At 37.6% G+C, this 144,179-nt stretch overlaps 4 protein-coding genes and 1 long non-coding RNA gene across 15 annotated transcripts in view; 1 reads left to right on the top strand and 4 right to left on the bottom strand.

The window, feature by feature from the left end:
• Positions 1 to 19,608, bottom strand: part of mgaa (MAX dimerization protein MGA a) — a 22,690-nt gene extending 3,082 nt beyond the window's left edge. Inside the window, exons 1-23 of one of the 9 annotated variants that reach the window (XM_084393465.1) lie at positions 19,193 to 19,608; positions 14,040 to 14,079; positions 12,773 to 13,925; positions 10,691 to 12,497; positions 10,138 to 10,210; positions 9,943 to 10,053; positions 9,731 to 9,850; positions 9,534 to 9,626; positions 8,766 to 9,394; positions 8,324 to 8,618; positions 7,931 to 8,121; positions 7,630 to 7,734; positions 7,506 to 7,542; positions 6,696 to 7,111; positions 6,012 to 6,234; positions 5,524 to 5,823; positions 3,910 to 4,209; positions 2,665 to 3,449; positions 2,396 to 2,556; positions 2,151 to 2,196; positions 1,882 to 2,001; positions 1,680 to 1,791; positions 1 to 401 (exon numbers count right to left, since the gene is read on the bottom strand). The exon at positions 1 to 401 is cut by the window's left edge and continues 151 nt beyond it. In XM_084393465.1, the coding sequence (XP_084249591.1) occupies positions 1 to 401; positions 1,680 to 1,791; positions 1,882 to 2,001; positions 2,151 to 2,196; positions 2,396 to 2,556; positions 2,665 to 3,449; positions 3,910 to 4,209; positions 5,524 to 5,823; positions 6,012 to 6,234; positions 6,696 to 7,111; positions 7,506 to 7,542; positions 7,630 to 7,734; positions 7,931 to 8,121; positions 8,324 to 8,618; positions 8,766 to 9,394; positions 9,534 to 9,626; positions 9,731 to 9,850; positions 9,943 to 10,053; positions 10,138 to 10,210; positions 10,691 to 12,497; positions 12,773 to 13,860 (7,413 nt within the window). In that variant the 5' untranslated portion in view covers positions 13,861 to 13,925; positions 14,040 to 14,079; positions 19,193 to 19,608. The remainder of the gene's footprint in view (positions 402 to 1,679; positions 1,792 to 1,881; positions 2,002 to 2,150; positions 2,197 to 2,395; positions 2,557 to 2,664; positions 3,450 to 3,909; positions 4,210 to 5,523; positions 5,824 to 6,011; positions 6,235 to 6,695; positions 7,112 to 7,505; positions 7,543 to 7,629; positions 7,735 to 7,930; positions 8,122 to 8,323; positions 8,619 to 8,765; positions 9,395 to 9,533; positions 9,627 to 9,730; positions 9,851 to 9,942; positions 10,054 to 10,137; positions 10,211 to 10,690; positions 12,498 to 12,772; positions 13,926 to 14,039; positions 14,080 to 19,192) is intronic. The other 8 variants (XM_084393464.1, XM_084393462.1, XM_084393468.1 and 5 more) reach the window with 8 other exon arrangements.
• An 875-nt stretch (positions 19,609 to 20,483) lies between these two features.
• tyro3 (TYRO3 protein tyrosine kinase) lies at positions 20,484 to 43,872 on the bottom strand. The gene is made up of 19 exons (XM_084393077.1): positions 43,501 to 43,872; positions 38,882 to 39,065; positions 35,691 to 35,791; positions 35,416 to 35,586; positions 32,956 to 33,042; positions 32,618 to 32,733; positions 31,788 to 31,968; positions 29,768 to 29,910; positions 29,432 to 29,570; positions 29,097 to 29,223; positions 28,679 to 28,773; positions 28,492 to 28,587; positions 27,743 to 27,823; positions 27,534 to 27,626; positions 27,014 to 27,135; positions 26,794 to 26,903; positions 26,506 to 26,665; positions 25,147 to 25,283; positions 20,484 to 22,865 (listed from the first exon to the last, which is right to left on the bottom strand). Exons 1-19 carry the CDS (start codon positions 43,556 to 43,558, stop codon positions 22,445 to 22,447), a joined length of 2,622 nt encoding a protein of 873 aa, XP_084249203.1. The 5' UTR covers positions 43,559 to 43,872; the 3' UTR covers positions 20,484 to 22,444.
• A 932-nt stretch (positions 43,873 to 44,804) lies between these two features.
• On the top strand, positions 44,805 to 127,930 carry mipol1 (mirror-image polydactyly 1). 3 transcript variants are annotated; one of them, XM_084392656.1, is made up of 14 exons: positions 44,805 to 44,934; positions 54,126 to 54,217; positions 71,571 to 71,655; positions 72,268 to 72,347; positions 76,983 to 77,181; positions 78,520 to 78,652; positions 82,726 to 82,831; positions 85,666 to 85,795; positions 89,734 to 89,767; positions 92,934 to 93,104; positions 98,577 to 98,684; positions 108,923 to 109,014; positions 120,838 to 121,026; positions 127,245 to 127,930. In XM_084392656.1, the coding sequence occupies exons 2-14, from the start codon at positions 54,208 to 54,210 to the stop codon at positions 127,309 to 127,311; spliced, it is 1,404 nt and encodes a 467-aa protein (XP_084248782.1). In that variant the 5' UTR covers positions 44,805 to 44,934; positions 54,126 to 54,207; the 3' UTR covers positions 127,312 to 127,930. The 3 variants fall into 3 exon arrangements, with proteins under 3 accessions (XP_084248782.1, XP_084248780.1, XP_084248781.1); XM_084392654.1 differs by having other exon boundaries at positions 108,923 to 109,023; positions 127,245 to 127,383; XM_084392655.1 differs by lacking the exon at positions 44,805 to 44,934 and having other exon boundaries at positions 54,013 to 54,217; positions 108,923 to 109,023; positions 127,245 to 127,383.
• On the bottom strand, positions 116,434 to 127,319 carry LOC311280488. The gene is made up of 3 exons (XR_014625686.1): positions 127,206 to 127,319; positions 117,352 to 117,435; positions 116,434 to 117,274 (listed from the first exon to the last, which is right to left on the bottom strand). It is a non-coding gene; the product is annotated as an uncharacterized lncRNA (long non-coding RNA).
• A 4,259-nt stretch (positions 127,931 to 132,189) lies between the features above and the next one.
• foxa1 (forkhead box A1) lies at positions 132,190 to 134,865 on the bottom strand. The gene is made up of 2 exons (XM_084393461.1): positions 134,658 to 134,865; positions 132,190 to 133,894 (listed from the first exon to the last, which is right to left on the bottom strand). Exons 1-2 carry the CDS (start codon positions 134,727 to 134,729, stop codon positions 132,680 to 132,682), a joined length of 1,287 nt encoding a protein of 428 aa, XP_084249587.1. The 5' UTR covers positions 134,730 to 134,865; the 3' UTR covers positions 132,190 to 132,679.
• Between the last annotated feature and the right edge of the window lie 9,314 nt (positions 134,866 to 144,179).

Raw genomic sequence — 144,179 nt, 5'->3', positions numbered from 1 at the left:
AAAGGATGGCTGAGTAGGTTTAGACATGCTGCCTTGCTCTTTATCCTGAGGTTTAATTGTCTTTTTGCTACTATCAAGGTCTGTAAGTTTTGAGGTTGGAGTGGATTTCAAAACACTTTGTGTCTCTTCCAGGCTTTTTTGTTTTTTAATACTCAAGTCTATCGGTTTGGAGGGAGAAAAAGTGGGTTTTGGAACATCTTTTACTTTGTTCTGGAATGCCAAACCTTTCTGTTTACTATTAAGATCAACTAATTTAGGTTTGGGTTTAGGTTTGGGTTTAGATTTAGACGTTGCCTGGTTAAGCTGGGACTTTATCTCTTTTGCATTAGTTTGGGCCTCCAGGGATTTTTGTTTAGCAATAATTTCATTAAGCTTCTGGCTGATGGACTCTGTACTCTTGTCTGTAGACAAAAAGAGATACAACCTTTGTTAGCAAACCAGATGTTCACACATTCAAATTATATCAGAATATATCAACGAAATATCCCCACAACTCCTTGTAAATCCTATAAGCATGTGCCTAGGAATAAACAGAAACAAATAGTCTAACAAAAATAGATGAATCCCACACACTGCAATACCTTGCAAATCATATTTCAATTAGAGATGCACCGATTACAATTTTCTAGGCCGATTCCGATTTCCGATTTTTTATTGAGTTTGACCTGCCGATACCGATTTTAGCCGATTCCGATTAAAAAAAATTTCTAACCACTTTACAGCACACACAAATATTTATTTTCGATCTTTTCTTTAACCCTTTCATGCGTAAGTTTAAAATATTCTAACTGACACCCCCAACCCCAGAGTGAGTTTTTTCAAGGCGAACGTTCCCTTTAATGTTTCCATGGGGACGCGTCACGCGATACACCGCAGCCACAATACTGTATGATAGATGCGTCGCTTTTATTTCGCTTTTCCTTTTTTATTCAAAATATTATAATATAACAAACTTGCTTACCATGTCAACTAGCCTATCTGATATTCCGATTCTCAAATACGTGTAAGTGAGTGTGTTTGGTCGTTTAAAAACCTTTATAAATAATCTTGATCTATAACATGATGGGTGCCGCAATGTTGTCAGTCGGATTTACAGCACGCGAATTCGTCAGTTTCTCCCGAAATAAATGCAAGAAAGTGGCCGGTGAACTGAGAAGAATAGAGTAAACACTGCTTAGTTGTGATTTATGACAGCGCTGAACGCGTCCGACTCTGGCTCAGCGCCAGCCAACGCGCGAAAGCACAGTTTGAATCTGGCAGTTATGCGACGTCACTGAACATTCTAAATGTGGCACCGTAACGTTACTCTCAGCGGGGCACAGCAATAAAAATCCCATATATGAGACCGTACCTCTCAAAAGGTTAATCATGCGGCGCCCGAGTGCATTTGACCGGCATAAAATCGGCATATGTCAGACTGACCGGCCGGTCGCCGGTCATGGCCGATCACGTGAAAATCGGCCAATTCCGGTCACCAGCCGATCAATCGGTGCATCTCTAATTTCAATGCAACGTTTAGGTCATGCGACCATCAGGATGGTAGCATGACCGAAATGTTGCATTAAAATATGATTTGCAAGTGTGCAAGATGAATATATTTATACAAAATATGTTGCTGATCTTTAATAACAGCTTGGATATTATAAAAAATGATTCCATAGTCTGAAGGACAGCCTTACCACACAATAGTGAAAGCGTCTGTAGGTAACACTCCCTCTTAATTCGCAGCTTCTCTCTTCTTTTTACTAAGTGGTCCTCCTGCTTAACCAGAGACTCAATCTCTTTATGACCCTTGAAATAAGTAAGAAACCGTGTCAAAACATTAAAACAATATTTTCTGTGAAACTACAAGCATAAACTGTAGCAAAACCAACAACAAACCTTGGTGAGGATGCTCAACCTGGAAGCTTCACGATTCTTTGAGGACATTCCTAGTGTTTCCTGAAGTTGAAGAAATAACTCTTTGAGTGTGTGGCGCCTCTTTCTCTCCAGCCTCACTCTCTGCACAAAGAAGTTACATAACACAATTTATTAAATACAAAAACGATGTTACACATACATGTTACAAAATACATAGAAAGGGTTGGGTCAGTCATTTGAAAAAATAAAATAAAAATGTACGTATGGAACGGAGAGAGAATAGAACCTACCCTGACCTTCACTTCCAAGCTTTCATCATGAATGTGCTTCCGGTTACTGCAAGAGCAAAATGTTTTTTAAAAGACAAGTAATTTTGTAGATTTTTCACAGGAACTGGTTCATTTTCTTAGGCAAAGCATCTATTTCCAAATGCTTTCATAGTGTAAATGCAGATCAGGTCAAATACCAAAAGAAAACATCAAAATAATGCAAACTACAGTTCCACACAATCAAACATCAATCAGGTGTTCGTTACCTATGATGTTGATTCCGTCTAATTGCAGATGCCCTCAATTTCGCGATACTGTTTTCCTCTGCAGACTCAACGGTCTCAATATCAACCACCACCTCTGCAAAATCTTTCATCTCAGAGTCCAAACCATCCGTATCCTCCATCCTCTCCCCTTTATCAGAACCCTGAAAAACAGCAAAAATATCTAGCCTGAACAAGCAATATAACAGTTCGACGAGCTACACAAATTCAGTTACAAAAGGTGAAAATAATCAATTATATGACGCTCTTACACTAAAACTACATGTATCTTCTCGGTCATCATCACTGTACAGGTCAGAGTCATCAGTTAATTCTGTTACATCTGAATCCATCTCTTCCTCTTCGGGATCTGGTGTTTTGTCAAAATCTGTTTCCTTCACATTGGGATTATCTCTGTTATCAGCTTCAGCCAAACTCAAATGTTTCAGCGTTCCATGCTCATTATGTGAAGGGGCTGAATCATCTCCCGAAAATTGCCTGGATTTTGGATAGGTGGCAGCAGAAGATAAACTCTCTGATACATTTCCTGCTATTCGTTTAGAAACATCACAGCTATTTTGTTTAACAGGATCCAGCTCAGACTGCTTATGGACCTGACCGATTGGCCCCTCTGTTGAAAGTGAGCTAACAGAAACGGTGGTCTCAGACTTAGTGGAGTCTTTGCTCAGTAGTGTTGAACTTCCATGTTTTAATGTAAAGTCACTCGGTGAGAGGATAGGAGAGGAAGCTGGATTGGTAATGCCAGTGTCTTGGACAGGATTTGGTGAGAGAATTCTTAATGTGCAAGTGCCAGATTGTCCCAGAAAACCTGGGACAACTTTAAGAGTAGAAGGAAGGCTGCTCAATGAGACTGACTTGGATGCAGTGAGTGTAACTGTCTTGCTACTCATAGACGAAGATGTGGAGACTGGTACAGTGACAGTAGGCTTTGACTGCATTTGAGTCGTTGGGTTGGAAGATGTGACTATGGTGGCACTGCCACCCTGAGGCTTATTCAGATTGATTGTAGTTGGTGCGTGCAAACGGATAAAGGTTGCTGTGGGAAAAACAGAGACATAATTAACGTCTTTTGGGATAAGCACACATTTGTTTTGCCATTTCCTCCAAACAAGTTTATCAACTCTTCACCAAATTTGAGTAAAATAATCAATAAGACCATGCTGTACAAAAATGACCACATGGAGTTAAGTTTCCTAAGTTAAGTTTACATTTTTTACCCAATGGCTAAATGTGCTAATATAAATTTTTAATTCAATGGAATTTAATTTCTACCCTTTGTACTAAAAATGATACAAAGTAATAATGTAGATTACACAAATTTCTCAAAGTCAGTCATAATTCTTGTCTGTGACGCTGCGATTTTTATCCACTGCGGTGCTTATAAAATACAGTTTTAAGCTGTTAAGTGCTAATAGCCTACTTATTTAATTATACTTATATATCTATATTTATTGGTTTTCATGAACCATTTAAAATGGTATTCCTGAACCACTTACGTTGGCCTTGAGATAGGAGATTGGGTTTGATGGTTTTAATTTGACTTAGAGGTACCAACTGCATGAGTTGGCCATTAGGATTACGGTACAATGTGTTTCCATCAGCCGTCTTCACCACCTGAAGCAGCATCTTTTGGCCTGGGGTCTGTGGGGGACGAGTCTGTGTGACAGGCTTTGTAATCCGAGGACCACTATTGGGGCCTGTATTACAGGCCATAACTTTGATAAAAACAGTCTTTTTCCCAGGAGTGGTTGATCCAGGTGAAGAGACAGTAGTTGATGGCGTTGGACCAGACCCACCTGAAAATATGTAAAAGATTCATTATGGCAACTTAAACATTCAACTCGGTGGCATAGTGAAGTAATTCAAGGACAGTGTGACGCATATAAAGTCGGTAGACCCAAAGCACCACACTAGCCTATAATTAAAGGGTTAGTTCACCCAAAAATTAAAATTCTGTTATTAATTACTCACCCTCATGTCATTCCAAACCCGTAAGACCTTCGTTCATCTTCGGAACAAATATTAAGATATTTTTGATGAAATCCGATGGCTCAGGGGGGGCTCCATTGACGGCTATTTAATTAACACTTTGAAGGTAGGAAAAATATCATTAAAATAGTCCATGTGACTACAGTGGTTCAACTTAATTTTATGAAGCGACAAGAATACTTTTTGTGCGCTAAAAAAAATTATTGAAAAAATATCGACTTTATTCAGTCATTTCTTCTCTTCTGTATCAGTCTCAATGGAGACTCCCCTGAGGCCATCGGATTTCATCAAGTATGTCTTTATCTGTGGTCCGAAAATGAACGAAGGTCTTACGGGTTTGGAACGACACAAGGGTGAGTAATTAATGACAGAATTTTCAGTTTTGGGTGTACTAACCCTTTTAAGGAGAATAATGATGGTGACCGATTGTGTTCACATTAGCAAACTGCTATTAAAATCACTATGTAGTATAAGGAGCATTCACACTGACATTGATTAAATGCCTGTATTCCTATTGGCAGTTGGCACATTATGTCACTGTGCATTTACATCAAGTTGAACAATGCTCACCATAGCTGCATCACAAATTGTCTCTGATGCTTACATGGCCACAAATTGCCAGTTTTTTTTAAAATGTGTGACATGATCTGATCATTAAATTTATTCAGGCTGTGTTTAACAATTACCATACATTTTACAATGCTGAATCAGAGAAGCCAAAACATATTCATAATTTTCCTTCACCACTGTAAACACAGTGTCACGCATTTTTACATCTCAGTCTGCAAAAGGACAGATCTAACATTAAGATATACTGCGTAATGTGAAAATCAATGATGGTGAAGCTCGCCGCTAAATTAAGCTCATGGAAGATTATTCAACCTACAATAACAGCCAGAGTCACAAATGATGATAACAGAAGATAATGGGAAGGGTACACAAAGCAGGAAGATGAAAGTAACCCGGCGTCTTTCTTTGAAGCAACAGCAAGCTTTAAATCACAAGAACAGACCCATATGAAGGCCAAGTATGTTAAATTCTCCTAGTAGATGCATGGCCAAAGGGTTTGTTGGAGAGGGAAGCACAGACACAAAATGGCAAACCAAGGAAGCCAGGCTTACCCAGAGGCAGGCTGGGTGATTTAGGGAGGATGGTGATGGTAGGGGCTTGGACTTTTGATACAGTGGGAAAATTGGTGCTACCTGCAGAGTCTGAAGGCTCAGACACCTGGCTTATCAAGTCTGCTTTAATAGGAGAAAGAGCCACCCCAGGAGCACCAGCCTCTCTGCCAATCATCAAGGTTGAAGGGATGACAATTTTTGGAGCAGAAGGCTGTAAGTGTGAGGTGCTAGTGTTGTTTTGAGAGTTGATGTGGTTGACCACAAACTGGGTGAAGACCTTTCCCACAGGGGGCTTGGTCACTGTGCAAAAAACAAATTAAGGAGCAGGTTAAGTCTGCCACTTAAGTTATGCACATATTTACATGCAGTACAGCTGCACAAATGTAACAGTGTTATACACTGCTTAGTAATATACTGGACGTCCACTATATTGGTCAATACACTTGAGAGGTCTGGAGGTGAACGCTGTAAACCTTTACATGACTTACCTACAGATTTGATGATGGGTGTGTTTGTAGAAGTAGACGTGCTGGTAACTGTGGTTGCTGTGGCAACAGTAGAAACCGGAATGGATGGGATAGAGGCCTTTGTAATGGTTGATTTTGTTGGACATATTCTCCCTGTGATGTAAGCTGCCAGTCTGTTGGCAGGATGCAAAGCTCCCATCTGCCCCAGCTCTAACTTGGCTTGTGGGTATGGCTTTCCATTGACCTGCGAAAACAATTGATCGCAAGTTTTAAAGGACTGGTCCTACTCCATTAAAAAATAATCATACCTTTAAATATAAAGACATGTCTTAGACAGGCAGTACTTTACTCTTAAAGTCAACAAAAATTATGTTGCCAACCCATTTTAGTTCTGTACTGTTTAAGGGAAAAAATTGTAGGATAAGACTTTATTCATTGGGAATTGATTGAATTGTGAAAAGTGAGCATTTCATGCAGCCCAGGTGATGTCAGATAAAAAGAAAAGTAATTTCAGGTGGTGTAATGTAATACATTTTGATGAAAACATTGGAATTACATACACTGATGAATTGTGCACAAGAAGACCAGGAACATAAATTAAGTAAATAGGGTACATTTTCATGTTATGTTGACTTCAGGTTAGTTTATGATATTTTGTACTCCTAAATACATCTAAATGGTTTTGCCAGGTAATTGCACGCATACCATTATTCGGCCTGGGGCATCGGGTGCTTTTTTCTCAGCCTTGAGCAAGCCTGCAGGGCAACACTTGGAGAGGAAGGGCAGACCTTTCACCTTACTCTTCTCTACATGCTTTTTCAGCTCAGCTTCATTTTGCGTAGCCTTCTCATCTTCTTTCTTCTCCACAGGTCGAGAGATGGTGACTTTATATGTTTCGACGGAACCATCATCTGTCTCTTGTAGAGTCTTGGAAACTGGCTCAATAAAGTACTTGCCAATCCAGAAAGGATGCTTCAAACGATCCTGAGCCATGTGCTCACACACTATGCGCATAATGTAATTTCTGATGTCTGTACTTGTCCAACTGCATTCAGATATGATCTCAAGGCGTTTTGCAGGGCCAGACAAATTAAGAGGTACAAGCTCACCCTCCTCAATATCTATGAGCAAAAGGGGAAAAAAGAGGGGTTTCAATTTAAGGACCAGCTTTGTAAAACATTTTAAAGTTTGGCAATAAACTATGATTACACCAACTATTAAAGCGTTAGTTCACCCATAAACAAAAATTCTGTCATTAAATACTCTATTACTTTTATGATGTCTTTACTACCTTTCTGGGGCTTGAAAGTGGATGTTGCGTAGGCTGTCAATAGAGGGACAGAAAGCTAGATTTCATTAAAAAGATCTTCATTTGTGTTCCGAAGATGAATGAATGTCTTACGGATTTGGAACGACATGAGAGTGAGTAATGACAGAATTTTAATTTTTGTGTGAACTAACTCATAATAACTAATGATCAGTAAACTAACTAATAATCAGTAAAGGAAAACAGACCTTGATTAGAGACCTGCAATATGTGGTGCTGGTCAACCTGCCAAAAGTACAAGAGTGTACAGTGTAAATTTGTGTAAATTTGTCTTAACCAAAAAATATGCCATCCTTCATGTAAGAATCTCACCGTTTTTTGTTTAGCATGACACCTGGAGTCAAACGGTCGCGACCGAGCACATGTCAGTGAGCTATCCATATTGTCCTTAATCATATTCAAATTTTTCTCTTCCACCTGAATACAGTAAGAAAATATTTAAGATATCCAAGTGTACACATCAATGAAATTATGAAACTACACAACACGTGACAAGTATTTGATAACAGGAAAAAAAAAAAAACTACACATGAAATTATAAACCCATTAAAAGCATGTTTAACTAACTGTGATCAGTTATGATTGCGATGTATTCTAAATCTTTGAGTCTCACCGTTTTTTGTTTTAAAGGACTGAAAAAGCTTTCCAGGTCGTGTTGAAGCTCTCGAGACAAGAGTGCTGGAGAAGGAGCTCTTGGAGGAGGAGGAGAGAAAAGAACCTCTGAATCAGAACCTTCTCTTTTTCGAACCCATAATGTACTCACACGTTTGGCCGGTTCAGGAGCTGTCTCCGGATCAGTCAGAACTGCAGGAGATGGTCAAGGTAAATTTCATTTGCATAACTTTTCTCAGTACAAATTGTTTCAAAGCAGCTTTTCAAGCAATACAAGCTAATTGGAAAGATACATGAATATTACGATAAAATAACAAGCGGTAAAATGTTAGTTATAACAATGGTACAGCTATTGCAATAAATATTGAAATTTGAAAAATTTGAATAAACTGACCGTAAGTTTTTCTCTTTTTGTTTTTTTTCTTCCATTTAGCCTTGTTCTCCTCTGACACTCCTTGAGGTTCAGGCTCATCTGCTGTACTTTCTTCCTGTTTGGGGGTCTTCAGTGCAACAACTTTGCGTCGCAGGCAGCTACAGCCCAACATGCACTGTGGTTTTCCACAGTGATGATGTCGCCTCAAGTGCACCAGACTGGCACACACGCAGCCAAGCCTACAGAATACATTGAGGCAGGGTGGTGCACGTCGTCTTATAATTCTGATGGCATCAGGGTTTCCTTTTGATACCCCCTTAAAACCGAGAAAAAGAGATAAGAAAGAGCATAAGGTGTCTTGGAGAACATGATCCCATAGCTCAATTCTGTTGTTAATGACTACAAAACCCAATATCTGTCCTAAGGAATTATACACTAAGAAGATCCTCATTTTGACTTATACCTCAGAGGTGACAAGAGTGGCCAGTGCGATGGCTGCCCTTTCTTCTGTAATATAGGTACGATGTCTGCCTTCCCACACTGCTCCATCTTCCACATCCATCAGCTTCACCAGAGTCTTAGGCAAACCTACACTACGTCCACCTGTGCAACTCGATTGTGTAGAGCCAGAAACTTCAACCATGGGACTCTTATTAGGGGCTACAATTGCAGCAGTCTTTTCAGGACTCAAACTTTTGGATTCCTTCTTATTTTTAAATTTTTTGCTCTGTTGTGGCTTTTTCAAGCACAACGCAGGTTTGTTCACACTAAAGACTGTTTTTATTTGCTTTCCTGTACATGACTTTAAAGGTTTTTTGGATTTAAATTTCTCTTTGGACTTGATCGTTGGCTTGACTTTATTCAGTGTTGGGGATAAGGAAGCAGGTACTTGTTTCTTAAGTACACTATCCAGGGTACGAACGTAGCTAGTGCTCTTTGTGGGCAGCTGGTATGCTACAGACGTAGTATCAGTCTGTGATAAGTTAGCAGCTCGTTCGTCGATCAGTTTGCCCTCGCTAGCCAGATACTCATCCAACATGTCACTACAAAATGCAGAGAGGTTCTTCTGCCCTGCATCTGTGCTTGACACGCCTGCAAATAAAATGTAACGCAAAATCATTATTTTAGCAGCAGTATCATACCAACACTTCAAATTAGATAATCAGAGTATATTCTTGTAACAGAGTATAAGAGTATATTCTTGTAATAAATCACTGATAAAATAGCATACCTTCAGTAATAGATCCTGATCCAGCAAACTTATCTCTCCAACCTTTAATTTTAGTAAAATCAGTGGTTTTTCCTGTCCTTGAAACAAACTGGACTGCAAAGGGGAAAAATGCATTAATGACAATGAAAATGCCTAAATAATGATTTAGGTTATCTATATGCTTATTGTTTGTTGTTATTATTATTAAGATATGTTACCTTGAGATGATGCTGAATTTCCTTCGGGTGAGAGAACAGGTGGGGGAATGGGCAATTGCACACCCAGATATTGCAGGTCAATTTCAAGGTTTAGGTCAAGCAGATTCAACTTTAATCCCACTACGAAGAAAAACAAAATTAAGCATTATTGTAATTTTGTACATTGTATTGTTATATAATTTAGAGATTCAGAGAATTCCAAAATCTAGAACCTTCTTGCAGCACTGGATGAATGACCTGTCTGTGCTTCATGAGTTTCAGATCACATAAAAGGGTTTTCTCTAGCACCGCAATCTTTTCCTGCATATTTTCATCACCGATACCTGTGTAAATAATAATAAAAAAAACTGTAGGTGATTTCAAAGTGGTTCTTTAGTATCAACCACGGTGAGGTGTTCAATTCTTACCGTCTGGATACTCTGTGGTTTTTTGTGCCATCTCCGTTTTGGCATCATCTCCAAGGTGAATCTCAAGAGCTTTCTATTTCAGGATTAAGGTGTTCAGAATGTCACATAGATGTATTGTAGTAAATATATGGATAGTATACTGTAGATGTAACATACACCAGGTCAATTAAAAAGTTTAAAACATTTTAAAGTAGTAAAGCAAAGCAAATACAGCTAAAGTAGTCCTTTAATTAAAATGAGCTGTAATCCAAATATTCTAAAGCCAATCAAAAATCTTTGTAAGAGCAGACACTTTAACAAAAAAAAAAAAAAAAAAATTATATATATATTATTCAGCATATATAGGAGACACATTCACTCAGGTTTGATGTCAAGAACAACCATTTACAAAAAAACAGGAGGAAATTACTTATCTGACATCAAGGTTGGTGCGATCATCATATGGATGTTTTAAAATAAGGGTGAGTAAAAACTACATTTTCCTTTTTGTGTGGTCATTTCCTTCAAAGTTTCCTTTCTATGTTCTAAAGTTACCAGACAAGTTAATTATTACCTTTGACATGAAGGAGACAAACAACTGGCCGTCGACATCCTCCAGGCTGGGCTGCATTGGAACAGGTTCAGGTTTTTCAAACACCTCATCATCTTCACTGAACTTCAATTTTCCAATTTTTTTCGGTTTTGCCTTGGACTTCTTGAAAGTGCCTCCATGAGAGGATTGTTTAATTGGTTCAGGAACAATGTGATCAGAAACACTGGTCTCATAACTAACAGCTGACTGCAAGTCATTAAGAGGCCCTGGTCTATCAGAGCACTGACTTTGAGAGAACAAGTCAATTGTTCCTCTGAGATGTTCTGGCCCATCGGGGACACTTGGTGACAATGATTCTCTAGAAGTTACAATTGCATCCAGTGGTGTTTCTGGAAAAAAATCATTGATCTTTCTGGCAGGCACAGGCTTGTCATTGAATAAACCTAATGGAAAAAGGTCAGGAGCGGAAAAAGCTGTGCAATTCAATAATCTTTCTGGAAATGAATCAAGGGTCTTTCGAGGAGGTACTGGTCTTTCATAGAATAGACTTGGCGGAAATGGGTCAGGAGAAGAAGGAGCTGGGCTGGGCAAGGAGAAGGCTGGGGAAGATGGGTCATCTAATGGCAAGGAAAGGGATTCTTCATGTGTGAACAGAGAGTGTGGAGGGATTTCTTCAGAAAAAAGCTCAGGACAAGAGCCCTTGGAACTGTCTAGAAGACAATCGGAAATAGATGCACTCTCAGCAACATCAGGCAATGAGGCAAGTTCCTGATAAGGACCATCGTTGCCTGTATGAAAATCTGATGTAGTGATAGAGGGGACAATTGGTGCGACAAAGTCATTGTTAACTTCAGGTGTGATAGGTAAACAAGTGTCATGAACAGTGTTACATGTAAAGAGAGTTGAAATGTCTGACTGAGACCTGAGTGTGTTGTCAAGATCTGGCACAGAAACAGCATCAGCATTATGGAACACACTAGATATTGTGTCAGATTCAGATTTGGAGGAAGTGGTAGTGTTGGGGGCACGGAATGAACCACTGCCAACTGGGAAATGTGAAAATCCATCAGATAATTGCATTTCTGCTGGTACGGGGGATGCAGTTGTTGATGAAGATGATAATGTAGTGGACAGAGATGTAATGTTGATTGCATTTGTTGTTGAGGATGTAACTTTTTGAGACACTGAGATATGTACTGGATGTGAATCTAAGATAGTGGTAACACAAGGGATGGAAGACATCAAAGCAGATGATCTTTCAGGGGTTAAGAAAGGTTCACATGACTTTTCAGAGTCTAAGGATGAGCTGGGTGTGTCAGATTTTGGTGTAATAGGTCTTGTCTTAGACTTTCTCTGTTTAAGGAACTGAGCAAGGAGCGGTAGGGGTACACGTTCTGGCCGCTTATGTGGTAAGGTTTTCTTCGTGTTTGCTTTAGACTTGGCCTCAGTGTCCAGAGATGAAAGGGTCTCCATCCCCTTTTCATTTGTGTAGGGTACATTTTGGTCACTGGATAATGTAATCTTGTCAGCTTTGTGTTCATCTATTTCTGTTTGTGTCTCATCTGTCTTTAATAACTCTGTTTTTGAGGATGTGTCTGTGCTTTCACATCTGTGAATGTCACCTACAACAGTTTCATCATTACTAACAAGTTGTAATATATTTTCTGTTTTGGATGATATGTCCATCACCTCCTTTTGATCATTTGTGCAAGTTGTTTGCAAGGCCACACCATTTTTCTTGATATTCTCAAGTGATAACCTTTTGACTTTCACGTGAGCACCTTTAATGAAGTCTGAAAATGCCGATGATGATGGGCGCTTCTTACTACTGTCAGAGAAAGGATAAGAAAATAAGACAGAAAAAAAAAAAAGTTTACATTTGTCAAAATTGGCAAATATGTACAATATCTTAAAATATTTGTATATGCAGCCTAGAGTCTAAACCACACTATACAATTATGTGTAAGCAAACACTTCAAGCTAAAGCACACAACAGGAAAATGCGTTGGTCATGCGTTCGCACAGTTGCATTGAGTTTGTAAATCTAATTCAAACTAAAGTAACATTTTGCTTCCATTTGACAAATTTATTAACTCTACTTACCAGAAACCTTGAACATTTGTTTCTACAATAGGAGCATCACCATTAACAACTTTCTTTTCTCCATTTGTAGGGCTGGGACCGTCCTGGTCCTTATTGACCTTTACAGCAGCATTTCTCTTCATAAACAGAGTTTTCAAATTGTTCAAGGTTGTCATCTCCCTGCTTAGCTTGAGTTCACTCCCAGTTTCCTCAGTGGACATTCCATTCTTTACCTTAGATGAACGGGCGTTGACTGCATCCTCCCTGAAACCTTTGGCAAATGGGTTGTAGTCAATTTTGAGCTGGGTGATGCGAAGGTTTTGATAAGCTGTGACTGCAAAGAACTCGGTCTGAGAAAAGCTTAGAGTTATAACGTTGGGATTGTCAACTTGAATGTCTTCAGTGGCTTTGTCTGCAGGTATGACATGAAGTCGGGGAAGGTATCGGTGCATTGAGTGCAAAATAATATGGTCCTCTTGGTCCAAGTTGTTGCAAAGTTTCAGTCTGTAAAATGAAACCGGGTACTGCATCCAGTGTAGGCCAGTAGCAGGGGATTCTGGGTGTACAAACAAACGTGAAACATGAGGCTCAGCCTTCCCATTGGTTTCCCATCCTTTCCCACTCCATTTGTACCTGTGGTTATCAACTGGAACAATATCCATTGCCAGCACGTAACTCTGGAAAGGTTCCATTCCAGAGAGACGAAATCGACAGTAGGGGAACATTCTACGACCTTGTTTGGTCAGAATCATCTCAGTCTGACACCTATAGAACTCATTCCACATACTGTTGTTGTCCAGTGTAACTGTGATGCCCTTACATCTAGCATCTGCTGCCAAATGTTCTGACTGTGTGCTGTTGTTGGTGTCTGCAAATGTAGATGATGATGGAGGAATGCCTGTTACAGCAGAGCCGATTGAAGAATTCACCATTTTATTTGCCTCACTAATTGCCATCAGACTGCTCTTGTCTTTCCCAGTATCACCAGACTGCAACTGTTTGAGGACAACAAAGATGGAAGGTGGAGTGGTTGTGGGAGGTGCCAGTGTTGGGGCAGTCATGCCCTCTTCATGTAGCACCATTGCACCCTGCTCCTTTGTATCTGCCATGGGAGTTAAGAAGTCATCTGGATAGCTTCTGACCCTCTCATCTCAGGGTATTTCAGGTCTACATCCTTTAAAAAACAAGACATACACGACATGACATGGTCAAAGCATGTTTGACAGCTAGCAACTGTAAAGATTAACATTCAAGCATATTATAAACAGTTTTTATTTGTGTTACTCACTAGATTAGTCAACTACTAGTAAGTTGCTTCCCTTCTTGGCCTGTATGCATAAAATTGTTAGAGGACAACAATTTAATTCCATAAATGCATTACCTTGTCTGTTTTCAAACGGTTTACACCTTGCTATGTAGTAAATATATTTTGTAGTGTATGGTGTGTAGTGTATGGTGCTTTGTGGACTACATCACAAGTGGTTATCCATCACAGGCCTCTAAGCATTGCATTAGCCAGGGTAGCCTAATACTTGTGAGGACATCTATGCAAGTCTTAGACATCCTGAATATATATGGATAAGGGGTATTCAACTCTGCTCCTGGAAGGCCACCTAGCAACACAGTTTAGTCCTAACAAACTCTTCAAAGGCTTGATGACACTTGGAAATTATATGCAGGTTAAGGAGTGGAACTGTGCATGAAGATGGCCATTTATGAACAGTGTTGAGTACCTGTCCTAAACAGTCTACCTCCACCCTCTGGGTCTGTAGAGGACAAACGGTAATTGAAAAGCCTTGGTGTTTAGTTACATTTAAGTAAAATTGAACTGTAAACATATGGAGGTACATGCAGCATTGACTGAGGATCTGTTGCCTAAATAAGGGGAATTGATACAAGAAAATGTCATGGTACCTTGAACTTAAGTTACACATGTACATGGCAACAAGAGAGCGAGTTGTTTTATCCAATCACAAGTGGCCAGGACTAAATACAGGTGGAAACAGGGTCTAAAACAGGGTCTTTTGTCATTGGATCACTGAAAATATACTCAAGTAGTCAAAAACACAAGAAACCACATTGCATTTGTAGCAGGAAAACTATCCGTCTAGATCACCTTACGTGATATTTCTAGGATGTGTGGTGACAGAAAATAATAATAATAAAATAAAATAAAAATCACAGCTGCCTTCCTTATATTTTCATATCATATATTTTCATATTTCATATTCGCTTCCTTTCCCTCTCGTTGTAGCCTTTGACGCTCCCGCAAAACTGATAAAGAGCTATTTGGAGTGTCTTGACAAATCTGAACACAAATTGTTACAGGAGATGTATGTTATTATCAAGTGGAAACGGTAATGCATCTCAACCAACCACTTGGATCACCGAAAACACATTAACACCAGGTAAAAACAGGGCCTTTGTGTAACTTATCAAACAGCATCGCATCTCAAGGGCTCCGACTTAACCAATGTCATGACCACTACCCACCCCAAAATTGACTAGTTAATCCAACAATGGTAGACACTGTAAAGAAAAAAAATGCCACTGTCATCAAATGCTAGGGCTAAAGGGTTAGGGTCCACAAAAACAACAAAAAATGTTGGTGATGTCACTTCGCAAAGAAAGACTGCGAACATACGCATTCTAGAACCAAACACGCATGCCTATAGAATAATAATGTAATACGCATGTTCGTACGGTATTCGGTATGAAGGGTATTAATTTTGAAAAACTTGCACTTTGAAACATGTTCTCAAATGTTTGCGTTTTCTGGCCCCCAAAACGCTGTTGTTGTGTAAATGAATGACCAAAACGCATAAAGTTTTCAGTTTGTAGATAAAAAAAAAAAAAAACTGCCCCAAAGTTCTGTGGTCTCTGTTCATTAATGTACACTGAATAGAAATTATGTAATGCATATAAACAGGGAAACCTCTATGGAAACAATCATTATTCTTATTTTTTTGGATTATTAAAAAAGCCTAGGCTACATATAGAGAAACCACATAATTGCCCTTTCTAATTTTCAGATTAGTTTTTCACAGACAACCTGCAAACTCATTGATGCCACATTGTTCATTCTTGAAGAAGAGCATAAACCTTCACTTCACTTGTCTATAGAGATTAAACTCACTGTTTCGGACTGTTACCTCAACCGAGCATTCTATCTGCAATACCGGTGTATCCTTTGACCTATGACATGACACAACCTGGCACTTCTGATACAGAATATTTTAATCAAGAAATTAAAGTATTAAACAGGACATTGATCATATGACACTCTAAATGACAGTTAATTACCTAACAAACAATTGAAAACAGTGACAAACAGAATAATTTTTACACAAAAAAAAATTGATGGAGGGCTTCTGGGAAAATTCTGACAGAATTGCTAAATCGCTTTCCAAAAGAATTAAAATTCCAAACACTATCTCAAAAAACACATGATGCAGTACTCACTTAATGAATTCCCTGCAAATAGAGACTGAGCAAATTCATATAATTTATTCAATGTTCAGGCCTATAATATAGTGTAAGCATGTCAAGCAATTAATTTGCTTAAAATTGTGTTTCAATTGAATTATTTGGTCATTAATAATAAAAACAACTACTAGCTTTTATAAAATCAATAAGGCCTTGAGGCTGTGCTGTATTGTGAATATAGGCTAGTCACTCTGCTGTATGCCCTTTAGGTGTGACTATATTAACAATTTAGCACAAACTCTCGTATTTTATTGTTAAAATATGTCCTTGTTACAACCCATTGTCTTTTTGCAGTGTAATGACACTCACTACCCGTTTAGAATAAGCTCGCCAAATTGTGGTAAATGCTACGTTACCTCAAAAGTCAAAGATGTGCTAGAAATTGATTTGTTTACCCAAAGCTGGCACACAGCAATCATTTAATGAACATGATTTCTTCTTTCTAATCATCAGGGGCAACTCACATCATATACTACATAGTACCAAATAGAAATTGTTAAAAGGTGCGTTCACGCAATGTTGTAATTGCCGCAATTACGAGATTTCAACTTATAAGAAGTGTTCAAATGCTTGTTGAGCTCATAATTACAGCCTGTAAGATGGGAAGTTTTTGAGTGCTCCTACCTGTACCACATGACCGCATCAGATTAATTTAGCCATTGATAGTGTTGCCAAAGACATGCATAATTCCCAGGCTGCGTTTAACTCCACTTTTATACATACACTTCTCTAAGCACTTCCCCTTGAGGGAATCCCCACCGCCATTCATTTTCATCAAGTTGGCGAGGGAAGTTTAATTGGACAGACCCTCTACCCATCGATTTTGACAGAGGGAGCGAGACAACTCAATACACTTCAGGCAGATTCATAAACCACAAAGAGCCGTGACTGTGACTTCACAGGAGATCGCGCTTAATTTACCCCACATAACTCGTGTTTGATTTTTGATTTATTTTGACATTTAATCGCATAGTAGCTACCTTAAAGCTACACCGTGTACTTTTTTAAGTTGAATCTTAGCAAAAAACACTTTGTTCTTTCAAAATCATATGTGCTCATTAATGTGTAATTACTTCTACCAACTAATCAAGTATTCTCGTAAGCGTAGAATCTGCAACGCATTCTCATCCTAGGGCGTCATATACTGACGCTTTTGACATTTCGTCTACATCCAACGCACATGGCACCCTTTAGCGTCAATATGACACGCACAGAGCTTTGTTCGGTTATGGGTAGGTTTAGGTCTGGGGTAGGGTTAGGGTTAGACCGCTAGGAGGCGCCTTCTGGCCCATATCTATCTGCGTCTCATATTGACGCTAAAGGGTGCCATGTGCGTTGGATGTAGATGAAATGTCAAAAGCGTCAGTATATGACACCTTGGGATGAGATCGGGCTGGAATCTGCCATTTAGAATACATACGAGCGAGTCGCTCGAATGGCGGCAGCCATGTTGTGCCTCCATCTTGAAAATACATTAGCCAAAGAGGGACATACCTGGAAATTCAAGCTTCGCCTTTCGCATTTTGACACTCAGTGGCACCGTGACGAATGCGAGGGGGAGATTACTCACGACTGCCGGCAGATTTGAAATAATACGGCCACCGTAGGAGTTAAAACGCCCTCGGAATGGGAGGGGCTATAAAGTAATATTCAGTTGGTAGTCATAAACAATTTCACCTCTAGATGGGAGAAAATCCTACACAGTGTAGCTTTAAGCTGACTACTATGGTTTGTTGTATTGTTATTGTAGTATGTGTAAATTTGTATACTTTCTCCAACAGCCCAAGCATACATACAGGCCTATAGAATGGTGCATAAAACAAATTCATAAGGAAAACATTTTAAATAATAAATCCGCTCCATTGCGGATTCCAAACGATCAAGGGCTTATGGTATTCCATTTAAACACACTGCAAGGGTTCTGCCAGTAGTGGGCACTCATGCACTGTAAGCAATGACGTACATTTGAGTGAACAAGATGGAGGGAAGTTAGCGAGGGAAGGGTATAGAAAATTGGACTTAAACGCCACCCCAGTCCAAGGACATGACGAGCGCCAAATAGAACGTCACGTGTTGTCATCTCGAGACTATGGTATTTACGACATGGTGTAACCATAGCAAAAACTTTCCTTGTCATGTGATCTCAACTCGTGACGTGAGGCAATACAATCTATGCAACTTAAAACAACTTTTAGTAGGCTACTTTAATGACTCAAATATTCATTCCGTGTAAGCATTATTTAAAAAATGTCTATAGAACTGTATTGTGCACCTTCCAAGGTGGGTGTGTCACACATCCATTTATATGCATACTTGAAAAAGCAAGCAAATACACAGTTTCGTCTCTCGAGTGGACAGTATATTTTAAGATTTGCTGTATTGTTAATATCATATGGGTACCTTTTTATATAAATATTATTAAAATAATAATTTAAAAAGTTATAATATATGGAAGCATTAGAATGATATGGCGGGTTTCGAAATAATACCTCATGCTTAAAGACTAGTGTGACTGCTGAATAACCTTCTAAAACGTATTAAAATAACTCAATTTACGTACAAAACGACGCAATTAAGACACCAAAAAGGTTTTATTTATCATTTAGTTGTTTATGCGACGTCACAACCTTATTGTTGTCCATACTGCATAAAATCAAATATAATAAAAAAATATGCATGTCAACGCCATAACATCACTTTAGCCACATGCTTTTGAAAAAAACATGTCCCATTTTTAATAGCCTACACATCTATGATAATAATAAAAACTTGAAGAATAGCGTCAAACGCATTTGTAACGCAACGTGCGCATGATTACCGAAAAGGCGCACGTTACTATAACAACATTACTAGACTGCCTATTTTACCTAATTCACAGGTGAGCAAACGTGGCAACCACCGGCGTGCATAAATGTTATCTGTCCATTCAAAGTCAAGAAAATGAGTTTCAGTCACCTTTTGTGAAACAGGCGTCGAGATATATTCGTCGATGGCGCATGTCTCTAATAGGCCCGAGATCTAAAAGTTGGCGCGGACAGCGCGTGCACGTCGAAACATCTCGAATGGCGGGCGAAGCGCGCTGAGACTGAAAGATGGTCAGCTCTGGCCACGAAGTAACAACGAAAAACACCCTTGTTCAGCGAACTTTTTCAATTACTTTAACAGACACAGCTGCATCCGGATTAGACTGTTACCTTTTGTCAATATGTAATGCATAATGTGCATACTCTCTCTCCTGTCTTCGTTAATGTTGTTTTTTTCCTCTCTCCCTTCTCACATTATTACACTGTGCGTCTCACCCTCCGAGGTTTACGTGCGTGCGGTGACGTCAGCACGTCGCCGTTCAAAACATTGCACGCGCTCGTGTGACTACCGTGCGCAGGCGCTGCTCTGACTGATGAGAATCGTTGGTTGTATCGCGCATGCGTTTACTTAACGCCTTTGTTTACGTCATGGCTGCCTCGACTCGCACTGCGTCGGTTTTTATTCGAATGACGAAAATCGTAGATAAAAAAAGAGTCGTTGCGTAAAATGTTTTATTTTACGTCCGATTTGGAACAGCGCGGCACGGATGCAAAGAATGCATCATATATTAATCTTAAGAATCATACACGTGGATTTTGAGACAAAGGGAGTTTTGTTCATGGTGATGCCAAACCCTTTGTTTTCAGTGCTCTGCCGTCAAAAGCTTTATTTATTACAATGCTCCATTGAACATGCTCTACTTGTTTTCGTTATCAGAGGACAGGCAATTGTATAATGGCTGAAGGGGTTTAACAAAGCCATGTGTTACGTGTCCTGTCTATTTCCTTTTTGTCTATGTCTTCTGGCTGCTTATGTACAGTACGTTTTAGGATTTTGCTGACCTGGAGAGAACACTAGTATTTGGTGCATTGCAGCATTTAAAGGTGACAGCTGCACAGACTATCTCAATAAAAATTTCACTAGTACTGATATGAAAAGTAAGTGTCTTGTTGAATAAACTGCCATTGAATTCAGTTGGCTCTTAGCTGATTAAGAGAATTTTCAGTAGTTCTGATTAGAGATGTTTCCAAATTATGATTTAATTATCAATCATGTCCACATTCCAAGGATATAAGGATTTGATTCAAAGAGCATTTGAAAAAATATGTACTATTATTGTCTTGTTAAATATTTTATATTTTTGACATTACATGCTATATTGATTTCACTTTGTCCTTTAAAGCCACAACCCCAATAAACTTCAACTCTGATGATTTGTAGGTCTAGAATAGATGTTTTATTTACAGTTTCTGAAATAAAATGGAAAACAACAGTTGTAAGCACCACCCAAATGATCAACATATAGAGCTCAGACATTGCCATTTCTGAGCAACACTCTGAAAAAATCCACATTTTACTTTCATTAAGGGCATTGTTTACTCTCTGTTGAACTCTGTATAGCTCTAACCATAATAAAACCATTCTAGTCTGTCTCGGCTTCTGTTGTAATTCCCTGGAATAAAGTTTTATCTTCACGGTAGGTATTTCACATGCAAACATCATCTTCATTGCCCATTTCATTGATTTGAGATAAGCAGACAGCCCTTTACAAGAGTTAATAACACTGAATGATGTATACATATAACAATGTTTGTTACATGATCTAATACTCCAAAACTGAGTTTCAGCCGTACACTGATGAAGTGAAATACAACGGCTTCTGATTTTAAAAACAAACTATGAAGATATGTTTCACACAACTCATTAACAGGTTCAAAAACACAATTAGCAAAAACAGACTCATTCTGTGCTGCAATGCTTGCTGCATAATAAAAGGAAAATGAAACTTGCACTTAAAACCTAAAGTCCCTTGATATCCCACCTTCAAAATGCTCTAATGAGGGTTTGCTGTACAGGTAAAGCGTAATATTCCGGTTTAAATGAAACCACAGAAAATACTGTAATCCCCGCAAAAAAAAAAAAAAAATACGTGTTGACAGTAACATGCTTAAAATGGAGGTGTATAGTACAATGTTCTATGTGAAATGATGATTATGTCAAAATGATTATCTATGGAATTGTTTTCTGTATAATTATTCAGCAGTGACACAGATGACAAATCTTTCAAGGGTTCCCTGCTGCAAAAACACTGTTTCATAGAAATAATTTAGCAATCAATACAGCGTGCACAGTTTAATCAGTAGACTATTTAACCCGGAACATTCATTTAAGTACAAGTATAAACCGACAGTCTGAGCTTATGTCATAGTATGCATTTTAAATCCAAAGGAATTTCTTCATGCAATGTAACAAATGTGCCAGAACTGTTATAAAACAAAAGGCACCACATATGTGAGTCCCAGGACGTGATTGACACTTCACACGTACAAAACACACAAATAATGCCGGAAATATACCAGCAAAGACACATATATGCACAAGGATTAACAATAACATTTTACACTTCATAAATCACAGATCTGACTCAACATTGCATTTGTTGAAACACTGGCTTTGCTACAGTCATAATTAATAATTAACATTGAAATAAACATGTCAAATCATGTTTCTAAGTATTAGCAGCTGATTGTATGTCCACGTCATGCCTCAAGAGTTAGCCTAGATAACAGGTCTTTGTGTTAAAGGGATACTCCACTTTTTTCGGAAATATGCTCATTTTACAACTCCCCCAGAGTTAAACAGTTGAGTTTTACCGTTTTAGAATCCATTCAGCCGAACTCCGGGTCTGACGGTACCACTTTTAGCATAGCTTAGCATAGATCATTGATTCAGACGAGTCCAGTAGCATTTCTTTCAAAATGACCAAAGAGTTTCAATATTTTTCCTATTTAAAACTTGACTCTTCTGTAGTTAAACCGTGTACTAAGATCGACGGAAAATGAAAAGTTGCGATTTTCTAAGCCTATATGGCTAGGAACTACTCTCATTCCGGCGTAATAATCAAGGAACTGTGCGGCCGTACCATGGGTGCAGCAGGCGTAATGATATGACGCAGCGCCTGAAAATAGGTCTAATAGGTTAGACAAACTTAGTCCCGGTCACGTTGGAAGAAGTTACCGAGCTGGGGACTATTTTTAGGCGCTGCGTCATATTACTACGCCTGCTGCAGTATCCCTTTAAGTATTTTTTTTACAGACTTACTGTTCTTTTACAAGAGTCTTTACAACTTGTGCAATCATTACCTACGAGATTATGTAAGCGGGGGACGGGGGGCAACACAAATCACACATTAATGATGATGTCCTCTTCCTCGTCCCTGATATCCTCTGACAGGCCATCATCAGAGCGCCTGCTCGCTTCATCAGTACCGCCGCCGTGTGGGCCGATGATGTATCTGTAGTCTCCACCAATAGCAAAAGCAGCTCCTGATGACACCATTAGCCAGTCCTTTTCGTCTTCCTCTATCCCTGCACACTGCCACGGTACTCCCCAAGAGGGATCCTCACTACTGCGGGTCCCGACATCTGCGGCCGGGCCAGAGGCCTGTTCTCCATCCTCTTCCTCCAGGTTCACATACAGCAACGGCTCTTTTACAGGAGCTGGATTCAGCTTCGCCCACAAGAGCTCCAACTGGTCAATGAGGTGTTGGAAACTAGGACGGCACTTTGGGACAGGAGACCAACAGCTGTGCATGATTTCATAACTGGAAGTGAGAAAATACGGAAAATAGCGGAATGAATCTCTAAAACTGGTGTGGTTTTGAGAAGCCCATAGTAATCAAATGAGAGTTCTGCAACTTTAGTATTAAATGCAGAACTGTTAAAACTTTTGTGGTCAGTAAGACTGAGATTTAAATAAATAAAAAATAATCTATCTATCTATCTATCTATCTATCTATCTATCTATCTATCTATCTATCTATCTATCTATCTATTTTATTTTTTATTCAGCAAGGATGCATTAAATGGATACAAACTGACAGTAAAGACATTTACATTACAAAAGATTTTTATTTCAAATAAATGCTGTTCTTTTGAACTTTCTATTATTATCATCAAAGAATCTTGACAGAAATGTAGTACGGTTTTTCACAAACAATATTAAGCAGCAAAAATATTTTCATTTTCAACATTGATAGTAATAAGAAATGTTGCTTACGCACCAAGTTAGCATATTAGAATGCTTTCTGAAGGATCATGTGACACTGAAGACTGGATTAATGATGCAGAAAATTCAGCATTACAATTACAGTAGCTGTCAATTTTATTTTATTTTCTATTTTAATACATTTAAGCATTTAATTTATTCCTGTGATGCAAAGCTGAATTTTCAGCATCATTACTCCAGTCTTCAGTGTCACATGATCCTACTGAAATCAGTCTAATATGCTGATTTGCTGCTCAAGAAACATATTATTATTTTTCTTAAAGGGTTAGTTCACCCAAAAATGAAAATTCTGTCAGTAATTACTCACCCTCATGTTGTTCCAACCCCGTAAGACCTTCGTTCATCTTCGGAACACAAATTAAGATATTTTTGATGAAATCTGAGAGCTGGCTCACTCCTCCATAGACTTCTAGGTGACCGAAACTTGCTGGCCCAGAAAAGTTATTAAAGAGATCGTTAATATAGTCCAAGTGACTACAGTGGCTCAATCTTAAGTTTATTAAGTGACGAGAATACTTTTTGTGCACAAAAAACAACAAAAATAACGACTTTATTCCACTATTCATTTCCTTCTATCTGGGCCTCGAGTTGGTTCACGTTGTGTTTTTGCGCAGCGCGTCTGTGTTATACGTCACCACGTAGGCTCACTATTGGCCGACGCTGGTCATGTGTGTGATGCGTGTGACGCACAACACTGACGCGCTGCGCAAAAACACTACGTGAACTAACTCGAGGCCCAGATAGAAGGAAGTGAATAGTGGAATAAAGTCGTTATTTTTGTTGTTTTTGCGCACAAAAAGTATTCTCGTCGCTTGATATACTTAAGATTGAGCCACTGTAGTCACTTGGACTATATTAACAATCTCTTTAATACATTTTCTGGGCCAGCAAGTTTCGGTCACCTAGAAGTCTATGGAGGAGTGAGCCAGCTCTCAGATTTCATCAAAAATATCTTAATTTGTGTTCCGAAGATGAACGAAGGTCTTACGGGGTTGGAACAACATGAGGGTGAGTAATTACTGACAGAATTTTCATTTTTGGGTGAACTAACCCTTTAATGCTGAAATCAGTTTTCAAGAAAATAAATGGAAACGTATTTTTTAAATCAAGGATGCATTATATTAATGAAAATTGACAGTGAAGACATTTATAATGTTATAAAAGATTTCTATTTATTAAGTGCTTTAGTAAATGTAATACTTTACAAATGTAAATGTAATAAATAAATGCAAATAAATGCTGTTCATTTAACTTTCTATTTATCAAAACATCCTGAAAAAAGGTATCACCATTTCCACAAAAAATATTAGGCAGCATAACGGTTTCCAACACTGATAATAACATTTTACTACTTAACATTTTTAATAAGAAGAAATGTTACCTGAGCAGCAAATTAGCATAACAGAATGATTTCTGAAGGATCGTGTGACACTGAAGACTGGAGTAATGATGCTGAAAATTCAGCTTTAGAATCACAAGAATAAATTATATTTTAAATTAAAATAGAACATTTGTTCGTAATATTTTGCAATTTTACTGTTTTTACTGTATTATTGGTTAAATAAATGCAGCCTTGGTGAGCAGAAGAGACTTCTTTCAAAAACATATTTTTTGACACTTTTGACAGTACCGTATTAAAATAGAAAAGTTTTCAAATTATAACAGTATTTCATAATTACCGTCTTTTCTATATTTACTGTATTTTCTGTATCAAATAAATGCAGACTTTGATCAAATAGATCCCTTTTTTCCAAATGAATGTATTTAAGAAATTGTATATTATATATTATAAAAACAATACAACAATTAAAACTTACATGTCACCAGGGCAATCTGGAGGCTGCTTGAGTCTTTCTCCTTTGATAAGATACTCGTAGATTTCTGAGTTCTCCACCCCTGGGTAAGGTGTTTGACCTTTGGTCATGATCTCCCACATGGTCACACCAAATGCCCACTAAAAAAAACCAGCCCATCAGTACCAGGAAAAGTAACAGTGAAGGGCTATGTGGTAAACCCAGTAAAGAAATTATAAGCATTTCTGTTTTCAGAAATTGTGTGATTTTAATGTAGTACATTATTACATGACTCTCTGGGTTACTAGATTCTGTTTGATCCTTTTGTGGTCAAATATTTTTATACAATGACCACTAAACTGTATAACTAACTGTCCCGATTCCAAGAAACTGGTTGTTTCTACATATCTGTGCTAGTTTTGTATCTCTCATTTAACAATGTGGTCTTGTCCGTCTCTCATAATAAAATTATTTCCATTTAAATCAATATGTCACGTTCATTTATTTATTAAATAAATAACCATGTTGCTTCCCATTGGGGTCTGGCTCACCCTATCAGGGTTTATTCTGCAGTAATGATAAGATAATTGTACATTATCCATTCCTTACAGTACAATACATCATCTCACCTAGTAATATTAAAGGGGTCATATAATGGTACATGCACTTTTACAAGTTGATTGTACTGAAATGTGTGTTGGCAGTGCCTGCACATAACCATCATAAAATGATAAAAATCCATCCAGTGTTTTTTTTTTTTTATCTCCTTATACGTTTTCCCCCATCTCAAATCAAGCCGTTCGACCTAGTGACGTCACACGGTCGGACGCCCCTCCCACGATTGTTGATTGACAGCAGCGTTTCAACACAGACCCGCCCTCGCTCGTGAGCGAGCTGTCTGTCATCATAGTCCGCGCGGTCATTGTTGATACGCTGGAGCACTGTCTATGAGCAGAATGGCGTCTAAGCTATTGTGGTGTTCTGTTCTTGGGTGCAATAACGAACACAGCAGTCATTTTGATGTTCCTAAATCCGAACCGCTGAAGACGCAGTGGCTGAGTTATTTTTTCCCCACGATCAACGTCAATGCTTTCATGTTTGCGCGAATCATTTCACACAACAGACTGCTTTACAAACGAGGTCAGTATAAAGCTGGTTTTGCTAAGAAGCTGCTCCTGAAAAAAGGATCGGTACCAACTATTCGTGTTCCTGCTGCACCTCCAGAAGAAGAAGTGAGTGTAAAGTTTTATTAAAGTTTTATTTTAATTAAAGTATATTACAAACTTTTCATTTAGACCCTAAAGAATCATATTTGTTTGTACAAAAATGGGATTATATGACCCCTTTAAAGAAATAAAGTATGAGACAAATAGTGTTCATTACCACATCACTCTGTGTTGTGTAGACATTGTCTGCCAGGCTTTCCAAAGCGATCCACTTCACAGGCAACTTAGAGACAGACCCTTGTCTATAGTAGTCGCCGCTGTAGATTTTCTTTGAGAGGCCAAAATCTGCTACACACACGCTCATATTTTCATTCAACCTAAAATTAAAGATTCATTTGAGGGGAACATAAAAGGTTACTCATCATTTGGATAGTTTACATGCCCATTAAATATGATCAGTAAATCATGTTCCTTTTACACAGAGCTGACTTAAAAAAAACCTCACATGCAGTTGCGAGCAGCCAAATCCCTATGGATGATGTTTTTGTTGCTCAGATACTCCATCCCTCGAGCAATATCCAGCATGAACTGGATAAGAATCTGCTGAGAGAGGGTCTACAAAAAAACAAGAGACATCAACAAACATTTACATGGAGGAATGGACCCAATAAATCTGATGTACAGTTGCTGCGTGTGTGTGCGAGGTAGTGACAGGAAAAACGTACAAATGGTTCATCTCCGAGGCGTGACATGAGAAGAAATGTGTGGAGATCTCCATGTTTCATAAAGGGCAGGATCACCATAGGAACAGGTAACCGCTGCTGGGCTCTCCTGTGCAAACTCACACCTGTGGGAGCGAATGCACAGCCATGTTGAAGTAACATCTTCCAATGAGTCCTGCTTGATAATATCCATGTCAAAATGGAAATGAACTGCATTGACTTCACTTCAGTGATAAACCTTGATGTGAATTTGTCCCATATCCCTTACGAAAATTAAGGAAAATAAGGTTTTATTGTGGTAAAAGTGTAGTAACCATTGTATAACCAGTTTGACTACAAATTCCATGGTTAAACTATGGTTAGAAAGCAAAACCATGGTTAATTTGTGGTTACCATGGTTTAACTATAGTAACCATGTTTTTGGGGTTTTATTTGTAGTAAAACCATGGTTAATTTTCGTAAGGGATGTTAAAGCAAATAGATTCTGAGCCAAAGGCCTAGCAAGGAAAATGTGTCCACTAACCAACAAGCGGAATGACATTGGGATGATGGAAGTCTTTCATATAGGCAGCCTCTTTCAGACATTGCTCAATGTCACTGGATGAGTTAATGTCAGCTGTAAGAGCACAGAGAGAGAGATGCATGAATGCACAGAAATAATGACAACACCAATACCATAGTCCACAGGCATCCAACTGTTCATTGAACTAATCATTTTAGATGTACACTTACTTTTTAGGACTTTCACAGCAACCTTCTGCCCAGAGTTATTCTCCGATTTGAGAAAAGCTTCTCTCACAGAGCCAAACTCACCTAGAAAACAATATTATTATTCTGACAGCAATGAACATAGTTTTTAAAGGTAAAAACTGTGACCCATGTGTACTGTGTCCATATAATAAATTATACTAAGTCCCCCTGTGTCTATTTGGTGCTTTTAATATGCTATAAGACAAACCATGTGCAAATTCATAGGTCAACACCATTGCTGAGTATTTTGGTCTCAAAAACACGGTTTGAAATCACTGGTATTTCTGACGTCACAAACTACCTTGTAAACAATCAGGTCAATATGTGATCGTCAATGAGTGGATCTCTGAGCTGGTGTGAGTGAGTGAGTGGAGGCAGGGCTAATTTGCATATTCATAGAACCACATACACTAAATGAGGCAAGGGTGTAGAGTTACACTCAAGCTATTTTAAGGCATGAAGACATTTTTTTCAAGAAAAAAAAAACCTTTTAAATAATGTCATTTTGATGATCAAAGATGAGTTTTAATGATTAAAATAATTGAATACAGGGGGACTTTAGGAATTTGATTCTTCTGAGATGCAAAAAAGTATCATAAAGGACATGCACTGTGAGGTTTAAGACAGCATATATTATTTCAATCATTTAGATCACTGGTACACAAAGTAGATCACTTTAGGTCTCGTCCCAACAAAAAGAGATTAAAATGAGCATCCGGGTCATAATGTACCTTTTCCAAGCATTCGTCCCAGAGTTAAGAGCCTTTCAGAGATGAGAACATCCTGTAACTTGGCCATCAAATCACTGTTGATTCCTAGACTGTCCACTAGATGGATACAGAGTCAAAATTCATAATTTCCTGAAAAACAAGTACTGTAGGATCATGTCAATGATGGTGCAGTCATGCGTGCACTTACATGTGGTTTCGGGGAGCTCAGGGAACTGCCTGTTGAAGGACCTGGCAGCTGTAAAGGAAACTGGTACTTCTGTTCCTGGAGCTGCAAATGCAGACCTGAAAACAAGCCCAAATGTGACAAAATGACTCAAATTTCACTGTTTTAAAAGACATTTTGGAAATGCTTCTAAACCCAAACTGCCCAACAAAAGCAAAACACACAAACTACATCGTAAATGGAACTGAAAAAACGGACCAAGTTCTTGGACTACAAGCTGTATGACCAGTCTTCATTGATTTTGAGCATAGTTGATCCAAACTTGACTGTGAAAGGACAGATCACAGTCTAAGAGACCAGATTTCAGTCCTAGTTCAGACAAAATGTGTGGTTTGGCCAGCAAATAGGGTGTAATAATGTAAAAACATAAGTAAACACATACCCAAACTGGGTCTCTTTGCCTCTGTTGCGTACCATTACAATCAACAGGAGTCCCACCATGGTGGCCACAAGAAGGCCAAAAAGAAGCCCCACCCATATGTGGCCCCTCTGGGTCTGAGCCTGCGTGGCTGAAAGGACACAACGAGAGTGTTAATCACCACTTCTGCTCAAAAGTGCCTGACGCAACGCCATTCCTGCATAATGAGCAGCGAATGAACACACACAGGCTATTAGAGCGCTGCATTATGAGAAAATACTGTCACAAAAAAAGCTGCAGTGACTGCAGAAATCCTGATTTCAAAGAGGCAGGAGGGGAGACAATTAGAGTGGACAAACCTGACACGGGCATCACAAGAACAGGCTGACTCCATGGGCCACATCCTGCGTTTGTGCACGCAGCAACCTGGAAGGTGGCGTTGAAGAATCGCCCTGCACCCGAGAGACGGGCAATGTTGTCCTTAAACAGTAAGGGATCCTATAGAAACAGAAATCATAAAGGATATGCATAAAGCTTAAAGGGTTAGTTCGACACAGAGCAGCTCTAGTCTACAGAAGAAAATAATGTCATTATCCAGCTCAATACAGATTCAGTGTTGAATCAGTTCAGGTCAATAACAGTGTCAGTGTTGCAAAATTTCCACTGTAAGTGTGTTTTCCTTAATAATGATGTACCTGATTCTCTCCTCCCTGTTTCCACTGCACTTTATATGCTAGTAACCTTCCACAAAGCTCCTCCTGTTCCAGTGCCGCCCAGGACAGAGTGAGCTGCTGCTCGCTGAGTTCAAAGGTAAAGTTCTTTGGAGCTGCTGATGGTGCTATGTATGAAAGATATGAAAACAGTAAAAAAGGGAGCAATTGCCAGTGTACAGACAAAAGTACGTGTCAAGCACCTCTGCACTACAATAAATGATGTCACAGCCAGGCCCAGATGGAATTTGTTCACATTTTTCCCACTGATTTGGAGGAGAAACAACCTCTGGAATCTGTGGAATGGATTTTAAGTGGAGAGGAGTGTAATACACTCTTATTTATAGTGGATAAAAATGAAAAATAAAACAAAGCGCAAGTAAACCAAATCCATTTAAAATAGTTCCAATGACTGCTTTGGCCAGTAGGTGGCAGAATATTGGACTCTGTATGTGGCAGCAGTGCATTGATATGGATTGGGGACACGCACAATGGTGCATTGTACCACTCAGCCTGGAATCTACTGGACTGCTGCCAGTGCTACCAGTTTACAAACATGCAAACAGGGACAACTTCAGAAACCCCTTCTGCTCCTCAAACCCATCCATCAGCTCCTCCCCTTCCAAACCCCCTTGCCCTAGGCATCTGGCCAGAACCCGCTCTCTGGGCTGTTTGTTTACTTCCAACCCACCACAACTTTGGTTAGAACGGCAAACGGTTTTATTTCCGAAGGAATTTTAAAAACGTTAGTCGCTCATGACTGTCCTTCACAGAACTTTGAACTATCACAGTTTGGAATTAAATGTCATCTTTAATTAGCCCTCCTTGATCCAAACCAAGTCATATAGTGATGTATGCAGCAACCATGTTGTAGAGAACTTTACAAGATGGATCTGGATTCTACAAAAGCTCCTTCCTTCCTTCCTTCCTTCCTTCCTTTCTTTTGTGTACCTCAACACTCTTCATACAGACAGGTAGTATGGGATGATCATATCAAATTTCACATGAAAAAAGTAAAAAAAGAAAAGTGGTAACACTTTTTTCCGATAGTCCACTTTAGTCATTCTACAAACTATTAGTAACGCTTCAATTACATGTCAACTAGCAGTCATTAGAGTATTAGTAGACTGTCTGCTTAATATCTGCTAACACTTTATTTTGATGTTCCCCAACAGACATTCTACTGACTATAATTAAGTACATTTCAACTTATTCAACTAACCTGAACCGTAAGCTAACAGTCTACTAATATTCTAATAAGATTTAGTTGGCATGTAGTTGCAAAGTTACTTACTACTTAGAATTACTTATTCTACTACTTATAGTTAGAAGAATGTCTATCAAAATAAAGTGTAACCAAAAATTGTATAAAAAATACTTTAATTGTCATGTCACAATGGTCCCTTAAATACCCGTAAAAATAGGCTTAATTTTTAAACGTTAACATGAGTTAGTAACTTTCTAACAGTGGACACATATTTCAGGGGACTCTGCCTTCAAATAGTTTACTTATAGTCTGGATGGGGTGTTTGAACATCAAGAAACTTACAGACATCACCAAAATTAATTTTTATAGAAACTGCACTCATAAAGAACAAGAAATATGTTCAAAGAAATATTTTAATAATTAAAGAGAATGAAAATTTTTGAATAACTTAACTTAAGAGCACATTTTGATCAAATTCACTGATATTTGCAGTTTTTTCATGCCTGTGGGAACCTTACCATTCTGAAACTCAAACAGTAGAGCATGGAACTAGCTATGCCAAGGTCATGGGTTCGATTCCTACTGAATGCAAGAGCTGATCAAACGTTTACTTTGAATACAATGTAAGCTGCTTTGGATAGAAGTGTCTGGCCAAAATGCATGAATGCAAATGCAAATGTCTGTAATTTCATCAACAGCAACGCTGTTCAAGCTAAAAAGCCATTTATGTTAATTTGACTAATAGAAAGAAACCACATGCATACATAGCATCATTACCTTATCTAAAGTTTCACATACCTGCCTCTGGAGTGTGAAAGTCCACCCAGGGAGAGAAGGGGGAAGAGCCCAACTCATTATCACACCGGATTCTCACACTGTAATTTGAGTAACTGTGGAGCCCCCCAAACACATGCTGGAAGGGAGGAACCACAACATCCAGATCAGGAAGTTTCACCTTCTTTCCAGATCCCTTTGACACCTAGAAATGGATTACAGGCAGATATTCATCTTTGTTAAGTTTACAGATTTGAATCCTGAGAATTTAGATAGAAACTTCATTTGCTTACTATTTTTTTAAAGAGATTCCTAAAATTGTTTACATGCAGAATTTTTTCTCAAGAGAGCAGTGTGACTTGCTCTTTTGGCCGGTTGCATAAAACTGCTTAGACTAGTCTTAAAAGTTAGTCATCTAATTATTTTCTTCAAGACTGGTGCTAAGTTTTTAAAGTCAGTTACATAAAAAGGTAGATCGGTCTAATTTGAATCAGAAAAGCAAGACTGATTACCTCAACTAATTTCTAGTTATCAAATTAGTTCTTAAGACACAGTCTTAACATAGCGGCTAAGTTTATGCAACTGGCCCAGATGTAGTGAGGGTCTGGTTAAAAGTAGACCATACGACTTGTGAGCAACGTAAAACATTTTTTCCTGTTCCTAACATCTGCCATGTGTTACACAGGAAGTGAAAAGTCATACGGGTTTGGAATGACAAGAGGGTAAAATAAATTATTTCGGGGTGAACTATTCCTTTAACAACCAAGCACTAAGACTGTACGGCCATAGGAAGAACACGAGGAAATGAACAGAAAAAGGAATGCAATAATGTCAAATACTATGTAGTAGCTTACCTGTATAGTGCAGGTGGAAAGCTGTGAGTGCCCTGTGAAACCTGGACTCCATGTAACGGTTATATTAAGATCAGACACATGATGCACCTTGACATCCCGGGGGGAATCAGGACGGACTGCACATAACAATCATATTTAAAGAAACACATTATAACAACAACATTTATCTTCTTTCTACAAGCCTTTTGTGGTTGTATTTGTATGGATGCCTGTTTATGATGAATTACGGTCAAAACAAAAACCAACAAATATTTTTGAATTTTGAATGCAATTATGCTGAACTAACTGCAATAAAAGTAGTGTGAGTGGGAAGTAAAAAACAATGTGGTATGTCTCACCTTTAATGTGCACTGTGCCCGTGCGTGACACGGAGATGCCTCGAGCGTTCTTGGCCTCACAGTAAAACTTTATACTGTCATTCACACCTGGTTGAGCAAATAAAAAAACAAATCACTGTGGTCAGTGTTTCACCTGCAAATAAGTTTGCAAAAATGCATATTAAATATCATTAAGCATGTCAAAAACATGCCTGGGTCACATTTCACACTACAATCTAAAGAAAAAAAAAAGAGAGAATATATATTTGCATTAAAACAAAAAACATAGTTTTTATGACGATTAAAATAAACATATTTTAAAATACAAATATAATTATATTTTATATATTTTAAATATACAAAATATGATTATCTATACTGTGTATATACTGTATATAGCCTATATATATATATATATATATATATATATATATATATATATATATATATATATTTATATATATATATATATATATATATATATATATATATATATATATATATATATATATATTTATATATATTTATATATATACACACACAACTCACTGCGTAATGTGTGTATAACCTATAGAATCAATCTGGTGAATCTATCGACAATAAATGAATCAATCGTGAGCAAATCAATCGGGTGAACCAATGATTCAATGGCCCATTCATAAAAAGAGCCATTTACTTAATTCCTGAGGAATCAACCATTTGAACGAATCGAATGAATGATTGACTCAATTACTTGTACACATTTAGACATTTACTGCCATGTACTGGCAGTTTTAGTTATTTTTTAAGAGTATAATTTCATATAAAAAAAATCATGTTTCCATATTAATAAAAAACATCCATTAAAAGTATATTTCACCCAAAAATGAATATATAAATATATATTTATCCTTTCATTATATTCATGAGTTGCAAAAAATAGTGAATCAAAAAGTTTTTTTATATATAAATCAAAGAGAATAGACAAAAAAACATCCTCATGTCTCATTTCGCCTCATGAACAAGGACATGACAGCTGTCACATTGTTTTATATAATGACAGAGCAAAAAAACAGAGTGAGTCACAAACTCATTTCTGTTGCTGATAATAGGAACGCATGACACAGACTTAATGACTCAATGATTTCTAAGCATAGGCTGTTAAAATGGAAAGTTTACTTTACTGGGCTTTACCACACAGGCAGCATTGATTACTATAATGCATTCCCTCACAGAACAAGAGATCCAGTTACAAAATGTAAAGGCAAGGCGGGAAACTGGCCTTGACGTTATCCAGTAACAAGAGGCTTTTTCTCCACAAGAACATGATAAGAAATTTAAACAACGTATCAGACACCTCTAAAATATCAAAATGTATTTTCATTAAAAAGATATTTTGTTGGTTCTATCAAAAAACTGTAGAGGTTTGAGAAAAACAAAACACTTTGATAGTTCAAATGAGACCAAAAATACCCACAAAGTCACCCTGTTGCTAAAAATCTCTCACAACTCTATGCAATTTTACACTATTTACATGTAAGCACAAACTTGCCCCACTGGAAACATCACGCAGTTCCCCTATCTGCAAAGTCACCCAATCCACTGAAAGCAACAGCGACTCAGTTCTACATTTTATCTGCCTAATATATCATCTCACAGAATATTTGAAAGAGGATATAGGAATCTTAGATGTTTCACATGATGTTTCATAATGTGACTAATATATAACTGTTGTGAGCAAACAAACGTTCATGGAATATTTAATAAAGGAGAGTTATCTAATAGAGGAGCAGTATTGGGGAGTAACTAACTTAGCTTAGCTGAGTAAGAGTAGCTCAGGTAGTTGTGTAGTGTGACAAAACATTATATACTTGTTTTTGTCACATTATATTCTGAATACTATAATCAAACACAATGCCAAAATCAATGCCAATCTCAAATACCACTGGGAAGCTGGGAATGTGAAAGCAACTCACACTGTTGTTCAGGAAGTAAAGTAACCTGCGCAGGCATTTTAGCTGATGATGACAATCCCTAATACAACAAAGCGCATGTAGGCGATTCAATTTTTCATGAGTTCAATCACAGCGGCAAATGAATGGCTCGCAATCCACTGTCTCCTCAAAAGAGTCTGTTTGCAAGCTGTAGAAAGCCGCCTTCATGTGAAGCACATACAGCAAACCCAAGTGCCGTTCACTCTGCTGTGCATAATAGCAGGAAATTAATACAAAACACAATATATTGAGAACAATCGCTCTCGGACCACACCAAACGTGCCCATCAAAATGTGTAAATAAAACTTACTTACAATACTTGCATTTTAATAACACTATGTTGTAAGTGTGTCCCATCGGTTAATCAAAAGTTCTACACACAATTGCGGTCTTCACGCCCACTTGAACACTTGGGCCAAACACCAGAAAGATGTAATTTAAGTAGACAAGTGGTTGAATGCAAAGACCGCAACTGTGGGTATTGGGACAGGGCCTTGGTTCCTCTCACCTTTAACAAAGAGAACTGAGGGGGAGGGCATGAAATCACCCTTCTGTTGGTCTCCCAGCCACCACAACACCTCCACAGGTTCTGGAGGACCTGATGCAGCACACGTCAGGTTGAAGGGCTCCCCTGCAAATGTAGCTACATCCTCTGGTTCCTCCACAAAATGAGGCACACCTAAAATGTGAGCAGTAAGAGGCAAAAAGTGTAATATTTGCATTAAAGGACCAAGATATGATCTGAGAAATACACTAATTGGAGGATTCGAAAGAAGAAAATACCTTCTACCGCGATCCAAGCAGGCTCAGAGGAAATGATTGTGCCGTGATATTCAACTTCACACCAGTACTTCCCGGCATCTTGTTGCTGCACGGATTTAACACTGAAGACAAAGAAGCACTCAGATTAGGCACTCTTCAAAGGGTTAAATCAACCACAAATGAAAATTGTGTCATTTACACACTCTCATGTTGATGGAAACCAAAATAACATTTACAGTTGGGGGTCACATTACAAGTAACATGAGAAAAAGTAATGATTGCTTTTTTTCAAGTGACTAGTAAAGTAACCCCATGTTGAGAGAAATCGAGAGTAAGTGCAGAGGCACTGTGCAAGCTGTGAAAACACGATGAAACATTAAAAAAAGTAATGTAGAAGTAACATAACGCATTACTTTCCATAAACAAGTAACTTGAAATTAAGTAGTTTAGTTACTTTTTTAGGGAATAACTCAATATTTAGGGATTTTTTTGCAATATTTCGCACTATTGTAAGGCATTACTTTAAAAAGTAACTTCCCTAACACTGCTCAACAAATGTGCCTCAAGCTCAAATGCAAATGTTCACATATTTGCAACATTCACATTGTTCTTTTTTTTAAACTAAACTGAGCTGAATAATGACACTATTATCTTTTTAGAGCTGTTTTACAGTTGAAATTGTATTATTACTCTTATATTCCAGTCTATTACCGTGATGCTGCTTTGAAACAATCTGTAATTGAATAAAATGCTATTTAAACAAATGTAATTTGACTTGACATGACATGAGACTAAGAAAAGCAGCAAATCCCCAAATTTTGTGTAATAATGATCATGGAATAATGACACATCAGTCTCAAAGTTTTACAACTAGAAGAGAGCCATTGAGTCTAAGAGTGCTAAGATTTATGTAGACAAAGGTCAGTTGCGCAAACAACGGAATTGCATTCACACGCCAAGAAATGCATGACGTATACATTTGTTTACAACTGACACCCACCTGGTGAAACTAGTCATTTATAGATTATGCAGGCAGCATGGCATGCAGCGAGGAAACGTGATGTCTATATAATTCACTGAGCCAGTTTCTCTCTCTACCGTTTGTTATCCTCTTTAGCCTAATCTTACAGCAAGGCAGCACTTTCAAAAGCAAATTTCCACCCAAACTGTGTTTAGTCTAAGAATGGCCTAAAACAGATCTAGGCAACTGGACTGCGTCACGACACGTGCAAGAGATTATCAGCCTTCACAGCGTTCAGTAAAGCAAGCTCGTGTTACTAATGTCTGCATTACATCTGCATTATAGGGGAGACATTTACCTGACTGCTCAACAGAAAGCTATAAATGATCTCCAAAGGTTGCTATGTGTGTGACACTGATTTTGATTTTTGACAACAATTGAGCTCCTTAACATTTTTGAGCTCCTTAATAGTTTTCCGGTTTTCTTCGATGAACAGAACATTGAAAAGAAACAATTATTGTAACATTGTAACATCGTAAGTGTCTTTATTGTCACTTCTGATCAATTTAATGTGTTCCTGCTGAATAAAAGTATACTTTCTTATAAAACAAAATCTTATGGCCCCCAAACTTTTGAATGGTAGTGTATCCTAAACTATCCTGGTTAAATTCAGGAATCGAAAAATAAGAACCTGGCATACTGTTTGCTCACAAAACATAGTATTCACATCCAATTTCATATTGTGCTCAAAAATGTACTAACAAACTCTCTTTGTATAACTCTGAAGGTCAGAGACTGGCTACAGTAACAAACATTTTAGACTTGACAAAAAATTCCTTGATAAAGTGTATTGACCTTGGTGTCTTTTACCATACAGACAGTAATGAATGTCATCATCTGATTTTGGAGTTGTGAAATCCAACAAAAAAAGCACAAACAACTGTTGTGGTGTTTTAGCTCTGCGCCCACACTGTGATAATAAAAAAAATTATAGTGATAGAGACACTGAGCCACAACCTCAAGGCCACAGTCATGACAACTAGACAATCTCCCTTTTAGACAAAAAGTGTAAAAGGCACAGATGTTTTGTTTTTGTTTATTTGCCCAAACCAAAATAGTCTACCCACAAGCCTCTATGATATTCTGGTGTCTACATGGCTCCAGCCCCTCCTTTAAAGATAGGGTACGCACATTTTTTTTTTTTTTACTTTTTACTGATTGAAACTCTCTTCACATTCTGATTAGCAACCAATATAAGAAGTGGTCTAAATATTAAAACGCACATTTATTTTCCGTTGGAAGACACAAGACCAAAAAATGTTCGTCCAATCATGCAATGATAGGATGTCCGACCTGCCTGTCAACATATGTACTTCCATACCTCTGCTTACCCTGCTCGCGCAGACATCACACGTCATCACCGTGTTTCACGTTTTAGACAGTCATCGAGTGCCACAAACAAACAGAAGCCGCCTTTAACAGTTCCTCCTGAACCAAAACAATGAGCTTATGCTGCGTTCACACCATCTCGTAACCAAAATTACAGAATGGCAACCCGTGATGTTCTACCTGGAGCTGTTCATGCCCTCAAACTCAGATGCATTTCTATGTCAACACTATCAACGGCGAAATTAATCGGCAGCGGTCCGGTGGTACAAGTAAGAGCACTTTAAGTTGTGCACGTTTATTATTATTGTAATATTATGTGCTTTGAGACTTGTCTAGTGACACTTTGCAGACTCTGCTCTGGCTGTGTGTGTTCATGTGTTTTGAAGGAGGCGTGGCTTTGGAGAAGCTATGAGGGGAGGGTGGGATCTCATGCTTTCAAAGCTAGCTTGCTATTGTTAGCCACCCAGATAGCACACGTCAATTTGATGTGATGTTTACATCTGGAAGACGTATTTTTAAGAGTGTTTGCTCATCTGCAATACGTCTATAGGACTGTCAGATGTCAAATAGACGTTTGGAAGATGTCAGTTTAACATACATTCTAAATCATTGTATCTTAAAGACATCTTCTAAACGTCTATTTGACATCTGACAGGAAACGTCCTATAGACGTATTGCAGATGAGCAAACACTCTTAAAAATACATCTTCCAGATGTAAACATCACATCAAATTGACGTGTGCTATCTGGGCAGTCTGCAATTGCCTACCCTACCTTTAATGTACATCTATTGACCACTGGCAAAAACTATTCTGAACAACATCAAGGACTAGGGCACAGTTCCAGGTTCACACCGTCCTACCTGTAGAAGGTCTCCCAGTGATGTGCATCCAGTGTGATGTACATCTGATCAGTGCTGTAGATCTTCTCTCCATCCTTCATCCAGATGATCTCAGGTTCACTCAAACCCTCAAAGGCACAGCCTAGACGAGCCATGTTACCCTGAGTCACCGTTTGGTTGGAAGGGTTTTGGGTGAACCGTACCCCTGGAGGACACACAATTTGACTAGGGTGACCATCTGGTTATTGCTCTGTTGCAGGACAGCAGATGTGATTTTGCGGGACATGTGTAACAGAGATAAACTTACTACTATTATACTTATATACTATAAAAATAGATTTACATTAGTTGGAAAGCCTATATGCCATCATGTTGGATGATAATAGGGATGGGGCCGATCCGATCCAGTATTGATATCGGGACCGATACCAGCGTAATTCACGCATCGGATTTTCCCGATCCAACCTGCGGAGATATCCGATATCCATGAGTCTTGTCTGCTGAAGTGACTCCAAAAGTGATTCCCGCCGGCTAGTCTGCTAGCTGGCTGCAAACTGCAGAATGAATTTCCTGAACAGAGGTTAAATGAGACCCAGAGTTATGAGACACGCCCCTGCTCAGGAAATCCATTTCCAAGATTGTGGCTAGCCAACAACATCCATTGTGTGGAAATACTTCACACTGGAAACACCGCAGAGCAAGACAGCAAAATGCAATGTTTCCAAAGCCGTAATTCAGAGCTCTTTGAAGCTCCCTCGCGTCGTACAACACAACGAACGCAATCAAACATTTTAAAAAGCACCACGTTACTGTGCGTTCACACCAAACGCGAATAGCGCATCAAATTTGCGTCTGCGCGTCTAGTTGGATGCTTGCATATTTTGAATCTATTTGCACGTCCAGAGTGAAATTGATGAGCATAAAAAGCAAAAGTTTGAAGCGAAATTGATGGGTCTGAGGCAAAATCCGCTTGTCTGTTTGCAAGATGGCTGATTTTGATTGAGCATTCATCGCATCGGAGCGAGGATCACCCTTCGTGTGTGTGTAAGATGTTTACACTTGCACTTTTCTTATATTTCAACACTCAAGTATTTTACATTTTGGGAATGTAATAAATATTGACATGACAATTAATTTGAAACCCTTATAGTTGCATATTTGTTTTCAGAATGGGATTTTTCCTGTTAACAATATTTCCTGTTTTTCTAGTTTATTTCAGCATCATATAAAATAAACAATAATGATGATAATAATAATAATATTAAAGTAAACACAGCTCTGGTATCGGAATAGTATCGGTATCGGCCGATATCCAAATTCAGGTATCGGGATCGGATCGGAAGTGGAAAAATGTGGATCGGTGCATCCCTAGATGATAACGTTTTAAATCGTCAATAAGCTTTGTTAATTGTTACCGGCTCTGTGACTAGTACACAATTCGCCCAGGTTCGAGTGTAATTTACTCTACTCTTAGCATAGCAATCTACTAAATTGAATAAAAGGCTATAGGTAAAAAATCACATTTTAAAACAGTTTGTTTTAAAGTCAATAAAAGTGCATCTATCCATCATAACGAATTCCACACGGCTCTGGGGGGTTAATAAAGGCCTTCTAAAGCAAAGCGATCAGTTTGTGTAAGAAAAATATCCATATTTAAAACTTTATAAAGTAAAATAACTAGCTTCCGGCCAAACAAACTTACGGATTCGACTTAAAGGAGAACTCCGGTCAATTTTAACATTGAGCTCATTTTTGTGTAAATATGGAGTGCTGTCAGTACAGAGAACAACGACAAAAATCGGTGTTGCCTACACCGTGTTATCCTCTTTTTAAAATTTGCACCCTGTTGACTTCAATGGGGCAAGTTTTAAACCTGCTTTTAGCCTCTTAACATCCTTGATGTGTCATTACAAGTGCACAGGTCATGTGAGTGATTCCTTCGGAGTGAACGCGGGTGAATCTGACTGAATCAAGTTCACGCGCATAGGTTTAGTACCTATGATCACGCGCGTGAACTCGACAATCGACTACTGTGGACTTCGACCGAAAACAGGATGTAAATACAGGTATGTGCGCTGGCTGAATAAACATCATTTTTATTCATATCTTTCACATCTACTGCAGTCAGATTCACCCGCGTTCACTCCGAAGGAATCACTCACATGACCTGTGCACTTGTAATGACACATCAAGGATGTTAAGAGCCTAAAAGCAGGTTTAAAACTTGCCCCATTGAAGTCAACAGGGTGCAAATTTTAAAAAGAGGATAACACGGTGTAGGCAACACCAATTTTTGTCGTTGGTCTCTGTACTGACAGCACTCCAAATGTACAAAAAAATGTTCTCCTTTAAGTCTAAGCGCAACTTATGCGAGTAATGTGACATACTGCTGATATTTACAATACGCCATGACGCACCGTGCTACTTCCGACGTCACAAGTTGCGCATTAGGTGCAAGTAGCCTGCTTATGGCCGTTTGGCCGGAAGCTAGAATTTGACTTTGTAACGTGTTGAATACACAGAAAAGTATTTTACGGAAAATTGCAGGGGACCTGTTAGCATGCAGGGTGCCTATAACTATCTATCTATCTATCTATCTATCTATCTATCTATCTATCTATCGAGTAGGTGCACCCAAACTTTTCACATTAACATTTTCACATTGTAACTGCATAGAAACAAACCCAATAATTTACATCACATGCTTTGTTTGTGGCTTTTTGCCTCTAAATGTCATCTATCAGAAAAAAGAAAAAAAAAGAAAAACAGAACAGAACAAGACATGAGCAATATGTAGTAAACTACATCCCAAAAATTTGACAATAAGTTTCATATTCCCTTCAACGGGCTTTTGAGCATTGTTCTAAGACGTCGATTGTACTGGGACAATTTCTGGCATCTCTGTCAAGCTCTGATTGTGGACAGCAGACGTCATGCATGCTGCAGATGTCTGAAAGATCTACTGTGACAGACAACAACACACAGCTGACCAGAACATCTGCATCAAACATCACATTCATTCCCCAGGAAAGAGGTAAATGAGGAAACTACAGTATGATGTAACTCTACAATCAATAGCATAGGCTATCTGTCTAGGGATGGGTATCGTTAAGGTTTTACTACTCTTACCGATACTGCTTATCGATCCAGTACTTTGACGGTATTCGTATCGGTCCTTTTTGCAATAATTTGGCAGGGTCAGAATTCGGCACAACACCGGGTTTCAGTACCCATCCCCATACCTATCTATCTATCTATCTATCTATCTATCTATCTATCTATCTATCTATGGTGAATTACCCTAATGTGGGACACTGCCTAATGTGGGACACCTAAGGTCTAGTGTTTGTAGGTCCCCCATAAATACATGAATCATCAAACAGGAGGCCCCTTGTGTGAAGACCATCCGAAGGTTAGTGACATAGAGTTTTAACAAATTTGATATTAGGGAGTTAAATACATTTTAAACAAAGCAATCCTGCTACTTTTTAGCCTAATATGCTTATGAAATGTTTGTCCATAAAAAATAGTGTAACTTTGTGTGTATATTTGTATCAAATTTCCTAGTGTCCCACATTCAAATCCGGGACAGCATCATCAGCCTAAAGTGGGACAGTACTTAAATGAGTCAAAAATGTGTGGTGGGGCATGGTTTGTGGGACAAACATGGTTATTTATGGTTTTAGTCTTGTAATGCAGTATTAGAATACTGTTAATGCAGATTTTTAACAGTTAACAGCACGTTTATGAATTAAAGTTTGTTTAAGCTGTGTTTGTTAAGTAAACTGAACTAGATAATATTGTATTATCGGTCTGATGATGTTCAGTTATCCATGCTTCATCCATCCATAACCAAGAGAATTACTAACTAAGATTTAAGAGAGAATGTAAAATAAAATAAGATTTTACTATTCTACATATATCAATGTGATTTTTGGTCTTTCGTCATAGATTTTTCAGTGTCCCACATTGGGGACACAACTGTCCCACATTAGGAAGCTGCAGATTGTCTCAGACGACTTGCAATAAGAGCACTAATATGTCTATAATTTCTCTTATGAATGGGTTATCTGAATTTTCTCTTAGGACACATCCTGGGGTTTTTAAAATGGTATTGGGTGTGGATTTAATGTTTTGGTTACACATCGCAATATGTCACAGAAGTCTGAAGTGCAAAAATGTCCCACATTAGGGAAATTCACCCCTATCTATCTATCCTGACACTGCTTCAATCAGCAGTAACAGAATAATAGAGGCACTAAATGGCTGCTAGTTTTAGCATTATTTTAATACCACTTCAAAAGATTATTTGGTTAAAAAATGATACAAATAAAAAGTGTGGCTATTTAATTTAACTGGGAAAAAAATAAGAGTCTCTTTTTGAAACACGGGCTCCATTAGTTTTGAATCTGTAATCACAAATGCTGTCAATCCTCGGCATTTCACAAAATTAGGTATTATTATTATTATGCGAAAGGTTATAAAAGAGGATTAATAGAACGTTCTGCTAATAAACCTCCCACATTTACATTTACATCGATGTTTATCTTGAAACATTGTGTCCACGTCAACACATAAGCACTGATGAGTTTAATGAAACACTGAGTTCACAAACTCTGCGATTAGTTCAACAAACTTACCGTGAATTCCCTCATTGAAGTGCAGTAACAAGAGCAGGATCCAAAGAGAAAGCCCCATTATAACATCTTCCGTTAAAGAGCTGAGTTTTCTCCTTCACCTTGTGAAAGTTTGAACAGCGCTGATTAATGAATTAACTAGGTGTTCGTAAATCCCATTATATTCATACACTTCACAGAAGCTTCAACTTCAAAATCACCCTCTTGCATTTAACGTTAATACATCATGTTTCGGTAGTTAACCCGGTATAAATGGCATTCTTCTCATTGTTTTGATAAATCCTCACAGAGCTCGTGAGAACGCGGTGATCATCGTTCAAGTCAAGTAGCTCGATTTAGAAAAACAGCAGGAAACATCTGAGGAGTCGCAGAGTCGGGAATACGCGCCCCCTGTAGGTCACGTGCCGACACTGCACGACACTCAGGCACAAAACCTCAATTTGTTATATTATGAATACGGCATGCTATTTGCCAAGTTAAATAATTGATAGATAGATAGATAGATAGATAGATAGATAGATAGATAGATAGATAGATAGATAGATAGATAGATAGATAGATAGTACCAGCCAAAAGTTTTGAAACAATTACTATTACAATTATTATTTTTTAATATGTTTTAAAGAAGTCTCTTAAGCTCATCAAGCCTGCATTTATTTGATCAAAAATACCAAAAAAATAATTGTGAAATATTATTACAATTTAAAATAATGGTTTTCTATTTGAATACTTTATACTTTAAAATATAATTTATTTCTGAGATGCAAAGTTAATTTGATGTGATGCATGATGAATATTCATCAGCCATCACTCCAGTCTTCACTCCAGTCTTCAGTGTCACATGATCATTCAGAACAATATAAATATTTACTAACGTTTATAACGTTAGTGTATATTGTAAAAAAAAAAAAAAAAAAAAAAAACTATTTTAAAGAAATGCTGTTCTTTTTTTAAAATTGTATTTATCAAAGAATCCTTAAAAAGTACCACAGGTTATAAAAAATATTAAACAGCACAACTGTTTACAACATTGATAATAAATCAGCATATATTGGAATGATTTCTGAAGGATCATGTGACACTGAAGACTGGAGTAATGGCTGATGAAAATTCAGTCTTGCATTACAGAAATAAATTATATTTAAAAGTAGGCTACCATTATTTTAAATTGCAATAATATTTCACAATATTGCTGTTTTTTCTGTGTTTTTGATGAGCATATCATCATGTCATATGTTATCATTATGGTATCATATCGGTATCATGATGTTAAGCACGGGTGAGCTAGTGGCCTCTAGTGGTCAAACGCAGCACTGTCTGTCCCGCTGGGCCGGAATGAAGCTTGACTGCGCACACTGTAGTAGGAAGTTCCCCTCCAAAACTTTTAGGAAACAATCCTGTTCGACCAGCAGCCGACCCCATAGCGCTTATATCATGGTAAGTCCGAAACCGGTCCACCTTTCAGTGACAACTCCTATCGATGTCTCATTGCATTATTATTAATGCTTTCACTGAATGACTAATGAATTTGAATTGGATAAAACCAATGTTTGTATTTTGACGACAGTCTAGGAGGGATTTAGGCAGCAAGGTGAAAGCACTACGTGGAAACGTTTTCTTTGACTAGTTACGGCTTGTCTTGAAATGGTAATAGTAACACATTAGACCTGTTTGAAAGAGACCGGCTTTAGTCGTGTGTTACTTTGATACAAGTATACTTGTGCGTCGCATTTTGGATCGGTTTGGATGGATTCAAGGGCCGTGTCTCAACACGGAGTGTGCTGCCTATCTAGACAGCAGTTTTCGGCACTTGTGCTTGGTAATAATTATATATTGTACTTTTATGTATGGGTCATACATTATGTATGTATGACAAGGAACTGGGTTTAAGTCATAAAAAAAAAAGCCTAATACATTGTATATATATTTTTTTTTTTTACTGAAAAATGCAATTAATAAAAAAAAAGGTTTTAATTAGTCAATTTAATTAATTAAATTAAAAGTTTATATAAACAGTGAACATATTTCATTTAAAAATATTATTTGAAAAAACTTTAGTCCACTAAATCAATATCACTGTGACCATTTATTGACCATTTATCAAAGTGACACCTTTATGACTGTGCCAACTGCCAATGTTATTATTATTATTATTATTAACACATTTTGACCTTTTTATGAAAATAGCACATTGAGAAATGGTTTAATTGTTTAAAAAGTAATATCAGAAATCCTCGCTTATCATTGACCCATATAAACCCAATGCAACTAAATGATTATCATCATAAAATAATATACCATGGTATTTAGATGTTGCACAAATGTCCTAGAACACAATGATATTAACATGCTAAATGAAACAAACACCTGGTTTTAGACCACAATCATTTATTAATATGGTGTAGGGCCTCCTTTTGTGGCCAAACAACATCAGTTTGTCTTGGGAATGACTAATAGAAGTCCTTTACAGTGGCCGGATGGATTTTAAGCCATTCCTCTTCCAGAATAGCGGTCAGGTCACTGTGATGCTGGTGGAGGAAATGTTTTTTTTTTTTGACTCGCTTCTCCAAGACACCTCAAAGTGGCTCAAAAGTATTTCGATCTGATGGTGACTGTGCAGGCCATGGCAGATGTTCAACTTCACTTTCATGTTCATCAAACCATTCTGTCACAAGTCTTGCTGTGTGTATTGGTGCATTATCACAGGGATGCACGGCACCCCCGTCAGGGTACAATGTTTGAACCATTAGGTGCACATGGTCCTCCAGAATGGTTCGGTAAGCACAGTAGGGAATGTCACGATATTCACTCTGGGCAGCAACAGTCCGGGTGTTAAACCTCTTTAGGGCTTCTCCACACCGTAACTCCCACGGATGTGGGAAAGACAGTGAAGGTGGACTGACTCATCAGTGAACAGTACGTTTCACCATTGAAACCAACATTTGGCATTAGGACAAGTGAGCAAAGGTTTGGCTATAGCAGCCCAACCATGAATATTGACTCTGAGGAGCTCCAGACAAACAGGAGGGCCGAGGTTCACATTTAATTCTACAGTGAGTTGGGCAGCTGTGGTTTTATGTTTTCTGGATACAATCTGGGTTAGTACCAGGACATCCCTTTCAGACAGCTTCCCCTTGCGTCCACAGTTACTCCTGTTGGATGTGGTTTTGAGACACAGCCATTGTCTTCTCACATGGATCATGTTGCTTGTGTATGCATGAGATGTGCAAACTGAGATGAAGTATACGGTGTCCAGTTAGAAAACGCCGGCTTTCTACACACACTAGCACATACATGAATATCAGAAGCATGGCACGGGATGTTCAGTGTGCACTTCAGAGGGCAAAACACAAAATATCATCTTTGGAGAATGAGTTGTCTATAAAGTGAGTATGATGGCATTTTAGTCATTATCCAGTTACATTGATGTGCATAGTGAGACATAATGCAAATATATGTGATGTGGCAGAAACGTATTGCTCCTGGGGTCTAGATTTTAATTTAGTACATATATTTATTGTGCATTTAGCAAGGTGTCTGTAGTGTGTGGAACAATGTTAGTTAACAGAAATTGGATGCCACACTTTGTTAATGTCAGCTGATAGCCACAGTCTTGTCTCCTATACATCAGAGACATTTTTAAAATGTAGGTTTGTCTCGTAGACGGTTGAAAGACAATGTTTTATTTCTTTGTGTGTATGTTTTGGTCAGATGATTCTGTGATGCTTAGGTGGTTGTAAGACTTCCAAATACAGAAAAGTACTTCTGACAATTTGAACTGTGACTATTTTATTAGATATAAAATATAAAAAGTGGAGTCTGCAAACAAATGATGCTAGAGCTTTCTTCCCTTCACATTCACACAGGCCTCCTAGCAGACTGATCCACGGGTTTAGTTTATTACATTAACTGTGTGCTTGTGCTATATTTCTTTAAGGCAAGACACCACAGGTGAACTGGATAAAATTTGTAACTAATATACAGTATATCCACCATACTTTCCCCAATTGATTAATCACAGTACATTAAGACACTTGCTTTGTATTACAAGTGTTTGGAAATGTTGTGTTTAAATATGCAAATGTGGCATTATTTAGTTAATATGCAAATATTGTTTATAAATGTACATAAATGCCCATTACAGAAATCTGAACATTGTATAAAGTCAGGTTTAAAGTTTCAGTTTCTTGATAGGCCTACACTACATGGACAAAAGTATTAGGACACACCTCTTAATTATTGAATTCAGGTGTTTCAATCTGCACCTACCCCTGCAGTCTGAATTTACAAACATTTGTGGAAAAAAATGGGTTGTTCTGAAGAGCTCAGTGTATTCAAGCATGGTACTGTGATAGGATGCCACCTTTGCAATTAGTCAGTTTGTGAAATCTCATCTCTGCTAGATATTGCACTGTCAACTTTAAGTGGTATTATTGGAAAGAGGAAACGTTCAGGAACAGCAGCAGCCATGAAGTGGAAGACTACGTATAGTCAGAGCGGGGTTACCGAGTGCTGAGGCGCATGGTGCGTAAAAGTTTACGCTCTGCTGATTCCATAGCTGAAGAGTTTCAACCTTTCTCTTGCATTAATCAGCACAAAAATGTGCGGCGGGAGCTTCATGGAATAGGTTTTCATGGCCGAGCAGCTGCATGCAAGCCTTACATCACCAAGTACAATGGCAAGCAGATGGATTGGTGTAAAGCATTATTATCTGAGTCCATTTTGCAAACCTAATGTTGTTTTTCCTGAGACCTGAAGCATTTGTAAAAGTATTTACTATTCCCTACATTAGTCCACTAATATACTTCACTTGAGGGAATGAATGAAAACATGTGAGCGAATTCAGACTCTGAGTGCAGCGGAAGGGCCCTAATCAAACCCTAATTAAACAAATGAATAATCAATTAATCAAATTTAAAAAAGTAATTTATACCTGTATGATATTACACTGTGGCCGCATTGGACCGTCAGATTGAAAATATGGATGGATGGATGATTCAGCTGCGGGTGCCATCTTCTCGTCAGGCACAGGAATTCACAATGGATTATCTTACGATCCTCTCCTTCCCCCAGCCTTGGGTTGGTATAGAGAGCAACATGTCAAAATTAAACCAAAAGAAGAAACGGAAACGGAAAACAGAAAGGATTCCCTTCAGCCCTCTTCCCTAAGAAATGTAAAGCAACTACTTGTTGCAGCAAACAAACTTAGTTTATTCTTAATTATACAAAGAAAATGGAGGCAGTGTCTTCAGGAGAGGGCCTGGCCAAAACAGCAAACAAAAGAGTTACTAATTAGTAAGAGTAATTGTAAATTACATACAAAAGATAAGAAATCAACAACCAAGGCTTCCCTCTACTCCCTAACTAAAAAAAACTAAAAAAACAGGGATAAACATTTAGTATTTCAAAAGAAAATGGCACCATCTCCCCACAGCTTAATACGGTAACAATAGTCAAAAGAAATATTGCTATTGAAAATACTACCATGCTGTTTAATCACCAGAGCACACGTAATCACAAAGTGTGCACACCAATTGTAATTCAATTGGACAACACACAAGTTTTCATACTCAACTGCTTTTGCAACACACAAGGTGTGTCAGGTTATGTGACATGTTATACGTATGTTATGACAGCCCTACTGCAACACTCATTGTCATGCATGAGTAGCTGAGTATCTTTTCTTTAGCAAGCCAATGTGCAAAGTGCAAACTACAGCAAAGGACATAGGACGTAACACCCCCACCACCAAGAATACAAACTTGGGTTTGTTTGTTATAAAATACTTTCACTCTTACCATTTACATTAGGAAAGAAAGGTACAAGGGACAAATAGAGAACACCATCTCTTTATACTCTAGAGAGCATCCACCGTAACATTTTCAGCGCCCTTCGTTTGTCGAATGTCCAGATTATATTCCTGGACAGCAAGCGACCACCTTAAAGGTCCCCTGAAATCAAAATTTTAGTTTTTGCTTTTAGTATGAATATGTTAGACTTAAGGTTATGAATAAGCTGGTGTGTTCTAAAATAACATCAGGGTTCTGTCACTTCTGTCTACTCTAGTCTGTTTCTTGGTTTTGTGACAGAGTCCTGACACTCCTGTTTTGTCTTGTCTGTGTGCCTTGTTTCATGTGCCTTCTTGTCATTTTTGTCTTGTACTGTGTAGCACGCAGCTTGTGTTTTACACTGGCTGTGTGCTTTCATGTTGTCATGTTTTGTGTGAACACGTGGCTTATGAGTGTTCTCATTAGCTGCATGTTCATGTCTTGTTTTGTGTGAGCACATGGCTTGTGATATGTTTTATTGACAATGTACTTGTGTTTTTGTTGTGTTTGGTGTGAGCACATGGCTTGCCATGTGTTTCCTTGTACCATGTGCTCTCCTGTCGATTGTCTAGCCCCTCCCATCTTGTTACCTAATTGATTAATTTGCCCCACCTGTCCTCCCTCGTTACCTGCTTTGTTTGCTCTCCCTATTTATTCTCCCTGTGTTTGCAGTCCTGTGCTGGTTCGTCGTTGTAACTTTATCCTGTTATGTTCCTCCTGAGTCGAGTCGAGTCAAGTTTTCCCCCTTGGGGTAGTTATTTTTATTATTAATAAAAGCCCTTGTTTCCTGCATTTGAGTCCTCGCTACTTCCACCTACCCAAAACCTGACACTTACAGTCTCTCACTTACGCTAAAATGGATCATGGATTTTTATGACATCACACGGACTTCAGCTTCTCATCACATCTTCTGTCCAATCAAATGCTCTCTTGAATCTAAAGCATCCCACCCCCATGCTATAAATAACACCTGACCAAAGCGACCGTTGACACGTTATGGAGCAATATGGGTTGGAGATGTGAGTTCGGTTGCTCAAACCGCTTGAGTTTTATTCCGTTTTCCAACTGTATGTTGGTTAAGAATGAAATGGCTAGAATTTATTCACATCTCTACTATTGAATCCAACGTGTTTTTAAGTACGACTTGCTGTCTGTGAGGTAAACTAAACACTATTGGTTATTTGAAAAGGGGGAGGAGCCATTCAATATGTTCAGGCTTAGCTTCCTGTTTCAGTGGAAATTACGTCAACGCATGTACTCGTACCCGAGTACACATCAAAATGTTGAAGAGCAAACAACAGAACCAGAGCTTCCTTTTCAATTACACTATAGCTCTGCTGGTTCTTGGAGAACTTTTTAGAAAAGTAGGAAACAGGATGTTCAGTATGGTACTCATCCTCCTGAAATCATACCACACCAGCTCCCTTACCACTTGCATCCACTTGTAGTCTGAAAGGCATTTTAAAGTTTGAAGCAGAGAGAGGTCTTTGGCAGCATGAAATACAAGTTGACAGTCACTGGTCCATTAAAAACCTTCTATTTGTATGGTCTGTAAGAGGAGAAATAGGGCAGATGAATTGGGACAGTAATCTTGATAATACCCACTCTAGGAAATGTCACAATTCTCGTTTGTTACATGATGGTACAAGGAATTCAAGTATGGTGAAAATTTTTGCCTCAACAGGTTTAACCACTACCTGACCTACCTGCTTACCTGAGTACATAACAATTCCTTCTGCAAACTCACATTTGGCAAAATTTAGTGTCAAGGAAGCGGCAGTTAGGCGTTTGAAAACCATTTCAAGGGTCTTTACATGATCTTTTATCTGAATATTCCACAGTATCATCCAGATAGACTTCACAGTTTGGCACATCCAACAGTTTCTGATGCATCATATGCTGAAATATAGCAGGCGTGTTTCACATTCCAAAAGCTAGGACCTTATTCTGTAGGAAGCTAGTTGGGTGACAAACGCAGAAATTTCAGAGGCACGTTAGGTAAGGGGCACCTGTCAAAACCCCTTTGGCAGAACTGATTTTGTTACATAGTTTGATAAACCAACTCTGCCTACGCAGTCCTACATTCTGGGAAGGGGAAAGAGTCTGGTTTTGTTACTATAGGGGCACAGGAGGAACCTTTTCACAGTTCATAGAACTATGGTGGAAGTACCCTGCTTTTTTGGCATGTTCTTCGCACCGCAGAATCTGGGCACGATTGGGGGAACTAAATTAGCTCCTACTTCAGAGTAAGTTCTAACCCAGCACAATAGGAACTACCAGTGATGTAATGTAGTGTACGCTTATTGTCTGGACACGTCACTCACCATTTAAAAAAAAAAGCAGTGTACACACACAGATTATAGCCTATATAAGTATATACTTACTCCACAAACTAACTCTAAAAACATTGAAAACTGAGAGGTTGTACCTCTCAACCTTTACGCCAAGAAGAAAATCCAATGCGACTTTGAGGGGACCAAGCCAAACATGATTATGTACTAGCTCCGCTAGTGATATTGGGGATCAACCCCATGGAAAACGGTAATACTTTTTCATATACTGTTTATTTTCTTTCTATCTAATAATGCTGTATATTTGACAGGACTGTTAAACAGACTGTAAACTAATGAAGTCTGAGAATGGGAGCGCTGTGTGCTCAGGCTCTGCCGTTATCAGCGGCGTCACTTTAGAGTTTCTACTGGCATTGCGGATGCAACCAGGAAAATGGCCCTAGGGGAACATTTAGTTCTCGGAGAACCACCCTGGTGACTAGTTCCTATAACTAAGTTCCTATAACTACCCGGTGTGAAATTGTTGACCTTCTAATAATCATTGCAAATGATCTGGGTTTTTGGACAAGCAAGCAGGGGAGCTCCAAGGACATTAGCTGGGCACAGCCAGTCCATTGTGCAGCATATACTCAACCTCTGTCTACATTATCACATGCTTCTGTGGATTCATTCTGTAAAAAAAAAAAAAAAAAAAGTGAAAGTGACATATATGGCCAAGTGTGGTAACCCATATATGCAGTGTACATTTGGTGGCTTAACCAGGCATTTCTAGAGACTGCTTAAAACCTTTAGAAGTAAAGTTTGACCCACATTCACTCATCTGAATTGCTTTTGGCAATCCAAAAGTAGTACAGAATTTTAGCAGTTCTTTTACCACAACCTTAGCTTTAAAATGTGCATAATGGAACAGCCTCGTGGAAACAAATCTCAGTGCACATGTTGGTCAAAATATATTGTTGTCCCTATTTAGCCTTGGGCAACTGTCCAACACAGTCAACAGTTAAGTGCTCAAACTTGTCATTTACAACTGAAATTAGGGCAGAGTGGTGCAGGCAGGATTTTCCGATTGGGTTTACTCGCCAATTGACATGTATGACACGACTTACAAAATCTGGACCCCACTGACTGAAAAAGTACTTCGTAATGTGTTGGTAGGGGTTTTTTGTTTGTTATACTTACATTTCCAGATAATGCATTTTCATGGGCAAGTTTTGCCAGCAGGTAAGACTATCTGCTGCACTTCCTGCCATCCTAACTCTTCTTGTTGGGGTTAGGATGGGGGGACTCTCACAGTGCATTATGGGTATTCTGAAATTTGTGTCAATTTACCTAGAGATTGGCATGGTTTTATTTCAGTTAGCCTAATAGCTAGTTTGATTTGCATTGAGAGATGATCTTATGGAAAGTACCCCATGCCAATCTCTAGGTATGGTGAAGGCTATGTGATGATGTGGGGCTATTTTAATTCCAAAGGCCAAGGGAACTTTATCAGGATGCATAGTATCCTAAAAAAAAATACTTAAAAATACTTAAAAATAAAAATCTGCCTGCCTCTATGGGAATTTAACATAGGGGTGTACTCACTTATGCACCATGTATTTTAAGGAAGAACATTTATTTATTTACGATACATTATTCATTCACAAAGAAAATTGGTGTCCTTAAAGGTTGGATTTTTCCTAATTTTTTAAATTAAGGCATTAAGTTCAATTTCCAAAATATGATTTTTTATTCCTCTTTTTAGTCAACTTTAGCATGGGTGTATTCACTTATGCATTGCACTGTATTTAATACCCCTTGCCTACATTATACACAAGACCTACAAATAAAAGGAAATCCTAGGAACTCTAATCTGTGATGTCTTGATTGTTTTATTAGTTATTGGATTTGTTTTGTTTGAACATTGGGCTGTTTTCGTCACACAGTCCTGTTTTGTCTGGGCCTTCATGTATTTTTGCCCATTTCTAGCTCATCTGCATAAATAATTGCATGCTAAGATGCGCTTTTGAAACCATACCATCATATTTTTTGATCATATAGGGTTACTGTAGTCATCATCACACAGTAACCCTGTGCTTTGGAGAAATATGGAACATCAGAGGAACCCATTCATGAATGTAGCTGCTACTTTGATGTTTTTTTGCAGAAAGTAAAGTAATTGTTGGGCTGGTCACACACACACACACACACACACACACACACACACACACACACACACACACACACACACACACACACACACACACACACACACACACACACACACACACACACACACACACACACACACACACACACACACACACATATATACACACACACACACACACACACACAGCTTTTGGTATGTAATCCCTTAGCTCATAAGGACATTGCAGAAAAGATTAGTCTAACCCACTCTGAGAACTAGTACACATATGACCAGAACTAAAACACTGAGCTCAAGTACTTGAATTGAAGTACTTGAACAGCAATGAGTTATTGATACATGTCCTCTGTTCGTTTTAAGGGAGAGCTGTTCAGAGAGTGAGGAGGAGCTGCATCAGCTATCATGGATTCACAAACAAGAACTAAAGGATTCACTGTTTGATATGTACAGAGGTGAGTATAAAGAGAATGCTGTCCTTTGTATGCCTTTTTGGTTTTTGTTGTGGTTGAATCTTAGTGATGGGCTGAACTTGAGAATATAATAGGACAATATCCTTATTTGTTATTGATAAGGTAACTTTCAAAATGTGAGACCAATATATTCATACCACTGGAGGACAGTGCATTCTTAAATCTGCGCACTAGAGGGCATCCTTATCACATCAGATGGCCGTGAACACTGTCTTCATTGCTTAGTGCTGTGGTATTTGTTCATTATATTAGGCTTAAATATTGCAATTAGTATTCATTGTATTTTTTTTTAAAACAGCCAAGTATCAAATGGTCCAAAGAAATATACATATATTTGGATTGTCAACTTTAAAAAGTTTTAAGAAAAACCTGCAAATTACAGGCAATGCTGTAATCCCTGTGGTATGAGATGATAATACCATGACACTAAATTATTGCCATATTCATATTTGAACGACCACTGTAAATACTGTGGAATACGGTATTAACATGGTACCCTGTCTGAAGAACCTTTGGATTTTTGTTGTTGATTCTTGCTGTTAGTGTAACACCACATTTCTTTAGCATGCATATGAATATCTACATCACTGATCAAATGTTTGGGCTAAGTAAGTTTTTATTTTTTTAAATAAGTTAATTAATACTTTTATTCAGCAAGGACGCATTAAATTGATCAAATTGGCAGTAAAGACATTTGTTATGTTACAAAAGTAAAAAAAAAAAAGTAAAAAAAAAGTTGTTTTTGAAATTTATATTAATCAAAGAATCCTGAAAGAAATGTAACACAAAAATATTAGAATGATTTCTGAAGGATCATGTGACACTGAAGACTGGAGTAAAGGAATCACAGGAATAAATAACATTTTTAAATACCTTAACTACACCCCCCTTTTTGAGCATAGATGGGAAAATGCACTATCCAAACTTTAAGGGACAGTTCTCCCAAAAATGAAAATTCTGTCATCATTTACTCACACTCAAGTTGCTTTAGACATGTATGAATTTCTTTCTTTTACTGAACACTTAAAAATATATTATAAGATATTTTGAAGAATCAGGGTAACCAAACAGTTGATGGGCCCCACTGACTTCCATAGTATAAAAAATAATACTAAGGAAGTCAATGGGGCCCATAAACTGTAGAAAGAAGAAAGAAACTCATACAGGTTTGGAACAACTTGAGGGTGAGTAAATGATTACATAATTTTCATTTTGGGCTGAACTGTCCCTTTAAATGGTTGTAATTTAAGATTGCTTTGGAATATGGACCTATGGTCACTTTTTTTTTTTTTTTTTTAGAAGACACTCAGCAGATTATTGAAAGTGTAAAAATGTTATAGAAGTTTAAATTTATTATAAAGCAAATGTACTGTACTAAAGAAAATATTTTATACAAAGTATATATTTTACAAAATCATTTTTACTCTTAAACGCTATAAAATCAAAGCCATATGTCTTTCCATGTTGTGTTCCAAATTTGAAGTTGATATCACAAAAACTGAAGTTCCTATGAGATTTTTTTTAGGCGATGCACCAAAAATAGCCACCGGGTGTCACCCACATTCCAATGAATTTCTTTGATGCGTTCTCCTGTCACAAATGAATACTTTTCTATCAAAATATTACTTCTATCACAAAACAGTCATCATACGTGGAACCTTGAGTCTCAGACTTTTCCAATGATAGGTTTTTTGTCAAGATTAGGATTTGATTATAAAATAGTGCAGGAATGTTGTAATGTTGTAATGTAATATGAAGCATGACACCACCCAATAGGGAGGAGGAGCCGCTAAAAGGAATTTAAGTACCGTTTCCATGGTAAGACAATGTCCCATTTCAAAATGGTTTTCACAGAATGAGTACTGATGGTGTCAGCTTTTGAATGACACCTAATTTATGATGATTAATAAAATATGTGATGGGACAAAGAGGCAATTAAAAAAAGAGCGTTAAGCAACTCGCTAGAAGGGCACTGACAGTTAAGGGGTTAAAATAGACAACAGTTGTTTGAAATTGTAATAATATTTCGGAATATTACTGTTTTACTGTATTTTGGATCAAACAAATGCAGCCTTGGTGAGACTTCTTTCAAAAAACCTTTAAAAATCTTACCAACCCCAAACTTTTGAACGGCAGAGAGTACTTGGATGGAAATTTTATACGTTGCATGTATAATTGATTTGTTGTGTAGTGATATTGCTTCCTCTTTATGCTTTGCATTGGCCCTGTCTAGTCACTATTTGTATGGTCTAATCTGTGCATATATGGTGTAGAGCTTCGCCGATCCTCATATGAGCATCAGTCACTCACTCTCAAACACTGTAAAGGCTGCCGATGAGGTTCGATCCTTCATGGCATGACCTCTGCGTGGCTTGTTTGTTTTTTTGGAGTTAATGCCAGGCTAGCTGTTTCTCTGATGTGCTGACACATCCTGCAGAAGAAGAGCCCAACCCAAAGCGTTACATCCTAGTGATGGGTGGAGGCCAAGACCTGGAACAGGATCTACTTAGCATGTATCCTGATATCACAGACACCAAGCGTGTGTTCATGTGCGCCTGTGGGTATATGGCTGCATGCCTGATTTTATGGGTTTGTGTGTTTTTGGTGCTCAGACATTATGTCTGCCACTCACAGATACAAGCATATATTTTACGATCATTAATATGATCTGTCGGGGTTTTTTTGTGTGAAGTTTTGCGTTGCAATCACCTGTGTTGAAGTCATTTGCTTCCTTTTTAGTGTCAGATAAGCACTGAACACACCCAATTTATGCTTTTTCAGCTTAAATGTTTGTTTGTTTTAAGGTTATTATCCTTTCCAACTGATAAAGTGTGTTCAGTCACTGGAGATTCAAGTGGCAGTTAGCCGACATCAACATGACAATGTGCATGCTCCTCCAAAACAAGAAGCACATTGCTGGTTTAATTCTATTTAGTTGTGTTTTTCAATCATGAATATGAACATAAGGATTGATTAGCATTATCAGCACTGTTTGCGAGTGTCGTAGAACAGTTCCATAGGAGTCAAATTAAATCAGCTAAGGGGTAATTAAATGTAACAAATCATGTAAAAAAAAAAGTAACCTCTTTTATTGGAAAATTAAACATTTGATCAAACTTTGATAATTGCCTTAATCTTTTAAACTGAGAACTACATTTTATAAAAATCACCTGTCAAGCATCAGCAAATGAGTCAAATTGGACGACTACAGGGACTCATCTCAAGATCAGTCATTTAACAGTTCATCTACTGCCAAAATTATGAAAAAAAGATCACTCGAGAGTGGAACATGATATTCACATCAGGGATGTCTGAATCAGAATGCGTAGTTTGTGCATAAAAAATGTCCGTCAAAAAAACCAACACATGCTAAATGATGTTCATTAACCCGGCAGTTTTTCAACTGGCAAAACCCAAGTTTTTCAATACATTTTCAGTTTATTCTCTTGCATGCAGTGTGAAGTATTTCACTAATTTCCCAGATCATTCCGATTCAATTTCAGCGAGTGAGGAACAAATTTATACTCGCGTGCGTTATGTATTATGCATGTTATCGTCTCTAATAGACAGCATGTTGGAGCTGCTCAGGCCGCCATTTTCTTCCTCTTCTTGGAAAGCGATCGTCCGGTAGTGTGGTTTGCATAAATCAACCATGTATGTATTGTGCATGTTATTTTTTGACAGACATCATTGTTGTGATGTGCATTTGAAAACGGATGGATTGTAAGGAAATAATTATTTATTCAGTGAAGTGATTGATGTCCATGAATGTATCCATGTTTTTAGTTCTAATATTCCAACCAACAGCCAGCCTAAGATTTTGACGGATGTGATACCATGCGTGAGGGGTGAATTATGTTTGATTTAAAACGATTTTAAAACGTGCTGGAAATGTTCATAATGCTTTTTGCGTAGTTCATTATATTTATTTTATGGAATTAAGTTTATTTCGTGGCTTAAATAAATGTTACTCAGAGACTGACATGTTTGGTTTGTCAAAAATGTTCAGATGATGCAAATTCATTGACGTCAAGTCAGGAAAGGAGTGGTTTTGATATACAAAGTTGTTTTTATTGTCTCTTATAACAAAAATATTTTATTTAAACCCATGAAAATGCAGATCCTGTTGTAAATAATAGCAAAAAAACCCACTTTTTAAAACTTATGATGATTACCCCTTAGAAGATTTTAACTCATAAACGAAAAATTGTCAATATCGGGACACAGTGCAGTTAGTTCTTTTGTTTATTTTTGCTCTGCCAATGAAAGTATGCCGTGAATCATACATTTTTTATTCTTTTTAGTGATCAGTGACAATTGGAGTGGGACAAATGGGGGAGGAAGGTGATGTTTGACTAAATAAACCACTTGTCAATCAAACTAGTAAACCAGAACTGTTTTATAACTGTCATTAAATAAACATTAATATTGGTTTGTAAAAGTGATATTTCTTTAGAAGGATTATCATATGCAGGCATAGACTTTTTCATTCTTGCAGCTCGTATAACATATCTTTAAGTTGTAATTAATCTAATTTCATTAGATCTGGTGTTTTGAACAGACCTCAAATGCTTTACATTAATTTCACTTTTTTTTAAGTGCCCAAATCTTAAATAATTTTAGATTTATTTATTTATTTATTTATTACACTTTTTACATTAATTAGATATGCGAGATGATTATAATATGTGTTATACATTTTTATGGCCAATATCTATGAAAGCCTGGCAATTAACGAAAGTTTTAGTGCTGCTTTGTGTCAAATCCAGAATCTACCTACAGCAGTGTCATTAGATGGATTATAAATAAACAATTTTTTTTTTTTTTTTTTGTAGTGTACAAAATAAGTGTTCAAATGTCAGCAACTGTATACATCTTATTAAATAGTGAAATATAGCTATATAGCAAAATTGTATCAGTCTTCGATCTCCTTGCTCTTTAGATATTAATATCAGCCATTGAATAGTTGCTTCACTTTCTGATTGTTTTCATAGTGGCATGGAACAGTAAAATCAGGTTGAATGCATCTTTGACCCCAAATTGCATTTCACGCCAATGAGACTGTGTTTCTCTTGTGTCTGTTACCCTGCTGATTTTGTTTGTCTGACGTAGTTTGGGATAAGCTGACTGCTGTAGGCTGGGTTGTGTTATGACAACTGAGATGGTGGATTGTTTTCTTGCATGGGTAAACTGTCCTTTTGCAGTCCAAATTCTAAGCACACACCATGTCCATCATAACAAACACGCTAAGTTCCCTATGGAGTTGAATTGGCCTTCCTTACAAGAGCAGAAATAGGGCTACTGTCTCAACAAGCTTTGTTCTTAGCAGGTGGATCGACCTTTGACATAACCCGTCACGCCCCCCCCTCCCCCTGTGAGGGCCGTCCAGGCAGGAAACATACTGTTTGGTCCCATCAGCTCGCCTCTGTTTACGCCGGTACAGTGTGGTCTTCTTCTGCTTTTCCGACAGCCACCCACCCTGATATCACGTCTCACTCCCTCTCCGCCGTGCTTGGCTTCACGGAGAGCAAGAGGCGCGTTGGCGACCCATTCGCGGCTTCCTTGTGGGTCCCATTGAAGTTCAAAATCCCTAGAATGGAGTGCCGTGTGGCCGAACAGGCTTGTCTGCTCCCTAAGTGGGTGGTCCACCAGTGACAGAGGGATTCCTCAGGGCTCTGTCCTCCTCTTTTGTGTTTCTGTGTTGGTTTAAGGAATAGACCTAGGATGGGCACTGCTTAACTGTGGAAGCCTGGTTACTGTGATCTGAAACCAAACAAACCTAGTAGAAAGGCCAACGCACTCACAAACATACAAAGACTCAAGCTATAAAACCCAACGAGAGGTTGGCATCTCTTGAAAGGTTCTCGAAATGAGGAATTTTTGTGGATGTTTGGGTCAATCTTATGAAAACATGTCCAGTCATATTTTACCTTAAAATCAAAAGATAAAATAAGAGATTATATTTTGCATAAAGATCATTAGAATTGTTTTTGCATTGTGACTTGTAATGGATGTTAACATTTTATTTATTTATTTATGTACTTTATTCATTCTTTCACATTTGTTATTCTAATTACTTTCTCATCTCAGTATAGTATAGTAAAAAATAGCTGTATGAAAGCTGTAGCTGTTTTTTATTTTAATCAGCAAAAATTGTTATGTTATATGTCAATGTAAAAATACTTGACAATTTAAATATAGTTTTAGTTTTATATTTTTTGTATTTGTATTTTTTTTATTTAGGAGAAAATATGCAAAATTATTAATGGTCATACATTTTTTTTAATACTGAACATTTTTTCTTATTTGATTTTATAAATAATAATTTTCTTAAATAATCAATTTTCTTTTACTTTTGATTTTGGGGAGAAATGTGACATCTCTCAAGTCTGTTCTCTACAGATTTTGAAAGATTTGTGTGTGTGTGTGTGTGTGTGTGTGTGTGTGTGTGTGTGTGTGTGTGTGTTTTGTGTGTTTTCAATGATTTTGAACAATCCCTTCAATATTGTAACTCTCTTGCTTTACTTACATGTCAAAACACTATAAAAACCTTTATAGAAACGGTTACAGTTTCTATAGAAATTAAATAGTTTTACCATGTAAGTTTTTACTGAATGTGAATCTTATGAAGATTGTCAGGCTTATTTGAACTAATCTGTGGTAATCAGTAAGTAAATATTTTGCCCTCTGATGTTTTTGTAATTATGAAATAATCAAATTCTGTTAGAGTTAGTATCACAGGGTCTCTGATGATCCATGAACTCTTAAGAACTGTACTGATTTCAGACTGACGCTCGAATGATGCTAACACTCCTGCCACCCAGTTGCGAGCAGGATTCCAGACGACCTAGTGATGGCCCATGAAGCAGAGAGGAAAACAAACAAGGCTTACTTTGCTGTGAACCACAGATGCTTGGGAACTGTTTGAACAGGGAGCAATTTAAACGGTCACTCCTGTGGACTGTGTTCAAACATCAAGTGGTAATGAGGACGGAGTGCCTGGTCCTGTTGCCCTGGCCTCCCCTCGGCTTTTCAACACATTCACGCGCTCAAAGGAGGCCGGACGAACAATGACGGGCCACTTTCACAGACTGGCATTTTTACTGCTTTTTTACGCACTTGTATTTTGGGAATGTTTAGACAAACCTTGCGACAACCAGAAACACTCAGTTGGAGTAGATGATTGGCACTTGAGTTGGAGAATTTATTAAGAGATTCTTTGGCCTGCCATTTCAGGGATAGTTCGCCCAAAAATGAAAATTCTGTCATCATTTACTCACCCTCAAGTTGTTACAAACCTGTATGAATTTCTTTCTTCTGCTGAACTCAGAAGAAGATATTTTGAAGAATGTGGGTAACCAAAGAGTTGATGGACCCCATTGGATGGATGGATGGATGGATGGGAGAACTATCCCTTTAAAAGTCTTGAAGTCTACAAAAATGGCTTTGCTCCCATATACGCTCTCACAGATTTCCGCCTGTCATTTACATAATTCTGTATTTCTTGCATGTTTATCTATTCATTATTTAATCAAATTTGATAATGTTTTTAGCTGACTAATTTTCCCTCAAGATCAGCACAGAAAAGGTCAAAAATACGGATTCCATGTGGGCCTAGCGAAGCTAGTCCTCTTTGTGCCAACTTCTTAATAACTTGTTCGTTCTTTAGAGAAGAGCATCATTGGTGTAGATTTGATCTGCGCACATGTACGTGAGCATGTATTGGAGAAGAGACAGTCATGTGATTCCTCTATTGTACATCAGCTGCTCTGTAAATATTTGCAGTGATGTACATCCCTGAACACACAATACCTCCCACAAGCCTCTCCGCATGTGTCCCACAGTAGCACCGACGTCGCCCAAGTGCCTGCAATATCCCAATATCACTCATTTATATGAACTTTGTTTGTTCCCCAATGTTCTCCAGTTAGAAAAGAACCCTGGAATGTCCTGGAGTGTTTTCTCACTTCAGTCTCCCGCTGTTTAAAGCCGGTTTGTTTGAAGGACAGGTCGAAACCGCGAGCATCACTCATCCTTAAGGGTGAAAAAAAGAGAAAGGCTCTGTTTGGATTTGACGCTTCTGCATTGCCAAAAGTTCAGCTTTGCAGTTCGTGTTGGAGAAAGGATTTCCTGAACAAAGGAAGATGTGTTTGTTGAGGATCCTCGCACCAGTAGCTATGTGTGTGTTTTAGCGCCGGGCGCTGAGGTGACATGCTCAGCAATCACGACGGATTTTGTAGCCCTTTCAATGTTGCTTTGAAAAAGCAGGGTTACATTTTTACTTAATATGAAAGTTTTTCCATTGATGGGCGTTTAGGGAAATGATGGGAATGTGTGTGTTGTCATTAGAAGAATTGAAGAATCAGAGTAGTTTGCCTTTTTTTCTTCTCATTCTCCTTACAAAAATTACAATGGAAAGGTTTCCACCAACAGCCAGTTACTGCAGAAATTATTACAACTGTTTAACCATTAATTAATATTGATGAATTGATCTCCTTTAAACAATCTAAGAAACTTTCTGAATATTTTTAAAGTGGCTAATAATAGCCAATATGGGCTTTAGTGACTAGTTACATATTGAACATCTCTGTTAGTATGTCTGTCATCCAAGCGGATACGATTATCGGCCGATATGATAACATAAAAGAAGCCAAATATTGTCCTATTTATCCATCTAATTGGTTTATCAGCTCATATTACTAAAATATTTTGGTGGATATATGGTTAACAAGGTAAATTGATTGTTTGTGTCTCTGATACCATTATGTCTTCAGCATCATTTTGAGTTGAAAGTTGATCCATGTAAAAAAATATCACTAGTTGATAAAAAATGTGACCGTAAATGTAGATATGGGTGATATTGCTGTGTATAATGTGCAAAACATGCAAAAAAAAAGAATATATATATATATATATATATATATATAGCACACAATAATTTCAAGTAGCTTCAACTAATTATTAATATTATTTAGATCCACAGATTTTTTACATTCACTCAATTTCCCTCTTCAAAGTGTTACTTGAATTGTTATTTTTTAGTTGACCCAAACTTGACTCCAACTTTAACTAACTAGTTTTATAGTTCATTCAACTAAACTGTTTTAATCAGGATTGTATTATTTGGGAATCATAACTTGAAATTGCTGTTGAATTAGTTCTTTTATTAATTATTAATAATTTTATAACAAGGTTAACAACATTTTGAACTGATATTTATCAATCGCACAAAAAAAACACATTAGACTTTATTTCATAATCTGCATTATGCCTTTTCCATACAAACTATATTACATTTGCCATTATTCATAGCAATTCTATTCATTTTAAGGAAACGGTAACAAATGTTCAATAACAAGCAGTCCCATCTGTCCATTTTTATTGGAGAATGGCTGTACGTAGAATGATGATGAGTCGAAACTTGCGCAGCTTTCGGTAGAAACGACACGGAGTCGAGAAGGCGAAACACTTGGCCGGAATGTCTTTCATAAGACAGCTGACCTTGAGTTGACTCTTTCCCTGAGCCCCACCTCTCCTGTTTGGCGTCTCTTCGATGAGTAATAACAGTCTCACGGCTGGTGACGCCACCTTGCACTAGTTTCACAATCTTTCTTGCCACAATAAGGCTTTGTTTTCTACCTGTTTCTGTGCCCGAGTTAAAATGCTTTTAAACTCGTATGTGGAAAGGAATGCGGTTGAAGTATTTTGATCGGCTAATGAACAAGGGTGGTGATACATTAAATGATTATTTTTATCATGACACTTGGAACGCCTCTGCAGGAAATACATCAGGAAAGTAAATATTTTAGATTTTAAAGAAGTATTGAGGGAAAAATCAGACGTCAGTTAAAACGTGAATTGAGTTGCCTTTTTGTGCTCCAGAACTGTGAGTGTGTAACAGTGTTAGAAATATGAGAAATATGAGCCTTTGACTGCATTAAGCTCATCCTTAAATAACTCTGTTCTCCCTCCCAAATGTTAGCCAATGCAAATCTCAGCTTAGTCCATATTTACACAGCCAATTTTGAGGTTACATTCAGCAGATGAATTATCCAATCGCTGAAATATTCACTCTTGACATCGAATTGTAGAATTGAAATAAAATGTGCTGTTTGTCTAAGTGCTTACAAATACAGACCTTTTAAAATGATTTTTTTGATGAATAACTGTGACAACCTTGATTTTGTCAGCGAATCAAGCTGTCGAAAGCTGCAAAATTTGCTCCAGGTTGATTGAAACGAATCATTTTCTGCATAATGAAAGCATTGGGGTAAAACTAATGTTTAAGAAATATTGGTACAAATATGTAACTCTACACTGAGTTTAGTGTACCCCTGAACTTTTGGTTGTTTGGAATCTAGGAATTATATGAAGAGGTTATTGGTGGCAGTACAACAGAGAGCTTAATACAAAACCAGCATTCTGTGGTCTGAATGGGTGATTGAGGTTGGAGGTCAAAGGTCAGTTCATGAATGTAAAGCATTAAATAAAACTTTCACCATTTCCAAATTTGATATGAATAATACAACTTTGATTTCATTTTTCTTATAGGAACATGGTATATGAGCAATACAACTGTATTCACTACTGCAATGCACAGAATATTTATTATTAGGGGTATAACAATACACTTAGCTCACGAGATGAAACGAAACACGACATTGGGTTCACGAGAACGAGATGAGATGATATTTTAACATTTTTTTTAAGAAATCTTCAATGATGGAATATATGACTGGTAGGACTGGTCTTTTATTCAAGTGAAAGTCACAAAATGCAAACCAGTGCAGGTGCATTTTGAAATATTATCATCTTGTAATGAATGTCACTTCAAGTTCTACTTTCTGAGTATGAATGATCATATGCAGTTAATCATGCGAGCACTGTAAAAGGTTTTGCCACAAACTCAACTCCGTCATGCTGATATATCGACAGCTTTTCACCTCAAAGAGAAATATCATCACGTTTTAATATCATATTTTTTCAGTACGCAATGATTGCAGATAATATTTGTGTGAAGCCCTGATGCCAAGCTGAATTATTTGTGGTGTGAATCATATCACTCATGTCATAATAACTGATAATTGACAGGATCAAACGCACAATACAGAGCATTCAGGGTTTATCCTATTGCACATCTAGGGGGGCATTTTGCCTGCTTTTATTCATTCAAAAGCAGTGCTGTTTAAAGGCAGTTGTGGGGTGGGGGACGCGTTTTCTTTATTCCTAGCATGGCTCACGCTTCTCTCGCACCCAAATTAGCTGGATATAGGGAAATTGAGGCACTCATCCTGGCAGATTTGGAGGGTCATTTTTCCTCCCCCGTTAATGCAGGAGGATCAGTGAATCGCGGCCGAGGACGGATCCATCAGAGAGATCTGAGATGCTAGCGCTAGCTCATTCCCTCAGGCTCAATTCAATTATCACTGCGTCTGCTCTGAGAATGAGCTTTACGTTGCTTCACAGATCCCACTCTCCCTGCTAGACGTCTCCATCATCTAAGAAACATAAGGCCTACCTGGAGAATTTTCAAGTAATGCGAGGAATTATGCTTTCATTTGAGAGACTGTGTAATTATAGACCTTCAATGAAGTGACATCGACGGTCCTGGAGGATTTCGATTTGATTTTGACTAGTTAATCTTTTAACCAACCACCTGGCAATAGAGTGTTCGGAGGGAATTTTTTACAAAACTATTCTATACATATCTCCAGTAAAAATCTGGATGCCTTGAAAAAGTCTCACTCTTGACAGTGGTTGATTTAGTGCTCCAACTAAAATGTGTTGTTTTGTCGCTGAGGATGATGATGTGACTGAATACAAGTAACCTTTCCAAGTAGGACACAATCTTTTTGATTTATAGCTCATTTTGAGTGGGTTTGTTTGCTGAAGGTCCAACAAGCTCAGTCTAAACCCCCTCAGGTTTTATCTTTGATCAGGATTGGTTAATCATCTACTTGAGCCAATCAATATTTTTAGTTAAGAGTTCCACAAGTTGAGAATTGTTGAGTAATTTCTCTTTTGGGATTTGAGCTAAATATGAAATCAGGGTACAAAGTTGGTTTTTGTCCAAAGTTTATTTGTGCCACAGATGTTGAATGGCCTAACTTTGCTCTCAGCATCCAGAAGGTGCATTTGAAGAATCATTAACTTTTATTTGTCCTGTCTGAATTGTAAATATATAGGTATAGTTTCTATAATATCTCAGTCTCGAGGATTGACACCCTGTAAATGGATAAAAATGACAAGAATAAACTAAGTAATTTAATAATTTATTATATAATTGTTGGTAACAGTTTACAATTAGGTTTCATTTTGCGTAATGAACAATACATTTATTACAGTATTTATTAATCCTTTTTAAAAATACAACTGTTCATTGTTAATTTATGTAAGCTCTGGTCCATTAAATATCGGTGATATGAACAGATACATGTCTCAGTAAATGCAAAACTTAACGTTAACTAAGATTAATAAATGCTTTAGAAGTATTGTACATTGTTAGTTCATGTTAACTAATATCGTTAACCAATGTTACAATATTAACAAATGGAACCTTATTGTAAAGTGTTATACCTTTATACAGTGGGGTTCAGAAGTCTGAGACTACATTGAAAAGCATGCATTTGAAATCAAATTTTTAACTGAAATAATTGTTGCATATATGTGCAACTCGTGTGCAAAGACACATTTTTCAATTCATTTTTCATGCAATTCATGCATTTTCCCAAATGTTTATGCTGAGAAATATTTGTATTTTTTAAAACTTTTATTATTATTAAATGAAAGCATTTTCAGTTGTGGCCTCAGACATTTGAATTGACGTTTGATTTTAATGTTTAACTTTTTCAACTTTTAAAAATGAAGTTTTGTCTCCATTCCTGTTCATTTGGTGAGTCAGAAACGTTTCTCACTAATCGGCATTAACAGTTGGGAAATAGAAAATAAACGGCAGCCCTTCAGTGAGATAGAATCAGCCTACAGTACAAGTAACTGATTGACAAAAACAGTTTCTATTGTTAATATCTGTCAGCGAGTCAATAAAATCTTTTGATCCAGGCAAAGTCAAGACCCATTCAAAGCTTCACGACAGCCCGTGACAATCAAATTACACGGAGGGGTGCTCCCAGGTGCTTGTGCGCACCTCCCCATATAAAAGAGCCTGTTTATCCATATCAAATCAGTTCATGTCTGCCTTTTTCATGCTGTACAATTAAACCTGCTTTAAGACTCTCTCCACATTAATGTCCGTATCAAAATTCATAAAGAATCAGTAAGACGAGAATCCTGAGCTCGTAGATTCACGGGGATTTCGCATGAAGCCCGTTTAATCAGGATAACACTGTTATTAATATTCATAAAGTCAGCTGGAATACAAATGACAGCCTGAAAAATCTGGAAACTTTTTGCGGAGGAAATGCATTAAATGCAGCTTAAAAAATTAATGGAATTTAGTTTATATTAGAGGGAAACGCCAAACCCCCCTCATCGAGCGATTGAAATTGGGCTTAGACATTTCTTTTTGAAGAATTCCATCTTTGACAGACTTCAAAGGCATTTTCAATGAATGCGACGCATGAATGGTCATTTAAAAGGATTTAAAGACATTACACTGCAATAATTGTACATGAATAATAAGTAACCCACCGAGGCAATTAGCTTAAAGTCTACAAGACAGGAAAATGAAGATCACTGAGCGACAGCAAAGGACAAATTGAAATGAGAAAAGTTTGAAGGAAGGATAAAGTGGCTTTAAGTGGCAAATGCTGTTTTGTAAGATTTGAGCAGTCTTTTACATTTGATGCGTGCTTCTAACCTATTAATGTTTCTTTATTTACCCATGTTTTATCCCTGTGAAGGAATATTGATGAAATATTCAACGTTATCTGATGGAAATTATATAGTCCTATTTTGTATCTTTTTCACGTTTGACAGATGTGTTTTTAAACTACTCTAATGGACACACAGTCATAGACTTTCACATTTTCACCGTGTATTTGACACACACACACACACACACACACACACACACACACATATGCGTTGGGTATCCAAACTCTATGGGGTCTTACCATAGACATGATTTTCATACTGTCCAAACTGTATATTCTACTTTCCCTCTACCCTTAACACAACACAACCACAACTTTCTGCATTTTTACATTTTCAAAAAACATATTTTTGTATGACTCATAACCGGTTTTCCTCATGGGGACCAAAAAAATGTCCCCATTTTGTCCCTATAATGTAGGGAATACCAGGACCATATATATATATATATGTAAATCACACGTATTCAATCAGTACTGTAACTTACTCAGTACTGTTGAAAATTCAGAGGCATTAACAATGATTAAACTATGATTTGATTTGAATCAGCTCCTCATCTAGCTGTAATGCCACTGATTATACACAATGACTGGTTATTGGCTTCATTGTAGCATGTCGCCCTCTGCAAGCTTTGGCGTTAATGTAGTTTTCGGCACTGCCCTGTGAGCACCAAGGCTAATAGCTCATTAATCTATCTAATCTAAACTCCTGCAGATTATGTAGAAAATGTAGATGCGATGCTAATTCACCATCTGGAGCGGCAGTCGCAAAGAAACAGGCCTCCTATTGCACTCAGCACAATTCAAACTTTCATTAAGCCAGAACGAGCTCTTCCCTGTTTTTCAATATCGGATTATTGGATGGTATCAGTTTCATTAAGTTTCTAGGGGGTGATTCTCTCAGGAAACGGTGTCAATCAATGAATCGGTCCAAATTTATTTGGTAAAGCGTTCTTTTCGGAGAACTGTTTAACACGTCTCGCCGAAAATGATGTGAACATCAAAAGGTCAGGTTTGTATGCTTTGTGTTGTTTTTTTTTGTCTTTTCCCAAAGCTGCTTTCTCTTGTTAGTGTTAAAGGATTACCAGGCGTCTTAGCCATACCTACTATCTTTGGTCTTTCTTCATCCTCGTCCTCCTCTCTTTCTCTGTGAAAGTGCGGTGCGCGGGGCCAGCTCCCGCTCAGAGTCTATCACTGAGATTAATGGAGCCCTGTGGTGTTTGGCACAAAAAGCCAGTTGTCCGTTCACGCCTGACTGTGTCTGAGCTGAATAGCGTGTGAGCGGTGTGAGCTGTGTGTGCTGGCTTACAGCGCGGGGATAACGTTCCACTGGCATCTGCCCCAGGGGTCACCCCCACCCGCCTCGCGCACAACCTCCCAAGAGCACTCACTTTTTATGTCTTCTTAGCTCTCTTCTGCCAACTTTCTCTCAGGCTGTCCGTCATCCCAGATACCGTTTTCATGACCTTTGTTTCCTTTTACCAAGAAACTGAACGTTATTTGTACTGTGCTATACCATCTTAAAAAAAATAGCTGGATTTATGGATTTCAGTCCATGTGGTTTGTGTTCATTTATATGCTTTTCTAGTGTACTCTTAGAACCCCTACATTTTAAAGAACCCTTTAAAGATTCTATATAAGGAGAAATGTCATAAGTTATTGGATAATACTCTAGTGAGAAAGTAGCCCTAAAAGGCTCTCTAAAGCACCTGACAGAAGAACTCTTTAAGGTTCTCTTCCAGGAAAACGGACCAAAAATATGAAACCTGCAATCATTTGTCTAATCCTGCGCAGGTTGCTTTCAATATAGCAAGTAGCAAGTTATGGTTTACTGATATGATGATGTTGCTGATATCACCATTTCTTGTTTCAGTAGGAAGTACAATAGTGTTCAACAGTTTTTAGGTTTGTACGATTTTTTAAATGTTTTTTTAAAAGTCTCTTATGCTCAACAAGGCTGCATTTATTTGATCAATATATATATAGTGAAATATTATTACAATTTGAAATATTCTATTTTAATATATTTTAAAATGTAATTTATTCCTGTAATGGCAAAGCTGAATTTTCAGCATCATTACTCCAGTCTTCAGTGTCACATGATCCTTCAGAAATCACTCTAATATTATGATTTGATTATTATCAATGTTGAAAACATTTATTTTGTGGAAACTGTGATAATTTTTTTTCAGGATTCTTTGATGAATAGAAAGGTCAAAAGAACAGCATTTATTTGAAATACATTTTTTTTTTTTTTTTTTGTAACATTATGAAAGTCTTTAATGTCACTTTTGGTCAGTCTAATGTGTCCTTGCTGAATAAAGTTAATTAAAGAAATAAAAAAATAATAAAAATAAAAAATCTTACTGACCTCAAAGGTGAAACATAATGAGAACAGTTCAGCACAGAAAGTACAAAATGTTTTGATAAAAGATCTAGATGCAGGATTCAAACAGAAAATATTAGGTAATTTTTACATTTCCCGGCCTGAGAAATGTAATAAAATATGAAATGTCAGGGAAACAGTTTTTTCTTTTTCTTTTTTTCTTTTTTTAGGTTATGTTGAGCTGTAAAATATTGCTTTGGCTAGTAATTGCTTTTTGTGAGTGTTTTTTTTGTTGTTGTTGTTGTTTTTGTTTGTTTGTTGGAAAACCCTCAGTTGAGGTTCTCCTTACCTTTTCTACAAAGTGATTCCCAAAAAAATTAACCAACCAGGAAAACACACAATAACACGAGGGCAACATTCTACATTAGCTGGGTTCAGTCCGACTGTTTCTTGAAGATGTTCTGCACTCATTTGGTTTGTAAATGTGACGCCTCAAAGCACCTCCGGTTGACACAAGTGAAACTGTAAGAGTGTGTGTGTGTGTAAGCCTCCGGTGTGTGTGCTCTTGTCTCAGAAGCTCCACCACTAGAGGGTAGCTCTCTACCGCCAGCGAGCAACAGGCTCCGCCGGTTGAATGTCAGCGTTCCTGCTAATTGCCTCCTGTCTGTTTGTTGCTTGCTTATGAATTAGCTTCCGTTCACGGAACTAAATTATCCACCATTATTTAATTACACCTGAGTAGATGACGCTTTAATTGGCGGTTCCTGACTAGGATCTGATATGGCTTGAGCTATATTAAATGGCTGTTTACTTTTCTGATAGCTAAAAGCATTAAAACGATTGCATGGTGGGATTACGCTTTGTTAATTGCCCGCGTTCATTAGTCCTCCATAAACTGCGAGGTAAAGCACTGGTACACAGTGGATGAGATAAAGACAAAGTCTTAAAGCATAATTTCACGTGGCAAATTAAAAGCCGCCTGTCTTGTTTTGCTGCCTCTACTCCAGAGGTTATTAAAGATTGCTCTCCACCAAGCACCCCGAGATCATATTGACAGGCTGTAATTAATACTAACCTTTCTAAGTCTAATGGAAAAGAAGTGAGCTCGAGCCTGTGATGAAAAGCATTTTTTTTTTTTTTTGCCAGTGAAATTAATCATATCCCTTCTATATATTTCCAGCTAATCCTAAAGTCAATGAAGAACTGAAACAAAGGCTGCCGTCCCCTGTAAAGCACCATTGTTCAGAGACCACACCACAACTTGGGTAAAGATGCCTTCCTCGGCTCATTTTACAGTGTTTGTCAATGGCTTTCTTCCACATGTTACAATTAAGGACGATTTTTTAATATGTACGAAATGTTTATCAGTGTACATTGCAGGCGATGATTACACGCTGTAATATCTTTGCAGAGATGTGTTTTCTAAATCCAAAACGGTGTTACAATATTTAAAAATCGGCTGCTAGTTTAGTTTGTTCATCTTTAGTGGAATGCAAATGTAAATTGATTACAGGTGCAACGCTTGCAAGTGCATTGAGAGATTTTATGTTCATTATTTCGAAGCAATTCAGTACTGAGCTGGCTTTTGTATTTTAGTTATTATTTATGACTTGTAAAAAGAGTTGGCTCTGTCCTGTTTGGGTCCGAACTCTTGAAGGTCTTTGATATTTGCTTCATGTCCTTGCTTTACTCAGCGCTTTGAAACAAAACATGCAGGTCCTTCAAAGCAGTGTCATTGATGTACAGTTTGTCAATATCCTGTACCTGTCTTCACCTGAGTGTGTCAGACAGAGCGTCACATGGTACACTGCTGGTAGATATCGAGAAAAAAAAAAAAGTGTGTTGATTTTATGTATTTGTTTTGCATCTGTTTTCAGATCCTCTTTAGGAGAAACTACCTCAGCTACATCCCAAAGTCAGAGTTTATCAAAAGCCTTGGAGGAAAAACTCATACAAGGTAATACGTTATAATTTTTTGTGTGTGTCCATGATAATTACAATCCACTTACAACAAGTCATAACAAAAATATATCACTTTTTGTCATTTCACAGTTATAAGACTCTTTGTAAATGCCAATATCTTGCCTCATTTGTTTACTATGTAGATAATAGTGTTATAGCCATTTCCTGTCAGATTGTGTCTGTTTTCATGACTAAAGACTTGTTTTGCAAGCTTCCCGTTGCTTAAATGCTCTATATAATGCATAAACAGTTTAAATGTTATTTATTTATTTATCTACGTAAACATTTATTTACATTATTCCATAATGCCGGGCTGATAATAACTTCACCTAGGCCATAACGCTGTGGAAGAGCCACTATTTAGATAGACTGGTTGGAATGACAATGAGAGATAAACAGAGTATTTACCAACCCTTCACCAGACGCTCCTGATATGCAAATTTATTCTGCCTCACTGCTCAAATATACATTTGGGCTGTTGGTGAAACACTTCAATCTTTTTGCAGGCCTGTGTTTGATTATTAGTGACAGACATTAGTAAGATGGCACGGGACTGTTGGAAGTTGTATTCATTTATCGGTAGTGAATGGAGCAAATGGCCATACAAGTGTTTTTGCCCCATTTATCACGTAAAATGTATTTTCATGATGTTGTGCACCATTCAGAATTGAGCTGAAACCTGTTAAATTGTAATTACGTTCCTGGTTTTGAACTGAATTTGAATTGAGGCAGCAAGCAGGATTCAGAATTCAAATTAGCATTTAATTAAAGTGGAAGGAAATTCAAAGGAATGAACACAATTCAAACAACATTGAATATTTTTAAATCAGTGTTAATTGATTTTTAATTGCTTATCTTAATTTTCTGTTCTGTTTATTAGTTATTTAATAATTTATTTAATTTAGTTATATTTATTGAAGGTATTTGTATTATTATATTTAATATATTTACATTTATTGTATGGTCCACTATGGAATTTTTTTTAATTACTCAGAATTACCTCAAAAAAAAAAAAAAAAATCTAAATATCTCTATCCAAGATCTCTCCCATTTTGTTATGTTGGACAAATGTTGGACTGTATTGAGTTTCTTTGAATTACAATTCAGTAAATTCCTCTTCCTGTCATTTCAATTCAACCTCATGTGGCCAATTAAATTCAAATTCACACTTGTGAATCGAAAGGGAGCCAAATCTTCAGTTCTGAATTTGCTCTTAGTGTTGGGTTTAAAACGAGAGTCCTTTCTCACTTGGTTCCCATAGGAAATGGGCCTTTACTTTGCACGCTTATTAAAAGCCTCGCTCACCCCATTTGTGAGGGAAATGGCGCTTTAAACACACATTCTCAGGGGCAGTTACCTTTGTGAGAGACACCCAGAGAGGGAGATAAAATTAAAGAAGTAACCCAGGTTAGGGAACAATGTATCCAAAAGTCGCATATTTGCAGTGTGACAAAGGGCTCCTATAAGTGTGTTTGGCGTTATTATTCATGGTTTGAATTTGGTGTTTGCACGGGTGAGTCTTACGGGGAATACTAATAACTGTCTCCAGCAATCCTGAGAGCAGAGCCCTAGCAACAAAGCCATGAGGCAGACCTCCCTGATCTCGACTTCAAAACCTGACCTTTCGCTAAATAATTGTGGCGGCTAAGCTGGAGCTTTTTGGACATCGTGGTCGCAAGACTCTAGCATCACAACGCATTTATTAACGCAGAATGATTTCCTCCTTTTTTGATGCTTTTGATTTAACCGCTCCGTGTTTGAGTTTTGCTCAATTTGAATTGCATTGATGTTGAACTGATTTATGTATATTTTATAATCGGAAGACAGCCACTCTGCTTTTTTTTTGTGTAGCACTTGACCCTGTGCATGCACTTAGCGCTACTATCTGTTTGATTTGCTTGTAGATGTAAAAGCTGAAGTGTGTATTTTTTCTTCATGCTATAATGAAACCATTTGGTGGTGGATTCCACTTAAAAGTGTAAACATTTTGGCTTTGTGGCGTTATCAAAACATCGTTCTGACCAGCCCAACCCAGCAACACTGACTCAACCAATGGCGTGAGTTTGGGGGCTGTTTGGCAGACCAATGGCAGACATGGGGTGTGTTCAGGAAACCTGTTTGAAAGACGTTATTACTGTATTTGTACCATACATTACACATTTAATAACACCCTCTGCTTCTCACATTACAATTTCAACCTTCGTATCTTTAAAGTCTGTATCTTGACCAGTTTTGCCATCACAAATTTGCACTCGTTTAAAACGTCTCTGAAACAAGGGCCGTCGCTCTTCAGTTCTGATCACAAACAATTCGGGGTACATACAGCTTTCCCTGAGGAGAAGAGCGCGTCTTCAGAAAAGCTGCCAGGGAGACAGGCCTCTGTGTTTGCCTCTCCGCCTGCATCTCTGGCCCTGAGCGCTACAGAAACATTGACAGAAGACCTCGTTTCCCCCTCCTGCCAGTCACTCGGCATGGATCGCCACATTCCCTCGTGAAAGACGGCCAGACCTAGTTTCCTTTTCAGAGAGCTGACGCAAACCAACCAACAGAGCCGCCTTTCAAACCGTCAGACTGTAATCTCACAGCGGTAGAATGGAAGTCTTATGTGTTATGGTTGCAACGTCTTTCTTGTGGGTTTTCCTTTTTGTTTTGCTTCCAAAGCTTTTTCTGGATGTTAAAATATTCTATTTTTTAATATGCAGAGTCAGATGATTTCTCTGAATGGTGTAATTACTGTGGAGCTTTTAAAACATGCTTTATTTCTTTGAGCATCCCGACATTGAAACAACCAATTGCATTAGTTTGTGGCAGGATTATCTGTTTGGCTCACCAATGACAGACAAGGGGAATGTTCAGAAAACCTGTTTGAGAACAATCACTATTTTTGCACTATTTTAGCTTGTAATTGTTTTCTATAAAATAAACTTTGGAAGGAATTTTCACCCAAAATGTTTTATTCTGCTATCATTTACTCACCTATTTATGCTCCTTTCTTCACAGTGAAAGTCAATAGTGATCAGGGTCTGTTAAGATCCAAAAATAAATAAAAGCTCCATAAAATCTAAGTCATTTGTTTGAGGAAAGCTGAAGTTGTTGTTGTTGTTGTTGGTTATTTTTTTATTTTTTTCATTGATTATCTTCCCTCAACTGCAGCTTAAAAGTCATGTATGTTTGTGTTTATTCAGATATGGCAAGTCAAAAATGATCACACCAGATTTTAAGTCGAAGACCCCAAATGTCATTTGTTCTCATTTTTCTCATAACCAATCAAAGCATGCCAAATCTGAATCTGTGGATAAGGTTATTGAGAGCAATAGCAATGGCAGTAGTGAATATTTTCATTGAATGACAAATACAAAGTTCTGTCATGAAACTCTAGATGGCGCAGGCTGATAGGTCCTAAACTCAATCTGCTTGCAGTCACATCATTCTATATAGGCCACAGCTGATTGGTTCCTGATGTATCAGTAGCCAATGAGCTCGCTGCTGAACCTTCAAATACTTGGTCAGCAGTGAGCCTCCAGAAACCCTCCACCTTCCCCAGCTCCACCTGTATAGATCTGCTACAGCCAGGTAATTCATGTACGCTATATTCTACAGCAGCAGCATGTCTAACTTGCTCACAGCAGCATGTCATGTTTGTATTGGCAGTAGCAAGTCCCGTACTTGCTCTGCAGCAGTAGCAGCAGCAATAACCAACAGCAGCAGCAAAATAGCAGATTTATTCCGTCCAGACCAAACATTAGCCCATTTCACACAGCAATCCCGGTAAATTACCGTAAAATTGCCAGAACGACTTTACCGCTAAATTCAAAAATGTGCTATTCACACAAGCAACAGCGTTCTGTTTTTTTACTGGTAACAGACCATTCACACATAAGTTCCAAAATACCGGTAAACTTTGTGATGATGTCATTAACCGAAAGTGACCTCTATAGTTGTTGACAAATCTCTTCATCCGCCCGGACGAGGAGAAGCGATTTAGTTTCGGTATCACTCCAATTTGAAGACATTTGTAGACAGTGGTGATCAAACGCGTCATCTGCGTCATAATTTTATGAATGGCCCAGAGCCGTTGCTCTTTCAAAGGCTTCTGATTGGCCCAAATCACATCCTACATCAGCGCGTTCTAACCTCATATGTGGAAAATACTGGTAATCCGGTAATTTACTGCTAATGTTACAACTTCCCTTACTGGTAAATGGCCAGGACCAATTTACCGGTATATTTGGTCCTGTTCACATATCTAATTTACCAGTAAACTTTAAGACTGTATGTGTGAAAGTGGCTAGTGTCATGTCCAGTACCATGCCAAATACTCAGAGAGTTGTCATGACAGAACTTACATTTCACTCTGTTCTTCACACAAAGCTATGTTATGATCATGGTAATAATCAGAGGTGGCCAAACTTTTTATTAACCCCAATCCCCCAGTCAGTAGTCAATACAGTTCAACTTTGGTAATAATATTATAGTGCAATAGTCATGTGGAAGTAGTCTAGCATCATAATGATGTTTTTTTTTTTGTTTTGTTTTTGCATTTTAGTGGTACTATTAAAGTTAAGTTAGGTAATAATTTTTACTCTTTTTGTGTTGTTTTGGTTCTTTCTTGCTCTATTTTTTCACACAGTATCTAAGACTCCCAGGCCCGGAGAAGGTTTGCCGCTCAGACCCCCTCCACCTCCACCCGTGCCAGGCCCAGTTGCAGCTGAAGTGAGAATCATGGAGGAGGAGAGACGGTCTCCACAGCAGGAGCAGGATATTAGCGAGACAGCCAGCAGTCCGGTCCACACACCTCACGTCAGCAGGGCAGGGTCTGCAGCGCTCAGGTCAGGAGAAGAGAGACACTGTAGCTCTAACACACGAACACAGTCGGTTACGGTGAAGCGTAATCAAAATCGAATCATTTGCACTGGAAAGTTCATTCTTATTTTAGTTTGCTGCTTTTTTCATCCTCAGACTTTGTGTTTATACTTTCTAAGTTTTTTTTATAGAGTTTTCTTTGGTTGATTTTAGTTTCTCCAATGCTGTGTTCAGAAATATTGTGCAGAATTTAAACAAATTTATATGTAGTATGCTATAATAAACAGTATGCTATAATAAACATTCCTGCAGTAGTATGCTTCGTTGTTTTCACATGATTTTACTACTTTTAATGTTTAATTCTAATAATATATAGTTATAAATAAATGATATAATTAAGGAAATAATATTTATTATAACAGAGTTGTGTATATATATATATATATATATATGCATATTTATTACATATTTTAATATTTATATAGTTATTTCTATTTTATATAAATATTAAAATATATAAAAAAATAAATATATATATATATTTTTTATATATATATATATATTTGCATATTTGTTTTATTGCATATTGCAGCAAAAGTTATTTTTATTTTATTCTATTTTATGTAAAAATGCCTTCATTTTGGCAAATATATATATATTCAAAAAATTAGTCAAGAAGGCATGTTAAAAATGTCACTCTTGAAATTTTCAAATGACGTGCATTGCATTGTGGTTCACATTATACCATGCAGTGTGCTCTTCTGTATATCACACATTTTGGCAAAAGTAGTAAGTCATCCAACTGTTCCATGTGTGCAATTTTTGTTATTCATGCTAAGTATTCATATTGCATGTTCATTTCTTTTAAAGTAGTAGGTAGCGGCCATAGCAAACATCCTATATGCAACAGTTGTTTAGTTTCACCTGTCTTGTGTACTATTGAGAAGGCCTTTAAAGAATGTGTATAAAGCAGTAATTCACTTTTATTCACTTTTAGCATCGTTGTCCATTGTAAGATGATTTTAATTATATCACAGCGTGAATCGTCCTGTGATAAATATAGATTCCAATGCATTTTCTTTGCCTCCTTAATAAGAGCTGAATCGAATTCCTGGCTACAAGACGGAAGTAATTTACCCTGCAATACAGTGCAGTAATACTTTAATATTACCTTAAAGGTCAACTGTATGATTTGACTAATATCTCAAAGTAAATAAGTCACAGTAATATTCTTGAAAGTGGGAGACCGCATCCCTTGTGTATTTGATAATTGCATGTCAGAATGTGAATGTGATTCATTTTTTGTTGCCCGTTTGGGAGTCTAATATAAGAGCGTTTCTAATGAACTTTTGTCTTTTCTAAAGGCATGCTCATGAGGACCGGGGAAATTCCAAAGTTACAAGTGACTCCAAAAAGCAAGTGCCAGTTCTGGATAAAGAGAAAAACATTGCCTTCCTCTTGAAGGAGCTGGATTCTCTTAGAGACCTCAATAAGAAGGTGAATTCATACATTAAGAAGTTCATAAGGTCTGTGCCTGATTAGTCTTTCGCCATGCCTGAATTTTTACTTGAGTTGATTTGGAAACTGTTTTATAATCTGCTTATCCATTTAGAGACAAGACTAGCTCCTTCTGAAATTCAGGGGGTTCGTCCTGTCCTTTTTGAAAGTTTCAACGTATTTCATTGTTACTTGGCTGCATTAATTCAGGTTGCAACAACGTAAAAGTTGCAAAAGCCGCATTCATAGATTTCTTTTCGGATTGGAAATTCCATCAGTCAGGCAGGATCATGATATTAGTTTTCAAGTTTGCCCTTTACACGTCCTGAACACAAGCTGGGCTTAGATACACGTCATAACTCATTTTGCTAAAATTATTTCACATGTGCCTTTTCTTAGTAGCCCTGCTTAAGTTAGCAAACATGGACGTAGTTCTTCAGTTCACACCCAATCGGTCGTCTTATTATCTAGTTTATCTAATGGATACATCCCACATTAACTAACAAACTTTAGGTAGGTAGTTAGCTAGTTAGTTGTTAGCTAATGTTGCCAAGTCAACCGGCATTGGGTTGAAAACTCAATGCTGTGCTGATTGGAAATTTCTGTTTCCATTGTAACAGTGAGTTCTGTGATTGGTGACGTTTGCTTCAGGATTGTGGGTAGTGTAGTACTTGAAAAATGACCAAATTCCCAGCAAAGTTAGCGCTTAATTCCCACCATAATATTAAATTATAAGCTTCTATTATAGGCCAATTCATTCGTATAAGCCGTATAACGTGGGCTTGTTTATTCAATAGTATTCATGCACCGAAAGTGATGTAGTTGAGTGTAACGAAGGTTCTCCGAATGCAAGTGGTCAAACACGATGAAACACATGATAATGGTAATGTGTGTTGGCTGACAACTTGTGATTGGTTCACCAAAACCGCATCTTAATACCAGGTGGAAACAGGCAATTTTTCGTGATATTGTATATATTTTGCAGGCATCAGGGAACCACTATAAATATATATGGGAGACTCCCAGACTGTCCGGGAGAGGTGGGATGTCTGCATTTCATTCTGCTTTATTCTTGCTGCATCATTGTCCTTTCAGAAACATCAGGAATAGAGCCTTGAAATTGTATTAGTGTCTTTGGCAAATCTACACCCATCTGGAGTTTGAGGGGCCGGAGAGAGGGGGAGACCCTCTGAAACGACTGTAATTGATGTCCATGGTTTGCAAGTAGTTGTGACTCCTGACAGAGGGGCAGGAACATGTCCCAAGAGTGTGTTTTTGCTGGCAGTGATCTGAGAGAGCCCTTTGAGGACTCTGGCCTCGCCACATCATGTTTTCAAAGTCCCTGAGGACAAAAACAATCGGGATGAAAATATTTAAGACAGGAGGTTAAATCTATCATTCAGATGCTCGTAAAATATCACCAATCCAGATTTACAGCCAAGACACAACAGTTCCTATTTTTCTAGAAGACATCCTGAATTATATAAAGTAGTGGTACAAATACAAAAGCTTGACTGTGGTTATGAAGTTGTTGTTGACTGATTTGAGCTTTTCAATAAATGCTGGGTGGCCAATGGGTGATATTTATATATATATTCCTGTGATGGCAGGATTTGATTTAATCTATCAGGAATTTATTGCATCATAAAAAGTATTTGTTATATGTCAGGGGAGCATGGCTGGAGGGATATAATTTAAATAATGCAATTTAATGGTAACAAATGAGACAGTACAGACACAACTAAGCAGTTGTTGAAATTAAGCAAGCAAGTAGGTGAATTTCAGAAGGGAAAAAACTCATTTGCTGCTTAAAGAAAATGAAGCCTGTTTTAGAAGAACCATTACAATGTTTTACTTTGTGAGATATATATATGAAGACATCTGATGCAAAAGCCTCTAAAGGCCACCACTGTCAAAAATGAGATAATAATATTGAGTGAATGCTCTCCGCACATAGTATACTCTCATCAAATACTTTCACTTCAAACTCACTAAATCCCAGCCTCAGCCCATTCAGAAATGCCGGTACTTGGGTAGAAACCTATACATAGGAGCCTGATAAAAATGTTAATATTAAACAAAAACTTTAGACAGACTTAGAGGCTTTTGCATCTGTAGTCTTCATATATACAGTGGGGAGAACAAGTATTTGATACACTGCCGATTTTGCAGGTTTTCCCACTTACAAAGCATGTAGAAGTCTGTACTTTTTATCATAAGTACTCTTCAACTGTGAGTGACGGAATCTAAAACAAAAATCCAGAAAATCACATTGTAATTAATTTGCATTTTATTGCATGACATAAGTATTTGATACATCAGAAAAGCAGAACTTAATATTTGGTACAGAAACCTTTGTTTGCAATTACAGAGATCATACGTTTCCTGTAGTTCTTGGCCAGGTTTGCACACACTGCAGCAGGGATTTTGGCCCACTCCTCCATACAGACCTTCTCCAGATCCCTCAGGTTTCGGGGCTGTCACTGGGCAATACGGACTTTCAGCTCCCTCCAAAGATTTTCTATTGGGTTCAGGTCTGGAGACTGGCTAGGCCACTCCAGGACCTTGAGATGCTTCTTACGGAGCCACTCCTTAGTTGCCCTGGCTGTCGGAAGACCCAGCCACGACCCATCTTCAATGCTCTTACTGAGGGAAGGAGGTTGTTGGCCAAGATCTCGCGATACATGGCTCCATCCATCCTCCCCTCAATACGGTGCAGTCGTCCTGTCCCCTTTGCAGAAAAGCATCCCCAAAGAATGATGTTTCCACCTCCATGCTTCACGGTTGGGATGGTGTTCTTGGGGTTGTACTCATCCTTCTTCTTCCTCCAAACACGGCGAGTGGAGTTTAGACCAAAAAGCTCTATTTTTGTTTCATCAGACCACATGACCTTCTCCCATTCCTCCTCTGGATCATCCAGATGGTCATTGGCAAACTTCAGACGGGCCTGGACATGCGCTGGCTTGAGCAGGAGGACCTTGTGTGCGCTGCAGGATTTCAATCCATGACGGCGTAGTGTGTTACTAATGGTTTTCTTTGAGACTGTGGTCCCAGCTCTCTTCAGGTCATTGACCAGGTCCTGCCGTGTAGTTCTGGGGTGATCCCTCACCTTCCTCATGATCATTGTTGCCCCACGAGGTGAGATCTTGCATGGTGCCCCAGACAGAGGGAGATTGACCCTCAGCTTGAACTTCTTCCATTTTCTAATAATTGCGCCAACAGTTGTTGCCTTCTCACCAAGCTGCTTGCATATTGTCCTGTAGCCCATCCCAGCCTTGTGCAGGTCTACAATTTTATCCCTGATCTCCTTACACAGCTCTCTGGTCTTGGCCATTGTGGAGAGGTTGGAGTCTGTTTGATTGAGTGTGTGGACAGGTGTCTTTTATACAGGTAACGAGTTCAAACAGGTGCAGTTAATACAGGTAATGAGTGGAGAACAGGAGGGCTTCTTAAAGAAAAACTAACAGGTCTGTGAGAGCCGGAATTCTTACTGGTTGGTAGGTGATCAAATACTTATGTCATGCAATAAAATGCAAATTAATTATTTAAAAATCATACAATGTGATTTTCTGGAGTTTTATTTTAGATTCCGTCTCTCACAGTTGAAGTGTACCTATGATAAAAATTTCCAGACCTCTACATGCTTTGTAAGTAGGAAAACCTGCAAAATCGGCAGTGTATCAAATACTTGTTCTCCCCACTGTGTGTGTGTGTGTGTGTATATATATATATATAGTACCAGTCAAAAGTTTGGAAACATTACTATTTTTAATGTTTTTGAAAGAAGTCTCTTATGCTCATCAAGCCTGCAGTTTAAAAAAAAATAAAAAACAGTAAAAAAATGTTTTCATAAAAAAACCCCATAACTTGCCGATCCTAAACTTTTTGTATGTTGAACAGTTTTGCAGTTTCATAAAATGTTTATATATATATATATATATAGTTTGTATACATAGTTTTTGGTAGACAAACAAAACAAATGAGGTTTTGTTGACCTCATCAGTGTGACAAGGCTAAACTCACACACTTGTGACTCAGTTATACAGTTATCCTGATTTTGTGTGTATCTGCAGCTCCAGGACAAGTTGGCGCTGAAGGAGAAAGAGTTGGAAACCAAGCTCCTGGACTCTCAGCTACAGGAGGCCGAGCTGGAGGCACGAGCCAGCGAGAGAGCAGCAGGTACTGTAGGCTGAAGAGATGGATAGAGGAATGGTTGGAGAGAATAAAGAATAAGTAGACTGTTTAATATGGCGAATTTACCTTTATACGCTTCAGACAATCAAACCGTTTAATGTGAGGTCTGAGATTGCATAGATCTCTAAATGTAAATGTCTGACCTTCCAACACAGTCGAAAGATAAACACTTTTAATTAATTAGTTGGTACATGTCAGGAGAACCCGGGAAAAGCACACTTTGACATTTGTAAACATAAACCAATATGTCTAACATAAAGCGCCCTCATCAGGAGTGATCATTCCTCTCTGTAACTGATTATTTTGTCAATGAAATCTACACGCTTCTCACCTTTGCTGAACAAATATTTAAATTTAGCCGATATTCACTTTTCGATTGATCTTAACTAGCTAAAAAGCGACATTTCACAGTTTGTTAATTAAACGAAAATACTTGACACGTGACATATGACACAATTAGGCAGCCAAATTTTTCATTTAATAAGGCGATGATAATGCATGTATTCACCGCCCTCATTTCAATTTGATTTGTATGGTTCAGGTTGGAGATGTTTAATCAGCAAATTCTAGCAATATTGATTTGCTTTGTGAACTTTGTAGTGGCTTAGTGTGGGAATGACTGTTTATCGTTCAGGATAGAATTGATGTGGTTTGATGGATAACAGTGCCGCTTTCGGTGGGATTAGAGATGGTGCCAAGGACCGTTTGGTAATGCCCAAATCCTCTGGATTTTACCAAATTGTCGTCTCAATTCTTACATTTGGTGCAGGTCAGGTTGGCTGGGTGAATTAAAATCAGAGGTTTGAATATACTTTGCTTAGTTTTTCGTTTGTTTTTATTCATTGGTTTGTTCATTCCTTCGTTTACTCATTTCTTTATACCTTCATTGTTTGTTCGTTTGTTATTTCGTTCATTCCTTTATGTCTTTTTTCCATTTTAATTAATTAACTCCTTTGTTCATCCATTTAGTCATCTATATTGGCAAAATTGCTTTAAAAATTGGCTCATGGATCATTTAGTTTGTTAGTTCATTTCATTTGTTATTTGCTCATTAATTCTTTTCTTCGTTTGTTTGTTCATCCTTTTGTTCGTTCAGTCAGTCATTTATATTTGCAAGTGGTCTTTGTTCATAATGCTTTGGAAATGCTCATGGATAATTTTGCTCATTACTTCGCATTCGTTCGTTTATTTGTTCGTTTGTTTAAATTAGTCATTTATATTTGTTTGCTATATTCGTTTGTTCATTCATTGGTTGTGTTTTCCTTTATTCGTTCAGTCAGTCATTCATTCATTTATTCATTGGTCGTGTGTTCCTTTATTCATTCATTCATTCATTGGTTGGTTGTGTGTTCCTTTATTTATTTATTCATTCATTCAGTCAGTCATTCATTCATTGGTTGTGTATTCCTTTATTCGTTCAGTCAGTCAGTCAGTCATTCTTTCATTCATTCATTCATTCATTCATTGGTTATGTGTTCCTTTATTCACTCACTCACTCACTCACTCACTCACTCACTCACTCACTCACTCACTCACTCATTCATTCATTCGTTGTGTGTTCCTTTATGCATTCAGTCATTCATTCATTCATTGGTTGTGTTCCTTTATTCGTTCATTCATTCATTCATTCATTGGTTGGTTGGTTGGTTGTGTGTTCCTTTATTTATTTATTTATTTATTTATTTATTCATTCATTCATTCAGTCATTCATTCATTGGTTGTGTATTCCTTTATTCGTTCAGTCAGTCAGTCATTCTTTCTTTCATTCATTCATTCATTCATTCATTCATTGATTCATTCGTTGTGTGTTCCTTTATTCATTCATTCATTGGTTATGTGTTCCTTTATTCACTCATTCATTCATTCATTCATTGTGTGTTCCTTTATTCATTCATTCATTGGTTATGTGTTCCTTTATTCACTCACTCATTCATTCATTCATTCGTTGTGTGTTCCTTTATTCATTCATTCATTGGTTGGTTGTGTGTTCCTTTATGCATTCATTCATTCATTCATTCATTCATTTATTGGCTGTGTGTTCCTTTATTCACTCACTCATTCATTCATTCGGTCATTTATTGATTGTGTTCATTCATTCATTCATTCATTCATTGGTTGTGTTCCTCTATTCGTTCAGTCATTTATTTATTTCAGTCAATTATATTTGCTTGCGGTCTTTGTCTCTATTGTTGCTTGGAGACTTGGAGTCATCATATGCCCTTGGACCTTTTTGTTCGTTCATTGTCTGTTTGTTCATATGTTTGTTCATTTGCTTGTTTGTTCGTTCATTAGTTCATTCATGCATTCACTAGGGGCCTTCATTTCCAATATTGTTTTGGAATTGCATACGTCAGCACGCCTGTGGACCTTCTGAGTCCTGCAGGTCAAACACAGTCATGTTTGTCCTCCTATATGAGGATATTTTTCTGATGGTTTCTGACATCCATGAGCCTGGTGTAATTGCTCACTGTTCCCGTACAATGTTGATAAACCAGAGTGTTTCCATGCTGAAATTTCATAAATAAAATGTCTCCACAGTCTCCAAGAGGCTGGAACTCTGACTTCAGGGTGTTGCTGCTGTTTTTATTGCTCTGGGCACTCACACACGCACACGCACACACACCTCCCCAGGGGAAACTGTCTTCTCAAAATAAGGCTCACTTAGAGTTATTAATACTTATGCCATAGTGTTTCAACTGCAATAACCTCTTTCCCGAGGAGCTTAGCCTTGTTATTGTGCAGCTGGAGCTCTGGAGTGCAATACCAGAATAAAAACCCCTCTCTCTCTCTCTCTCTCTCTCTCTCTCTCTCTCTCTCAGCGTTAGTCGAGGAAATCTATAAGGCTCAGAGGGAGAGAGACCAGGCTGTGATGGCCAGACTGCGTCTGGCTAACGAGGAGAGGGATGAAGCTTTACTTCGGGCCAAGAAGCTTCAGGAGGCGACGCTGGAGTATGTGTTGTTCAAACCTCTTCCAAAACAGACCCTCAGTTCAGCCTGCCCAACTACATTCATGCTGCTCTAGTCATTTCTGTTCTCTCAAAGGAGATCCTCACATAATGAAAATCTATAATCTCGATTTGCAATTTTCACACGCTCAAGTGGCATCATACTCAAATTAGGCTGATATCTCGTTGGGCCTTATTTATAAAAAAAAATTGTGTTTTCCCTTTGACTTGAATATCATCTATGTAAAAAAAAAAATTACAAACAATTTACACAGACATTTTTGTTATGTGAATGAGGCCCATTATAAAGCCATGGCTAGGGGTTGGGCTGGGTGGTGTATCTAAACTATACTGTTTATTGACATTTTTATGTCAATATTCCATATATATGTCTTCATAAATACAATATCGTTCAAATGTTTGGGGTCATTACAATTTTTCTAAAGAAATTAATATTTTTGTTCAACAAACACAAATTAAATTGACTGTAAATACTTTTAGAATGATTTCTGAAAGATCACGTGACACTGAAGACTGGAGTAATGTGGCTGAAAATTCAGCTTTGTCATCACTGGAATAAATTACATTTTAAAATAAATTCGAACAGAAAACATTTTATTTTAATATTTCACAATATTACTGTTTTTACTGTATATTTGATCAAATAAATGCAGCCTTGTTCCACATTAGAAACTTCTTTCAAAAACATAAAACCCCCTAAAACTTTTGAATTGTAGTGTAAAAGCATATAACTTCCATTTATGTATTTGGCTGGCACTAATACACAAAGCGACCTACATTGCATTCAAGGTTGACATTTTATCAGTTCATACATTCCCTGGTAATCGATCCCATGACCTTGGTGTTGCTAGCTCTATGTTTTACTTTTTGAAAGCATTTTTGAATGGGGACACAAACAATTTTTTAACCAGTTCAGTGAAACTGAAAATCTTATACTGAAAATAAATAGAACCTCACCATTTATTATATTTGAAAGCACTATTATAGTGCTTTCAAATCACAAAATGTGTGGTCTTTTAAAGGGATAGTTCACCCAAAAATGAAAATTCTGTCATCATTTACTCACCCTCAAGTTGTTCCAAATCTGTATAAGTTTCTTTGTTCTGCTGAACACAAAAGAAGATATTTGGAAGAATGTTTGTAACCAAACAGATCTCGGTCCCCATTGACTACCATTGTATATATTTTTTCCTACTATTTCAGCAGAACAAAGAAACTCATACAGATTTCGAACAACTTGAGGGTGAGTAAATGATGACAGAATTTTCATTTTTGGGTGAACTATCCCTTTAAGAAACTGAATGGCTGTGAAAATCTTTGCAAAATTTTATATTAGCAAGATTAAATAATATTTAATTTATTGCAAATATTCAATATATTACACAGCCCTAGTGCTCATAAAGTCAGTAGAGTTTAAAACACATAAAGTTCAAAACATAAAACACTCATTTCTCTCTCTTTATCCATTTATCTTTATCTAAGTCATGAAAAGGCATTATATACTTTTTTTTACTTTTTTTTTATCGATGATGAATAGATAACTCAAAAACATACACTTTATGATCTGGAAGCGTCTGTGAGGTGATAAACAGAAAGCCTCGGGTTTTGTTTCCACACTTCTTAGTCCAAGTGCCTTAAAGGTTTCTCATCTTTTTTTAAAGGCAGTGGATTTAAGAGTTTGAGAAGCACGCGAGGCATGCGGCTTTACCCACCTTTGTTCTTCCTGCTAGAGGACAAGCTGAATGAACAGACAAGGGTTTGAGGAGAAATCCAATATCGACTGGTTTGGAAATATATCAGAGGGGTGTGACATTTCTTAAGAGTCCCCTCATCCCAGTACCGGCATGTCAGTCAAAAGTTCCACTGTATAGGAAATCAATCATGTGCTTTAGGCCTGTGGATATTTACCGTTTACTGTCCCGCCTGCTGGGTCCTAATTAATATGATCTTCTTCCTTGTATGTTTAACTGGTGCTGTTGTCAGATAATAGGCCTTTCAAAGCGAATATTGCCCTGTGCCCTCCAGGGGATGGGAGAAATTATATCCTGTTTAAAACCGGTTGTGGTTTTGAAAAATAGCTTCGTAGACGTCAGCGAAGAACCTAACAACAGGTATTTAAAAAAAATCATATTTACAGATAAGTTTGTTCTTTATTGCTTGATGTCCTTTTCCAGGGGTATTCGTCACCTTACACCCTGTTTAATATTTCAGTCTGCCTCATGATTTATTGATAGTTCTCTCAAACGTACCGCAATTATCGAGAGGCATGAAATGCATTTTCCGGATCTCTTCAAAATCTAATTATAAAATCGCGTCCCTCTCTTTGCTGCGTTCGAGGGCTCCATTCTGGCCCCTCGCTCCAAAAAAAAAAGATAATTGATAGCCAAGTGGAATCCCATTATCTTTTGAGGAATATGGATGCACGTGTTCTAAGCCCTTATTTTCAGAGGTCACTCTTGGGTCCATTGTGTGAATGAGTATGTACCTTTATAATGGATGGAGATCCATGTAATGCCTTTGTAAATGAGTGGAGGGTTGTTGTTTTTTCTGCCTGGTGGCTGATGGAAGAATTCGATTTGCTCTTAAAGGAGCATCACACCAGCAGAGCGGATTTCTGCGATTCATCCGCTGTCTTTCTCAACAAATGAATATATAAGTCCAAAAGAGACCCTATGTTTTGTATTTACAATACCGTTCCAAAATGTAGTGTCAGTATGTTTTTCTTTTTTGAGGAATTAATACAAGAATGCGTTTAATTGATCAAAAGGAACAGTAAAGACATTTATGTAATGTTACAAAATATTTCTATTTCAAATAAATGCTGTTCCTTTTAACTTTCTATTCATCAATAATCTTGAATAAAGCTATTATGGTTTCCGAAAAAAAAGAAGAATAAGAAATAAGAAATGTTTCTTGAGCAGCAAATCAGCACATTAGAATGATTTCTGAAGGATCATGTGACACTGAAGACGCTGAAAATTCAGCTTTGCATCTCAGAGATTTTAAAATATATTCAAATATACAACAGTTATTTTAAATTATAATAATATTTAACAATATTACTGTTTTACTTCATTTTCGATCTAATAAATTCAGCCCTGGTGAGCATGAAAAATAATAAAAAATCAGTTAAACAATAAAAAAAATCGTACCGACCCTAAACTTTTGAACGTATTGTTTATATACTTAATTTTTTTTATTATGTTTTTAATATTTTTAATTAAATTTCAAATAATATTATACATATTAGATTTTTTATGTTTTGTTTTTTTTTCTCTCAAAATCCTTTTATCTTTTTGTTTATTTCCTTTAAAAAAAAGGTGTGATCTCAGACCTTTGGACCCCACTGTATATATTTCATACATTTATTGCAAAACCTCAAGATTTGACTTCCCTTGTCGTTGATCTACACATTAGCCAGGAGCAAACTTTGTGACTGTGCATTTGTTATAGAGGTCCATATGAAAAACCTTCAAAATCATAAATATTTCCACCAGTTTGTGACCCTGTGTCTCCAGGCATTTGGCTCCATAATTACTGTTGTCTTTGCCTTTTTAAAGATGCTCATGGCAGGTGTGGCACAAAAGGTTCAGGCCTAATCCGTCTCTCCGTTTCCCCACACATATGAACAATTGATCCCAATAGTCATATAAAGTAGTAAACATTAATAACTTAACAATTCGCTGTCAGTTTTGAGCAGAATGGGCATAACAGTGGAATAACAGCATGAGCGGGTGGCACTTTTAATATCTCGGAGTGTGTCTTCTGCTTTCATACCAAAACCCACAGAATGCAATTACTGGATTTGGGAAGTGATCTCATTTTGCAGAGTGACATAAAGGAAACTCAAGGAAGCTCACTACATTTCATTTCTCTACTTCTCTCTCTCACGTTTTTTTCTCTCTCTCCATCTCTCTCTAGGCTGGAGAATATTAAACCTGAAGAAAGTGATGTGGTAAGCCTTCCTCACTGGAGAACTTCATCTCTGATTGTTCTGTGTACCCTTTTTGTCCAACTGTCTTAAATGAAAAAACAGCCACAGGAAAAGCTTGTTTTGATGCTTACTCTGGTTTCTTAATTTTCGGTGCATCTATTGCACATTAACATGGTTGATATCTTAAATCATGTAGGTTAGGAGTGGTTTCTAGTACTTTTTTTTTTAAGCAATCAGACGTATTATTTTTACCTGGTGGACAATATAGTCATTAAATCATAGACTTGCATTGAACACTTGAATTGTTTACTGGATGTTAACATCTCCAGTCGCTGATGTCTCTTTCGTCGAAAATAACGATTTCAATGAGTGGTAATTGCCATCTATGTTTCTTGGTCAAAGTTTGTTGTAGTTACCAGTCAACCACTGCAATTTCAGGAGTGATTCACTATACCGCATTTAACCCATCTAAAGCCTACTGTATTATATTTAATACGCAAATTTCAGAAACACTTTAATTCAGTTCAATTCACATTTATTTGTATTGCGCTTTTCACAATACACATCATTTCAAAGCAGCTTTACAGAAAATGCATGAGTCCACATTACAATTTAGAGTGATCTTTACTATAAGGTCTCATTTTTTAACATTACTTAATGCATTAACTATAAACTAACAATGAGAAATTATTTTACAGCATTTATTAACCTTTGCTAATGTTAGTTAATGAAAATGTTAATGTTCATGTTTGTTCACAATACATAAACTAATGATAACAGATACAACTTTGGATACAAAAAAAATCGTAAATGTTGAGATTAATATTAACTAAGATTAATAAATGCTAAAGAAGTATTGGTCATTCTTAGTTCATGGTAACTAATGTAGTTAACTAATGGTAACAAATAAAACCTTATTGTATAGTGTTACCCACATTTCTTTTTGCTGTAAAATCTTTACAGATTTTTCTAATGTAAACCTAAGAATAACTTTTAATATTGTTAGTAATATTTCAATATGAACACTTACTGGACTGAAGCAAGTAAGGTTTACTTGATCATCCATTATCTATTATAAGTATTTTTTAGAAAAATCATCTTAAATGTATTAACCGTGTTTACAAATTGTCGTCAGTTACTGATTCCAAATTACATGTAAAAAATTGTAGTTAGTAACTGAATCAATTACATTACACATTTAAGTTGATATAATCAGACTACTCTTTGTTTGTTTTTAGATGACTTTTGCCTAACTCGTTTATCACATTGATTTGAATAGGATAATATTGTACCATATTAAATAAAACTACAAAGAGAAAGAATATCAATCATCACAATCACAATCATCATTGTATTGCATTGCATAATCATAAAACTAAGCATTTAAATATAATTTTACTAAGACATATTATTGGGAGATAAAGAGTGACAACTGATATTTATATGCATTTTATTTTGTAAGTAGTCTGCTGTACTGATATATAGATCTCAGTGATTTAAAAGCTATCATAATCTTAGTTTTTGACCATATAAATATAACCCCAAATCTAGAAAAGTTGTCACAATTGTAAAAATGCAATAGACTCAAGAAGCTGTGATTTGTAATTCCCTTTCAACTTTATTTAACTGACAAAAGTACAAATTAAATTTCCAATGTTTTCACTGAAAAACTTTTTTATTGTATTTTGTAAATATAAGCAAATTTTGATTTTGATGGCTGCAAACACACTCCAAACAAGTTGGGACAGAGGCACGTTTACCACTGTGTCTTGCAAGTGGTAGAACCTGGTAGAAAGTGGTAAAACCGGCTGTTTTGCAAGTGGATTTTTTGCCGAATCTCGCCTGATATAAGACAGCTGCTCAACAGTCCGTGGTCATCGTTGTCTGATTCTCCTTTTCATGTTGGGCCATACATTTTCAGTAGGAGACAGGCAGTCAAACAGGCAGTCAAACACATCCACTGTACACATCTATGAAACCAATCTGTTGTAGCATGTGCAGAATGAGGCCTGGCATTGTCTTGCCTCCCATGAAAGATGTCATCTTGATTTCAGTATATGTCTCTGTACAATTCCAATAAATGCCTCCACGTCAATGGTACCTTCACACACATGCAAGTCACCCATGCCGTTTTAACTGATGTACCCCATACCCCATGCACCCCATCCAAAAACAAGCTGAAAAGTGGACTCATCTGGACCACAGCACACATTTCCACTGCGTTTTGCATCATCTGAGATGAACTCGGGCCCAGAGAACTCGCCGGCATCTCTGCATTGAACTGATGTATAGCTTTCTCCTTGCGTAACAGAGATTCAAGTGGCATCCTTGATGCAGTACAAGACTGTGTTAAGTGACAACAGTTTTCCAAAGTACTCCTCAGCATATGTGGCTATATTTAACAGAGTAGCATGATGGTTTCTCATGCAATGCCAGTTAAAGGCTCAAAGGTCACGCACATTCAACGGAGGTCTCTTGCTTTGCCCTACACAGACGGAGATTTCTCTGGATTTCCTGAATCTTTTCACAATATTATCTATGGTAGATGGTGGAAGACTTTCGACTCTCATGATATGTGGCACTCTTTCCCGATACCCTCACCTATTACCAGTTCGCGTACTTACTGTGGTCTGTTTCAAAAGAGTTTAACTTGGATATTCACTTTTTTGGAGTGTGTAGCAGCCATCAAAATAAAATGTGTTGAAAAATTAAGTTGTTCAGTGAAAACATTGGAAATCTTTTCTTTGTACTTTTCTCAGTTAAATAGAGTTGAAAGAGAATGAACAAATCACAGATGTTTCAAAATATCCCAACTTTTCTTGATTTGGGGTTGTATTAACAACCGCACCAAATTGCAAATCTTTGCTCATGTTCAGGTATGAGCTCCATATTCTCACTATATCACACTAAAAGATTGATGTATCAAATATAACATATATATATAATGTTCTTTTTAGATTTTGTCTAAAGGTTCAATTAACTGTTCCAACCACTCAGAAGAGCTTTGCAGCATGACAGAGAGTTTTGCACATGCAAATGACTAGCCATAATTCAGCCGTTAATCAGAGATGCTAGAGACACGATTCAAATGCCAATGCCAGTGATAATTAAAATTGACTAATTCTTAATACATGATCAAATGCTGTTTCCCTGATGAACTGTGCTTTTATTTGTATGTTCTGGTCAGGACCTGGAAGAGCTGTTGAACAGGGTTAACAGCGCGGACTCTGCCCTCGCTATCGAGCAGAGCGGGGCGGCCATCATCGAGCAGATCCAGAGAGCCAGAGAGCGTCGCTCCCAGATCACCTCAGAGGAGATGAAAGCCGTCATAGAGGAAAGAGACACTGCTATAACCAGGGTACAAACCTACGACACACACACGCTCTCCACAAAGGGTCAATCCTAACCCACACCAGCCCTAAACACTCCACTCACAGTAGTTGTGTACCAAGCCAGAAACCTTTACACCATAGAAAAAAATCAAATACGACTCTCTAAATATTGACTATCTCTCCTCCTCCTGCGATTGAACTCCTCTGCGAGATGACTTTGATTATTGGTCTATTAAAGCACATACATCTGTGTTTATTCACAGATCCTGCACTGATTTAAGAATCAACACACCAGCTACCTAATTCACATGTAGGGACAAATATTGCTGCATAACCTCAAATATTTGGTATATCGTTCCTACACACATAATTCAATCAAATGAAAACAAACAAGCAGGTAGCTAAATATTGACATCCAGATATTCAGCTTCATCATAGAGTTCAAGTGTGGGGCAGTGGATGTATTTGCTGGGATTTCTTTGTTGATAAATATTGCCTACGTTTCATAATTGGTGTTATATAATGTGCTTGATTTCATTATTTGGACGCGGAATTGTATCTAACGGTCATTCCCTGTGTTGTTTTGGGTCACTGTGTGTTGTAACTTTTATCAGGTGTGATGGTACAGGTCATTGAGGCCTTTCTGACTATTTGATTTCCCAGACTTGTGACACTCAGAAATGAACAGTGTTCCAGACTGGTCATTTACTGTAATCAGTTTTATTGGATATGAGGTGGATTTTTGGAAAGTGATACAACACTCTTTTATATTGCCAAAAATAAGGGGGATTCTGGCAATAAAAGTGGAATTTCTGCAACGAAATTTAGTGTAGATAAAAGTATACTCTTCGTGTGATTGTAAATTCATCTGTGTAGGTGGTTGCCCTATAATCTGCTCTAATATTTCTATGGTTGGATTTGCAGGAATATTTTTGATTGGAATGCTCTCTGTCATCCTTATATATTAAAATGTAATTTATTTCTGTGATGTTAAAGCTGAATTTTCAGCATAATTTCTCCAGTCTTCAGTGTCACATGATCCTTCAGAAATCATTCTAATATGCTGATTTGCTGCTCAAGAAACATTTCTTATTACAGATGTTGAAATATAATATTTTTTCGGAAACCGTAATAGCTTTATTCAAGGTCGCGTATTATTATCAGTTTTTATTGTTATCAGTGTTAAAAACAGTTCTGCTTAGTAGTTTTTAAAAAATCATGTTTTTTTTGTTTGTTGGATAAAAAGTAAAAAAAAAAAGATTATAATTAGAAATGTCTTTACTGCCACTTTTAATCTATTTAAATAACACCACATAGACTTAAACAACATTAAAAGCTTAATTTTCACCACAGGGGGACTTTAAAAGTCTATCATTGTATCATTATTGCAGTGATTATTATATTTATGCTTTAAGACAAACCATGTGCAAATTGAACCAAAGACAGTCTCAAAAACTCGGTTTGAAATCGCTGGTGTTTATGACGTCACAAACTACCTTGTAACTAGAGATGCGCGGATGGGCTATTATTTCATCCGCAACCGCATCACAAAAATCATCATCCGTCCGCCATCCAGCCGCACCAACGTTTTTGACCAATTTTCAAAACCGCACCCGCCCGCCATCCGTTGATTTGTGTATACATATATTTTTCATTTGATTGGTTCAACCGCCCGCCACCCGCCCGAATTTAATTAAAATATAATTTTTCGTCACGTCATCCGGAGTCCGCGGCTGTAACTGCCAACCGCGCATCTCTACTTGTAACCAATCAGGTCAACATGTGATCGTCAAGGAGTGGATCTCTGAGCTGGTTGGGGCGGAGCTAATTTGCATATTCATAGAACCGGGTATAGTAAATAAGGCAAGGGTGTAGAGTTACATTCAAGCTATTCAAGCATGAAGACATTTTTTTCAAGGACATCTTTTTTTAATATGTCATTTTGGTGATTAAATATACGTTTTAAGGGATATAATGATTGACTACACAGCAACTTTTTTTTGGCCAGGCAGTTATATTTTAATGAAATTTTTTAAATGATATGCTATAATAGCAATTCATTTTCAATGTCCAAAGGATATAAGTGGGTCTAAGGACTTTCAAGTCTTTTTTTTTTCTTCTTTTTTTTTTAATGGATTAATAGAGACCTTATGTTTAGATTTTGCCTTGTTCATATTTTAAATGTACTTGTACTGCTCAGATTCTTCTGATCGACTGAGTCCTTTATTGGAGGTAGGCCAGATTCATAAAATAAATCCTGTCGTGCAGATAAATGCAGGCGGAAAACCAGTGACAGCTCAACCATGACAACCTGTGTCAACCTCTCTGAAATGAACAGAAGGCCAGGTGTCACTCTTCCAACTCCGCCCCAGAAACCCAGCAGCACACGGCTGCAAAACGTCCCTATAGAAGGCTTTTCATTGGGGCCAAAAACCTGAATCTGTGGGGTAATTTCAGAAATAAGTTGCAAAAACCCCAGGCCTAATCCCTCTGAGACGGGAATGGGTCCTCACTCTATCCTCAAGGATATCTCCCTCCCCTGCCGTTCCACCCATCTCTCTCCTCATCTCGTAGGGATTAGAGCCCGGCTCCAGGCAGAGGGCCGCCACATCCCTTTGGCCTGCCGGAATACGAAAAGCTGGATAAGTGCTGGAAGAAATAAATCTTATTCTCACTTCCTTCCTCTCCTCACAGTTAACGCAGAGAATAAGATCTGCTTCGTTATGTCCCTGCGCTGAGCGCTTATTGAATTTCTCTTGATCTTGATAGAGTGCTGATGTTAAAGTGAGAGAGGAAATTGAGTCGCATCTCACGGTGAATTAGGCTTTGCTGATTGTCTTGAGATCTTATTCCGCTGAATTTTCTCTCCGCTTGTAGAACATGCTGTCACGTGGGTTCAGACCTCTTATTTCTACTCTTGTGTTTTTGTGCTGTTTATTACCATCTGAGACTTTGATTGGTGGATTAAAAAGTTAAAATAGGTTAATGTGTCTGTTCCTACTTCCTACGCTCCATTTCGCCCCGGTTATTTTTGGGGCGCTGACTGCAGTGTTGGCCTTTTGCGTCACCGCAGAGGTGCATTCTGATTAAAATACGTTTCCCCCTAAAAAACATCTGCTGCCCGAGAACCATAACTCAGGCTGACACTAAAGAGGAGCTGTGTGTTTTGTCTGGACGGCGGCGGTATTATTTTAGTCTGCAGAGGAAAGAGACAGGAGCGGGGTCGATGGCTGAGAGGCTTGTTTGCGCGGGCGCTACTCTTTGAGACGGCTGAATGTTGAAACATTGGGACTTGTCAGGCCGTGAGGATGGTTTACATTCCTGGTAAGTGTCCGTCGATCCTGGAATGTGGACATGGAGAGGAGCACATATGGACTGGTAGAAAACAAGCCTACTTACAATAATACCCACCAAAGAGCTGGTCACAACAGTGTATGTTTAAAGCGCCTGTCTGTCTCTCAGTCTGTCTGTATGAAAGTCTGCCGGAGAGTAAAATGAGGAGAGGACATGGGCTTTGTGGATAGGGAATTATGTTTAGGCACTTGTGCTATTCAATTCCGCTCAGTAAGCTGTCATATTTCAATAGAGTGAAACAATTTTCAAAATTTTATAATAGTAGTTTTAGCATTTAATAGTTTTTGAGGGCAAAGTATACCACCAACATTAGTTGCACCACTTTACGTGTAAAACCACATTATATATATATATATATATATATATATATATATATATATATATATATATATATATATATATATATATATTACAAAATGCATGTTATGTTATTTAGTACTGTCCTGAATATGATATTTTACATAAAAGATGTTTACATATAGTCCACAAGACAACAAAATAGCTGAATTTATAAAAATGACCCCGTTCAAAAGTTTATGTAACCTTGATTCTTAATACTGTGTGTGCCGTTACCTGGATGATCCACGACAGTTTTTTTGTTTTGTGATGGTTTTTGTTTTGTGATGGTTGTTTTTGAGTCCATTGTTTGTCCTGAGCAGTTAAACTGCCTAATGTTCTTCAGAAAAATCCTTCAGGTCCTGCAAATTATTCAATTTTCCAGCATCTTTTGCATATTTTAACCCCTTTCCAGCAGTGAGTATGATTTTGAGATCCATCTTTTCACACTGAGGACAATTGAGGGACTCAAACACAACTATTAAAGAAGGTTCAAACATTTACTGATCCTCCAGAAGGAAACACAAAGCATTAACTTTTGAACAGGATGAAGATGTCCACTTCTTTTTTTTTTAAATATAAAAAATAATAATTTAGTACTGCCCTTCAGAAGCAACAGAAGATACTTATATCTTTTCCGGAAGACAAATTAAGTACAATTAATTAAGTTTTCATCCCCTGGCTATTTATTTGTATAATTTTTGTGTGTGTATATATATACCCACATATACATTTTCCTGCAAATAGCACTAATAGTATAATTGCATGGCAATGCAAAAATTTTATATATATATATATATAAATTTTGCATTACCATGCAATTATACTATTAGTGCTATTAGCGGGAACATGCGTAATTTAAAATGTTTACATTTTAAAAACTAACTTAAAAATAGTTATTTTTGCAAAATTTGTTTGACATATAATTATTTTTACCTGTATAACATTTACTTTGACGTGCAAAAAATTATAATAATAATAATAATAAAACCCCCCAAAAAACTTTTTGGCATCTCTCAAACTTCTTTTGTAATGTGCATTTTCCTAATAATATGAATGCTGTTGAGTTACTCAAGTGGCTGAAACTATTTCTCTTTCCGCTGTATGGACGTTCCACAGCACACATATTTTTCTTCATAAAAGAAAGTGATTTTATATTTGAAATATACCACAAATGAGTCTGTCCCTCCAGGGATCACAGACACAAACTGAGAGTAATATCAGCAAGTGTGTGCTGAGGTTCTTACAGTAAATATAGTCATAACTGAGAATGTAGATTTATACCCTGCAGAGATTTCACCTCTCATAGAACAGGCTTGCATACACTATTTTTCCATGTGGCGGTGCAACTGGTTTTCACAGGATTCTTGAGCCAACTTTAATGCAAATATTATTTAAACGCTTTCAACAAAGTTGTAATCATTTTGTGCACCAGCGTTTGCACTTTAAATTATTTTGTCAATAAAATGACCCCTACTCCTCGTAAAAACGATTCATTATAGATCATAAGATTGTAAGAATGGAATATCTAACCAGTTATTTGGAATGTAAATATGATATAATACAATGAGAAACATCAGAGATGTTCTTTTTTTAGATGTGTTTGATCCTACTCTACAGAAACAGAACAGTGAAAGTGACTGGGTAAGATCACCAGGAGTTAATTTGACATAGTTTTGGCTTGTTTGGTTAATGCAAAAGTAACCATGTGTAAAATCAAGCCTCTTATAGCTGGTCTAATCACCTGGGTAAATTGTGATTTAATGCATTCAAGTGACTCTCTCTCTCTCTCTCTCTCTCTCTCCCAGTGCAAGCGTCTGGAACAAGAGCTTATTCGTGTGAAAGAGCCATGCCATAATTCTGCAAACAGCAGCCGCCACCTGGCCGCCCAAAACAATCGGGAACGAGCGAGCAAGGTAAAGCGCACACACACATACCTCCCACGTGAGAAGAAGCCTCTGGAAATTAATGTCACGAGCCCTTGGGTTAGCCCACGCTAGCTTTCACAGAATGCACACGCTTGCCGAAACACACCAGGGGTGTTTGCCAACAACACCATCCTCGAATCCGACCTTCACCGTACGAGCAGTTCCCCCGTACGCGCACACGGTGGCCCCTGGACCCTTTATCAGCCCGTCATTACACTCTCCACTGTATCATTCATTAACTTCTATTTGCTCTCTCCTGCTCTTGTTTTCCAGCGATTTGCAGCGATAGACTGGCGGCCGCGGGTGTCTGTTTGACAGGGTTTTAGGATGACACAGGTTGGTCAGTGTGCTGCGATGCCTCGCTGCGGGTCTGTCAGGGAGACGCAGGGCAAACACGGGCCTATTTGATTTGCTGTATTTATCTGATGCAGCCAGAGCCCTTGAGTTTAATGCAGAGTGCTGTAAAAGGGCCGTCATTAGATAGAGCTATGTAAACATGCACTGAGAGAGACTTGGGCGAGCAGGGGTGCTGAGTCAGGGTCGGACCTGTACCTGAACACACTGACTTAACCCGCGTCTTAGCTGGATACATTCACACACTAACTGCATTTGTTGTAATCATCCACTTAACCTCATCGCCCAATGGGCTGCAGGTTTCAGAGGGGAGGTTGAGCTTGTGTTATTATTAGCATTCATGGTGAAATAGTTTTTACACCGTTTTATTCATCACATACATATTAGTGCAATGGTAGTGAAATAGTGTCCCATCTCTAAATGGCTCATGGCTAATAAAAAAAAGGTTTATGATGGTCGACCAGTCAACTAATTGTCCAACAACTGACATTTGAATGGATACACCTCACTAGTTCAAACATCAGTTGTTAGACGTAAATTGTCTAATATAAAATTTTGATAGTTTTATAGGGTAAAACCCCCTCTCAGAAAAATTCATATTTATTATCTAGATTTATTATTAACATTATTATTATTATTATTATTATTATTATAAAACATTAATCTACATAATTAAATAAATAATCAATAATAATAATAAAAAAAAAATTTTTATTTTATTATTAATTTATTTTACTTAATTTATTATTATTAAATTATGGAAGCTTGTTTCCGCCACTGAATAATAAATAAATAATAATAATTGCGACTTTTTATTTCACAATTCTGACTTTTTTTCTAACAATTGCGATATATGAAGTCAGAATTGTGAGAAATAAAGTCGCAATTGTGAGAAATAAAGTCGCAATTGTGAGAAATAAAGTTGCAATTGTGAGAAATAGTCGCAATTGTGAGAAATAAAGTCGCAATTCTGAGAAATAAAGTCGCAATTGCAAGATATAAAGTCGCAATTCTGAGATATAAAGTCGCAATTCTGATAAATAAAGTCGCAATTGGGAGAAATAAAGTCGCAATTGGGAGATATAAAGTCAGAATTCTGACTTTATAACACGCAATTCTGACTTTATATCTCGCAATTGCGACTTTATTTCACGCAATTCTGACTTTATATCTCGCAATTGCGACTTTATTTCACGCAATTCTGACTTTATATCTCGCAATTCTGAATTATATCTTGCAATTCTGACTTTATAACACGTAATTGCGACTTTATTTCACGCAATTCTGACTTTATATCTCGCAATTGTGAGATAAAAAGTCGCAATTATCTTTTGAAATGTTTTATTTTGTGGCGGAAACAAGCTTCCATACAATGCAGTATGGAAGCTTGTTTCCGCCACCGAATAATAAATAAATAATAATAATTGCGACTTTTTATCTCACAATTGCGAGTTAACATCTCGCAATTCTGACTTTATTTCTCAGAATTGCGTGAAATAAAGTCGCAATTGCGTGTTATAAAGTCAGAATTGCGAGATATAAAGTCAGAATTGCGTGAAATAAAGTCGCAATTGCGTGCTATAAAGTCAGAATTGCGAGATATAAAGTCAGAATTCTGACTTTTTTTTCTCGCAATTGCGACTTTATATCACGCAATTCTGAATTTATAACACATAATTGCGAGTTTATATCTCGCAATTCTGACATCTTTTCTCAGAATTGTGATAAATAAACTCCAATTCAAAAAAAATAAAATAATAATTTTACCTCAGAAAAGTTTATATCTCACAATTCTGACTTTATAACACGCAATTGCGACTTTATTTCTCAGAATTGCGACTTTATATCTCGCAATTGCTACTTTATTTCTCAGAATTGCGACTTTATTTCTCACAATTCTGACTTCATATATCGCAATTGTGAGAAAAAAAGTCAGAATTGTGAGATAAAAAGTCGCAATTATTATTATTTATTTATTATTCAGTGGCGGAAACAAGCTTCCATATTAAATGGTTATTATGGTGTTGTTTATTTTATTTTATTTATTTTTATTATAAATTACTTAATTTATTCCTAAAGATAAATGTTAAATTACCTTGTTGGTCCTTTTTTTTTGTATTAAATTCAGCTCTGATTTTTAAAAAGTGGTTTAATGAAATATATTTCAGATATTCATTTAGGCTTTTTCTAGGCCTGTAATCACTTGCTTTGATGGTGTAGCCATATGATGAACATTTGCTGTCGGATTCACAGAAAAAAACCAATGGTGAGGGGCAAAACTGGTGATAATGATACTCCAACTCCAACACAAATGGATACTGGATTGTTTGTATTTAGATGTGATGATGTGGATTTTGGTGTGAAAATGCTTTGATTCGTCTGTGCCACATGGCGACGATTACCAGTAGATAAAAAATAATGATTATTTATAATCTGGTAAAAAGTCCAGTCTGTCTCCAAGCAATTTAACTTAAGATTTCCCCCCAAAAATAAAAAATTATATTTCACATTTAAGACGGTTCGGCTGATGGCTTATTAAGAAATATATTAAATTTTGTTATTAATGTAGCACTTGGTTTTTCTATAAATCCCCTTAATTATAGATTGACTCCTGGGATTATAGAGCGGGGTTTTTAATTTAAAACGAAATGGGAACAGCTGTCGTAAAATTAGTCAACAGTGCCAGGAACATATCCACAAAACAATTTAAAAATGAACAGGACTTTCACTTATCGATTGACATTTTACTTTAAAGAAAGCCCGAGAAAATCTTCAGGGTGAAAAAAAGAGTTGAGTTTAAGATGATGAGCAAAGACTTCCTTCTGAAATCTTTATATTTAGCTTTTAGCTCACACTAACTTTCAGGGATTTCATTTGGATGATTAATTTCTAGGTTTTTAATCGACAGACTCTTTAGAGAATGTTAACCGGTGTTCTTTTTATCATGGAAGATAATGATAGTAAAGATAGGCCAGTTGTTTTTCTTTTTCTTTTCAATTAAGATGGAAATTAGGGGCGTATTTTAGCATTTGTTGTCATTTCATCATCATATTTCACCAGAACAGCAAAGCACCTGCAAAGTGTTTTTTTGGCTCGTGACTTTTGTCAGTTGATATCACCCGGGGCTATTCCTTGTCTTATCTCTTCAGTCTCATTTTCACCTCAGCGCATGTAAAAGAACCTGCTCAACAACCATAAGAGCTTTATTGTTGGTCAGGCTTTGCTATCTTTGTGGTCACCAATTGCCTGCAGTAAAAAAAAAAAAAAGGCCTACAATACAGCCCCCATAACAAAAACAGACTAAATAATGTCTAATTAAAATCGAATACAGCCAGAAGGTGTATATAAGGATGTGCACGTTTCAAACACACATTTAATCTGTTTGCATCCTTACCCCTTGTGTGTGTTTACCAGTTATTTTAGCTCATTTGATTATGAATTCAGCGCCGTTAAACGCATAACTTAAATTGCATAACACATATTTAAATCTATTCCGCGGTCTGTCAATTCAATCTGGGCCTTTGTTTAAGAAGAATGTGTTAACGGGAAATCTTGACTATAATGTGAAAGCAGGTTTGTGTGAACCAATTTTATTCTAATTTCATGAGAACCTTTTTGGGAATGACCTGACAGGAAACAAGGTTCATTTAAGGGACAAAGACTGTTTAATGTTTCAGTTAGTCTGTAATATTTCAAATTAGCTTACATTAAAATAAGAGAGATGCAACGTATACGGCTGGTTTTAGTTTGAAGCGTGCACGTCCCTCTAAATGCCGAGTGGGGGATGTGGACAGGCTCGCGGGGACCGTTGTGAAGAGCTCTGCCCTCGCTCTGAACCACCTGTGTTTGCTCTGCAGCTTTTCTCTTCTGCATTGACAGCAGTGAAGGGATCTCACACGCCTGCTCCTGCCCCCATCACTCTCTTGGCCTTCATGGTTCTGTCCAGACCTCACCTTTAACTTCTTCTGCGGGGCCCTTACTGATTTCATCTCAGGGATGTGATTTTTTTAACGTATTTTTCGACCTGAAAAGTGTGAACAGCGTGAATTGCGTAAATTTGAGAAAAAATTTGTTTGGGGTTATGATGATTGAAATCGCGAAAAGACCTTAAACCATTACTAAATAAATGGAAACATGTTAAAGTGCCAAATGTGAGTAAAAATCTGCGTAGGAATGGTGTTACTCACCAGTTGCTTTTAACTTTTTTTTATGAATTTTGACAATGTATGGTTGTGAGAAAGAATGTGGTATGGCTTTGTACAATCATCAAATCGCAATGGTTGTGGTGTTATTATATAAATATATAGTCTGACGCGCTGCATGTTTCAGAGTAAAGCCAAAGCGCAGCACTGTGTTCATTTTCAGTTTCGATTCACAGTAAATTCACAGTAAATTCACATTCAAACAAAATTGAATACCAATGAATTAACACTACATCTTGTCACATTTTAATTAAATGAACTCTGAATATAGTGAAGAAGTTATATAAGTGGTTCTCAATCTCAACCTTTTTGACTTCAAGGCCCTCTTTGCCCAAAACAATATTCAAAGGCCCTTCGACCTAATCTCATGAGAAAACTAATAAGGTGACAATTTCGTATGCATTTTCTTCGAAAACTAATTATTTTTGTACAAAAAAAAGGTAAGCATGAAGGTCTAAGCAGATCATATGGAAACGTACACTTGACATTGTACAAATTCATACTAATTAGTCACCAATTTGCCAAAATAGTTAAAAATAGTGAAGTAGTTAAAAATAGTACAATTGTTTTGCCATGAGAGTGTGATGGGCCCTCCTATATAAGCTGAAATGTACCTCTGGTACTTCTGTTGTAATAAAACAAATAAAGTAAAAACTATGATGTTAGTTTAATGTTTTACATCTGTATTTTTTTTAAATAAGATTTTTCATTTAAATAATTGTAAGACTTATTGGGCCCCCAAGGAAGTTTGCAGAGGCCCCGGCCCCCTGCTTGAGAACCTCTGAATTAAATGGACTACCTTTATGATTCTTTTATGGTGCTTTTTAGACTTTAATAGTCCATGTTGACTATTTCGTCCTATAGATAAACCTGGACATCCTTCAAAAGGATTCCCTTTGTCTTCCACATGACAAGAGAACGAGTAAATTGCTCTGTTTTAAGTAGGGACCATGGCCTAACAGCACACAAGCTGTAGATACATTGAGCCTTGGTGCTCATGCTTTAAAATCTGGCCTGCATCATGTCCTGGTTCTGTTCCACCTCTAATAAATGATAGTGGTTCCTCGTAAAGATCTCTTTCTGAGCGTTCAATTCTTTGGGGATGTTTTAGTTGTACAAGGTGTGAGTCTTACTGGCGATTTAAAGCGAGAGAGATTTATGAGTGTGTTCTGCGGAGGAGGGATCTCATGCATTTGGCCTTTTTGTTGTCAGGCGAGGATGCAAGTCTTTTGTCTCTGACCTGTAGAGCTGAATATGTTTGATCACACATCATCAGGTGACAGGCTTGGAAATAGAGAAGGGGTGTGTGTTTCACAGGATTAGTCCTTATAATGAAATGGTCCAGTTCAAATTTGTGTTACATGCGTTAAAGTGTTTAATCTTTCATAACAGTTAGACTAAGTATTAGTTGTTTGCTTAACAGTTTAGCAGATATGTTTTTGAATTTATTAGAAGCTTAGTTTTGCATGACCATTTTTCACCCCTCCCTGTGAAATTAAAAGTGTTGTTTTTGTTACTGTACCTTTAAGACCTCTACATGTAAATGTCCCATGTTATGGTTAACTAACCTTTGCATAGTGGTTTAGTGCACACTGTTGTTCATCAAGGCTGGCCAATGTGCTAAATACAGAGTTGATATGATTTCATAAATGGTCTGAATAGAATGCTTCGGGAGTCTTATAACACGTTTCGTAAAAGGTTTAAAGCTTTTTGAAATGTAAGTCCTGGAAAACCCTTGAAAACAGCCATATTTATGAAAAGGTACTTGAAAAGTGCTTGAATTATTGAAAGACAATATATGTGAAATTAGAGTTTCATTTTATTGATAAAAAAAATGTCACGCAATATTAATGCTGCAGCCCGTCTGATGTAGATATAGAGCCATTTTGCATGGCTATGAGCGTGATATCACTCATATAAATATCAAAAGTATATGATACAGCTTTCATTCTTCAGGTCAATCATGTATTTTGAATAAGGAAAGCGATATCTTTGTCATAGTATGGTTAAAGTTACCACAGTCAATGCATGTGCTGCACTTTATTTGTACCGTTTTGTTTTAATGGTTTATTTTAATTTATCCATTTACCTTTTTTAGAATTTGAAACATAATAAAGATATTGTTTGATAAGTGAGATCTCTGATTGTAGTCCTTGAAAACCAAAAAAGTAGTGCTTGAATTGTATTTGGCAGTATCTGTTCGAACCCTGTTATAATATATTTATTTCAATAGAGCAAGAAAGCGTTGGGTGACCTCTGACATGATACGGGCCGTGCTGCTTTAAATGAGCTTCAGTCAGCGACGGAGCGGACTGTGACACCGCTGATAACCTCCATCACATCCTCCTCTCCCCACTGGGTCACAAAGGCCACGACCAGCCCACCTCTGCCCCACCAAACGCTCGCTCATAAAGGTCAAGGCTGCGACCCTCCTTTGCAGGGCTTAATCTCTACAGGTTAACACGTTACTCTGGGAACCTAATTTGGATAATATTGTAATGAATGCTGATAAAATACATAAGATTAAAAGAATTGCGCTTTGAAGTCGAGCTCCCCTCCCTGTTGGAGAAAAGTACATATTGACTTTAGAGGTTTGAGGCTTTTTGATGTTCTCTTTGACTTTCGAGACCCGCACTCCAGTAATTAGAGTGATTGGGGAACCAGCGGAAACTGCATGTGCTTATGGGTAAAAGTGTTTCAGGGATTTAAATGCACCGGTGTTCGAGTCATAGGCCTGTTTCCGTTGCAGTCATGCATTGTGTGACTTATCTAAAGCATGCAAATATTGTATTTGCTTATATGTCTTTAGTCTGCAGTTGAAGATTTTTTTTATTGCAGACCGCATCATAGGCGTATAACGGTGCACTGCGCTCACGTTGGAGTGAAGCATTGCAGGTTGATTTCAGTAAAGAAAAGAAACTCCCCAATCCAATGCATCTTGATAAGACACTGCTCGATGTCAAACGGGTGCCTCGTAGAAGCCGAATGCGTTTTGCAGACAATGCATCAATGAGATGAAACCTTTAAAGCTTTATCACAGTTTACGATACACCCCGAAGATAAGGCACGGACAGCATTCCTGTGTTTCTGAAGAAAACTTGAAATTTCAAGCCTATCAACGACACACCTCAATTTGACAAACCCCAGATTATAGCAAAAGTTACTAAAGAGTCATTCATCTTTAGTGCTTATGATAACTCCAAGTCTTGCATTCCTTTGAAGGAATAGTTCAACGAGGAAATATAAATATTGTCATTGTTTACTCGCCAGCATGTCATTCCTAACCTGTGTATGCCTTTCTTTATACTGTGGAACACAAAAGGAGACTCTTTGATGAATGTGCTCTATATTTCAGGTTATCTGAAGTAATACAATAACTTTTAATGAAGAATTTACCTTAAAATGTCACCCCCTCACCAGGATTATTTTGCCCCCTCAGTCAAGATGAATGTGAAAATAGATTTGAATGATGAAATAGAATTAGACTATTAAAAAAAAAAAAAAATCACAATTACTGCATAGGCTTTCTAGCATTAATATTAGGCTGCTATAGCAACTGTTTCAGTCACAGTTTGAATGGCACATTTTACACATTAACCTACAAACTTTCCTCGCCACAAAGAATGCAGCGATATATTTTCATGTTTAGAGGGCTAGATAATTGGTCGTAGTTGGTTTATTATTTCTCTGTATAGTTATTGTTTGTCAGCGGTTGCAGTTCAGACTGTTCTGATACCATAAAGTTATGCATCTGTTAACCCGGTCACATTGAGTGTGTTACGTTACTTAGTGAAGCGCTCGCGATGAGCATGTGATTTATAGTAAAGCAAGACACATTTCATTACTTTTGGTGGTGGTGTCGTGGTAACTTGTTTGTATTCATTGTAAAACTGCATTTAAGACATTTAATATCTGGTGGTCTAATACATGTTTATTTCATGATTTCTATGAGTTGGTAAATATGTTGGTATTTTATTGTTTGACGTAATTATTTAATGCTCTGTATTTGCTCAGTAGCTTTTAGTTTCATAGTTGTAGCAGCGTCAGGTTTGTTAACAGTCCAAAAAATACTGAATGGGCCACATATTTTAAAAGCCGACCAATCAGGTTGTGTACATATCCCTATGCCTTTAGGTTCTATATCTCTTGGTTCGATGATAAAAATACCAGTCTGAACTCTTAAGTGGACCAGACCTCAACGTTTTGGGTTTTTTTTCCGGACCAAATGAACCAAGCGAACCTGACTATAAGTGTGAACACACCCTAGCAAAAACTATTTCAAAGAAACCAGCAAGTAACACATTAAAGAAAAACTGACAGTGTTTTCCATTAAAATGTACTCCAACAATCTTTTATTTACACCTTTGAAAAATATTTTACTGTTTGAAAAGTAAATTTTGGAAACAGTTTTTTAACAGAGCTATTCTCCAGTTCTTTCTCTTTTAAACCCCTCTCTTGTCTTTTCCTCTCCGTTTATCTCTCCCTGTCTTTGTCCTCCGTCTGTCTCTCGGGGAGTATATTGCAGGACTTTACAGTAGCGCAGGTTGTCATGTTTGTTTAGACAGCCTCCATTGTGTCTGTCTCCTCACCCAGCTGTTGAAAGGATGAGGCCATCAATACATCTGTTTCAACGGCAGGTCATTAGCAAGGGCTTTATTGTGCCACAGGTTTAGGCACTGAGAGGTAGGGGACAGTGTTTACCCGGCCTTCCCCACACCCACCGGCTCAGGGATCCCTCGGTCTCACGACACACCGCTTCTGAGTAGGTGCTGAGTTAGAAGACAATAGAGTCAATTGGATCCCCCTCAGTGTGAGTTTCTCCTTGTGTGCACACGAACGAATGAATGAAGTTCAGTTGGAGTTCAGATGGATATTTGATAAACAAAATTTAACGAAATCTTTAGACAAGTATAGCCTACTCTATGAAACAGTAGAAGGAGAAACCGTTCTGTTGTGTAGAAGAAGACAGTTTACGTTAATGTTCATAATAATCAGCACAGCAATGCTGTTATGAATTGCATTTCACACACATTTTGTGTGAAATTGAGTTTGCATAGCTTACCTTTGCTCTCACATACTGTCGAAAGCACAGGGCATGTGACATTTTCTGTTTATCTGGTTTGATTCCTTGCTGTTACAACATTTTAGTATTTGTATTTGTATATGTATACATGCCAGCCGATTAATCGTCAAATATTCAGACGTTTTTAGACCCAGCACTGGCTATAAATCATGTCCGTTTGGCTTATTGATTTTACTAGTTTCCTAGTTTTTTTTATGTATTAAATAAATTATTTGTTACATTTTTATGTGTTATTTCTTTTCATTTTAAAAAAAAAAATTTGGGGGGGGGGTTCTTTCTGCTTTGAGGTTTAGTTAGTAGATAATAAAGTAAAGAATAATTAATAAACATTGTGTATGAATTAATTTAAACCATTTTTATTTATGCATTATTTATTTTCATTTTTTATTTTATTAGAGTTTTTTTTTTTTGTGCATTGTTTTTGTTTTTTTTAGCTAATGGTAAAACCTATATCAGCCATACTCTAGTACTTCTCTATTTCTTTGTGTTTATTAAAGGTTTAGTTTTGTCATTTGAGCTGTCCATACATGAACAGTGTGTTGTGAGAGAGCTTTATGATCTGACATGCATTTCTTCAATCTCTACAGCTTGAGGAGGAGCTTCAGGAAGCCCAGAGAGAACGAGATAAAGCCCTGGAGCTCAGCCGCACACTGGAAGAAGAGCTGCAAACCCTACACAGGTATCACAGGTGAACCACCTCACCTTACACTGCACAGTAACAACTCCTTAAATGACTCATTTGATGCATTGAACAGTTTGTTTGAGTTGTAATGGAGCGTGAACCTGCTGTGACATGCTTTAAGTGTTCAGTGAATTTGCAAATAAACAGAGGTGCAGGACATGGTGTTTTATCTAGACTAGAGGATTGTAATAATTCAGGTTATGGATAATATGTTGAGGTCAGTGCAGGAATTAGGGGAAAGCCTTTGCATGGCATTCCAGAGTAGAGGAACCAGGTGGGCTTTGTTTTAGAGGTGGTCCAGTCCATCAACAGTGGATTCTGAAGGTTTATGCATGTCATAAAACCATAGTTTCATATAGCCAGTGTATGTTGTTGCAACATGGGACCTGGTAAATGTTTTGCAGATTTAGTCAGATTGACAGATTGAAGCTTTCCATTTGAAAGAGAACTTTCTATTTTTGTGTGCAATATGCGTAAGGTCTGTGAGTAGTGGTAGTTTGAGGTTGAGGCTACATGTACCATTGTTCACCTAAGCACATTAGTCAACTGTACCCGATATTCTCGCAGACAAGTTATTTTTCATTCTTCGCTTAGGGGTAAAAAGATGTTTGGAATACCTGAGCAGCAGTATACTGTTATAAAACATCCTGACATCGCCCACGCTGCTGAGAGCGGCGTTTAGATGAATATGTAAATATGAGCTGCTAGCTTTCCACTCAATAACAAAATAAAAAGGCAAAAAAAAAAAATATGACAGTGTTGAGAAAACAGCAGTTAAGAAAGCATCTGATATCGATGTGGATATGTTTGCACAAGCTCTGCAATTCAGCATTCCAGTCATGTTGTGTTTATTTATATAGCATGTTAGATTGCTTTAAAACAAGCAGCTTTACACTAAAATGAAAAACAGTTTCAGTGTCTCAACTTCAGTTTCTATTATAAAGCAGTTCTCTAATGTGTTCATTGAAATTAACTGGAGAATATTTCCATGTCAAAGAAGGCGGGGCCTAAGAGCCACATCCACCTATTACATCATCACCGTAGACCAATGGTAGTATGAAGGTGTTCACCAGCCGGAGTAAATGAACTTCGTTTTGGCATGATTTTGTTCAAAATGATGTCATACCTGTGTGTTCTTTGATTTTGCTTAGGTATATCAGGGCCTTAAAGGGGGTCCTATTATGCCCTTTTACGAAGTCTTGATTTTGTTTTTTTTGGGAGTACTAGAAAATGTTTTCATGCTTGATTGTTCAAAAAACGCTTTATTTTTCTTTTATATTACCTGTCTCCCCAGTCAGGTTGAACGCGTCGTTTTCGATTAAGCCCCTCCTTCTGAAATACGAAATGTGCTGTGATTGGTTAGCTGGCCCAGTGTGTTGTGATTGGCAGCGCTTAGCGCGTGTTCGGGAAATGTCACACCTCTTCATAACCGCAAGCTCTACTCAGATGTAAATGTTAACGATGGTGTGAATTTCAAACCATTTTGAGCCAGATTCAGACCATGACAATGTAAAGGAACAAGAGGGTTGTGCTGAACGGATTTCAAGCACGAACTTTCACAGGACGTTTCAGAGTGGTATGTTTTTTTCGTTGTAATTTTCTTATAGGTACGATGTTATCACCATTATTGTTGGAAAACTGAGGTAATACAAACAGTAATCGATCATAAAATCATGGATAATTTTCTTAAGGGGCGGTGAACAGTCTTACAAAAGCAAGAGCTTACAAAAGCTAAAGTAAACACTACATCAATACTGTAATGTTAGTTAGCAGGCTAGCGGAGGCAAAGCTTTGCCCTGCGTTTACATCATAGCTATCATAGCAACCACATAAAGCTTCTAATTAGAATTGTTAATAGAAAACACAACTACAACTAATAAGACAACAAAGTTGTGATCCATAAACAACAGATTGTCCTGGCAAAATGGGAATGGATACCTCTTTCAGGAGAAGCTTTTGTGCGTATAGCCTGCATTGTACTCTCTTCTGGAAGCTGTTCTCCGTAAAATGTGCAGCGCACAGACAAACGAGGTGAGGTTGAGGTTAAAATATTCAGGAACACTGTTAAAAATAAATTTTAAACTCTCTTAAGTTCATCAGCCTTAGGACAAACTTTTTTCCGGGGTGTAAAAACAGCGACAACAACTCTTCCTCTTCTCTAAAGCAGCCCAACATTGCCTCACCCCCTTTGTTGTGTGTTCCCGGGGGCAGGGTTTATGTAAATTTTAGGGTTTGTGATGTCACCAACCCAGGAAGAAACTCGTTGTAGTCCATTTGTCGTAGTCCTTAAAAAGTGATTACTGTAAAAGAAAATATCTCCCTTTGCTTTGAACTTTGAGCGCTGTAATTGTAGATGTTGTTTATGCTCAAACACCAACATTACACACTAACTAAAGTTAAAAAAGTTCAATCATAATCAATGACCCCTTTAAACCTTTTTCCTGTTGAACTCCTCCTTTTGGTCGTTTATTTGACAACCAGCAGTAGAATGGCTGGAATGTTGATGAGGTGGTTTCTCATTGCAAAACTTGCATAATCCAAAAAGTTCCTCATTGCATGTCACTTTTCTAACCTAACATCATTACTGTGCTTCTGATTCAAGCAGAAAGTATGCTTCATGCATTTAGTCTGATCACCGTCCAGCTTTATAACAGATTATGAACATTTGAAACTGGCTTTTATGTGTTTAGTTTGCTTTGTCCAGGGAAAAATAAATCGCTCGGGTTGAGTGCAGTGAGTCATTAGATTACCGCAAACTCATGTTCTCAAGGATTGGAGCGTTCGTGAAGTTATGATCTCGAGCCACGTCTCCTGCAGACGCTGTCAGAGGTCTGTCCACATTGAGATCCTCGTAGCTGTTTTGCTAGAGCGCAAAAGCCTCCAGAGGTACCGACCGCAAACGTTTCAGCATCACCTAACATCTGATTGTTTTGGCCTGCGAGTTGAACTCTGTGCTTATTTAAGGTTTTATTCAAAATGATAGTCGGGGTCTTAAATAACCAAACCAAACTGTTCCCAGTGGTCGTGATGGACTACCGCAGACCCACCCTCCGCGGTTCTTGTCTTCCTGCCAGAGGGCTTGTTTGCTTTACTTGGGGTTTATCTGTCAGTGAGGACGGCTTTGATAGATGATATGGAGTAAATACATTTGGCTCATAAACTGGTCGTGCTGGTTAAGTGAGCTGCGTCCGGTTTCACCGAGACGTACATCCGTGTGTATCGAGGACTTTCCATTTGCATTCGTCACATCTTATTAATCCCCTCCGCATCTCATTGTGCATGATTTCGTGTTTGTGTTTCACTCCAAAAGGGTTTTACCACCTGATCGTGCCATAGGAGAACTTTTGGTAACAATTTTAAATAAGGTTCCATTTGTTAAGTATATCTTTTAGTTTATTATAGCATTTGGTAACACTGTAGTTTAGGTCCAATTCTCACTGTTAACTAGTTGCTTATTAGCATGCATTTTTACTAGGATATTGGCGGTTTGTTAGTACTCATAAAACACATATTATTGCCTTATTCTGCATGACCATATTCTACATGCCTTAATCCTACCCAATACCTAAACTTACAACTACCTTACTAACTATTAATAAGCAGTAAATAGGAAATTGAGGCAACTATTTTAGTTAAAAATTGGTGAGAGTCTGAAGTGACTCATTCATTTAAGTTCATGTTTATCAATTATTGTGTATTATTACATATACTAATACATTTTTAACATTTTAAATTGAATAAATTAACATTAGTCAATGTTTTACAAACATAAATTACCAGTGAGCAATGGTAGAATACTGTTCAAAAGCTGCATTTATTTGATGAAAAACACAGTAAAAAAGTAATATTGTAAAACATTTTTACCATTTAATACATTTTCAAGAAAACATTCTTATTATTATCAATTTTGAAAACAGTTGTGCCACTTAATATTTGTGTGGAAACTGGATTCATTTAGGAATAGAAAGTTCAAAAGAAGCATTAACTTAATGGAAATCTTTGTAATGTTATAAATGTCTTTACTGTCACTTTTGATCCATTTAATGTATCCTTTCTGAATAAAATTATTTATTTATTTATAAAAATCTTACCGGACACAAAATGAATAAAAACTGTAACAGTATTGTTCATTGTTAATTCATGATACCTAATGCATTAACTAATATTAGCAAATTGAACCATAAAGGGTTACCAAATGTTTTACGGCCCTTTTAACTATTTTCTAGTTCTTTAAAAATTATCCAGAAACTAACTTGCTTATCTGAATAATTGTTAATGTTCTGAGGAACTTTTTAATCTCTGCAGAATCACATATACCTCTTTTGATGTGTGTATGTGGTGCTCAGCTGACTCAGTTTCGTACTACACACCCAAACTCACTTAATCTGAGAAGAGTTCTCACTCTTGTAGTCTTTTTTTGTCTGTCCCAGCAGGAGGAGGAGAAGGAACACATTGTATTTCCCCAGACAGTCTGCATTGTGTGAGCGTTAGGGTGTCCAGCGCTGGTCCGCAGCCCCTGCCAATGTGGTTTCAGCGCTGAACCTTTAAAAGGAGAATCCTCCAGGCCCAACAAAGGCCAGAGTATGACTGCGTGTGTTTGCTCTCAGGATTGCCCGACCACCTCCATTGTGTCTTTTAGGATAACAGACAGTCTATGTCACATGAAAGGGCAGTGAACAGATGAGAGAGAGAATCGGGTGGTAGAAAAAAACGTCTGCAGTGTGAACCTCTGGCTCTGATAGAGCCTGCTCCGAATAGTGCAACGCTCCCCTCTGATGAAGAGAAACACTTAGGCAATTTTGTTCACTTGGGGTGGGTTGTTTTAATAGGTTATCATTGGCCGGCCGGTGAAGGAGAGGTTAGACTGTGAGTTTAAGGTGCTTTGTTTGAGCGTCAGCCAGGAAGGAGGCAGCGCTGGATAGACATGTATTAACACCCCATACGACCCAACTCCCCAGTGATCACTCATTATCACACATGCTAACAGATCAACCTGTCAACAGCTCAATAGTCATTAGCAGATACAGCGTACACATACATGAGCTCTCTTTTTCCAATACTCTTTCACTACACTGCAAGCCAAAGAGCTTGATTTCATTTTTTTTGTTTTGTGAATAGGCAAATGGATTGTCCTAAACTGACCTGCATGCATAAAACAACAAACTTTAATATGTACATCAAAACATCAACACATTTCATTATATCATTTATTATGATGTCATATTTTTATATTTTATGAAGTTAGAAGAAATCCATAAATAAATCTTACTATGGATTCGTATTACATGAACATTACCTCCTATTGTTAATGCTAATATGTATTGCATTATATACTTTTATATGGTCATATATAGACATATGTATATACATATGTATATACATATGTATGTGTGTATGTATGTATATATGTATATATATATATATATACGTATGTGTATGTATGTATATGTGTGTGTGTGTGTGTGTATGTATGTATGTATGTATATATATATATATATATATGGCATAGCTGATTTTTCAGCATCATTACCCCAGTCTTCAGTGTCATTACAGAACGAAAGTATTCATTTATTTAAAACAAAAAATCGTACTGTCCATAAACTTTTGTACTGTGTATGGACAGTACACATGTATAAACAGATTTGAGCCAGTCTGTTGCGGAGTCGCTCTCTCATTTTGGTATTTGATATTTATGTTTATTATTAACTTTATTTATGAGGTAACATAGCAGCAAATTGTCTGATCTTTACAGAGATTTCTAATCATTCATCTCTCAGCGAACTGATTATTTTTCAGTGGCGTTTATTTCCATTCTTCTTATGTTTTCCCCCTTTTCATTCAAACCCCCGCCCATTGGGGCTGAAATGACTTATTTCTGAGAAATCCTTGGATGTTGATAACACCGGTAGTTATGCCACATAGCTAGATGGAAACTTTGAATTTATGTGATATTTATAACGCCTGTGGCATTAACAGACTTTATCCCCAAAACAGAGCAAACTGCGTCCACTGCATTAGCCGTCTTTGCCGTTCTGTGCAGCAAAATACATTTTGTAGATTGCGTGGAACCCCTCCCGGCAAGCAGTGGCTCCTTTATCCAAACGCACAGCAGCGTTCCTGCCCAGGCTCAGCGCAAGAAATTGAAAAAATGAAAGAGAGCGAAAAATTCATTAGCGAGTGATCAAAACTTTGGTGTTTTTGTTCACCATTGGGTGTGGTCTCATATTTCAGTTTTTTATTGAGGGAACGAGAGGTGTAGAAACTACCGTGGCTTTATCAGCAGCTGTCAGCATGAGTGATTGGTGTAAGGAATGGTTGAAAGTGGGATGTGGACGCTAGTTAGTTTATATCCACCACAGGTTGCCATAGACGTCTGTCTCTGTCTTAGCTGCGGTCTCTATGTACTTTTTTTTGCCTGTAGATAAGTACTCTAAGTAGGGTATTTTACATTTCCCATCTGATAGCATTTTGTGGCAGTGTTAATGTTTAACTGGCCTGGAGAGTTAGAGGGCAGGTTCGTTGGGATCCCTCCCATGGGATCAGGTATCTTACGGTTCTGGTTAATGTTTAACAGACTGCTCGGATTTATATCTAGAGAAACACACACCATGTTAAACGAGTATGTTTGGTTGAATACATTGAATTATAAGTATTTATTTTATTAGCGGTTCTTGCTAAGTCACTATTACTTTTGCTCATACAGTACACTGTAAAAAAATTGTTTTGTTAAAGTTTGAAAGATTACTGAAGTATGTTTTTTTTACAAGAAAATACAATTTCCGTCTTTCTTCATGTTTAATTCAATGTTACTTGTCATTTCTTTGTAATTAATTGTGATTTAACATTTTTAAAAGTTTCTAGCAATTTCTAAATGAAACTTTTTCCTCACCATTTTTTGTGTACTTAAGATTAGTGATTTAAACAAACCCCTAATCTTGTAAATGAAACCTCAAAATTGTCATTTATTCAGACTTATTCAAACTGATTTTTGCCTGGTGGACAATAAAACAACTGAAGAAAAAAAAAAGACCTAAATTGCAACAATTACAAGTAACGCGAGTTACGCAATCCGATTACTTTTTTCAAGTAATGAGTAAAGTATCGTGTTACTTTTAAATTTACAACAAAATATCTGAGTTACTTTTTCAAATAAGTAACACAGGTTACTTTTTCTCCCATGTTGAGAGAAATCGAGAGTGAATGCAGAGGCGTTGTGTGCCGTGTGAACATGAAGAATTTTGTAGTTCTAGACTAAATGTGAGCATGTATTTACTCATCTCACTTGCACAAAAATAGATTCAGTTTTCCTCAAAATGAATAAAAACAGTAAAATGCAAACTCAGAATATTATGCAAACATGCAATAATTAAATTTGTTCAATAACACAAATATACTTTATGTATTTAATCTCACTTTATTAACCAATGTCTTTTCTGCTGACCTTTGATGATTCCATTCAACCATATACAATAAGCAAAAATGACTTTTGATAAACATCCCATTTGTGTTTAATTTTTGTTTTTTTATTTTGCTGAAGTAAGAGTGTTGAACTTTCTTCTCCTGTGTCATTTTACTTTTAGTGTAAAGGGGCCTTAACATTTGCATTTTTTTCATTAGAAAACAAACAAGCAAGCCCAGCCCAGGTGAGAAAAAGTAACGCAAAAGAAACGTAGAGCATTACTTTCCATAAAAAGTAACTCGTTACTAGTTACTTTTTTAGGGAGTAACTCGATATTGTAATGCATTACTTTTAAAAGTAACTTTTCCCAACACTGAATATAACAGTAAAATGCATGTAGTCGTCAAACATGATTTTGCACATCCATCACAGCTTCTATTTAGATAACTGTGTACTAGACAGGTTGAGTTTGCACTGTAAAACATTGCATTTTTTTATTTTTAAGTACAATCAACTTGTATGTAGGTAAGGGGCTGTATGTACGTTTTCAACTGCACTAAAGCAAAAAAAAAACATAATATGTTTGCAGATATTTAGGAAACATGCTTATGTATGTTTACATACTCGTTTCTCTGCTAACCAGTGCTACAGCCAGTTATTTTACTTTGAAATGTGCGTTCCGTTTCGGAATGTCTGTTTTTGTTTTCATCTGTGCGATACCGCATGTTGCCAATTTACCCATTAGTATTTCGCCACCACAAGTTGCCAGTTAGCGGAAAACACAGCATATTGCAGCCATGGAAGCCAGCGAATAAACTGGGTCAGAGATTGCAGATTCTACCCGACCTCCACGCCCATCTAAAAATGGCATAAAAAAGCATATTAAAACGCGATATCAACTCATCACAAATCAGTAACTCAACTCATCTACTTACGTAAGTCTCCTCACATTCCATTGTCAATTGCGCTCGTTCCTGTTTTGCGTGTCCTTAATCTGACAACCCGCGTGAGCGTCGAGTCTAAGCAGGAGGGGGCGGGGTAAACAACACTTTTCAGTATTTTGAATTTGGACTGCAGTACCCATTTCACCCGCTAGCTGTCGATCTCACATACTGCACCTTTAAGTCATTTCAACTTAAATTACATTAAACTGACTTAAAATGAGTTGAATCTTGTATAACATTGCGTAACTTATTTTGATGAGTTACAGCAATGTAAAAACATGTTGTCATAACTTATTGATCATATACTTTTTTTTTACTGTGGCTATTTATGGAACTCTATCACACTGGCATCTCAGTTCCTCCGAGCAGGACATGAACGTCATATATCCAACTATAATGATTCTCATAAAGTGGGGGCCAGGATGGAAAGCCGTGTAGCGGAGAAGCGGCTGTGTGTCTGAAGTGGTAGGCGGGTTTAGATAAGATAATCCATAGTGTGGCAATGCTTCTCTGCCCTTGTTTGTCACTGTCATTGGACCTTTGTACCCAATATGTTTGCATTTAATTAAACAAAGCACACAACTTTACATCACTTTCTCGACCATCAATATCACATCAGAATTGATTACCTCAAAAAAAAAAAAAAAAGGAAGGAAGGAAGGACCTGACGTGGAAGAACTAATTAGCAAGACTGAATGAGTAATATGACTGTAGGGCAACAGCACACACACACACACACACATTGGCTAAGCTAAAAGACAAAAGGTACTGACAATCAATCATGATGTCTCTGTCACGAGACACATGGAAGCATGTGAGCCAGACAGACGTTTTGTATTGTTGGCTAATCGGGGCATTGTACCAGATGCATTGTTTCCCTAGCTAAAATGAATGCCCACTTAATATCGCTGTTTTTTTCTTTATGTCTGTGGTCGCAGGTGAGCGCTGTGTACCTATCTGCATTATAACTGCCATTCATCTTGTTTCTGCTTGAATGAAAAGAGGAGCAGGTGTCATCATTATTTAGAGCTGATATTGATATCCCCGTGTCATTTTAAAGCATATTATTCCTCTGCAGTTTGTTGACAGCTGTTTTTAAGCACAGAAAATTATATCTGTCTTGCGGCTTGTTGAGGAGAGGCGAAATTACTTTTCGTTTGACGGGCGATCGAATCTCTTAGATGTGCTGTAAGCAAGCACATAGCAACCAAGGAAGTTTATGATACCTGGAGAAAGTTGTCTGGTAGCATTTCTATTCATAACAATGGCAATTGTTTGACTGGCGCATGCAGCTCTGAAAGCAAACAACACGCTTGCTGCCATCTTTGCACATTGGCATGAAAGTGCTGGGCTTTTTTGAGCACAATCACTTGAACCGTAAATGCCATGTGCAGATATTGCTGGCAACAAAATACCAGTTTGTGGTGGCATTGTTTTGCACATGCAAGCACCGTTATGTTTTCATAAAAAAATATTTATTCCTCAAAACTTCTCTTTTCTCAAGAAGTTGATTTGTTTTTATGTTAGCTCAATTTGACAATTAGTGACATTTCAATATTGAATGGTTCTTGGGAGCTCAGGGTTTCCTTGGCACAATCTACACTCATGTACGTTAGTTAGACTGATATGAATCTCTCATTCTTGGCCTCTCCCCTCTGTTTTTATTTTCACCTTCGTTATCTCACGCCTCGTTGAAAAACACCTGTCTGAATTTCACCTCCAGTTGGATGCAGCGCTGTGAGAGCGCTAATATATTCCGCTGACATTCCGAGGAATTATTAGCCCCAGATATTGTTTCTTGTACTGACATTCCATTTGAATATTAGATGCGTCTATTGATATAGAGTTATGATTCCACAGGTTCCAGGTAAACTGCAAGCATGCTCTCTCTGTGTCTGGGTCAAGTTTCATATTTGTGTTAGAAATTTTACCTTTGGCATTTCTCCTCCTGGTTTATGAAACATGATCCTGATGCTACACCGTCGCTCAGCCGTTATATTGTTCTTGTTCTTGTAATTTTGATGATTGTCTTTCCCGAAGAACTATTGAAGTTTGTGATGGACAACAAAGATATGTCGTTTGTTCTTTTTTTATATGGATTCAAATGGATATTACCTGGAAGTAAACAGTCACAAATTCAGTTAATATTAGTTAATATTATTTAACAATCAAACTATTTTGGCCCTGCATTTGTCAGAATGTTTGTTTTGTTGATAAAATGTAGATGAAGCACTTAAGAGTTTGTTTTGCTGTTTGGCTTGGACTATGCATGATCTGTGCACTTGTTCCACTTTTTTCCACTTAGTGCAGAGGAAAATGTGCATAATATATATCGACGGTTAGATGGATATGTAAATATGTGCTGCATGCTTTCCTCTCAATAACAAAATTAAAAAAAATCTTACATATAGCCCTTTTAATGTTTAAAGGGGTGGTATAATGCCCCTTTTTACAAGATGTAAAATAAGTCTCTGTTGTCCCCAGAGTGTGTATGGGAAGTTTTAGCTAAAAATACCCCACTTATAATTTTTTACAGCTTGTTAAAGTTGTCCCTTTTTGAGGGTCAGTAAAAACGCGTCATTTCGTGTGTGTCCCTTTAAATGCAAATGAGCTGCTGCTCGACAGAGGGCGGAGCTTCAAGAGCTCCTGTGTTAGCAGCTTTCAGACACACACTAAAATGTCAGAAACTTCAAACCGAAGCCGGACAATGATGTAGAGACTCAAGAAGTGAATGCAACAGGACGTTTCTGAATGGTTAGTTGATGAATTTATGTTGCTGATGTGGAGTTAACTATCTTCAAGTCATTGATTATTAGCATATTCTTTCATGATAATCTATAAATCGCTAGTGTGGGAACTGTTGTAAGATGCCTACAGAGTGACATGCTATTGCATTTGTGTTTCGTACTGAATTGCAATAAATGTGAAAAGACGAATGCGACAGCTTGAGCAGACTCACAAATGTGCTCGACTACAACAACTCTTCCTCTTCTCAACATGGACTGCTGTTCCCAGGGGCGGGGTTTATGTAAATTTTAGGGTTCATGTAGTCACTAAACCGGGAGAAAGCTCGTATACTCCCTACCAGCCGTTTGTTGTAGTCCTTAAAAAGCCATTTCTGTAAAATAAAATATCTCCCTTTGCTTTGAACTTTGAGCGTTGTAACTTTGCAGATGTTGTTTATGCTCAAACAGCAACATTACACACTAACTAAAGTTAGAAAAGTGAAATCATAATCAACCACCCCTTTAAATATGGTACACTCGTGTTAATAGTTTAAAGCAAATAATGCATTTTATATTGTAATGAGGCAACAATTATGATAATAAAAAACAATTATTCAAGTGGTTGGGGATGATTTTTTTCAATACTGACAAAGTGTGCTAACACTTCTTTTAATCATCCAAGTTGACATATCCAATTAATCACTCACTATTTCACTAATTACACTTCTTGAAACTGTTTTTGTGTTTTCAGTGTGCTGCAGCATCAGGCTGATGAGACCTGTCCGGACAGTCCGGTCACCTCAAACCAAAGCCAGAGCCAGAGCCAGATTCAGCCCCTGCTGTACCGTCTGCAGCAGCTGACATCAGATCATCAGAGCGCTCAGACCCAACTGTGTCTGGCCCAGGAGAGAGAGAGGGAGGCCAATGAGAAAGTTCAGAGGTGGGTACAGACATGTGCACTGCTGGTCATATATATATATTAGGGATGCACTGAAATTTCGGCCACCGAAAATATGAGTCTAAAATATATGCCCCCCTCGCCCCACCCCTCAGTGTTCATCGCTCAGGTTTCACTCTCGCTCTAGCCGTTATCACTGCATGGTGTGACTCTGCTCAATATTCCTCTCTTTGTATGTGCGGAGCTCAGTTGCTCACGGCCCATGCGAACGCTCCACTCATGTACCGCTCATGCTCATCGGAGAAGCAAAGTCCGCTTAAATAACACGCCAACATGACATTTCTATGTAGTAGTATACTTGTTATTTTGGTTTCCAATGACATGGTGTGGTATAGCCGTGCTGGGCAACGCTGGTAAAATAACACTACCCACTATATATATTAAATAGATCTAAAGTGAAACTAAAGACATTTAATGTTCTGTTCTTTCTATTCATCAAACAATCCTGAAAACAATCCACAAAAATATTAAACGGCAAAAACTGTTTTTAACATTAAATAATAAGGACCATTATTAATAATTGAGCACCAAATCATGATTTCTAAGGGATCATGTGACACTGAAGACTGTTAAGACTGACTTTTAATTCATTTATTTTGATTTGGGTTCTTAGAAAAGTTAGTTCACTCATTGACAGTTTTGTACCAACCCTTCATTAGTTACACGTTGTAAACTTGTATGACTTTTTTTCTGTGAAACACAAAAAGAGATTTTATGGAGAATGTTCATGCTGCTCTTTTCCAAAGAGTGACAGTGAATGAGTACAGAATAGATGCTGTCAAATGACCAAAAAAGCATTACAAAAGTAGTCTTGCACTATGTCCACATGACTCATTTGGACTTGTTTTATGGTACTTGTATTGAGCGCTTTGGTAATTTTTGGAGCTTGACAGTGTTTGTCCCTACTCACTTTCATTCCAACAAAAAGAGCATGAACATTCTTCAAAAATTACCATTTTGCATTCAATAATTTTCAGGTGAGCTCTTCCTGTTTGGAGATGTTCTTGCACCAGCACGTTCTTAAAGCCTGTTCTCTCAGTCTCCCTATCCTTGGTCTCCTGATCTGTTATATACATTTATAAAAACTGGTTGTCTGGTAGATATTCTCTCTCTCCCTCTTGTCTCACTCACATGGGGGGCTCCTCACGCAAAGCAAACACAGGCCGGCCTGCTGATCTATTTACATGATGAATTAACCAAAGGGGGTGGAGATGCTGAGCTGAGGGGGTGCTCAAAACACAGAGAGAACCCCCCACCACCCCATCACAATGAGAGAACTTTAGTGCACTGTTTACACATGCCTCTCTAAAAGGGTTTCAATTTACAGAGGAAAGATCACACAGCCTCTGCTGCATGCCATGAAACTCTAAATCCCACAATGCACTTTGCTTTGACCGGTGCTACCGTCCTTACCTAGACAGCAAGTGTGTGTCAGAGTAGCTTGTTTGTGTTCTGACCAGGTGGCGTCCACAGTGCAAGCTTCAGCTGTGTGAGTCACTACTGTAATCAGCATTTGAGTCCAACTGCTCATTTCACCCCTGTGCAGGGCTACTGGAAGAGACTCTGTGTAGTATTGCTGGAAGTTAACAAGTTCCCAGTTATGTATTCTGAGAATCAGCATGCTATATTTATTGCTTGAGGGTCTGAGTGCCAAATATTTTTTTTAAGGAATATTCCCAAAAAATATCATTCTCTCATCATTTATTCACCCTCATGACTTACTCTCTTCTGTGGAACACAAAATATATTTTGACGAATGTTGGAATTGAACTGACTTTAATTGCATAGGCAAAAAAAAACATTGAGAAGTCAAACAGCTTTTTGAACTACGTGAAAGTGAATAAATGACCAACATTTTTGGTGAACTGTCCATTTAAAAGAATACTTCGCCCAAAGACAAAATTCAGTCATTATTTACTCTACCTCACGTCGTTTCAAGCCTATATGTTGTTGTTGTTGTATAGGATATATTATATAGGAAATTATGAAGAGCTCTGTTTTTGTACAAGGGCAGTTTATAATGACCATCACTGTAAAGCTCCAAAAACAGCATTATTAAAGTAGTCCGTATGACTTGTGCACCATATTCCAAGACTTTTGAAGCTTTTGAAGCAAAAAATTATGTTTCTAGCTGTAGAACAGCTTGCCACGGGGGCAGAATCTTTAAAAGGACAAATTTGTACATGATCTACCCTTAAAAGGAGCATATTAGTACTTTAGAGTAGTAATATATACACTATATTGCCAAAAGTTTTGGTACGCCTGCCTTTACATGCACATGAACTTTAATGACATCCCATTCCTGATCCATAGGGTTTAATATGGAGTTGGCCACCCCTTTGCAGCTATAACAGCTTCAACTCTTCTGGGAAGGCTTTCCACAAGGTTTAGGAGTGTGATGTTAATGGGAATTTTTGACTATTCTTCTAGAAACGCATTTGTGAGGTCAGGCACTGATGTTGGACGAGAAGGCCTGGCTCACAGTCTCCGCTCTTATTCATCCCAAAGGTGTTCTATCGGGTTGAGGTCAGGACTCTGTGCAGGCCAGTCAAGTTCCTCCACACCAAACTCGCTCATCCATGTCTTTATGGACTTTGCTTTGTGCACTGGTGTGCAGTCATGTTGGAACAGGAAGGAGCCATCCCCAAACTGTTCCCACAAAGTTGGGAGCATAAAATTGTCCAAAATGTCTTGGAATGCTGAAGCATTAAGAGTTCCTTTCACTGGAACTAAGGGGCCAAGCCCAACCCCTGAAAAACAACCCCACACCGTAATCCCCCCTCCACCAAACTTTACACTTGGCACAATGCAGTCAGGCAAGTACCGTTCTCCTGGCAAACGCCAAACCCAGACTCGTCCATCGGATTGCCAGTCAGAGAAGCGTGATTTACACCTCTGCATCGGACGCTTTGCATTGCACTTGGTGATGTAAGGCTTGGATGCAGCTGCTCGGCCATAAACCCATTCCATGAAGCTCTCTACGCACTGTTCTTGAGCTAATCTGAAGGCCACACAAAGTTTGGAGGTCTGTAGCTCTTGACTCTGCAGAAAGTTGTCGACTTCTGCGCACTATGCGCCTCAGCATGCACTGACCCCGCTCTGTGATTTTACGTGGCCTATCACTTCGTGGCTGAGTTATTGTTCCCAATTGCTTCCACTTTGTTATAATACCACTAACAGTTGACCGTGGAATATTTAGTAGTGAGGAAATTTCATGAATGGACTTATTGCACAGATGGCAACCTATCACGGTACCACGCTTGAATTCACTGAGCTCCTGAGAGCGACCCATTATTTCACAAATGTGCTTGATTTTATACAACTGAGTCCATGGAAGTGATTGGAACACCTGAATTCAATGATTTGGAGGAGTGTCCCAATACTATTGGCAATATAGTGTACCTTACGGTACTACTGAACCATTTAGGGGTAAATAAGGTACAAAGATGTCCCTTTGATCCCAGTGACAAGCCCTAAAGGTACAATATTTAGTTGAATATGCAAAGATTATTCAAAAAATATTATTCAAAGTCCCCCAATAAATAATGGGACGAGTAAATGTGACAGAATTTAGAACAACTTTTACTCCCTTTTTTTTACGGCGAGTCCTCGCAATGATGATGGTTAGGGTTGAGGTGACTGCAATTTTTTCTTCTAGAGCAAAGGATAACATGAGTGTGAGCATCTACGTGCATGCATAACTGGGATTGTCCGCAGTAGGCGAAGGGAACAGCACCGGTCACACCTGACCGCTAGCTGACATTCAGATGGATGCCCTGCACTCACCGGGCTCCGGGCGGCCTGTGGGAAGCCGCTCTGACGTGGGCCTCGTCGCACGGCTGTGAGAAGAATGCAGGGGTGATGCGATCGGCCTCCAGGGGAGGAGGAAGCCCAGCGCCGGGCCAGAATGTGGCACCTGAGTGCCGTTCCTGCAGGCCCATTGACGGAGGAGCTGAGCTGAATGTCTAATGACCTGCTGAATCAAATTTGGCCATGAGAAGCACACAAAGGACCTTTTCATTGGCCCGACGGCCCACAAATGGGCTGCGGCTTGTGTGTCCCATCACGCTGCAGTCTCGCAGGCTCTTCTGTCTGGCACAGCGAGGGCCGACCCTCCTCAGCGGCCTTTTTTTTTTTGTTTGTGCTGTTTTGCTTCCTGTGCAATGCTAAAAATCCATCTATAGTTTGCTGGAGTTATAAGCGAGATCTTTCATGTTAGGGTTTTTGTCAGGCATTGTCGTGGGATAATTATAGATTACAAACAGGATCTTTTTTTGCATTGAAACACGGATATGTTGTCGTGCCATACATAAAACGTGCTGTTGTTTAGAATTTATGCACGGCTGCTGTTTACTCTGTGTTATTTGAGCTGGAATTGTTGGTTTTGCGACTCTGTGAATTCTTAATCGGGATTTGCGCTTTTGCCGGCTCTTCCCTCGCGTGTATGTTTGGGTTTACGGCCACTCTCTGCAAACAGTGTTCACCAAATCCTCCCCAGCCCGCAGGCACACCTTGGAGATCCTGCCACGGAAAAAGGCAGACCTGTTAATTGTGCAAACATGACAGGGAGGCTAATGAATATATTTAAAACGCTAAAAATTTGCACACAAGGGGGAAAGGTGTTTCCGTGCATGTTTATGGAGGCGAGAGAGAGACAGTTTTGTGGTGTCTGTCTGCATGTTTGTGTGTGTGATATTGAAGGCTGTTTGCTTGTGTATGTATATATGCTCGTGTGCCTGTTCATTTAGCAACAATGACCTTTTATAAATATTAGTCTGTGGTTTTTGAACCATCCCCTCCCCCTCATCTTTCCTCCGTTTCTCTCGGCCACAGAGCCTCTGAGAAATACATATGGTCCTGCGGCTGCTCTTCGATCTCTCTGTACGGGAAAACAGGTGGAGACTTCGGCAGGAGTAAGGCTTGGGTCAGACCGCTCCCATATGCTCATTTGATAAGACTGAGAAACCTCAGTAGACAATAGCACTGGGTATGCTAAGCACATCTTATCAGCTCTGATAGAGCTGGGCTGGTTTTAGTGCTCGCTTTGTTGTTGTTGTAAGCCTGCTTGAACTAAATTTTATTGAGAATACCTAGCTCTTTATTTATTTTTTTAACAACCCTGAGCTCTCTACAACCTACTGCTATTTTTGTGCATGGTGTTTATTTATATAATTAATTAATTTCTTTTTTAACTTCCAAATCTGTCTTTTAGATCACTGAGTAAGTACAGAAAAAATGGCTCTGGATATTATTGAGAATAGGAAAAAAAGAGAATGTGAACTCTAGTTAGTTCATTTATGCTTTGTATAAAATAAATCAGTCACATTGAAAATTGTTATATATATATATATATAACACTTTTTATATATTCTTTTTTATAATATTCAAGCTAATAATAAAATTGTAATCTACTTTTATTTATATAATTTATTTTAATAGAAATTGAAAATTATGCATAGTTTTCATTTTGTCTGTCACCTTTAATTTGAGATTTGTTTACATTTAATTTATATTTAATGCATTTTAATCACACACACACACACATATATATATGTGATTTTTTTCATAATATTCAGGGTAATAATTTATATATAAATGAAACGTTTTGCTAATTCATATCATTTTAGTTATTGTAAGTTTCAATTTATTTTGATATATATATATATATATATATATATATTAAAAGGTCTGATTTCATTCTTTTTTATTTTTATCACATTTATCACATCATTTTAAGTAATGTCAGAGATTCAGAAGAGTGTCTTTTTGAAGCATGACCAGCATTTGTTTGGATGGAGAGAAGCAGAACTGCTCTCATTCCCCATTATTCATCTGCTCCCAAAGAATCCCTTCACCCATCTAGATCTCCCTTCCATTTCCACAGAGTCTCTGGGATCATCACCCTCATAAGCACAGGTTTACTCACCCCGACCAATCACATGACACCACACATGGGCTTCTGTTTGCCAGAGTAAAGGCAGGCGGATATTTGGAGGATTTGGGCATTGACACCAGCATGGATGTCTCACCCACTTTAAGAAGTGTCTACATCCATTCTCCGTATCTTTCCGTTCCTCAAAGAGCGCCCTTGTGTGAGGAGAAAACAGCCAAGAGCTGGCCTGCATTTGTCTTGCTCTTCTTTCATTTACACACTTACTCACTTATTTCTGCTTTCCCTCTCTCTGTTTTTCCTTTCTCAGGTTGGAGCGCTTGGTGGAGGTGTTACGGAAGAAAGTGGGCACTGGCAGCGTCCGAAAAGTCATCTGACTGACTGGCCGTCGGGCGACCCGAGCAGACGGCCACATCTGGTGACCAGGCTGAAGCGTTTAACTCTGAGCAAACAGCCGAAGCCTGGCCTGGGCAAACACAGGCTGGAAGTGGCGTTCTTTCTCTCAGCCCTGTTCTCATTCCAGCCCATGCTCAGAAACGCCATCGTAAATGTTTAACCACATTCTCTCCGCAGTCACCAATGAAACTACTGCTGCCAGTAGTTTTTCCTACTAATCCAAAGGTTTTCTTTCTTCTCCTCTCGGTCGATTTTTACTTACAGTGTGACGTTAAGTCTGGTTAAACGAGAGAAATTTGATTGGACATTTGGAGGTACTGAGACTTTTTTTTTTTTTCTCCATATAAAGCCATCTATTTTTGGACCAAGCTGGGATTTTTTATTTCATTTTATTGAATTTGTTTACAGACTATAGATATTTAAAAAATTTCCCAAATTAATAAAGGGAGTTAAAACAACAGTGTATCAGTCAACACAATCAGTATTTATGAACATGAAAAGCTTGTTGAGTGTTATCTGATGATACATTTATTTTGTGCTTATCAATTAGATGTTGAAAATAGAAAGCATCAAATGTATTAAAAATAATCAGTGCAGTCCACTTATAGAGAGTATCGTTTATTTGTTTAATCGGTTTACATGACCCCAAAAACACCCTTATTTATTAGATTGTTTTTATTCTTTAATTTAATTCATTTGAAATGAGTCTTTTTGAGGACAAATTGCTGTTTTTTTCTTTTCTTATTAAAATTATTTCAAAACAACAAAAACGTGTCTAAACATAACTATTTAATCAAACCTGTAAATAATGCTTTTTTAATTCAAGTTGAATATTATAATTAATCTTTCATTCTAATACTTTTTAATATGTTCTTAAATGTTTGTTGTTTATTGTAAAAAACTGAATATTTAGTATTAAAAAAACGCAAAAATATTGTGGGAATGACAATATATGTTTGTTTTTTTACTAAAATACCTATATAAAATATATATATTTTTTTTTTTTTTTTAAACCATGATGATTCTTTGAATTCTTCGCTGTGAGTCCCTTTGCATGCTGATAATTTACAAACACAAAATGGGCTAAAGAGATCTGTCGACCTTTACCAACAACTAGATACCCCAAACAATTATATAAGCACGGTTTATGTTGTCTTTCCCTGTCCGTCCTTCAGCAGAGCTGTTCTTCAGCCTGATCGATTATGTACTCAGAAATATGTTAGATGCAGCGGTGAATAAAGAAAAGGCTGTTTAGGCCAGACGTGCCGCTGAGTGTCCCTCCCCTCAAATAAACGCCGACACCAGGACAAGCTTGTCGATTTTCCTCCTATAGGTTACCGTGGAGATGGCTCAACCTGGGTGTCCCCACACATCCCTATGGAAAACACTTGCCCTTTGATGGTGCAACTTTTTTTTTTCTCGAGACGAAAACTTTTGTTTTGAGATGTGCATTCTTAAATGATTTGTTTGAGGTGTGCGTGTTTTAAGTGACTTGTTTGATATGTGGGTGTGGAGGCTCGAGTCTGTGTTTATTGTGGCATGTGGAGTGAAATGCCCCATTACCACCCCCCAAATTCAGTGTGCGTGATCATCGACTTACAAAAAAACTTTTATACGCTTTAATTAAAACCGTGTTTCGGCTGCACATATTGAATGACCCTCAGAGAAAAGCACCACTGATCCGGTTGCTATAACGACACCAAATATTTCAAGCTCTCTCTTTTTCTCTGTCTGCTTCTCTCCTTCTCATAGTAGCTGTTTATTTATACAAATATAGTTTTTCCCAGGTTCTAATCGAGCTGATAAATGTGTGTTGGTTTTGATGTTAAAATGATGCATTATTGAATCGGATAACCATCAAATTGACTGAGATACATAACTTTAATTCTAAATGTGTGGCTAATAATACACTGCAAAAAAATGATTGTTGGTTTAACTTAAAAAAGTGGGTGCCTTAATTTTGTTTTGTAGTTAATACGATGAAGGAGAAACTCAAAATATGATGTTATCTGAACCATATAAATTGTCAAAGTTGATTTAACAAAAGAAAAAAAATTAGTTGATTTGATAGAAGAAAAAAAAATTGTCATAAATAATGATTTATTTTTATTTTTTTATATTAGTTTGGGCCAGTTTGCCATTTCACAATAGCCTAATTAATCTTATTTGCCATCATAATACATAAGTGAAATTGCAAGGCAATTCTTTTTTGCATTAATCTTTCAAATGCTTTATTCTTAAAACTTGTAAATGGACATTGAGTAATACATTATATATAGGCTACTGTAAAAAAAAAAAAAACTGCCTTAAATTTCTAAGTACAATCAAGGTGGATGTTTAAGTAATTTCAACTTAAATTTCATTAAACTGACTTTTAAAAAATGAGTTGAATCTTGTATAACTTAATTTTTTTTTTAATTGCTTAAAATTTTGATGAGTTAAAGCAATATGAAAACATATACGTTGTCATAATTTATTGATCATGTGATTTTTAACATTAATTGTATTTATTATTCGATATAAATATATATGCAAACAAAATATATATAAACGAGAAATGCATTGGTTTTATTGCGTCCGCCACAATGAAACTCCAAAAGAAACCAACTGGCTGTTTCTCCAAATCCCCTGCTGTAGAATAATGAAGACACAAAACAGGGGAGTGCGAGACCACCAACCTGACATAGTCGATGCATATTAGAGGGGCACAAAGCTCTAATAAACTTCTCCCGTATCATTTTTAATGGAAAAGCAGCTGCTTCTAAAGCTGATGTCGGATAGAGATCTCTCCCTCTTCTCTCTCGCCCTTTGAAAGCCCCTTTCTTTCTTTCGTGTGCGTGTGATTCTGGAGGGGTATTGCTTTGCTCTTTTCGTTGGCCAAGCACAATTGTGTTATTGGAGATAATTAATTCAATCCCCATCAGAAGGTATTAGGAGCGCCTTGGCCCTGTAGTGCTTTTCCAAACTCAGAATGAAAAGAGGGAGAAGAAAGGTCTACGGGTAGACCCGCTGATGGGCGCTTTGAACTAAAGGGCCGTGTTCATTGTTGTCGAAATTTTGCTCCATAAGGCTGAAGAAAGCGCCAGAGCTTTTGATGGGGCAACGAGAAATGCCACATAAGTTTGAACACTGCCTGCTGATCGCATATGTTAAGTCTGGCTCGTTTAAAGACGCGCGCTATAATTGCACAATGCAACGTAAAGGTCGCGTTATATAGAAATAAAACCTTTCGGATGTTGCTCTGTGCAATCACTGCCCCAATTACAATCAATAAAATTCCCATGCAAACGAGAGCATATCTAAATTAGACCCGTGCATGTCAATATTTAAATGATATGATTATATAGGGAATGAATGCGTTAAGAGGTTTCCCCAAAAACGTGATAAATAATATTTATGCACAGTTGGTTGGTTCTTAGATTTTCAAGACCGCACATTAATAACGCTTTGGTTTCATTATCATCAGCTTTTAGTTGGCGTATGGTTTCCATCATAAAGATTTATAAATTATTTCAAGAAAGCAATGTTTCCGATAAAGCATTTGATTGAGGATCAAATATACATAATCAAATTTCACCTGGTGTAACTGCTGCGACATATGAACTCGATCACGGTGCAATGTAGTTTTCCACATAATCGATCGTCATAATGAATTCAATAAAATTATTAGAATCAGTGGTACAATATTTTACATTTGTATTTTATTTATAGTTATATTTCGATTTGTATCTCAATTAATCAAAGCCACATATTTTATTTTTGTAAGCAGGTAAATTCTGTTATATTTACACTTTTTTTTTTTTGTTAATGAAATATAAAGCAATCAGTTTTATAATGCACCTGTCGTGCGCATGAGAGAAGGTAATTTAGATTATTCAAACGTGTTGTTAAATCTGTCATTTTGTTGGATCTTTCCCATCAAAAAGAATGCAATTTTATTTTCTAATGCTTTTGAGGGATTATTATTTTTATTTATTTATTTTACAAAATTCAGTATCGATTATTGACATTAGTAACTTTACCATCGTTAATTAGGCTAAATATCTCTGTCGCGAGCTCTAATTCAATATCACATAAATTGACCGCACCGGAGACTAATTTTGGAAACAAAATGTGGTCTTAATTTTTAATTTGAATTAAAAAATAAAAGGCAGAAATATAAGCTATATAACTTTATTTTATATGCCGCGCACATCGAGATTTCTCAAGCCTGAAGTCAATTATCCATTTTATTTACGCATCGGGGGGGAATTACAAGATAATTAAATGAATTTCACGGCTACTCAGCCAAAATGCGTGTATACAAAATACCATGATCAAAGTCAAATCTGTTCAGGTTCACGTGCCCATCATGTAGGTTACGCTCCACAAAAAGATGATTTGGCCTCTCTATGATATTGTTTAAAATCCCATTTAAAACGAGATCGGATCTTTTATGAAGCGAGTCTTTGAGGCTGCGCGTGTGTTAGACTTGGATTTTCTCTTGGTCTTTTACCAACATCAAGTCAAAACCAGACGGGCTCAGCCAAAAGCTGGCTTTGAGAGCAGACAGCCTATATTAAAGAATTTAATCGGATTCAAAATAGCATCTATTTCTATTTTATTTCAGGTATTATTGGAGTTATTGAATTGCATGCATTGATTGGAGATAAAATTATGCACACAAAAAAACAAAACAAAACAAAAATACGAAAGAGAATCGATTATTTCTAAAAACGAAATGAAATAAAATCATGTATTCTTAAAAAAATAAATATCAAGTTTTTAACCAATAGTCTTGGGATAATTGCTATTGTAATTTCACTAAGGAAAAAAAAATGCATGCATGAACCTTTGTATAAAAATGTCACAAACGGTTTGCTTGATTAAGAAATACATATTTTATTCACAATGCATTTCCACCTCGGATTAATTTATTTCAATACAAGATTGGGAAGGTTTTTTTTTTTTTTTTTTTTTTTTTTTTTTGTCCAAACGAGGTAAGTAACCTCAAAAAATAATGAGTAAAATGACAACATTCAAATACATCTGCAACAGACAAGGGGCTTCGCTTTTATACCAGCAACAAGACCAAAAGTTGACCTTCATTCGTGCACGTTGTAACAATGGGGAACTACAAGTTTGGGGGTTGGGGGGGGATCACAACAAGTATTTTACAAGCTCAAAAATGATTTTAAATACACTAGCAATGATTTGTAACTGGGATATACAGTCATTGGAAACACTTTACAATATTTTATTATACACATACACATTTTGTTATATTTTAAAGTAACAGTTCTTTTGCACCAAGTGCATGCAAAAAAAATAAAATAAAGTTTGTTTTTCCCCCCATTAGTCGGCAACTGACTAAGACGTATTAAGAACAGGCCTGGAATACACACCTTGGTAGTAAGAGGCCTCTAAAGCCGAAGGGTCCATGCTGGCTCTCCCGGCCATGGGCAAGCTGGAAGACATCCCTGAGCCATAGGAGGAATATTGCAACGCTTGTTCATAGGCTTTCAATTCCAGTTTATGCTGTTGCTCTGAAGAGGACATTAAATTATTGATGGAAAACGGGTGGTTGAAGGAGTAATGAGGGTCTCCTTTGAGGTGCAGCTGGGGTTCGTGGGCCATAGAGTGCAGCGAGGACAGGGACGTGGACACGGGGTGCACCTGTGGGCCGGTGCTCTTCAGTTCAGAGTTAGCGGTGCTACCGCTCCTGTGGTCCAAACTGGGAGGACTGGACGACTGGTTCGAGGAGGTTATGGAGCTGGAGTCCAGATGCACAGGTTTGCTGCTGGCGCTGTCACTGGCCGGTGAGCCAGAGCCGCTCGAATGCTCTCTCTTTCCGTCAGACCTCTTTCCATCGGGTAACTTTTTGTCGCATTTAAAGCGCTTCTGTCTTCGCAGGTAACAGCCATTCTCAAACATATTCCCAGAATCTGGATGCAGGGCCCAGTAGGAGCCTTTTCCCGGCTTGTCGGGTGACCTGGACACTTTGACGAAACAGTCGTTGAAGGATAACGAGTGTCTGATGGAGTTCTGCCACCTTTGCTGGTTCTGCCGGTAGTAGGGGAACAGGTCCATTATCCACTGGTAAATCTCACTCAAGGTAAGCATTTTGCTGGGTGCCTGCTGGATGGCCATCGTGATGAGGGAGATGTAGGAGTAGGGCGGTTTGGCGTGCGGGTAACTTCTCCTGAAGGTCTTGTTGTCTCTGGCCCGGTTGAGGTTGGGTTGCGCGTATGTCATGGAGCTCATGGTGGGGCTCATGCTGGAGTAGGGGTTCAGCGCGTTCATGGAGCTGTGCTGAGCCGTCATGGCGTTCAGGTTGGACGGGCTGAGCGCGGTGCCCATGCTCGACACGCCGCCGCCCATTCCGTTCATGTGGCCGGTGGCGCCCGGTGGCATCCCGGCCATGGTGCCCGGGCTCAGACCGGCACTCAGCGCCGGGTTCGCATAGGACATGTTAAAAGAACTGGAAGTCATATTCCCACTGGTGGACATGCTCATGTAACTGTTCATATTATTCATGGAGCTCAGCCCAGCGTTCATGCTGCTGTTCGTCATGGGAGAATAGACCTAAAAGAAAGAAAGACATCGTAATACATTTGTATTCAGCACTTTTATTCGTATAGAGTGTAGTAATTTAGCATCTTTTCTCTAAGACAATAATGTAGCCTAGTTTCCCCCCCTTTTTTTCTTTTACAAAAAAGAATTAAATAAAAATATATAGCCTATATTTAAAAAAAAAAAAATCAGGCTAACACCATTAAACATTGTGAGAACATACATTTGAATTTTGAATCTAGATGTAACGTTTTTATTTGATGCTCTTTTTAAAATAACGAAATATTGAATGTGGATTCGCTGATGCACGTGACAGTTGAAATAAAAACGTAGGGCTTTTACCGCGTTTAATTTAATTAAATGTAGCCTACTTTTGCAATGACTCAAATTGAACGAGGCAAAACAGAATCTTGCAATGCAAATGTGTGACACATAATCGATAATAAATTATGTAGCTCAGTCGGATAACAATTTCAGATAGTTTATATCTCTATAGAAAATTATGTTTTAAAAAATCTTCCAAGACTATTGTGACTATTGTCACTTGCAATGGCATCACTACTGCCACCAAGTGGGTTAATCAATGGCTGATATTTTCTTCAGCTCCAGACAACAATTCTTTAGAATATGTTTTACATTTAATTCCTCCGTTTTAAAAGTGGTTTAGCGCAAGCCTCAGTTTGAGTCTGTTGATCTATTATTCGCTTGCATGCAGATACAAACTTTCTGACTATCCCAGCAGCTCAGAGCGGCGGTAATAATAATAGTCTCTCACCTCTTGTGCATCATTGTAGTAGCTGCTCCAGTCTGGAGTTTCGTGTCCTTCCATTTTCACTGCGCCTAACATTATGGAGGAAATCCGCAGCTCGTGCACATGCAGTTCCAGACTCACAGCGCGCGCGTGTGTGAGTGTATGTGTGCGTGTGCGTCCTGGCACCGCGCGCAGTCACTGGTGGGATGTTGTGCGTGGCTTTGGGTAAAGTGAGGAAATGTTGGGACCGAACTGGAGATCTTCCCCTGCCTGTTACGTAGAACACGGTACAGCCCACTTTCGGTGTCTCATTTGCCTGGATCTCTCTCCTGCTTCCAGGAACACGTCTACTCTGCTGTTTTTAAATACGAGTGACCCGTGTGTTTTATTGCACAATACTATTAACTTACCTGTAAAAAGGTTTAAAAAACGAATCATCTTTTAATTTAAACTCTCTTAGAATAAACACATTATGATGAATAATACTGAATATCCGATACATTTTTGGCACATTATATTTTTAATTTAAATTTAAATGGAAACATTTAAAATTATTTAAGGATTTTATTATATTATTTTTTTTCTTTTTCTTTCTTCCCCCCTTTATAGACTTTATAGCTGTAATTAATGAATCCAGCATTATAATGTTATAGGCCTATAAAAAAAGTTATGAATTCAAATGAAATGAGTGATCTTGTAAAGTGTAATGCAATATAATTAATGTAATAGTAATATTATATATTATGTAACATATTAAGTTATGTCTTTCAGACATTTTAGAAAACATTAATGATAACATGAATCTAGGCCTTTTTGAATATACATGAATACATGATCTGTTAAGCATTATTTAATGTAATATTGATTTATGTTATTCGCTATTAATAGTGACTTGCTATAATTTTACATTTACAATTACATTTTAACTTTATACATATATTCTTTCTAATCCATAGAATGTTATTATAAAGTGTTATCAGATAATCACAAAAAAATATGTGGATGCTGTATTTAAATATCAAAATGTATGAACATATATGAATTCTATCATAACTATAGGCCTGTTTGAACAGTTTATTTAAATAATAGGCTACTTAACAAATCATGTAATGTATTTCATTTGTGAATGTCAGAAATGGTGTCACCAAGAAGCTTCACATAGCAGAAGAAATATACCAACTTGCAATAACTTTGCAGCCTATTCATTTTGGTACTGAAGCCAGGTGTTTAGGAAGGAACTGGAAACCCCACCATCTCCCTCCTTTTATTTCTCAGATGAACAAGAGGTCACATTTCCCAGTGTACACCTGCTAATGAGCGAATGACAGCACTGATCATCCACTTACAGCGGATTATCTCCAGTGATCTCTCACACCATTAGAGCACAGATCGATTCCTCACAGGACGGAGGGAAATGGCCCTTGAAGCAAAGAACATTAGACCATGTCAAAGCCCCCATGAGACAGACCGAGAGAGAGGGAGAGGGAGAGAGAGGTAGAGGGAGCGATATAGCGATGGTATCAGGACTGTCTTGTCAGTAGATTTAATGCATGATTTATAAAATAATAGGCCTATAAAAACTGCCTAACAAACAGTGCATTTTATTAGATAGGCCTGTTATGCTATACTAAAAATATTTTTTTTGTGCAGCAATTTTGTGTTCTTATAAAAAAAATTAATAAAAAAAATGGCAAGGTTCTTTGGAGATAATAAAGTTCTTCAGATCAGTAGTTTAAAGTACCGGCAGCAGGTATGGTTTTCTTGAGAACTAGAGAATAAAAATAACTTTTGGGGATTTTAAAATCAAAATTAGAATGTAAAACCATTTTTATTATAATTGGAACCTTTATTTTGAATGCACATTTAGTCTGTTAAATCTTCTTTTTCTCTCTCTCTCTCTCTCTCTCTCTCTCTCTCTCTCTCTCTCTCTCTCTCTCTCTCTCTCTCTCTCTCTGTCTATTCTGTGATTGTGTGTAAATAGAAAGGCATCTTTGCACTATAGCTCACCATGATTACATTTCAGTTTGTTCTGCAAATCTGAACATTTGAATGCACTCTTTTATTGGCATCGATTGCTTCATGAAGAACCTTTAACATTCATGGAACCTTTCCATTCCACTAAAGGTTCTTTATAGTTTAAAAGGGTTCTTAGATTTGTAGAATGTTCTTCGCACTAAGGGGGGAAATTATTTTTTTAACAACTGTTCACTGAAGGTTTTTTTGGGGGAAACCGAAAATGGTTCTTCAATGTATTGATGCTAAAACACCTATTTGGGGTCCTTTTATTTTTTAGAGAGTGGTTGAAGGGTTTTATTGCCGTTCTAGCAGCCAGTAAGTGCTATATGCGTAAAAAATGCATGCATGAAAAAAAAAAAAAAACATTAACATGAAGATAATTATCTACTTGATCATGATCTTATTGTGCAGATTTTCACTGGGAGCCCTGGCACGCGCACGGGGACGGTCGGTTGCTAGGAGACGCTGCCTGGCGTTTCTCTGTTTGAGTTTCTGAGGTAAAAAGCTGCAGTTATTTTTCAGCAAATAGTTAGAACATTTTTATTTAAAGTAGATTTTCAGGCGGGAATACATAAATGAAAAGGTAAGGTGCTTTTAAAGATTACCTTTTTAATGATTTATTAAGATTTATTGTGTCACAGCACGAAAAGAGCAACTTTTGAGCAAGCGGGCTAGCTGGCTAACTATACGTTAGCGTTCATAGCTTTTTGAACTGTAAACCTGCAGTTTCTGTTCTTTCGAAACTATTTATATATTTTTTTTATTTATGCAGCGAGAATGTATAATGATTATTTCATGGGAGTCAGAAAAGAAAATGAGGATAAATAATAAACATTGCAAAATAGCTCGAACTGAACTGTTGGACAAAATCACGTAAGTTAAAATGTATTAAAAAAATATTTTGCAAATATAACGTCAGCTCTTTTACCAGTCTCGACATAAATGTTATTGCTTATTTATCAAATGAGGCAACAACACGTATTTTTTCTAATTTTAATTTTAACTTATTTGTTTTAAAAATCGTACTGTATAATGTGATGAATAGCCTAATAAAATATATTGCTGGTTTAACTTAAAGTAAGTTACCTGGTTTATTGAAATTAAAGATTTAAGTTAATACAATGAAGATTGGTTTAATAAATATAAACTTTTCCTTTTTGATGTCCAGGATTTCCAGTATACGAAACACTTATGAATCCAATCAGAACAGAAGACTTCTTCTTTACCTTGCCAGGTAATGTTAAGACCTGTCATCACAGATTTACCTCCCATCCTGACAAAACCCAGCTGTGTTGAGTCTCAAATAGACTTTCACTTTCCTCTCCTCTGCAAACTGCCCCTTAAATCCATGTCTCAACAAAGACCAACAAAATGAGCCGGGGTCAGAGCACAAGCCCAAACATTTCCTCCATTGACAAATCCGTGAACACAATGGCTCTTCCAAAACTTAAAGCCAGGCATGGGATTGTCAGAAAGCCAGTCATAGCCTCTCTCGCAGGGACCACCAAAGCAGTATCCTTGTCCCAAAGGCCGCAACCTCCTGCTAAGCCCAGATCAGAGTGGTCCTTATCAGCAGGTGGATCTTACAAACTTCACACACTTGCTCAGCAGGTCTCAGGTGAGAAGAAAACCTCCAGCGCTCACCAGTCCACTGTCTGTGAAAGACAGAACCGGCGGGACTCGGGCAGCTCTAATGACAATGAGGCATCAAGCTCTGTGAATTCAGCACAGAATGGGCATATAGGAGTGCAGAGAGGAAAGACTGAACAATTCCGGGAGCCTCATGAGCATCAAACTCTCTCCAAACACACCAGCTCCCAGAGTCACACCAGCAGCGCTGGCTCCAGCACCATCCAAAGTGTCAAATCCACCTCTGATCTGCTGGAGGAAGCCAGAACTATTGCTGGACTCCAGCAGCCAGATGAGGTTGACCAGCAGAGGGCGCCAAATGAGAGCTTGGCAGACTCATTAGTGATGGAAAGTGGGCACATACCTGTAGTAGAGGATGACAGTGCTGCAACTTTCTCTGACCAAGCAACGGTACATTCGATCGAAAGAGAAGCTGGAAACAATTGCAGCTCTGATGATGAGGTTAGCTGTTTATTTGATTTGATTTGATTTGATTTGATTTTGTTTTATATTATGTCATATTTTTTTTTTTTTTTTTATATATTTTATTTTTAAACAGTATGGCATTACAAACCGTATTACAACATTTTACGAATTTGTACAAGACTGAGCAGGTGTACAAATTAAAGTACAAAAGTGTACAATGGTCGTACAACATGAGAAAAACAAACAACAAACCCCCCCCCCCAAAAAAAAAGCACATTCACAAGAGGTCTGTTGTCATACCTGAGATTGTATGAAATTAATGAAAATAGTAGCTGTTTTAGTTTTTACATGACATAAGGCTTTCCTAAATTGCAAGAATTCATTTAAATAAATTTGGAAGATTGGTTTGACATTCAAAAATTTACATTAATGTTTAACTAAGAGTATACGAGTATTGTAAAAAAGTTCTTTCTTGCTATCTTGCAAAAATACTCCAAATTTGACATCTTTATACAGTATATTGGGTGCATCACTAACATATTCTGATATCCAATGTTGAAAAGAATTCCATAAAGTTCTGGTATAATGACAAAAAAAAATACATGCTCCACAGATTCAATATCCAGTTTAGTAGTAGTAAAATCTTTATTTGTCCCTTTACAGGGCAATTTAAGCAGCTACAACCTCACAAACATACAAATTTCTATAAAACAGAAAACATCACAAACATTACGAAAACATCACAAACCCCTGGCATTTATAATAATTCATTTAGAAAGAGAAGTTGGACACAGCTACTTTATTATTTTATTATTTATTAATTTATTATTAGCAGCTATTAAAGCACCAAAGGTGCGTAGGCACCTATTGTATCTGTTAGTCATCTTCTTCTTCTTCTTCTTCTTCTTATTCTTCGTTGTCGTCGTCTTCCACTCTTGAGTCTATGGCAGCCTGTAAAACTGCTTGTGGGAATATGATGAAATTTGGCACACAGATAGAGGACAGTCTGAACATTAACTAGTCAAGTCAAGTCATCTTTACTTTTATAGCGCTTTATACAATACAGATTGTTTCAAAGCAACTTTATCGTGATAAACAGAAAAATAATGATTCAATGATGCAAACATAGTTCAATTCTGCAGCTCTAAAAAGAAAAAGAAAGTCAGCTAAAGTCAGTTAGTTCAGTGTTGAACCAGTTCCATTCTAAAGATAATCAGTTATTAAATTACAATAGTTCAATTCAGCTGTAAAGCAGCTCTGCAGAAAAAAGTGATATCATTATCCAGCTCAGTTCAGTTCTCATCAAATAGTGTCAGTGCAGTCATGCCAATAATATTATTGACTATTAAGTGTCCACAATTAAGCAAGCCAGAGGCAACAGTGGCAAGGAAGCCAAACTCCATAAGGTGACAGAATGGAGTTTTTTTTTTTTGGGAGAGACCAGGCTCAGCTGGGGAACCAGTTCTCCTCTGGCCAAACTTTGGCCCTGTCCCAAATGGCACCCTAAGCATTCGCGGTCTTCCTACGAGTCCGCACTTTCGTGACGTAACGCCGCTTTGACTGCTGGGAAGATGTCTGCTGTAGAGTTTGCTTCAGTGCGGGCTCAGCAAAAGTGCGGTTTGAGGGCGCATATCAGCCGCTTGCGAGTACCCTTCTGAAACCCAACATGACAAATGGGACACTCTACGGTCTCATGGACTTAACGGACACACGAACGTGGCAGCCATTGTAACTCCACAAGACCGAAAGTGCATATGAAGTGTGCCATTTGGGACAGGGCCTTGGTGTCATTTAATACCAGGCTGCAGCTGGAAGCAAATTTGGTGTCTCTAACTCATTCTCTAGCGCCACCAACTGTCCAAAGTTGCTAATACCTTTTGATAGATTTGATAGATAATAGATTTTTATTTTTTTCATCCCAATTCACTTTCTTATACTATGCCCTAGAAGTATGTACTGTTTTTGTAAAGAAACAGTACAAACTTTTGAGTGTGTCGTAGAGGAGTAGGCAAGTTTTGGGACATACTACTTCATCATAACTGCGTTTTTAAACTGGCCTGTCAATCATCTTGTCACAGTTAAAATCCTCCACATTCAATTTTATTTTATTTCAGAGAGAAATATAGCTGCACGTTAATCTGCCAGTCGTGGGTCTTTCATGCGGAGAACTCTCCTCATGTGTTTGTATTTTGCATAATAATGCATTTAAGTTAATGATCAAACATATCTTTACAGAAGTTCACAATGCTGTTGCAGATGAAATATGCAAATATGTGGATAACATCAAATAAATATATTTTCTTCTGGTTAGAGACCGATTATTAATCACTCAAACCCCTTTTTATAAAACGGATAGTTCCAGTCCTTGATTCTGATTGGTTGAGCCGCGTTCGAAGCCGTTGTAAATGACTCAACATACACCTGTGACCGTATTACATTAGTATTACTGCGCAACTGCCGTTTGTGATTCTTTGTTGCTACATGCGTTTACTATGCAAGATTACCCAAACTGCTTAGGGACAGCGTCAGTCTGTAAAGCATAAATCTTTCATCTGAATCACTGCGATAAAACATAACAAGTGTAACATAACAGTAAAATAATTCTAAGGGTAGCTGTCAGATTTAGAAACCCCAGAGGCAACAAAGGAGCAACACTTGTTGGCTTTTCGAGGTGAGCTTGTGGCGACTATATATTGTATGAAGAGTCATTGCAGTGAGGAGTTTTGTAGCATTTCCTATTAGTACATCTTGATGGGTAAAGTCATAGGCTTGGAATGACAATGGTGTTAATGGAATGCTCATGTGTATTTTCCTTCAGGGGCCAACTCAAAGGGACACATCAGTACCACATGTCTGTCTGCCAAAAGAAAGACCAATGTGCCATCCATCTGTGTCATCTGGTGTCTACAAGATAGCTGAGTCAGTTTTACAGAAGGACTCTGAGTTTGGCTCTGATGGTGGAGGACTCAAGGATCTGTTATCCCAGGTAAACTCATTACACACTAAAGCCGCTTTTCCACCGAAATTACCCGGAACAATTTGTCCCAGGAACTTTTTTCCCAGGAACCTTTTTTGCCCCAGACCGGTTGCTTTCTGCGTTTACACCGCGGTCTAAAGTACCGGGAAGGTAAACTGCGCGCAACTTCTCCTCCCAGTCTGCGACGGACAGTAATCAGTTTTGAGCGCCACATTTATAAGTATGGAGGAGATTCAAACTGTGCTGCAGTTATTGGTTTACTAACGAGGTAATTAACATAACAAAATAGACGAGCACTGATACTAAAGCGTGTTCAGAAAGCTCGTATGCGTATAAAATTAGACAAGGTATGTTGTGAGATGACTGGGACGAACGCGCAAAAATTTCCTTTTGCGCAAATACGCTTAAAAAAAGCCTGAACCCCGTCTATCAATCATAAATAGTGACAGTCTTGTAAATAGTTGTTTGTTACTAACTTCAAAGCGCTATTTCAATCCTGTTATAGTAAATTTGTAACATGGTTTGCCTTGCAATAGATGACAATGTGTAAACATAATGACTTAATATTAAAAGCTGTGGCAGAAAAGAGACGAGCACTGATAAAGCGTGTTCAGAGCTCGTAATGCTAACGTTAGATATACAATTTTATGTTATCAGCTATTGCGGACATTGGCCGTGAGATGGCTGTGACGAACGCGCAGAAAGTTTCCTCTTCCACAAATACCCAAATAATAAAGCCTGAAACTCGTCGCCAGTCCCCCAGTTTTTTTATTAAATTCCATATTTGCAGACAGACAACTTTACAGCATGAAGCCACTTTTTAAAAGGGAGGTTAAAAATAAAGAAAATGCTGCGTGGAGTCATCCAACCAAAATGCGGTGTGAACACAACCAATCAGCTTGTGCAGCGCACAAGTCCCACCCCTGAAAGTTCCTGAACTTTGAAAAAGTACTACCTCATGAGCAGGGACTATCGGAGGGGGAAATATTTACCCGGAACTTCATTTAGACCCTGGTTCCTGCGGTGTAAACACATCGAGTACCAGCCCAAAGTTCCTAGTTCCTGGGGAAAGTTCCTAGTTCCTGGGGAAAGTTCCTGCGGTGGAAACGCGGCTTAAGTTTGTTTTCAAAGAACTTTTTGATAAATAAGTATGAGCAAAATTACAGATGTTTAATGTATTAAATACATGAATGTTGCCACAATCCTTGTAATAGAAACTAATTTGTATATTTTTTTAAAATATTTTTAAGGTGACCAATGAAGATATAATAATGGCCCATGGATATAGCTTGACTCCGATTCAGAGAGCTGAAAGGACATCCCATCAGACCAAAACCATTCAAGGCCTTTCACTACTTGCAACCTGGACACCTAAAAAAGAGTATAAAAGATCTAAAATATTTTGTGACACACTGTGGCCTTATAAGTACAGACCCTTTCCAAAAAATTAGAATATCATGGAAAAGTTTATTTATTTCCATAATTCCATTCAAAACGTTAAACTTCCATAGATTATAGAATCAGGGCCCACAACTTAAACGATTTCATATTTAGTTGTTTATTTGTACATAATTTGGGCTTCCAGCTCATAAAACCCACGAAAACAGGATTTCAAAATTTTTGAATATTACATGAAATAACACAGTAATTACACAGTGATACCATGGTCATTGAACCAGGTTTTGGTTATTTTGGCAGTGTGGGCAGGTGCAAATCCTGCTGGAAAATGAAGTCAGCATCTCCATAAAGCTTGTCTGCTGAAGGAAGCATGAAGTGCTCTGAAAATGTCCTGGTAGACGGCTGCGTTGAGTGGACAGCACAGTGGACCAACACCAGCCGATGACCAACACAGACTGTGGAAACTTCACACTGGACTTCAAGCATCTTGGATGGTGTGCCTCTCCATTCTTCCTCCAGACTCTGGGACCTTGGTTTCCAAATGAGATGCAAAATTTGCTCTCATCAGAAAAGAGGACTTTGGTCCACTGTGCTTTATTAAATCCAGAGTCAACGCAGCCGTCTACCAGGACATTTTCAGAGCACTTCATGCTTCCTTCATTTTCCAGCAGGATTTGCACCTGCCCACACTGCCAAAATAACCAAAACCTGGTTCAATGACCATGGTATCACTGTGTAATTACTGTGTGATTTCATGTAATATTCTAATTTTATGAGCTGGAAGCCCAAATTATGTACAAATAAACAACTAAATATTTGAAATCGTTTAAGTTGTGGGCCCTGAATCTATAATCTATGGAAGTTTTAACGTTTTGAATGGAATTATGGAAATAAATAAACTTTTCCATGATATTCTAATTTTTTGGAAAGGGTCTGTATTTGGACACTCAAGCCATACTTATTGAATGCATTTAGTTGCATTCAGTAACAAACTATTAATCACTGACGATTTTTAGCGGGTGTCAGTTCACACAGGCGTCCCCACAGGTGTAGTTCATCACATTAACTACGAACAACATATTCCACATATAACCCTTTAC

This window comes from Rutilus rutilus, assembly GCF_951802725.1.
Source record: "Rutilus rutilus genome assembly, chromosome: 21".
NCBI lineage: Eukaryota > Metazoa > Chordata > Actinopteri > Cypriniformes > Leuciscidae > Rutilus > Rutilus rutilus.
Note: the sequence above shows the minus strand (reverse complement) of the source record. Positions and strands in the feature narration are given on the sequence as shown.

Excerpts from the sequence above, each read along its gene's own strand:
- tyro3 (XM_084393077.1), bottom strand. The coding sequence starts at position 43,558 with ATGGGGCTTTCTCTTTGGATCCTGCTCTTGTTACTGCACTTCAATGAG. Across the intron at positions 31,969-32,617 it reads TTTCCACCTGCACTATACAG|GTGTCAAAGGGATCTGGAAA; the intron begins GTAAGCTACTAC and ends ATCCATTTCTAG. Across the intron at positions 25,284-26,505 it reads ACACAACACAGAGTGATGTG|TGGGCATTTGGTGTGACCAT; the intron begins GTAATGAACACT and ends GGTTTTTTTTAG.
- mipol1 (XM_084392654.1), top strand. Across the intron at positions 71,656-72,267 it reads GAGACCACACCACAACTTGG|ATCCTCTTTAGGAGAAACTA; the intron begins GTAAAGATGCCT and ends ATCTGTTTTCAG. Across the intron at positions 77,182-78,519 it reads GCAGGGTCTGCAGCGCTCAG|GCATGCTCATGAGGACCGGG; the intron begins GTCAGGAGAAGA and ends TCTTTTCTAAAG.
- foxa1 (XM_084393461.1), bottom strand. The coding sequence starts at position 134,729 with ATGTTAGGCGCAGTGAAAATGGAAGGACACGAAACTCCAGACTGGAGC. Across the intron at positions 133,895-134,657 it reads ACTACAATGATGCACAAGAG|GTCTATTCTCCCATGACGAA; the intron begins GTGAGAGACTAT and ends TCTTTCTTTTAG.